This window comes from Ziziphus jujuba, chromosome 5 (assembly GCF_031755915.1).
Source record: "Ziziphus jujuba cultivar Dongzao chromosome 5, ASM3175591v1".
Classification (NCBI taxonomy): domain Eukaryota; kingdom Viridiplantae; phylum Streptophyta; class Magnoliopsida; order Rosales; family Rhamnaceae; genus Ziziphus; species Ziziphus jujuba.
The window spans coordinates 10,376,310-10,517,271 of record NC_083383.1 but is presented as its reverse complement, the minus strand read 5'-3'; the positions used below and the strand labels follow the sequence as shown (position 1 = coordinate 10,517,271).

General features: G+C 34.3%; 14 protein-coding genes across 34 annotated transcripts; 8 read left to right on the top strand and 6 right to left on the bottom strand.

Annotated features, from left to right (window-relative positions):
- Positions 1-7,566: 7,566 nt before the first annotated feature.
- Positions 7,567-14,916, top strand: LOC107411169 (glucose-6-phosphate isomerase 1, chloroplastic). The gene is made up of 14 exons (XM_048475892.2): positions 7,567-8,416; positions 9,231-9,353; positions 9,982-10,080; positions 10,446-10,529; positions 11,282-11,425; positions 11,503-11,568; positions 12,467-12,535; positions 12,639-12,746; positions 12,941-12,993; positions 13,334-13,472; positions 13,624-13,780; positions 13,957-14,035; positions 14,343-14,409; positions 14,498-14,916. The coding sequence occupies exons 1-14, from the start codon at positions 7,853-7,855 to the stop codon at positions 14,630-14,632; spliced, it is 1,887 nt and encodes a 628-aa protein (XP_048331849.1). The 5' UTR covers positions 7,567-7,852; the 3' UTR covers positions 14,633-14,916.
- A 2,261-nt stretch (positions 14,917-17,177) lies between these two features.
- On the top strand, positions 17,178-27,638 carry LOC107411178 (uncharacterized). Its single transcript, XM_016018721.4, has 23 exons — positions 17,178-17,476; positions 17,595-17,667; positions 17,856-18,467; positions 19,177-19,409; positions 19,609-19,674; positions 19,791-19,925; positions 20,669-20,787; positions 20,867-21,178; positions 22,002-22,089; positions 22,179-22,284; positions 22,372-22,485; positions 23,128-23,291; positions 23,398-23,518; positions 23,709-23,933; positions 24,013-24,203; positions 24,369-24,536; positions 24,649-24,754; positions 24,840-24,977; positions 25,704-25,865; positions 25,954-26,154; positions 26,622-26,816; positions 26,918-26,989; positions 27,097-27,638. The coding sequence occupies exons 2-23, from the start codon at positions 17,620-17,622 to the stop codon at positions 27,247-27,249; spliced, it is 3,729 nt and encodes a 1,242-aa protein (XP_015874207.3). The 5' UTR covers positions 17,178-17,476; positions 17,595-17,619; the 3' UTR covers positions 27,250-27,638.
- A 909-nt stretch (positions 27,639-28,547) lies between these two features.
- Positions 28,548-32,108, bottom strand: LOC107411179 (uncharacterized). Of its 2 annotated transcripts, none has more exons than XM_048476256.2 (6): positions 31,633-32,108; positions 30,318-30,408; positions 30,013-30,179; positions 29,253-29,280; positions 28,968-29,076; positions 28,548-28,841 (listed from the first exon to the last, which is right to left on the bottom strand). In XM_048476256.2, the coding sequence occupies exons 1-6, from the start codon at positions 31,888-31,890 to the stop codon at positions 28,760-28,762; spliced, it is 735 nt and encodes a 244-aa protein (XP_048332213.1). In that variant the 5' UTR covers positions 31,891-32,108; the 3' UTR covers positions 28,548-28,759. The 2 variants fall into 2 exon arrangements, with proteins under 2 accessions (XP_048332213.1, XP_015874208.2); XM_016018722.4 differs by having other exon boundaries at positions 30,013-30,173.
- A 1,268-nt stretch (positions 32,109-33,376) lies between these two features.
- LOC107411131 (uncharacterized) lies at positions 33,377-39,544 on the top strand. Of its 6 annotated transcripts, none has more exons than XR_009639001.1 (9): positions 33,377-33,603; positions 34,003-34,064; positions 34,424-34,695; positions 34,909-35,050; positions 35,153-35,569; positions 36,259-36,458; positions 36,548-36,792; positions 37,170-38,015; positions 38,247-39,544. XR_009639001.1 is itself a non-coding variant. In XM_048475838.2 (7 exons), the coding sequence occupies exons 2-7, from the start codon at positions 34,044-34,046 to the stop codon at positions 37,859-37,861; spliced, it is 2,091 nt and encodes a 696-aa protein (XP_048331795.1). In that variant the 5' UTR covers positions 33,377-33,603; positions 34,003-34,043; the 3' UTR covers positions 37,862-39,544. The 6 variants fall into 6 exon arrangements, 1 of the variants encoding a protein (XP_048331795.1); XR_009638999.1 differs by having other exon boundaries at positions 34,909-35,569; positions 38,247-38,669; positions 39,248-39,544; XR_009638998.1 differs by having other exon boundaries at positions 34,909-35,569; positions 38,247-38,669; positions 39,027-39,544.
- Positions 39,545-44,651: 5,107 nt separating this feature from the next.
- On the top strand, positions 44,652-50,777 carry LOC107411161 (probable E3 ubiquitin-protein ligase RZFP34). 7 transcript variants are annotated; one of them, XM_060816999.1, is made up of 13 exons: positions 44,652-44,858; positions 46,326-46,415; positions 47,175-47,791; positions 47,870-47,957; positions 48,466-48,525; positions 48,637-48,669; positions 48,851-48,928; positions 49,271-49,314; positions 49,482-49,522; positions 49,623-49,705; positions 49,800-49,891; positions 49,965-50,088; positions 50,193-50,777. In XM_060816999.1, exons 3-13 carry the CDS (start codon positions 47,598-47,600, stop codon positions 50,301-50,303), a joined length of 948 nt encoding a protein of 315 aa, XP_060672982.1. In that variant the 5' UTR covers positions 44,652-44,858; positions 46,326-46,415; positions 47,175-47,597; the 3' UTR covers positions 50,304-50,777. The 7 variants fall into 7 exon arrangements, with proteins under 7 accessions (XP_060672982.1, XP_015874183.1, XP_015874182.1 ...); XM_016018697.4 differs by lacking the exon at positions 46,326-46,415 and having other exon boundaries at positions 47,540-47,791; XM_016018696.4 differs by lacking the exon at positions 46,326-46,415.
- Positions 50,778-50,814: 37 nt separating this feature from the next.
- On the top strand, positions 50,815-54,669 carry LOC107411144 (pentatricopeptide repeat-containing protein At3g62890). Its single transcript, XM_016018676.4, has one exon. The coding sequence runs from the start codon at positions 52,064-52,066 to the stop codon at positions 54,617-54,619; it is 2,556 nt and encodes an 851-aa protein (XP_015874162.1). The 5' UTR covers positions 50,815-52,063; the 3' UTR covers positions 54,620-54,669.
- A 47-nt stretch (positions 54,670-54,716) lies between these two features.
- LOC107411176 (FCS-Like Zinc finger 11) lies at positions 54,717-57,817 on the bottom strand. Its single transcript, XM_016018719.4, has 3 exons — positions 57,414-57,817; positions 55,399-56,526; positions 54,717-55,304 (listed from the first exon to the last, which is right to left on the bottom strand). Exons 2-3 carry the CDS (start codon positions 56,484-56,486, stop codon positions 55,175-55,177), a joined length of 1,218 nt encoding a protein of 405 aa, XP_015874205.2. The 5' UTR covers positions 56,487-56,526; positions 57,414-57,817; the 3' UTR covers positions 54,717-55,174.
- A 20,644-nt stretch (positions 57,818-78,461) lies between these two features.
- LOC107411153 (uncharacterized) lies at positions 78,462-82,694 on the top strand. 2 transcript variants are annotated; one of them, XM_025070409.3, is made up of 4 exons: positions 78,463-78,792; positions 79,196-79,247; positions 79,616-79,772; positions 82,301-82,694. In XM_025070409.3, exons 1-3 carry the CDS (start codon positions 78,696-78,698, stop codon positions 79,764-79,766), a joined length of 300 nt encoding a protein of 99 aa, XP_024926177.2. In that variant the 5' UTR covers positions 78,463-78,695; the 3' UTR covers positions 79,767-79,772; positions 82,301-82,694. The 2 variants fall into 2 exon arrangements, with proteins under 2 accessions (XP_048330959.1, XP_024926177.2); XM_048475002.1 differs by lacking the exon at positions 82,301-82,694 and having other exon boundaries at positions 78,462-78,792; positions 79,616-79,861.
- LOC107411152 (potassium channel KAT3) lies at positions 79,716-86,512 on the bottom strand. The gene is made up of 13 exons (XM_016018683.4): positions 86,082-86,512; positions 85,645-85,860; positions 84,975-85,136; positions 84,819-84,876; positions 84,309-84,626; positions 83,970-84,209; positions 83,647-83,745; positions 83,526-83,558; positions 81,894-82,079; positions 81,308-81,385; positions 81,150-81,219; positions 80,459-80,611; positions 79,716-80,012 (listed from the first exon to the last, which is right to left on the bottom strand). The coding sequence occupies exons 1-13, from the start codon at positions 86,267-86,269 to the stop codon at positions 79,909-79,911; spliced, it is 1,905 nt and encodes a 634-aa protein (XP_015874169.2). The 5' UTR covers positions 86,270-86,512; the 3' UTR covers positions 79,716-79,908.
- Positions 86,513-89,770: 3,258 nt separating this feature from the next.
- Positions 89,771-114,165, bottom strand: LOC107411162 (uncharacterized). Of its 8 annotated transcripts, none has more exons than XR_001580853.4 (37): positions 112,893-114,165; positions 111,256-111,400; positions 110,284-110,559; positions 109,991-110,158; positions 109,674-109,889; positions 109,425-109,519; positions 108,730-108,904; positions 107,899-108,323; positions 106,573-106,696; positions 105,388-105,483; positions 105,207-105,278; positions 104,369-104,506; positions 103,139-103,292; positions 102,660-103,027; positions 101,597-102,057; positions 101,177-101,512; positions 100,295-100,519; positions 99,863-99,953; positions 99,579-99,656; positions 99,138-99,428; positions 98,779-98,976; positions 98,075-98,560; positions 97,328-97,489; positions 96,778-97,107; positions 96,609-96,691; positions 96,342-96,446; positions 95,891-96,119; positions 95,119-95,484; positions 94,798-94,899; positions 94,468-94,611; positions 93,760-93,848; positions 93,178-93,260; positions 92,976-93,091; positions 92,379-92,464; positions 91,671-91,770; positions 90,598-90,726; positions 89,771-90,294 (listed from the first exon to the last, which is right to left on the bottom strand). XR_001580853.4 is itself a non-coding variant. In XM_016018701.4 (36 exons), exons 1-36 carry the CDS (start codon positions 113,846-113,848, stop codon positions 90,661-90,663), a joined length of 7,635 nt encoding a protein of 2,544 aa, XP_015874187.3. In that variant the 5' UTR covers positions 113,849-114,165; the 3' UTR covers positions 90,381-90,660. The 8 variants fall into 8 exon arrangements, 3 of the variants coding, with proteins under 3 accessions (XP_015874187.3, XP_015874188.3, XP_015874189.3); XR_001580854.4 differs by having other exon boundaries at positions 89,771-90,286; XR_007241569.2 differs by having other exon boundaries at positions 89,771-90,325; positions 90,610-90,726.
- A 2,907-nt stretch (positions 114,166-117,072) lies between these two features.
- LOC107411145 (DDT domain-containing protein DDR4) lies at positions 117,073-121,769 on the top strand. Its single transcript, XM_016018677.4, has 11 exons — positions 117,073-117,515; positions 117,632-117,742; positions 118,803-118,889; positions 118,994-119,031; positions 119,126-119,207; positions 119,299-119,405; positions 119,483-119,642; positions 119,710-119,802; positions 119,889-120,012; positions 120,507-120,549; positions 120,926-121,769. Exons 1-11 carry the CDS (start codon positions 117,306-117,308, stop codon positions 121,494-121,496), a joined length of 1,626 nt encoding a protein of 541 aa, XP_015874163.1. The 5' UTR covers positions 117,073-117,305; the 3' UTR covers positions 121,497-121,769.
- Positions 121,770-121,851: 82 nt separating this feature from the next.
- On the bottom strand, positions 121,852-123,268 carry LOC107411168 (acetylglutamate kinase, chloroplastic). The gene has a single exon (XM_016018709.4). The coding sequence runs from the start codon at positions 123,094-123,096 to the stop codon at positions 122,038-122,040; it is 1,059 nt and encodes a 352-aa protein (XP_015874195.1). The 5' UTR covers positions 123,097-123,268; the 3' UTR covers positions 121,852-122,037.
- A 188-nt stretch (positions 123,269-123,456) lies between these two features.
- On the top strand, positions 123,457-128,281 carry LOC107411167 (aspartate--tRNA ligase 2, cytoplasmic). The gene is made up of 10 exons (XM_016018708.3): positions 123,457-124,103; positions 124,239-124,349; positions 124,470-124,583; positions 125,189-125,479; positions 125,573-125,683; positions 125,911-125,964; positions 126,356-126,435; positions 126,567-126,682; positions 127,273-127,387; positions 127,961-128,281. Exons 1-10 carry the CDS (start codon positions 123,549-123,551, stop codon positions 128,085-128,087), a joined length of 1,674 nt encoding a protein of 557 aa, XP_015874194.1. The 5' UTR covers positions 123,457-123,548; the 3' UTR covers positions 128,088-128,281.
- Positions 128,282-129,845: 1,564 nt separating this feature from the next.
- Positions 129,846-140,006, bottom strand: LOC107411159 (DDB1- and CUL4-associated factor homolog 1). Its single transcript, XM_016018694.4, has 14 exons — positions 139,471-140,006; positions 137,551-137,629; positions 137,311-137,427; positions 136,997-137,172; positions 136,083-136,887; positions 135,900-135,997; positions 135,397-135,820; positions 134,660-135,262; positions 134,397-134,579; positions 133,737-134,300; positions 133,336-133,446; positions 132,965-133,083; positions 131,214-132,837; positions 129,846-130,858 (listed from the first exon to the last, which is right to left on the bottom strand). Exons 1-14 carry the CDS (start codon positions 139,746-139,748, stop codon positions 130,157-130,159), a joined length of 5,883 nt encoding a protein of 1,960 aa, XP_015874180.1. The 5' UTR covers positions 139,749-140,006; the 3' UTR covers positions 129,846-130,156.
- Positions 140,007-140,962: the final 956 nt, after the last annotated feature.

Sequence of the window (140,962 nt, the reverse complement as noted above, 5' to 3'; positions counted from 1 at the left end):
AATTGGGGTTTAATATTAACTTAAAATTTTAGATGAACTATTTTATATATATTTAGCATATATAAGAAAGGCTCTAAAAATTTTAGATGAACTATTTTATATATATTTAGCATATATAAGTAAGGCTCTGATACAGAAATTTTGCATTTTATTAAAATTTAAGATTTTAATATTGATTCTTGGATTTTATTAACAGTTTAGATTATATTTAATGTTTAAAAAATTAACATGCTATTCGTAGCTCAAATACGAGTTGTTCTTTTCTTCTCTTGATTCTACCGTTTTCATTATACGTCAATCAATAAACTTTCTCTAAGCTAGAGCTAAAGAATGGGTTTATTTATTTATTTATTTTTTAAAAGCATTATTAGATAATGTGAATTATGAAAATAAATATGTCATATAAGTAATATAAATAGTATTTTTTTTAAAAAAGTATTTTTTAAAAATAATATATAAAATGATTGTCAATTTGATATAGCTTAAACATTATAAGGTAAAAAATAAAAGTATCTCCAATAATATATTACTGTATATGTAGTGTAAAAATTTATATAATTTAATTTAAATGAAACAAATAAACAATTAATTTTAAAATTGTTTTTTCAATGATAATATGAGGTTATTTACAACAATTAATTTATTACACATACTTTTTATTTAAAAAAAAAATAACCTTTTAAGAAATATTTTACTTTTAAAAAAATTTTATAATATCTAATAGAATTTTTAAAAATAAAAAAACACTTTGACAATATCTATTTTTTTAATTCTTTTCATATTAGCTTGATAGGATGTTATTTTTTTTAATTTATTATCTATTTTTTGTTGTCACTAAAAAAAGAAAAAAAATCTAACGAGATGCTACAGTATTATAAGCATCATTTAGTCTACCAAGAATATATATGTCATTTTTTGATAGATTAAAATTTAATAACATTTATCCCTTAAAGGTTTAGTTATCTACTTCTAAATCCTAGCTATAATTCCCGTACTTGAATGGCCTTAGATATTCTCCGTAATCTTGGAATCAACTTGGGATTGATTTTGAATTGATTCGTCCTTCATAGTTTTGAGTGTGTATATAGAAACAATGTTGTGGCAATGGAATTTTAAAGAAGGAAGGAGAAACGCTCCGAAAGCTCTTATAAAGTACAATAGAGGAGAAGTGAGAGAAAAGGGAACTAAAAATTCATGTGGATTGTTTTTAATTGAATTCAATCCGTGCAGTTGGTAAGATTCAACGGTTTATATTAAAATCTAAGAATTTTAATGAAATTCAGGATTCCTTTATTAGAGTATAAATATATATAAGGCAACAAAGTTTACTTATCAGAGTAGGAGGTTTAGGAGTTAGGAGATTGGGTTCCGGTAGCACAGGGCCTTTGGGTTAAAACAAGTGGCTTCCTGGGTTTTTCAATTGTACAGTCTTTAAGTGAACCATGCATGATGGGTTGCTGTCTGATTGGATTTTAGCATAGGTGAGAATTGATTGGAATTTAGCTTTGATGAGGCTTGTGTCATAATGGACAAGAAATCAAGGTATCAATTATGTTGAAATTTTGCCTCCAATTTGGATAATTTGGATGCAAATAGAGGAGCTGCCACAAACAATTAGGACATTGAGAAAGCAACAAAAACCGATGATGTTTAATATCTTCTAGAAGTTGAAATAGAACTTTTCTTGAATTCCCTTTTTCTTTTCTTTGTTTTTTTTTAAGCTGTTAAAAGGACAAACTGAGAGATCATCAATGTTTCAGAGAGCAGTGCTTTAGATAATGGTTTTGTTTCATTATTGTTTAGTGCAGAATTGATTTTGCCTACCTTATTTGTTGATTTTGGTATCCTGATATTTATAATTTTCATTTTGCCAGTTTCACATATGGTTAGTGATTAATACTATTGATGTTAAGTGTACAAGAAATAAAGTAATCCTTGCTCTTTCTCAAATACTCACAAATATGTGACAGACGAAATGTGACTCTGATCATATTATTTGCATTTCTTATATGTTTCTTTCTTTGTGTTTTTGTTTTTTCTTTTCACAATTTGCTTTGTTTTAAAACAACTATAGAGAGGTCAAATTGATTATTGTTTTTATAATAAATATGTACTTTAAATAATATTTGGCATTCATTGATTCAAAGTTGGGAAGATTGTAAACCGTATATATATATATATGTTTTTTTTGGCTAAAATTGGAAACCGTATATGTTATGCACATGAGTACTCACACATGTATGTATTGTATAATATTCAATTATCTTACTATTTTTTCATCCAAAAAAAAAAAAAATTTTATCTTACTATTTAATATGTTGGTCACTGGTCTGGCATAAAAATTTTACTTCATCTCAGGTTTGACAGAATACTAAAGAGCACCTAAGACCACCTACTTTTTAGTAGGTCCTTCCCTGCTTCATTTATTATTTTCGAAACATGAAAATAATGATAGAAAATTCCCACCTGAGTTGTGGAATTAAATTTTTTTTTTCTTTTTTGGCTTTTAGTGGAATTAAAATAGTTATGATATCGAAGATTTCTTTTACTTATAACTGCTTTTTAAAATGTGGAATTCTATTACTTATTTAAAATTATGTGATATTTTATTATTTATAGGACAGAAATAGAAGATAGGATAAAGTTTTTCACCATTTATACACATGAACTACTTTTGAATATTAGTTAAGCTTATATGAGTTTAATCATCAAAGAATAAAACTTTAATTTAGACAACTTAATGATATAATTTTGTTTCTCTATTTTTCCGAAGATATATCTGCTTGAGAAGTTATTAGGTGGCTGTAATTTGAGTTGGTCACATAATCAGGTATTTACATGTATCAAGAAATTATCAAATCAGCAGGACTAACTGCCTTTCCTCTTCCACTCCCACTTAATTAAATGCTTATCATATAAAACGTGGTTGATATTATATACATTCCATGGTGGTTTGCTTGTTTGAAACATTTCAAAAATATCCTATGTTAGTTATTTCAAATTTTTGTTAAACTTAACTGAAGAAGGATAATATAGTAATTGAATATTTTTAAGATATTTGAAAAGATAGACAATTTTGTTTTATATAAATTGCGTAATATAATATAAAAGAATAAAAAAGGAAAAAAATTATTTCAATCAAATAAATAATTATTATATTCTAAAAAGTAAAGAAAAAGAAAAGCATAAACCGGTTCTGATTTCTTATTTTGGTGGGTTTTGGATTAATCTTTTTGGGTTTTCCTCATTCTCTAGTTCTTCCTTTTTTTCTTTTTTCTTTTTTTCCCCACTCATTCTTCTTCTTCTTTGTATTGTTATTATTGTTTGCATAAAGGAAAAGAAAATATCTGCAAAAACTAATTAAATATCTAATAATATTTATATATACATATATATATATATATATATATGTTTTTATCTGTTGAAACTAAATTCTGTTTGAAGTATTGGAAAAATAGGGAGTTATTAGTAATATCCATCTAAATCTACTGTTATTATTATTATTTTTTTTTGAATAGCAAAAAATAATAATAACAAATCTAATGTTAAGTTAAGTTTGGGATTAATTAAAGTAGATTTTTACTTTAAACAATCTCATTTATATCAGTTTGAATAAATTAAAAAAAAAAAAAACTGAATTGGCATAAGGATAATTACAGTAAAAAAGTTATTTAGAAAAAAGATGGAATTAGGCTTTCCACTGAGAATAGATGGATATAATGTTAATTGGGAATATAAATTCGGTAATATATAAAAGATTTGATAAATGCATATAGATACTCGAGCAATTAATATGTTATATTCCTATTTTTCTTCTTCTTCAATTTTTTTTTTTTTCTTCTTCTTTTAAAACGATGGGTTTTTTAACCTTCGTTCGACGTGATGAATTAAAATATTTTTAAATTTGGCATATAAAAATTCAAAATAATAAAATTCAATATAGTGCAGTTCTGCATTCTAAACAGATTTTTTATTTTTATTTTTTTACTGCTTGATAAAATGACAAACTTTTTTCTGAAATACCTATACTTATGATTCTGTTTTCATTATTTAGATAATAGAGAAATGTGAAACAAAAAATTGTTTTTTTTTTCCTATGCCCCCTGGCGCCCTTCCCCCCTCAAGACTCGAACCCAGCTTCGGCCGGGCTGTGGTCTGCTAATCACTGAGCTCCCACGGGAGTCGAAACAATTTAATGGCATATGAATAATTTAATTTCGCATAACTTAAACCGAAAGCTTGAACAATTAAACTTTAACCAAATCTCAATGTTTAGTTTCATCGGTGCCAATAATTTGTAAGAAAAAAGCATATTAAATAATTAGGTGATTTGCTAATATCATCTTTCAAACTTTTTAAAAACTTGAATATGAACCTAACAAAATTCCACACAATACAATACAAATTAACACGATAATATTATCAATGTTGTTCTGCATTAACTATAATAACATTGATGCAATAACGATAATATTATCAATGTTGTTCTGCATTAACTATAATAACATTGATGCAATAAGACATGTTAGTTAATGGATTATTAACAAAGAAGCACGATGGTGACCTGTTAATATATTAAACAAATATGTTTTGATAGTATGTAAAATTGTTAAATATTTAGTACTTGTTAATATATTAAAAATATGTTTTGATAGTATATAAAGTTATTAAATATTTAGTACTTGTTGATATTATTTAACATTATTTTTTATATATATTATTTAATTCATCCATTTGATGTTTAATTTTGTAAATACACTTATTTTTTATACTACTAATATATTGATTATTTTGACACAACCTATTTTTGTATAGAATTGTTATTTTATTTTATTTAAAAATGAATTTTATAATTGAGGTTAACAAATCAATTAAATTTGTATATTTTTATACAAAAACTTAACAATTTGTATTTGGATGAAAACATTTTTATATTAACACAGCATAATACAATACAAAAAATATAATACAATATGTTGTCAAGTTTAAATGAATATGATTTTGGTATATCTTTATTCTCATTATTTCATTAAAAAAAATTTCGTTGATGAATAAATTATTGAGTTTTTTCATTGATGAGAAAAAATAAAAATAAAATCATATCAAATGCTTAATCATAAAATGGATTAAAAAAATAAAAAGACAATCAACTAGTCCGGTAGTCCCCTCTAGAATCATGCGCCACATAATATTGTAACATGGGACCTTATGAGGCAATAAGAGGTATTGTAATTTTTAAACTCACAAGTGCGATAATTTAAATCTAGCATAAATAAATGGAAATATAATAGCAACATTTTCTATGTTTTCAAGAAAATACATAAATATTTTTATTGCAATTTCATTTATCTCATATATTATTTTTTTGATAAATTTGAATGTAAATTGAGTATATAAAAATGTACAAATGTTAATTACAGTTTAATTGATTGTATTTATATGCAAAAGTTACTAAGCAAAAGATGTAACATTACAACAAAAATAATTTATAATGGGGTAATTCTGTTATTGCAAAAAAGTGTAGTTCTATAGTTTTTAAAAATATAAAAGTATTTATTCAAAATATGTAAAATAAAAAGGTTAACCGTTTTTTCATTTTATTTTCAATGACCAGAAGCTTTTCAAATAGCCACAATTTAACTGTTTCACTTTCAGGTTTGTTACATATAATTTTTTTTTTAATTTATTAACTTTATTCTTCCAGTGCAAACATAAAAGATTTGTTTGGATTGGACAGGCAAAGAGAGTGAGATTAAACAAAAATAATAATAAAACAAATTGCAAGCATGTAGAAAAAGCCAGGAAGTTTTTTCTTTTTTTGGTGTGTGTGTGGGCGCGCGCGCGTGTGAATAAAGCCTGGAAGATCTTGTGAAAGTGGTTGGGAGCGGAGCAAGTGAGGCAAGCTCATGGAACCCGTTTCCAATTCTATCCGACGGTCAAAAATCACGTGCATGATTGGATATATGCCCTGCAACTACAAATGTACAGAGCACAATTATTTATTTATTTTTTGGATGAGAAATATATAAATCTCGCTAAAAAAATTGCTAGGTATTAATTTTTTTACCAAAATTATTTATTAAAGAATATGAAAAATAAATGTAAATATGAATAAATGGTTTTCCCTAAACAAACTAATTTTTATTTATTGTGCAAATAATTTGGTAATCTCTAGTATTATTGAAAATAAAATTTTATAAAACTAAATTGTTGCATTTTGATTATTGCACCTTTCGGGTAGTTGGACAGTCACATTTTGAGTTAAAATTTTAGTTGATGTTTATAATTATATATAAAATATTTTAAACGAACTAAGTCAACGGCGTTTTTTAATGTCCCAAACCATAAAGGAAGAGACGTTTAAAAAAATTTGGATAATGCCAATATTAACTTTAAAAAATTAAAATAGAGAAGGGAGTAGATGATAGCTTATAAAAAATGACGTGGCTATATATTAAAAAAAAAAAACTTATACTTTAATTCGTTCTTCATTCAAATTTCTTAATTATGTTATAATTTGTTACCTGTTAAATAAATTTCCAATATTTTACAGTAGGAAACTTGAAAATATCATATAGCTGTTGTAATTCAGCGGTTATTGCATGTATACAACTAATTATTATGTTATTATACTTTATAAAAATGGTTTAAACATAAACATTCAACTATAAAAAATTAATGTTTATTCGGGTAATGATCCAATTATTGAATCCCCATCTCCAATGTAAAAAGTAAACAAAATTTAATTTATTTTTAATTTTTTATTGAAACCAAATAATAATGTTGGAATACATATCAAATGGGGCTAAATTCAACGAAGTATTTTCTTTCCTATAATCAAAATATAAAAGTGAAATGACAATGTCATAATGGTTGATAATTGTAATAATTTGTCTTTAACTTTAATGGATGGTAACAAATTACAACTAAATTTATTTTTAACAACAACTAATACAGACCATTGATGATAATAGCACATGACTTTTTGAGTAACAACCAAAGCTGGAATCTCCCCAAATATAAAAAAAAGAAACAGATAATCGGATTTTAAATTCAAAATTTGATGTTAAAAATTCTCTTTTACCAATTTATAAAAATATTTATATTTGTTTAGAGGAAAAATGTGTTACAATATATATATATATATATATTTCAAAAGAAAAAAAGTGTTACAATATTGAAAATAAATTCTATGTCTCTCTACAATTTTTATTTTATTTTATTTTTTATTTTTATAAATCCTTATAGTATAATTAGTAAAATAATTGAAAACTATTGCCGCATACCTTTATATATGCGGATATAGATATTTTTGATACGTCATAAACTTTTTTTCGCTTATAAAATATATAAAATTTTAAAGAATCTTTTATTATTTTTTTCTTTTTTCGGAATACTAAAGAATCTTTAATTTTTAAATAGCATTCAGAAAAACAAAAACAAAAAAAATTGTTTTTGCATTTTACAATTTTGCGAAAAACGTGAAATCCATGCATGCAGAAGAGAATATGCTGAAGCATTCCGGTAATATAAGGAAGAAAAGAAGCCCAATTTCGTCAAGATGCGAGAAAAAAAATGCCGACCAATCAATGTGTGAACCATGTCCAACGCCGCCCGAATAAAGCTCGGAGCCAGCAGAGACAAACTTCAGCTCCAACTCACACACACTCCGTTTCGCTCTTTCTCTCTCTCTCTCTCTAATCGCGCACACACAAACCAAACTCCGTAAACCAAGCAAACAAGCTTCAATGGAGTAACCCAAAAAAAAAAAAAAAAAAAAAAAAAAAAAATCCCACCAAACAAAACCCCTTCGTGATCATCGCCGATTTCTCTTCGCTTTCGTTGTTTGCAAATGGCTTCGATCTCAGGCATTTGCTCGTCTTCCCCATCTCTCAAACCCCGAAAACCCTTCCTCAGAACCACCACTTCAACTTCTTCACTTAGCTGCAAAGACTCAGTTTCGTTCCCTACTCGGCGTATCTCCGATCGGAGTTTAAGTATCGGTAGTCCGGCTCATTCGGTGGCGCGGGAGATCTCAGCCGACTTGTCGTCGAAGACCACCGATGGAGCCGTTAAGAAGGAGAAGAAGATGGGGTTGGATAAGGACCCTGATTCGCTATGGAGGAGGTACGTTGACTGGCTATACCAGCATAAAGAGCTGGGGTTGTTCTTGGATGTGAGTCGGGTTGGGTTTACGGATGAGTTCGTGGAGGAAATGGAGCCCCGGCTTCAGGCTGCGTTCAGAGCTATGGAGGAATTGGAAAAGGGTGCGATTGCGAATCCCGATGAGGGTAGGATGGTCGGGCATTATTGGCTTAGAAATCCCAAGCTCGCACCAAACTCTTTCTTGAAGGTGCAGATAGAGAACGCTTTGGATGCTGTTTGCAAGTTCGCCGATGAAGTCGTCAGCGGTAAGGTTAGTTTTGAATACCATTTGATACTTTTTTAATTTTTTTTAACCTCTGAATTCTTATTTAAACGGGTTTAAGTTTTTATGTAAGTTAAAAGGAATTTGGGTTTAGTAATTGGTACTTTTTACTTTTATTATTATTATTATTATTTTCACTACCTTTGAATTCGTATTTATGAATGTACAAGAGCTTCATTTATCAGGACGAAATGATATATATGCATTCAGTTTAAAGATTCAATAGATAATTTCATATGATCACGAAAACTCTTCTATTCCCACCTTGGACAAGTTTTGGCTTATTGGATTAAGTTTTAATTCATATGAGAACAAGAAAAAAAGCAGGATCATATGAAGAAAACTCTTCCTGGAAAGTGACTTCGAAGAGTGTGGTCACCAAATTATGATTATGGCAGTTTCAAGAAAAAAAGCAGGATCATATGAAGAAAACTCTTCCTGGAAACTGACTTCGAAGAGTGTGGTCACCGAATTATGATTATGGCAGTTTCACACTTTCACTTGGCACCGATTTTACTCTTTCTGGGAAACGATTCAGCTGAGAGATTTGTAAGCACGTTGGCATGTCTTGGGTGATTCGCTCTGTTTGGGCAGTGATACTAGGCACGCTTTGCAACTTATGGATTTGGGACTTGTAACAAACATGTCCTATTCACGTACTGAGTTTTGAAGAAGTTATATTCGTCATCATAAATATTTATAAAGTGCTTGTGTAGTACGTTAGTGCTAAGCTTATTACATACTCTTACTCTCTTCCTTGTCAACATAGATTCAGTAGTGTCATGGGTTTGATATATTGCAGATCAAGCCACCCTATTCTCCAGAGGGGCGCTTTACCCAAATACTTTCAGTTGGAATTGGAGGTTCAGCTCTTGGACCACAGTTTGTTGCTGAGGCATTGGCTCCTGATAATCCTCCTCTGAAGGTACATGCAAAATGTGTGATGTTTTATTTTTTGGCAAATTCTTGTAAGTCCTGAGAAGTAAAAGGCCTCTTTAATATAATTTTCCCTAGATTTGTAACCTTTTTGTTTATTTTCTTTATTCTCTCTGCTTGCTGAGTTGCATTGTCTGACCTTTTATTCTATTCTCCCATTCCTTTTTTTCCTTCATTGTTGTTTTCTATACAATTTTTAAAATTGTTTGATGACGAACCAAAAAAAAAAAAAAAAAAAAAAAAAAAAGAGTTACAGTGGACAACTGCAAGCAGTGAACTTTATTTTTTGGCTAAGGAGTATTTGTTGTTGGGCTTGGGGGTGCAATATACTCTAGTTAAGTTTGTATGGGATATGATACAAATATAAACCCCTAGGCAAATATAAATGTGTACTGGATCTCAACTAGGTGAATCATACGTTTGTAACATAACATTTTGTTTATTATTAGGACTTTGAGGAGTTTGTATTCTCTCCGTACTAATAGAATGCCCTAGTTTTGAATGGAGAATTCCTAGCTTTGAAGTGCTTTGCTCTTAAGTGTAAATGATCATGGTCTTTCCTATTTTTTATGTTCTAATGTGTCTATCAGTCACATTTTTTTCCCCCTTGTTGGCAGATAAGATTCATTGACAATACTGATCCAGCAGGAATTGATCATCAGATTGCACAGCTTGGCCCTGAGCTGGCATCTACACTTGTTATAGTTATCTCTAAGGTTTGATGTTTTCTATGCAAAAATATTTTTATTTCGAGATTGAATATATGTTAATGCTTTTAAAATAAGCAAATATCTTCTTCCAAACATGTTCAACTTTGAATTATAGAGCAACCCAATACCTGATACTCTGAAAAATTCGAACAAGACACTAATACTGCTTGGCCATAATTGTTACCTTGTCCGTCCTCATAAGAATCTAGGTCTGATATTTGTTTTTGACAGAAAAAAAAAAAAATGGTTATATGATGGAAGGGGGTGCATGTCTTTTGCATGCGCTACCATGTTGTATTGGTTAATAATCCGGTTCTGGATTATATTGTTATGCATCTTGCTAATACAATGTCAAATTCGTTTTTTCTCAGAGTGGAGGTACTCCTGAAACTAGGAATGGTTTATTGGAGGTACAGAAGGCCTTTCGTGAAGCTGGCCTGGACTTTGCAAAACAGGTTCTAATCTCAGGTTTTTCTTTCTGCTTGTATTTATTACCCCCCTGCTTTGCTGTACAATTCTCTTTGATGCCATATGGAGCTAGAGTTGCAGAGTAAGATATTATGCAGCTCATTGACTAGCTTGATGTCAATAGATTTGCATGTACTTGTCTGGAAATCCCACTTTTGTGTCTAATTTTAGTCAAGACTATTATTTAATTAAATTTCTTCCAAATGAGAAAATTTCATTAGTCATTTCATCTGATGTTATATTTGTTATCAGCTTAGTACCTGTTCGAGTGTATGCTATTCAGTAATTTTGCATCCGTGCCTTGCAATTTATGCCTTTTGTCTCCTTTAACTTCCATTGATGAATTTTCATGCTTTTTAGGTACATCAATTAACTAATGTTTTATTATAAATATTTCAAGAGCATTTAGCTTTACCTCTTTGTTTATATCAGATTAGTTAGGTTGTAAAATTCAGACCTAGCAGTTTGATACTGGCTGTTCCAGATTAACGGGGGAAAAAAAAATAATAAAAAAAAAAACCTGCCTGTTGGGCTTGATTCCAATTCATCTTGTTTCAGATCAGTGGGAATGATGAACATTTTTGCTTTTATTCAGCTCTAGGCATGGGTTTGTTGTTATTGTTGATGAAATCCAGAATACCTATAAGTTGTGCCTGTTGTCTGAATTCAGGATTTCCTCTATCTTTCATATGTAAATTTGTCATTTTTTTTTTTTTTTCTTTTTTCATTTTTGATGCAGGGTGTTGCCATCACACAAGAGAATTCATTGCTAGATAATACTGCAAGAATTGAGGGCTGGTTAGCTAGATTTCCCATGTTTGACTGGGTAGGTGGCAGAACATCTGAAATGTCTGCAGTTGGTCTGCTTCCAGCAGCACTTCAGGTGTGTTATCTTGAATTCATTATATGGTATGATCATTTTTCTTGTTTTCTGGTAATCAATATGAAATCCATGTTTAGGCCATTGACATTCGAGAAATGCTTGCCGGTGCATCATTGATGGATGAGGCAAACAGAACCACTGTGGTAAGCATCGGTTCTTGCCTTTTATTTCTTATATTTGAACCTTTTATACGATGAGGGTGAGTTCTATTGATCACAATATCTTTATAAATTTTACTTGGCAATTTTAAAATCAAGTCCTAGAATGTGATGTGTACCTGTTCTGGATCCAAGAGACTGTCAGCAATTTTCTGGATGCAGACAATATCATGACCAACCATACCTATTTCTTGCAGATATTCAAATAATTTTTTGGTTCCCACCTCTAAATGCGTGCCTCTTTAAAATTCTTGCAAAGACATAGAAGCTCTAGTAACATGCTAGCATGAATTAGCTGCTAGGTCCCATAGAAGCTCTAGTAACATGCCAGCGTAAATTAGCTGCTAGGTCCCATTCTCCCAAACAGCTTTAACGAACTTTACATTTTCAAATTGCATTTCAGCTGCTTTCCCATTGCTTTGTAAGCTGTATCTGAAGACAGCATATGGGAGTACTTGAAACTGTATATAAAAAAGATAAGAGACAGTATAATATGATTCTGTTCATGTTTACTATGAGAAACCATTGGATCAATGTGTTGTGGTGATAGACAACAAAAAAGAAACCTTGGATGCTTTTCCAGTTTAATCATTGCCCTTCCTTTTCCTGGTTCCCAATTTTGATGGTTCTGCTAGTAAAGCCATTTTGAGGACTCAACAAGTAGCATTCCTTTTCCTGCTACATTTTTTATCTATTGGAGTCAATGCCATTTACTTGGTTCTTTACTGGAAATACTGTAAATGCATAAAGAATTTAGAAGACATTACATTATTGGTTATGAAAAGTTATATTTATATTGTAATATATATATATTTTTTCTATATATTTTTTAGTCCAACACTAAAATAAGAAAACCTTTATGATTTAAATTTTTGTTGTTCAGGTAAGAAATAATCCAGCAGCATTGCTTGCTTTATGCTGGTACTGGGCTTCAGATGGAGTAGGATCCAAGGTACATATTGCTTGCTCCATTTCAGACTCTAAATTACATTTCTTTTCTAGCTTGGTTAAATTGGTTGTGTGTGTATAAATTTGTTGCTCTTTGGCTTTTCCAGGATATGGTCGTCCTACCTTACAAAGACAGCCTATTACTATTTAGTCGATATTTGCAGCAGTTAGTCATGGAGTCACTTGGAAAGGAGTTTGACCTTGATGGCAATCGGGTATGTGATGTTAATCTTAGACGTATCTTTCTTTTGTGCCACTCCATTTAGATTGTTGAATAGTTTACTATCTATAAAATTAGTTAAAATTTACTTTTGCTATCATGAATATTTTGTTTCAGCATTTCAGAAAGACAGTAAAATGTATATTAGATTGGTTAAATTGGTTAGAAAATAACCTTTTGAATCGGCAGGTGAATCAAGGGCTCAGTGTCTATGGTAACAAAGGGAGCACTGATCAACATGCGTGAGTTTTCTTTTGTCTAAAGTGTACATTATTTATAGTGTAACACTGTGGGTACAAATCATTTATAGTTGAATACTACAAGTATCAAATTTGAGTGTACATCATTTACATTGTAACACTACAGACACCAAGTTTATTTTCCAATTTTGATTACTAAGTGATATGGCAATGTTTTAGTTGTTGAAAAATGATGTCCACATGTATCAAATGCAGACAATTAAAATGTGATACATCACTTGGTAACCAAATTTTGGTAGACAAAAATGGTCACTATAGTATGTTATTAGCTATATCTTGGAATAGTGTACTAAATATAAATTGCAACTTCTGTTTTCTGCAGCTACATTCAGCAACTGAGAGAAGGTGTGCACAACTTTTTTGTGACTTTCATTGAAGTGCTACGTGATAGGCCCCCTGGTCATGATTGGGAGCTTGAGCCTGGTGTAACATGTGGTGACTACCTTTTCGGAATGCTACAGGTAAAATTTATTACAAGGGCCATTTATTGACAACAACCTGATGGCTCTAATTCTAGAGATGAAATGCCAGCTTTGTCATTTTAAAAGTCCATACAGGCATGCTATGTTTTTACTTCTGATTAAACTGAACAAACTAAATCTACTTCTACAGGGCACCAGGTCGGCTTTATATGCTAATGAGCGGGAGTCAATTACAGTTACCGTACAAGAAGTAACACCTAGATCTGTGGGTGCTCTTATAGCACTTTATGAGCGAGCAGTTGGGATATATGCCTCACTTGTTAACATCAATGCTTACCATCAACCTGGTAAATATCTCTTTATGGCTATAATAAAACTGTGGATTATGGATGGTTTTTTGGCTACATCATAGATAGGGCACTGACACTGTTCATTAGAATTGCAATTTCATTATTCTGTCTGATGGATGTTTGACTTCCTTAATCATCTGTAATATGCCTCTGCGTTAAATTGTTTTTCTCAGGTGTGGAAGCTGGGAAAAAAGCAGCTGGAGAAGTATTAGCTCTTCAGAAGCGAGTTTTGGCAGTACTCAACGAGGCCAGGTATGATCCAAACTGTTGGCAGTATAACTTTTTGTTGGGTTCTTGAAGACTTAAGTATCTTTATTTATGGGCCCAAAAAAATATTTTATATTAGTTTTTGGTGTTGTCGAAAAATGTAAAACATCTTGACTTAAAGCACAAGCTGCTGTTTTTACTGTGAAGATTGTCCTTTTCAGATCCATCTTTTCTGGTCAAATGCCAACTTTTTTGAGTGAATTTACTTATGGCATAAGATCATGTGGAAAGGCCATTTGTGGACAAAAATGACTAAATTCTCTGTCTTTCTGCATCTTTGAATGGTTTTCAGCTGTAAAGAGCCTGTTGAACCATTGACACTTGATGAAGTAGCTGATCGCTGCCATGCTCCTGAAGATGTAAGAGCCAATATCCTCTACATCCATTTTAATAACCATTTCAGGATTCAAAATTCTTTGCTAACCTTCTTCACCCAAATTTGTACAGATCGAAATGATTTACAAGATTATTGCTCACATGGCTGCCAATGATAGAGCACTTATTGCTGAAGGAAGCTGTGGATCACCACGTAGCATTAAAGTTTTCCTCGGGGAATGTAATGTGGATGAGTTGTATGTTTAATGTTTATTTTCATGTATTGTTATGCACGTATCTGAATTTACCCCAAAAAGAACCAAAAAAAAAAAAAAAAAAGTTGCAATAAATTTGGTCCACCTGTTATATTCAATGTTAGTTTTGGGGATTTTTTTTTTTTTATTGATAATTTGGAAATAAAATTCCATTCTGAGTCAATAGTTTGAGCATTAGTCATGAAAGTTTCCATGATGATACTGCATAAAAAAAAGTTAAAAGTGTATTGGAAGTTCTTTTAAAACAGTTATTCACATAAGAAGGAATTTTGCCTATACTTTGGTTGTTATATTTTGTTAACATATTAAATTTGGTTTCCTATTATGGTGCATCATATCAGGCTAAATGCCAAGAGAAGTGGATTTTATTTTGGACCCTACTTTCTTCTTTACGACTATCGATAGAGATGTATCCGAATGAAAACGTCAATATCTAAAGTGTCGTTTATACTCTTTTTTTTTTTTTTTTTTTTTTTTGCACTTTATCTTTTTGGGATAGTCAGTGTCGTAGTCATTGTGTGATTGTCTTGAACAAAGTATTGGAAGTCCTGGTGTGAAAGCTAAATGGCAAAATCTGGTAGACATTGGACCAAGAGAAATTCAAAAAAGGGTAGCTGAGTCAATTTCCCACATTTACGAGACTGGCGGACCTACACCTAACCAGGCATAAGTGTCCGATTTCATCAGTTTTTTTTGGGTAATAAATAAAAATGAAAGCACACTTATTTATTCAAATTTAAAATTGGAAGTCATTGATAGTCTTGATCATATTAATTGCATAGAATTTAATATATGCTGAATATTAAAGAAAATGTTAATATTATAACAAGTTAAAATAGTGTAAAGAACAACCTTCTTGTTAAGTCAAGATAATTATTAAATACTGGAATATGAATAAGTTTGTTACACCTTGATCGTTTATGTAACGGTTATATGTTGCATAAAAGTTTTTCCTTATTAAAAGTTAAAAAGTGGATATTGTGTGTATAAGAAATTTAGCTGGATATGTTGCAATACCTATGCCTGTTTTTTCTCGCATCTCTCTTTCTCTATTCCATGGTGGTTCTTTGATTGGCTTTTTTACTTGGATGTTTGTGTTCTCTAATTGCAAGTTCATATAACTGCAGTAAAACATTGCATTAAATAACGATAATACTTGTACCGATCTTTTTAGCTAGCAAGAAGGGAATTGAGTTTTTTTACCCAAGGAAAAAAAAAAAGAAAAAAGAAAAGAAACTGAAAAACCATTTCATAATTTTGACACAGCTCATGTAAGCTTTTTTTTTTTTTTTTTTCATTTCTCAATTTTTAGAACGCAAGTTGGTCCCCCATTTGAATATATATATATTTATTTTATTTTATTTTATAACGTTAAAATCCATAAAGATGTTAGGCCATAGTGCAAGTCATAAGTGGCCCCGCTAATAAATACGGTACGCAAAGAAGAAGCACCAACTTGATATTAAACAAAAAAAAAAAAAAAAAACAAAAAAAGGGAAAAAGGAAAAAGAAGAAGCAACAACAAATTTTATTTTTCATAAAAAAACCAACAAATTTTGCATAATATATAATGATGGAAGGCGACAAATATAAATAAAAACAAAAGGGTATCATTCATAACAAATATAAAAAAAAAAAAGAAAGTTCAAAGTTCAAAAATTTCAAATTAAAGTCTTCATATTGGACTCAATTATCCTCCTTTTTTATAATTTCGGCAATGAACGTGGGAACAGTTTGTAGGGGGGGGAAGGGATGTGTGATGCCCATTTTCTTATAGCCCCCAGATTTGATACAAAACTGACCTTGTTTCCTCAATTTTTTAAACAGAAGTCTCATTGTCTCAATTTCAATTCAAAATTCGCACTAGCATGGCCCACAATTCTCTCCAGGGGCATTTTAGGTATTTAACACGATACAAACCAAATAGAGAGAGAGTGTCACACACCGCTCAAGTGCAAGGGTGGTAAGTAAGGACGAAGAAAAGCATGGGAGGAGGAGGGGAGAGTGGGACCCACATTTGGCATGTGCATGTGAGTGGTGGATTCTAGTGTAGCGCGAAATTAGACCCAAAAAGTGTCCCCACTTACAACGTTCGACACCAGCATTTTTTTAATATTATTATTAAAAACATCAAAAAAAAAAAAAAAAAACCCGACATATCAATTGGAATTTAGAGCCCAAAAATATTTACAAAGAAACAACGGAAGGTTTTGCTTTGCCACGTAAGCCACCCGTTACCCTTTTTTTTTTCTTTTTTGCCAGCTAACGATCGTGTGCTTTATTTTCGGAATTACCAGTAAATATGCTTTACTACTACCCCACTTAGCTGTTGCCCAGCTGGTAATTCAGTGAAAACGATGTCGTATAATTTCTAGCTTTATTTTTACGTCGTCGTTTTTGTTTGCGAAATAGTCTACACCGACCTCTGTGGTCATGATGATTTATTATTATTATTGTTATTATTTTTGTTAGTTGGTAAAATATTAAAAAGAGTGGGAATCTGTACAAATTTAGTAAAATATAAATCAATAAGGAAATTAAAAATATTTTAGTGAGAGAGAGAGAGAGAGAGAGGGACTGTGAGAGAGTAACCCAAAATACTTCCCTCACAGATTTGCCAGAGATTTTTGGGTCTCTCAGTTTCTCATAAGCTTGAAACAGAGAAAGCTTTTGATAGAAGTAAACCTTTTTTTTTATTGTATTTTACACTCTGAAATCTTGTCCTGTTTTTAGTATTCTATAATCAAACTCACTTTTTTCTCTGTCTCTGGCTTTCGGCATTGCTGTTGTTAAGCTCATTTTCAGTAGTGAAAAACTCAAGAACTTTGATTCTTATGTGAGTTTGCTTTTGTTTTCACAGAGATTTAGTAATTTTTTTTTCAGTTTTCTTTTTTGTTGTTGGGTAGTTGATTTTGGTTTTTGGGTTTGTAAAATTTTTAATCGCTGGATTGCAGGTGAAAACTAAAGCCCAAAAAGAGTATGTTCACTGAGGGACTTGATAAAAGTGCTCTTCGTTGGGTTAGAGAGGTCAGCTTCTCAAACTTTTTTTGTTTTTCCTTTGTTTGTTTCTGTAATTGTCTATGTGAATTTTGATTTGTTTTATTGTTTTAGCGTCTGGGTATGGTTAGTTCTACATTTTTCCTAATATAAAAAGAAAAAAATTAAAGTTTTATTCATTTATTTATTTATTTTTTATAATTTTTACGTTTTCAAAGCAAAAGGAAGTTCCATTGTCTAATTCAAATCTGAGACCTCGAATCGATCCCATGTCTCATCTCCGTACCGCCGGCGGCGGGGGTTTTGGACTTCCTCCGCCGTCAAAATTCAGAAGTGGGCATTTGCCTCCCAATGCCATTCCATTGTCGAGAACTATTCCGGTTCATGATGTTGATAGTGGGTCCGGTTCTGATAACGACGTGACCACTGATTCAGAGGAAGAGGTTTATGGGGGAAGATACTCACTTGATTCATCGCCTCAAGATGATAGAATTCCAAATGGCACTGCTCATAGATATGGGAACCCATTAAAGAGAGAAACCAGTTGTGGGAGCGATTATACTTATTCAGATGTGGGTTCCTCCATGGAAACTGTGGTGGGAAGGCACAAACTTGTGGCTGCGGAGAGGCTAGTCAGGGGAAATGGGAGGTACGCAGTTGGAAGAAATGGTTATACTGAGGATGAGTCTGATGATTCTGCTGGTAGCTCCGAGTTTTCGACCACGCAGGTTGGAGGAAGCATCAATGGTAATGTGATGAGGAGTAGAATATCTGAGGGATATGCTTCGAGCGTGCCTTCGACAGTAAATGTGGAAAGTGCTGCTGAAAAGGTTTGAATTGCTTACATTATGCTTATATTGGAGCTTCTTGTATTGGATTGTAAGTGATTGTGCAATATGCTGGTGTGTTTGAGTTCGAGAGAAAGCCTTCCATGCACTCCTATTTAAACCTTGTGTTGCATTAGTTAATATTGGTTGCTTTTACCTGAAAGTTTATTTTCAATTTTAAAAAAATTTCATTTTCTCTTTTTGAATCATGAGTTCATGACCATATTTTAAACCTAGCTGGGTGCATGGATAGCCAGTCTAACCATCCCTAGTCAACCTGTTAATTTAAAAGTTCAGTTAGATATTCAGAAAAAGGGAATACTAATTATAATTGTTCATAGAATCTGGTAATATGTTCAAAGAAAGATGGATAAACAATTTTAAATATGATTTTGAGAGGGAACTTTTGACATGGTTCTCCATTTTCGATGGCTTTTGCAGCAATCACAGTAATTTTTTAGGTATTCAGATTCATAAGATCCATCTAAAAATGTCAGATGGCACTTGTAATTGTAATATATCAAAACCCTGAGAAGCTCATGCTCGCTGAAGTCCTTACTGTTTAAGTGGATTTTTATCTTGTTATTATCTATTATTGTCTTGTCAACAATTAAACTATTATCGTCTACCGACATACTATTCTAAATATATCTTTATTTTTTTTATCTCTTTAATTATTATTATTATTATTATAATTTTTTTTTTTTTGCAGGGCTTACGTTCAAGAAAGCTTCAGAGTGGAAAGTTTTCTGATGATGAGGATGTTGCTAGTGCACCGCCCTTTTCTGGTTCTGCCCAGGAAATCAAACAAGCAGCTGATAAGAGTCCTGCATCTAGGATAAAGGGTACTCCACATACAGCAGATTCACCTGAAATCAAAACCGTGCCTAGTATTAAGCTGGAGGATAAAACTGGAAATGAGAATAAGTCTGATCGTTTTGTAAGGTCTGTATAATTCTTTTATTATTCTCCTCTTTGGAAAGCATCTGTATGCTGATGCACTTAAATTGCCACGCTATCTTCACTTTTGATGGACATTTTTGATTGATGCATGCAAGTATATGTGTTCTAGTGGAACGCACATACATCAAAGTTCTTGTAATGGAAAAGATTGTATGACCTTTCTTATTCTATCAATTCACAGAGCCACTGCTGGTTCAGATGCTGCTGCATCGTTGGCTCCAGCTCGTCTCCCTACATTTCATGCTAGGTACCTCCTAACCGAAGCTATAATGGTAGACAACGTATGATGTTGTAAAATATCTTTGTTTCTAACTAACTATTTTGTTTATTAACCAATATTTGTGTAATTTCCAATCAATTCAGTGCTCTAGGCCCATGGCATGCTGTCGTTGCATATGATGCATGTGTTCGCCTTTGTCTGCATGCTTGGGCAATGGAATGCATGGAAGCACCCATGTTTTTGGAAAATGAATGTGCTTTGCTAAGGGATGCATTTAGGTAAGCTATTTGCCTTCTCCTTGTTTTCTTTTCTTTCAATCTGTCAGTTGTTGTCAAAATTTGATATAATAGTTGGGTCATATCCTATCAATTTACTTAATATGGCATCATAGCCTGGTTGTTTATTTAGTTGTTTCCTTTCAATTAATTTATGGTGCTGTACGGGAAGAACCACCCTTGTTCTTTCCCTTGTTTTGGACAGGCCTATCTGTGAGGGGCAGAGTATTAAGTTGGTTTTATATTTGTTAATCTAGTCCATAGAACCCTATTCTTCTTTCTCTTTTGATTTTTCTAAATAAATAAGAACTGGAGTGGATCCTCCTAATCTGGTCTAGTGCAGTTTAAATTAAAAAAAATAATGCACTTCTGATGTAATGGCTTGTTCTTACATCCACTTTCTTATGATTTATTCTTAGCTATCCTTTTGTGATCTTACTTTAGTTAGGTCTGCAATGAAACAAATTTTATATAATCAGGTTGGCTTTACACATGCGAGTACACAACTTGGCTAACTTCCAAAAACAGGCATATTTATCTCTAAGTTGATTAATCTGTGAAATAATTATAGAAAATTAAACTTGTGATAAGTACTGAGTTCAGATTGCAAATGAATATTACAGTTTTCCAACAAAGTTAATCATCATTTTGATTGTGACAATTCATCAGCCTGTTAGTTGTTAATAACTAATTTTTTGCATTGTTGTTTTCATAAAGTTGTTAAAGTGCTGTTAATGGTCCTGTAGTTTACGGCAAGTGCTTTTACAATCGGAGGAAGAACTGTTGGCAAAGCAAACTTCTGAGTTAGCTAGTGAGAAAGCTGCTCCAAAACCTAAGAAAATTGTTGGCAAGATGAAGGTGCAAGGTATTATTCCATGCTAGCTTTTGAATTGTTACTAAGTGTTCATTTATAGGACTTCCCTGAACTAGAATTCATCATGCAGTTCGTAAAGTGAAAATGTCCCTAGATCCACCTACTGGTTGTAGCATTTCTTCTCTCAGGCCGCCATCTATTAAACTGGAAACCATCCGCTATCACTTCTCCAATCTGCAGTCAACACTTTCTTCTGGATGGCATGCTCTTCGTAAAATCCGTGTTGTGCCTCGTCTACCTGCAGCTGCAAATGGATCGTTTTCTCGTCAAAGCTTGGCCTATGTGCATGCAAGCACTCAGTATATAAAACAGGTGTCTGGACTCCTTAAAACTGGAGTAACAACTCTACGTAACAGTTCATCATCATATGAGACAGTGCAAGGTATAAAATGTAATAAAATTCCATTCTATTCTCTTTTAATGCAATTAGTAATCCAAATTGAATAGATTCTGATTGAAGATTATTCTTGTTGTGGAATGCTAAAAGTTCATTTTTTCTTTTGTAGAAATAGTTTCAATTAGTTCAAACTTGCACTGCCTCGTTCCCTGTTCCTTATTTCCTGTCATTCACAAAATCTTCATGTAGAGTGTTTTCAGAAAATGGAGAAATGTAATCCACATGGAACAAATGCTTATCCTTATGAATGGATTAGAATTTTCAGAGTTTCTTTCTATCTTATCATTGTAAGTAATTTGGATTGGATTATTACCCAAAAAAAAGTAATTTGGATTGGAAGTTAGCTTTTGTTATGGAAGTTAGGGATACAGTAAGAGTAAATAGATTTGCAAGAATGACAAGAATAGTTACAAATAAAAGATGAGTGGATTTAGGTTCAGAATAATTAAATGATCAAGAGTGATAGGCAGTACATTCAAATTTTCATAGATTTAATTAAAAATGACAACTTTTATGGATGTTAATCTCACCTTTTAGAACAATACTAAAGTCATCAATTATTTTACCAAATTTTAGATATGAGATTGGATTTATGAGAGGATTCAAATTTCAGTAATTCTGAATGAAAAGGAAGCAATGAGAACAGTGGTAGGACATGAATTCTGGTCAATAGTATTGTTATGGTACAGTGGTAGGACATGAATTCTGGTCAATATTATTGTTATGGTAAATTTTACCTGGTTCATTGCTTTCTTGGTTACTTGTAAATAACGTACAACTGATTACCCGTACCTATCAATGTCAACAGAAACATACTCTTGTTTCTTAAGACTGAAAAGTTCGACTGAGGAAGATGCCATCAGGATGCAACCTGGATGTGGCGAAACTCTTGTCTTGTATATTCTCTAGACACCTTTTTTTTTTTTTTTTTTTTTTTTTTTCTCCTCTCTTAATCTGTTTGAGAAAGTTACTGACAACTCTACAGCTTTCCAGACAGTCTAGGAGATGATCTCATTGTCGAAGTTCAAGATTCCAAGGGAAAACACTTTGGCCGTGTACTTGTTCAAGTTGCAGCCATTGCCGATGACCCGGTAAATTTTCTTTGTCCTGAATAGCTACAAGGTTAATTTCACTGTGATTTTTACCTTGCAAAAGGCTAATATTACTATGGAACGCAGGCTGACAAGCTACGCTGGTGGTCAATTTATCGTGAACCAGGACATGAACTCGTGGGCAAGTTACAGCTTTATGTAACATATTCAACAAGCACTGACGATAATAGTCACCTCAAAGTGAGATATAATTTTATTTTTATTTTTATTTTTTGGTGAACTTTAAATTTATGAGGTCTATGTTATAAGAATGCTTTCTTTTCTCTTATAAAATGTTGCTGCCATATAATCATAACTTGTATCAGATTTTTATTATCTGAATCACTGGAATGCCTTAAGCTACTCTTTGGTTGGTTATAGCCTTAAAAAAAGGTTGCTAATTTACACTGCTGCTGTTTTATGTTATTTAGAAAAACTATTAGCATTCTTTATAAATCATGTCTTTTTGGGCTTGCTTTTTCATGGTAATGTCTTAGGAAACTTTGCCTTTGAAGATAATATATTAATGATGCCACCGATTAAATTTCCATTTTATTTGGTAGAAAGTTATATTTGTTCATATATATAGTAATAAGTTTATGTGTTTCTGTTAAGTAGCATGGCATTGGCATCTTGTAAATAGTTATCCATATGGAATACAATAGTTATATAGCCCCTTGCCCATGTCAACCAAAGGAAAAGAAACCATACAAAAGGAAGTAATGTAAATTCCTTTCTTTGTTGTTTAAAGATTGAAGTATGTAAGAATTGCTTGAATTGGGAACATGATTTCTTTGTATTATACATTACAATAACGCTACTTGCTTTCTTTCTTTGGTTCAGTGCGGCTCTGTTGCAGAAACAGTTGCATATGACCTTGTTCTAGAAGTGGCAATGAAGGTTCAACATTTTCAGCAAAGGAATTTATTACTACATGGTCCATGGAAATGGCTTTTAACCGAGTTTGCGTCATATTATGGTGTTTCAGATGTATACACCAAGTTGAGGTAACTCATCTAATTGAATTAATCTGTCAGATCATTAGCAGAGGCCATTGATTTTTCATTCATGACTTTAACATTGTCTCATGCTTCTAATGCGAAATATCAACAGATACCTTTCTTATGTTATGGATGTGGCTACACCCACAGCTGATTGCCTCACTTTGGTATATGACTTGCTAATGCCTGTTGTCATGAAAGGCCACAGCAAGAGCACATTGAGTCATCAGGAGGTACAAATCAAACTTTTATTTTGGAGAGTATATATGATTGTCTACTTTGATAATGGCATAAACTATGTTGATACTATTGTTATTGTGTCAATTGCACTGTTTATCCACTTGCTTTTATCGTATTCTCATCTTTTATTATCCTTACTTGCTGGTCATATTTCTTCTAATCCTGTGACCGAATGCCTCTCAGAACCGGATTTTAGGAGAAACCAAGGATCAAATAGAACAAATTCTCTCTCTAGCTTTTGAGAATTATAAGTCATTGGATGAATCATCACTCTCGGGTATTATGGAGGTTTTTAGACCTGCAAGTGGGCTTGCAGCACCTGCACTGGAACCTGCTGTTAAACTGTACACTCTTCTCCATGATGTCTTGTCTCCGGAGGCACAAAATACATTATGTCATTATTTCCAGGTTTGAGAAACACTTGTTTTCTTTCATGGTGATTGCATAAGTTGATGATATTTATTTACCAAGTGGTGAAACTTGCCAGGTTGCTGTAAGAAAGAGATCAAGAAGGCACTTGACTGAGACAGATGAATATGTTACCAACAACAGTGATGGAACTTTGATGGATACCCTAGCAATGTCAACTGCTTACCAGAAGATGAAATCCTTGTGTGCCAACGTTAGGAATGAAATTCTTACTGATATTGAAATCCATAATCAACATATTCTTCCCAGGTACTGTTTTCACTTGAACCTTGCTCATTATGTGAACAGTTCAAATCTAACTGCAATTTAATAATAAAAAATTAAAACATCTCTGCCTTATATTTTCGTGGTTTTTCTTTGGCTGTCTTATGCATGACAGGTACGAATCTAATATATTGAATTTTTGTTTTACAGCTTCTTAGACCTTCCAAATTTGTCATCATCAATATACAGCACTGAGCTCTGCAGTAGATTGCGTGCTTTTCTTATCGCTTGCCCCCCAAGTGGTCCTTCACCTCCTGTAGCAGAACTTGTTATTGCAACTGCAGATTTTCAGAGGGATCTTGCCAGCTGGGGCATCAGGTAACATTATCTTTTCACAATTAAACTGAAAGGAGGAATAAAGAAAAAGAGAGGAGGAAAGAGTACATTATTATCATAGTAAATGGTTCTAGCCCATTTTATGCTCTTGCAGTCCTGCCAAAGGTGGAGTTGATGCGAAAGATTTGTTCCACCTGTATATTATGGTGTGGATTCAAGATAAGCGTCTTTCTCTGCTCGAATCATGCAAATTAGACAAGGTACATATGTCAAATTTGGAAGAAAATTACTAAATTATTGCATGTTGAATTTCTTTACTGTTATTCTGAAAGTAATTGCTTACAGGTAAAATGGTCAGGAGTTAGAACACAACATTCTACAACTCCTTTTGTTGATGACATGTATGATAGACTGAAGGAAACTTTGAGCAATTATGAGGTCATCATATGCCGATGGCCGGAATACACTTTCGTTCTTGAGCATGTATGTCAAAATGGGTTCTTCTTCATTTTTGTTCTTTTCCTAGTATTTGTTTTCATCCTTGACATAACAGCTATTTCCTTGTCTCTTTCATTATTGGTTTTCCTTAAACATTTATTGTTTGATTTAAGCACCCTTAGTAGTTGACCCTCGTCTGAAAGTCTCATAGGTTTTATTTGTTTTATGGCTAAGGTGTAGATACTTCTCTATCTCGAAAATGCCATTTGCTCACTCATTTCAACCTTAATTTAATATCAATGTAATATCTAATTTTCCCATAATTTCCGAACTGCAAATTATTGATTTAGTAATTATTATCATTATTTTCTTTTCCCTGATTGAAGAGAATATGTAAAGCTTTTACTTAGGGGTAAGAAAAGTAGTTTGTTGTTATCTTACTGATTTCTTTGTATCCTATTCATGTCAATAAGTGAAAAACAATTGGTTATTGATATTATTGCGATTAGTATTTTGTTTAAAAAACTAAGTTGTTACTCAATGAATACAAATTTAAATGATTGTTGTAACTATTAAAAAAGGATTGGATCACATTTTATTTAATTATTAATTAAATTAATGATGCATTACAATTTACAACCCAATTTTTGTGACCTTCATTATTTTTCTATTTGAAAGGAAATATATAAATAGACGATTTTTTTAAAAGTAATAAATCCATAAACTTATATGGAGGGGGTCTAATATATCTCAACTATGTCTCCACAATAGGCTATTGCTGATGTTGAGAAGGCAATAGTGGAAGCTTTAGACAAGCAGTATGCAGATGTATTGTCACCATTGAAGGAAAATTTGGCACCTAAGAAATTTGGCCTCAAGTATGTTCAGAAACTTGCCAAAAGATCAGTGTCCTCCTATGTAGTTCCTGATGAGGTTTGTTGTAACTTCTCAATAACTTTGAGGTTCTCCCAAAATATGCATGTTCTTTTGAGGTTTGAAAAAATTTGATTTTCCATTTCAGCTCGGAGTTTTGTTGAATTCGATGAAGAGAATGCTTGATGTCTTACGGCCGAAGATTGAAGCGCAATTTAAATCATGGGGTTCCTGCATCCCTGATGGTGGAAATGGAGTTCCTGGAGAGCGTCTCAGTGAAGTAACAGTCATGCTGAGAGCAAAGTTTAGAAATTATCTGCAAGCAGTTGTGGAAAAACTTGCAGAGAATGTGAGTATCATTCTGATAATGAAATATCACCTGATTTGACTGTGTTGTGATTGATCAATTGATATGCATTTCACCTGGTAGAATAACAGTAGATGTGTAGAAAGAGGAACGGTGTTTTGTTGTTTTTGGTGGAAATATATAATTTCTATTAAGAAGAGTACTTTAAAATTCTCAATTGTTGTTCAATAACATTTGAAAATGCTTATTTACTCTTTCGGTAAGTGTAAATATAGGAAAAGAGCAAGTCCATCGTACAGGTAATTTGAACTTTTTTTCTTATGGTCTTTGGGCTACCTGTGAAATGTTTGAGATCCCAAAACTAAGCTACATTGGAAATATTGCTCTAGAAGATTTGAATTAGTGTGTTCTGCATGTGTTTGTAGCTTGAAGTTGTCTTGTTCTTGCACACACTATAAATTATGTGGTGATGTGATGTATTCGTGATTTTCTACTATCATTTGTCTCAGTCTAAGTTACAGAGTGCAACAAAGGTGAAAAAGATTCTTCAAGATTCAAAAGAAAATGTAGTAGAATCTGATGTACGAAACAGAATGCAGCCTTTGAAAGACCAGCTGACAAGTACAGTAACTCACCTTCATACAATCTTTGAAACTCATGTCTTTATTGCAATCTGTCGAGGTTACTGGGACCGAATGGGACAGGTAACTTGCTTGTTTTGTGTCTTGTTCTTTTGAACAATTAAGGATTCATGTTCTAAGGCTCATGATTTTCTCATATTCCATGTCGGTTTTTTATGTGACAGGATGTTCTTAGTTTCTTGGAGAACAGGAAAGAGAATAGATCATGGTACAAGGGTTCACGTATTGCTGTGTCTGTAAGTACATTACAAATTTACAAGTCATCCCTTTTCTCGTCTTTTTTTTTCATTCTTGCAGGTTGGTTTAATTTCTTGTAATATTTGAACAACCTTCTGTTTTGCAGATTCTGGACGATTCATTTGCCTCAGAGATGCAACAGTTGCTTGGGAATGTCCTGCAGGAGAAAGACCTGGAGCCACCAAGGTCTATCCTAGAAGTTCGTTCAATGCTGTGCAAAGATGCTTCCAATAACAAGGATAATACGTACTTCTATTAAGCTCATCAATGTTAAATTTCAATGGAGAGTGAAGGGCAAGTGTTTTTATGAAGTGGAAGTTCAAGCATAGAAGGTGCTGACACATGATCTTGTTGACCAGCTCAAAGATCAGGGAAATAATGTCATTTTTGGCTTCTAATATTATGTACAAAATCTACGCAATCCTGATGCTTTAATTTTGTAGAGGGAGCAAGCAACTAGCTGCTCCAACATCCCAGTCCTGCTTGCTCGAAAAGCCTTTATTTTCCTTTATTTAGATATATATATATATATATATATATGATATATATTATATTTACATATATATATATATTTCTTACTATATATTTTGTAGATGCTGTAAAACCCATCCAATTTTTTGTAATATCCATATATGATTTAAAATCTCTCATTTTTTTTTTTTTTAAACAAACTTTTCACGACTACTATTCAATTGTGCTAACCAATTTTGCAGGGCAAGTTTTATGCATCTCTTGTACTAAAGAGAAGAAGAATAAAATATAAGCTTATGGGGAGAGAAAAAAGTAGCACTTGAAGCAGAACAAAGTTGTTCCTCCCTCTAGGTTATGTTTGGTCTCCCAAAGTCACCTTGTAAACGATGGACTATGAGATGCCCAATAAGCCTCCAAACAAGTTATATGAATAAGCTTGATAAATCAAACTTCTCTACAAAATTGATAAGTCAAACTTCTCTACAAAATTGATAAATCAGACTTCTCTACAACTTTTGGTGAATTATTTTAATGTACTTGGTTGCTTATCTAACGTGACAACTAAGTCTTTTGCATCTAATAACATTAGAACGTGAAGGCAATCCATAGCTTGTCGTCAGTAACAAACCAACCATTAGCTTGAGCTTATTAGTTTTGTATTCATCCCGGTAGTCAACATTTGCAAGTCTCTTTGTAGGATACCCAAAAATCCAAATACCCACAAGTCTGAAAATTGAAGCAAGATAAAGAACCTTCCAAGCTTAATTTTGCAGACCAGAATCCAACAGAAGTGCATTAAAGAACAATTAATTTGACATTCGATTAAGTGAAACTTATTACAGCTTGTTTTAGGAGGAATTATACCGTCAAACAGTTGGCTAATATTCTAACAATTAATATTCTTTCAATTCTCAACTGCCTCATGTCTGCACCATGTAGGCATAGATCAGAGACTTTAAGCCATCTATTTAGAGCTATCGACCAACAAATTTGCCCTGGGTTGTCACGTAGACAACTTATACAACCAGAAATAATGGGTAGGAGAGTGGATAAATGACAGAGCATGTTTTAATGAGATTCTACCAATGAATTTGAATTGCACTAAAAAAAATGCTTAAAGCGGATAAAAATATTTACAAGATAAAATTACGTTGCAGGCCCAATCAACCAGCAGCATGAAAAGAACGCCATTAATGTTACACAAATTTGTGGACTAACAAGTCCTACTGGCAATACCAAGCACAATTACCAAGTGAACCTCCAGCTACAGAACCATTTTTCCAGCAGTATCAAACAAATTAAAGAAGCTTTGAGATAACATGACAAGATGTCCAGAAGGCCTTTGAGGCAGCCCTTATAAGTACTGGGTTTTGGTATATCCTGTGAGATTAAACAGCGATGTAAAGGATTAGCAAAAAGTGCAATTCAGGGACTCTCATTGACAGCAACTGAGATGCAAAATTCCAGAGTACACATTTGAATCAGACTCATTGCTGTATAACTTACCCAATGGCAGTTGCCCCCCATGATGCAACGTTGTAGATGACTTTGCTTCCATCCCATGCCTTACGAAGCTTTCCCTTTTTCTTTTTCACAGAGAATGTTTTGCTAAGGGCTGAACAAGAATTTTGAGCATCACATTAAACTAGCTAGAGAAAAACTTTGAAGCATTGAAAACACAAAATGCATGTGGAATGAACCAAAAAGTAGTTAATTAGATACTCTTTTTATCATAAACTTTTGAAAAAAAAAAAAAAAAAAAAAAGAGAGAGGAGAGGCAATTAGGCTCACCTTCCTGAAGTTGATTAGGGGTCAATTCCTGCACATCAAACAGCAAGCCATTAATAACATTAAATATCTCATATTCATAATTCAAGTTTTCACATATATCATGGCTTGTTGAATATACCACATTTTTTAGGCCAGACAGAAACTTTACAAAAGCATTAATATGTATTGAAAATAGAGCAAGCAGCATGTTATTGCATGTGATTTTCAGCAACCGGTTTGTGAATATACACAATACCATTATCTCCATTCATTTGAAGCTAGAAATTAGTACATGTGATAAAATCATAACCAATTCATTTTTGCACCCCAAATGCACAAAACAATAAATAAAAATGGCTCTGACACAGAACAAGAGAAGGCTCATTTTTTGATGTGATACATACTACACTTATGAATTCATAATAAATCCTCAAGTTCCAAGTGCAGATCAACTCCTATGCTCCTGGTGCAACTTTTTTCATCAACACTGCATTTCACATTTGCCTCAAAGGTAACCAAGGAAGTATGAAGATATTTTACATATAAACTTTAACCAGATCTGAATGCATAAAAAAGAACATACAGATTTGCCTTGTTATTGTATGGTCGTGCAATGGTAAACCAACTAGCTAAGTTCAAAAGGAAAAATTAGTACTAATATCACAACTGTCATCACTAAGCTTAATTTTCTAAGTGTAAAGAGAGACTTAAGTTGTAGAAAACATCAGTCAGTGCAGTGGAATTATCAAGTTACTATAAGTAATCAAAAAGTAATAGATACCTTAGTCTGTTTAATTGACAGCAAGTATGCAGCCATGAAGCATGCAATACCATCTACTATATCCTCTTGCCTCACAAGAACATAATCATCTTCATTTAGATCAATATCCTCACTTTCCCATAAATCATTCTCACTAACCAAGTCCCAAGAATTACCTTCTTCTGCTACTGTAAAAGAATTAAGCGAAGTGAGGCATATTACCAAGGCTTAATATTGAAATTACAGAAGACATGAATGTGCACTTCATAAAGCAACTAGTTAAAAGATATGGTACACTTGTAATTGAAACTATTTTGCACACATACCGGCTCTATTTTGCGGAATAGATGCTTGTGCACACTCTAACTTTGCAAGGAAGTCGGGGCATTCAACTCTAGATTTAAGAAGATCGCACAACTGCATAGTTTAAAATGACGATCAGAGTTGAAATATGAAAAAAAATTCTATGAAGGATATATCATCCCCTTATTGAATCATCAAAACATAAGTAAGATGGATGATGAAAGCTCTTTTATAGTACAAGACAGATTATAGATATATTACAGCACAAGGCCACTTGAGTATTTGGTGTGTGCACATTCCAGAGAAAGGAAATCATAACATTCACTATTAAAAACATTGAGAAGGATGGAACAGAGAAATCGGTGGACACCACCATAAATTTAGGATTACGTCCATGTTCGAAGTCCAATACTAAGACTCTAAATCCTCATCAGGCAACCAACGTCATTTATGATTTACCAAAGTCAGACAATCACCATGAATAAGAGTAGTCAATTCAGAAGTCCATGATTACGTAACCTACCCTCCCACAACAAAAGAAAACAATGTGAAGGGAAAAAGAAACCACAAGACCCCTAGTGACTATTTCAGTTAAAGAAAAGCAGAAAAACTAAAAAGAAGTATGACCCTCAACTTACTGCAAACACAGTGCATTGGCTAAATGGCTACCAAGTACTCAAGCTGGGACAAAGAAACAAATTATAAACTCCAGCTAATACTTACGGAAAATCCTAGATAACTAGGTCAAAACCCGTTGCCCATATGGCTTGCTGAAACTACAACACGGAACCGTTAATGGATGGTTGTAACCCAACAAAGTAAGAATGTGAAATCGGTGTTCTAGTCCCTTTACCAACAGGACCTGGAGGCCTGTGTAACAATTTACAAGTTCATATCCTAGTAAATCTCGCAGTCCAATCATATTGCAGTCATCTAACTGACAGTATATCTATCCTTTACCAAACAAATTGGTGTCAGATAAAGGTATTCTCAGCTAGAATATCCATCAGTTCAGAAAACCCACATACAGAAAATGCAACAGAAGCTACTTCCAGATAAAGAAACTAGAGTATGCCAATAAATTGTAGTTCTAAAAGTATGATCTTCAGGCTACTACTACAGATTGTGAGGTACTGAATATTATCACAAATTATCTCAAGCATGAATCTGACACGACCTAATACTATCTCAAACAGAAAAGCAAAAATCACAAAGCTCAATCCCAAAAAATTCTCTCTGACTACAAAATCCAAAAAGCAATTTTTACACACACAAATTCAAATTTCCAATCCTGGATATTTACTCAGTTCGAAAGCTTTCTCCTTTTTTTAACTTTACCTCTTCGGCCTCACCGCCGCGTCGTTCTTGGGCAACAGCACAAGCGCCGGAGCTACGGTCTTGTAGTTCGTCATCATCATCATCGTCTTCATCATCGTCATCGGCGGCAGTAGAATCCAACGTTTCGAGGGCCCTCTGGCACTGCTGGAGAACAGCTTTCAGGGTCTTCCTCTTCACTCGCAAGCGATCCTTGTCGGAATTCTCACGCCTGATCTGGTCCAGTGCCGAGGGTTTGGAAGCAAAGACCTGTTCATCCATAACCTCCAATTATACGAATTTCCAACACAATCCCAGTACAGACAACACGGAGACACCAGCGAATCCGCCAGCTCGCGATCTTCCAAGAATTCCTGAAGCCCCGAAAACGAAGAAGAAGAATTGCCTACGACTCCTCCTCAGCGTTGTCGTACGGATTTGGGGTTCTGAGAATGACAATTATTGATCTTCTTCATCTGCAACATGTGCTTTTTTAAAATTAATAATAATAATAATAATAAGTCTGCTGGCTTTTTTTGCTGTGTGCGCTTTTCCATTCCACTAACGTCTTTTATCTTGTTTGGGCCGATTGGTCGAATTTTGGGCTTTTTAATGGGCTTATCTATTTTTTTAGCTATTCAGCCCAAGTTTCATTTGACGCTTTGACGCACGTGCCCTGCTCTGCCTTTTCAAGTGTTTTTTATTATTTATATTTCTATATCTAGTTAAAATCAAATGAAGTTGACTGAATTTATAACAAAATAATACTTTTAATAAATAAGAACTAACATTACATATAGTCATATTTGGATAGCATTAAAGAGCCAAGGATGATTCTCTTCTATATAGGTTTGAAAAGTACCAAACCTAAATCAATTTTGGTCGATTTATGAGCTATTTTATTATAATCTTACTAAATAAAAAAACAAGAGAAAGAAACATGGTTGACTTATGAGCTATGTTATTACAATATCACTTAATGAAAAAACAAGAGAAAGATACACGAGGCTAATAATAGTTGAATTTTCTCAACTATAGGAAAACGAAACAATTTATACTCAATCTATCATGGTCCTTATTAATAATTTTATGAATACTTATAAAATCATAACAAATTTCCTCTTATTTAATTTTGATTGAAAATTAAATAAAATAAAAAATATTATTTATCACGTGAATAATCATAAATAGTTTTTATACGATAAATAACAATTTAAATGATTATTATAAAAAAATTTATTTTTAAAATTTTAAAAAATAACATTAATAAATTTTCAATGCTCATCTTTCAATCACTCTCATTTAATTAACTGCACCGTATTAGTAGTTATCTCACTTTTCATTGACCGTTGCCAAGTATTACCATGCTGCACTACCAAATTCTGCATATTTATTTATTTTTATGAATTCATAATCTCTTTAAATTCCAATTGTGAAATTAGGGCTTAAATGCTCATTTCTCTTTGTGAAAAAGATATGCCATTTTTGGGATAATATTTTGATATTTATCATTTTCATTTAAAAAATAACTTAGACTAAACATGAATAAATGAAATACTGAAAAATAATTAATTGAATAAATTTTACATATACTACTGGAGTATTTTTGTTTATTTATTTTTGGACTGGATTGGTAAATTAATTAATTACTTTATTTACCTTTTATTGCGAGTTTTGAGAGTTTAACTAGGTAAACGGTTGATAAAAAAAAAAAATCTGCCTGAAATATTTTTGGGAACGACGTCGTCAATGTGGAGTCTCAATGTCCGACTTACTAATTTCCATATGTTTTCAGAAAGGAAAAGCCCCAAGCTGCCGCCAACTCTCGCAGATGCGCGCGTGCCTTTGACGAACGCCTAAGTCCAAGTCAATCCTCATCTGTGCATCAGCGGGGTGGCCGATCGGTGATCGTTCTTAATTTGCTGTTTGGGAAGCAAGAAAATATCGAAGCATTTTGGCCAACTGTGGTTTAATCAACCAGTTGAATAACTAAAGGTGATTTTTTTTTTCCTTAAAAAAAATTATTTTCCCCCAATTTTAGGGAACCCGAACAGCTAAACCCAGTCTTTGATTTTCTCCAAAGCCAAAGCTAGTGGCAAGTAAGATCTAAGTGGATTCATAAAGCTTTGGTTTTTTGGTTTCTGACAAGTATTATTAGTGGTTGCAAATGCATAGTTATATATGCATGAACGCGAGCTATCTAGATTTTTGTTTCAATGGGTTTTGAGAGTCCTCTTTTTTCTGTACAACAATGAGAAATAGTTGAAGTATTACTATAGTTCATGAACTACTGTAGAAATGAGTGTCTACTGAAGAAAAGCATTAATCTTGTTTTCTCTATCATTTTGTTGAAACAATAATGATTTGTCATTTTCTCTAATCTACTACTTGCAGCAAATAGTACACTATCCTTAACAACTTGGAGAAAGAGAAGCATGAAGAGCCAAGAACACAAAGTAATTTTTTTTTTTTTCTCTTTATTGAATGAGCAGTATTTGATTATTATATATACATACATATATATATATATATATATATATATATGTATATATATATTTTCAATATGTTAGGGTCAGTAGGCTTGGTGTTGTAGCAATTGTTGTGCATCGTTGCCCTTTCCTCTTTGTTTTAGCATTTTACAGCTAATTTTTCTGTGGAGCTTTTTATTGCTCAGTAAGAGTTGCATTTTGTGCCATCTATATTTCAATTTCTTAATTAAACTAATCTGGTATTATCAGAGTTTTCCTTCGTTTCTTTGTTAGATATATTATATTTGCTTGTCGTGACATGATGTAGTTTTCCTTTTTAATTGTAGATGCCAAGAATGGAGGACATTCTTAACCTTCCAGTACAAGATCCTCCATGTGCAGAGTTTTCTGCCGCTGATATCGAGTGGGTAAAAGTAGAGGGTGGTCGTCAAGGTGGTGATGATATTGCTCTACTCCCATTTGCTAGAGTGGACGATTTTGTAAGGGGTGAATCCTCAAATGCTGAATGCCCTGCTAACTTCCGCATTGAGTCGAGAAGGAAGAGACCTGAAGGGAGCATCAGCAAACCAAGGGTTGATGGCTATCTTGAATACACATTGTATGTTCATTTTGCTGTATTTATTTATTCCTGTATTCTTTCTTTTATTTTTATTTTTATTTTTTTGTGTGTTTCTGCTTTTGGAGGTTTGTTTGCATGTAAGTATAATATTAAAGTACTATATATGCATACTCATTAAAGTACTTGCATGTGATAATTATTTTCATGTGTCACCTTAGTATGTAAACATATATGCATATTGTGACTTGTCAGATACTGGTGTTCTTATGGCCCTGAAGATTACCGTGAAAGTGAATCTGGTGTGGAGGATGGTTCAAACATAAAGCCTGCATCAGGGAAGGGAAGCAGGCCAGGGAGGCGTCACATGATGAGAGGCTGCCTTTGCCATTTCACTGTAAAACGCTTATACATCCGCCCTCTCCTTGCTATCATTATCTATAATCAAAGAAAGCATGTAGATAAATCAGGGTCACCTTGTCATGGTATACTTGATCAGGATGCTTTGGGGACAAGAGCTATGTATGCTCCACGAATTTCAGAGGAGTTACGTCAAAAAGTGATGTCTATGCTTTATGTGGGAATACCTTTGGACAAAATAATTCAGCATCACATGGAGATGGTCCAGGGGCATGGTGGGCCCCATAACCGTGATGATTTTTTAACTCGTAATGATATTCGTAACATGGAAAGGGTCATTCGTAATTCATCACATGAGTTACACACAAGTGATGAATGTAGTGTAAAAGTTTGGGTGCAACGACATCATAAGCATGTTTTCTACTTTCAAAATATCTCAGGTTCAGAACCATTTGTTTTGGGCATACAGACAGATTGGCAGCTTCAACAGATGCTCCGTTATGGACATAATGGTTCCATAGCATTGCATTCGATGTTTGGTGTAAAGAAACTGAAGGTACTATGTTCTTTTAAAACTGTCACTCACATTTGTTGCTTCATGCTTCCTCAACACCACAAGGGTTGTTCAAGATTGTGCTCTGTAGAAATACAGCATCCTTAGTTAATTAAGATATTGAAATTGCTTACCTTAAATATATAAATAATAAGGGTAAAAAAAGAACCTTTTTGTGAAGTTGGCTGCTGAGACACCAAGGAAAGATAATTACTTTTGTATGGTGCATGATACTTTTGAAGTCGTTGATGGAAATAATGCATTAGCAAAATAAATAAATGTTTGTGTATTTAAAACTTTTTAAGGTATTGATGCTCTGTTATGACTTATGATTAAGATGTTGAATACAAGTTTTCCTTCTTAGAAAGGGTTAGAAGATGCACAGTGGCACATATGTTATACTGATATTCTTTTTACTTGTTCCTTTTGGTTAGGATTTTAGAAGAAAGGGTTTATGTGTTTGCCTTTATTCTCAAAGATAATGCCAAGAAGATGACACTTACTAGTATTCTTTAATTTTTTTCTTAATTGTTACACTGATATTCTTTTTACTGGTTCTCTTTGGCTAGGATTTTAGAAGAAAGGGTTTATGTGTTTACCTTTATTCTCAAAGATAATGCTAAGAAGATAACACTTATTAGTATTTTTTAATTTTGTCTTAAATGTTTTCTTTTTCTGGTCTCTGTTGACAGTATCCCTTGTGTACATTACTTGTTTTTGACCTATCACGGAATGCAATTCCTGTTGCTTGGATAATCTCCTGCTCTTTTGTCAGTCAAACCATCCAAAAATGGATTGGATTACTTGCTGAAAGAATGCAGGCCAAAGATCCTAGATGGAGACCAGATTCTTTTCTTGTGGATGATCCTTCCTTCGACATTTCAACAATTAGGTACATTATCAGTTTAGTCTTGCAGTTTTTCTGCACACATTTTGCTTCTAAATAAAGTAAAATATCAAATGCCAATATCATGCTTACAGAGAGGCTTTCCAATGTCGGGTCCTATTATGCATTTGGCATGTTCGGCATGCTTGGGTAAGGAGCCTTTTAAGGAACTGCAGCAACTTTGATGTGCAGCGAGAGATTTTTAAGCGCTTGGGCTGGATTTTGTTTTGCACAAGAAGTGGGCCACATGCTATGGTTGCACTTGAGGAATTTATGCAAGTATTTGTTGATCAATCTGCCTTCATGGATTATTTTAAGAGGCGATGGTTGCCAACTATAGGTACTTTCTTGTAATTGTGGGACCTTTTATTTTAGTGAAGGACAACTTGCCTAGGCAGGACAACCTGTTTGCTGATTTAGTGCCAATGTCCCTTTAATTTTTCCTCATTTTCCTTGTGAAATTGGTCTCCATATAGTTGGACCAAAGTCTAAGATGATGGTTGTGGTGGATAGGTATGATAACATGAGCTTTACATGCTTTTTAACATAAATTGGACTGCAATAATCTTAGTATTCAAATAGCAGTCTCAAAAGATCTAAAATATGTGGTAGTTTTATGGATTATATTATAACCATTATAATGGCCTTGATCCATTGCAATGCTTTCAACTCTTGATTGTTTTAAGTATCGCTCTTAACATGTGCTCTTGATGGCAGAGTTGTGGGTTAGTGGCATCAAGTCTCTTCCACTGTCTAGTCCAGAACACAATGCTGCAATTGAGTCCTATCATTTGAGGTTGAAATCCAAGCTTTTCAATGAGCAACATGCCAATTCCTGGCCAAGAGTTGACTGGTTAATCAACACACTTGCAACGGAATTTCACTCCTTATATTGGTTAGATCAATATAGTATAGAGACAGGGTATTTTGACGACCTGAGGGACAAAACTTTCTCAACCAATGCTTGGCATCAGGCTTTGCATATTCCAGATGTTGATGTCATACTGAATGAGCAGAATCTCCAGATTGCGAAAGTCATCTCTCAAACAAACAGAAACCTGGCATACACAATTTGGAACCCTGGTTCAGAGTTCTCACTCTGTGATTGCCCTTGGTCAAGGTTTGGAAATTTCTGTAAGCATGTCATTAAGGTGGCAATCTTATGTAAAACTCGGCAGGTTGCTAGGCCATTACTTGCTGCTCAAGTTTATAGACAGGCGCTGCTTACCCTTCTGCAGAACCCCCCAGATGACCCTCTAGTTCTTGATCACGCTGTTTTACATGCAACTCGCTTGCAACAAGACATCAAAGGCTTGGAAGAATTGTCTAATAATGGGTTGCTCCAACCTTTACCTCCAGAGATTAGTTCTCAAGTGACAGAGAATATACTTTTCCCACGTAGTGAATAACTAGTCCCTGAAAAGGAGATATTTGTATCTCCTGGATTTATCCTTGAGTCTGTGAAGTTGTTGTGGCCTTTGATATCCTCCTCAAGGCCATAGACTGCCCAGATTTGGCATCAGAAAGCTCTGAAGCGTGCTGCCTTTCATCAATTTTCTGGAGGTACAAATATTATCATCAGTCTTCTATATTTCATAAGATGCTCTCTCTCTTTCTTTCTCTCTTTTTATGAGGAAAAAAGTGAGAAAGTTAAGAGGCAGAAGAGGATAACGTGAAAATTTTAACAGAAATGCTATATTGCTTGAGCTTATCCTCAATTTTGGCTCAATCAAGTTTGATTTTTCTTAAGTGCTAAATATGCATTCTATTTTTTCTTTCTCTGGTGAATTGAAGATTCTTGATCTTCTGATGCAATGAACAAGGAGTGCAGACATATATTTGCTTGTAATGAAGCTTAAATAAGCATGCAGCAGTTTGAAGGGGGTAACAATGAAGCCTGACATTTGTAGTTATATTTTGAGCATTTTGGACGAATTCCTTGTGAAGGAATCATGATTTGTTACATCTGCTTGCTAAGCTGTTAGTTCATCATCTGCATACGCAAAAAGAGATGTTTTCTTTCCCCCACTACCCCTGAGATGGGTAAATAGAGGGTCGAAAAAATTTACATGTGGCTGTTTCCTGAACTCAACACAATTGCTTGCTTGTCAAATGTTGGAGACCTTGCATTAACCATAACCTTGTGAAGCTTTCTTTCAGCTGCAGAAACCTTGTGAAATCTGTTGGAGACACAGTTTTAACGTTTCGTCACAGAAGGTAAGCAAATCTTTTCACTAACTATTTCCTTTTAGTCTTATAATTATGCATGACCACTTTACCGTTGAGAAGCAACCCGAGTTAGTTAAGAAATGCATGTTGACTGCTAAATGGCGAATCATAGTGTAATATGTTTCTTTTTAATCTCCATTGAAAGTTTGATTCAGGCATCAATTAGTAAACAAAACCTCATTCTGGAAGATCGGTATGCCACTATATGTTACTTGAAGATTTGTTCATCCATGAAAAATCTCCATGGAACAACTACAATGTATCTTTATTCGCTGGATATTATTCTGTCATTTTCTTCTCACGGCTACTCGTAGCTAATTTTGTTGGGTGTTTTATAATTTTCAGTTGAAGAAGCAAGCAATTGGGACAAATCAACAAAAAAGATCACAACTTGTGCAAAAACATTGAAAGAATTTGTTGAAGCTATAAGATTTTTTATTTTTTATTTTTATTTTTTTATGTTTTCCCTCGATGGAACAACTACAATGTATTTTTCTTTGCTGGATATTATTCTGTCATTTTTTTCAATTCTGCTCGTAGCTAATTTTGTTGGATGTTTTCATTAGTTTTCAGTTGAAGAAGCAAGCAATTGGGACAAATCAACAAAAAAGATCGGAACTTGTGCCCAAACTTTGATAGAATTTGTAGTGGCTTTATAACCACTGCTGCTGATGGCAGCTCCACCGTTCAAGTGACAGCATTGGGTTCCAGTAATTGGATGGTTGAAGACCTGAAGCCCAATCCAATATAGATTGAAAACTCGTAATATCGACCTTTTGTTATTATACCTGTTTTTTTTAGTATGAGCAACGGTCCCAAAATAATACTATGGTTAAAATTAAGTACTTAACACTTAAAAGGCATGGGGATCTTTTGGTCTTTTATTTCAAATTAGAAAAAAATTCATTTACACCTTTTTAATTTTGCAATTATTTGATTTAGATTCCACATTTTTGAAAAATAACCAATTACCTCTTTTTAGTTTTTTTTTTTTTTAATTATTAAAAAAATTTATCTGTTAATTCTTATCAATTTTTACTAGTTAATTTTAATAATTAATGATTAAAAATGTATGTTTATAATATTATTTAATCACAAAATATAGATTTTTTAACTTCTTTTTATTTGTTTTTAATTGGTAAAAATTATTAAAATTAATAAATGAATCTATTTTGATAATCATGAACAACTAGAAGAAAGTTAATGATAATTTTTGAGAAATATAATATCTGAATAAAATATTGATAAAATTAAAAAGGTAAAAGTGAAATTTGCTCTTTTTTTTTATTCTCAGCTGTTCAAACTCAGCGCTTTGGTGATGTAAGGAATGGAATTTTCCCCTTGGGTCATGTGCAAGGTAAGCGACGAAACTGGGAGAACAACAGGCTCATCTCCACGATGGAATATGCAAATCCAGAATTGATCCCATTATATTCCAACTTTGATCAGGAGTGAGTAACAACTTTCCCAAATGCAGTAAAATTGCAGAGTTTCAAATATTTATAAAATTGGAATTAATAGCGTATTTGGGTAAAAATAAAACCAGTGAAAATTTAATTATTCTAGAAACGAGATAATTTTTTTTATTTAAATATTTATTATATGGTGGAAAAATATGAGTTTAAAAAATTAGATTTCTATTAATATAGAAAACTATGTAAAAGTTTTATTTCTATCCATGCAGATGTTATTTTAAAAATTTAAAAAATAATTTTAAAATTTTTTAAAAATAAATATTTATTTTTAATTTATTATATAATTTTAAATTTAATTATTTATAAATTATAATTTTTCTATTAATCACCAAACAAATTAAAAAAAAATTAATTCTCATAAATTAAATTCTAAAACATTAAATCCTGCCAAAAAAAATTAATTCTCATAAATTAAATTCTAAATCATTAAATCCTGGAAAAAAATTTTCTTCTCAACTTTACATTTTTCAAACGGGCTAAATGTCACTTTAAAAATTGAAGATGACAAGAAATTATCATTCGCTTGCGTTAGATGTAGCGATTGAATGCAAGCATGGACAAAGAAGATGATTGAAAACGGTGGGTCCCAGGCCATCATGGTCAGTCATCAATCAAGATTTGATGGAAGGGATAAGGATCAGGATGGGACCCGCTCCTTTGGTCGTTCTTTTTTCCTACCGGTGGGTTGTGTCTTATGATTGTTGAGTGTAAAACTGTAAGTAGCGTAACATCAGAAAAAAGAAAAAAGATATTAATGGACGTTTAAAAGCAGATTAAAAACTGGCCACGTGAAAGGTGGGACCCAAAGCCTTTATCCGTTGTGGAAAGTCTTGGCTGGATCTAATGGTCGGTGTTGTGGTGTCTACCTTATCATCTTCGTTGTCACCATCTTTGTTGGCCGCCTCATCTGATCACTCCTCAATGCCCTTCATTTTTATTTATTTATTTATTTATTTTATTTTTCTTTTTTTGCGGCAACCATTCTTAACCTCTCTCACCCTTTTATTTTATTATTATTATTATTTTTTTGTGTGCTTGTGTGGCTATGCCTCCAGGCACCCCGCTCAAACTCTCTCACTTAAGTTTGTACAATTGCATCCTCTCATATAGAATCTATTTTTCTCTTTCACTTTTCATGGGTTTTCTTTCTTGCTTTTTTTTTTTTTTTTCAACATCTTTTTTACTGTTTTACATATGCACCCTTTTGTACAAGAGAAATTCTAAGAGTGGTCAAATCTTTTATATTAAGTAAATTAGCATTGCTTCGTTGATCCCATTGTTATATGACATTATCAATTTGACAATAATAATAGAGTGCTACATCATTAGTTCCTAAAATTTTAATTACTAAATTTAGTATTTGCAGTATTGACTTTATACAATGTAATAGTTATTTTTAATATAATATTATTTGAGCTAAAATAATTGTTTTTATTTTAATTTATGTTTTAAAATTGTTTATTACAATAATATATTAGAATAATAATTGAACATTTAAAATGATATTTTCCCCATTTGGATGAATGTAAATGGTATATTATCTGAATTAACATTACTTGATTGGATTATAATAAAAATTGAAGAATAAAAATTGAAAATATAATTATAAATGCAACATTTTAGTAAAACTTTTAGTTGTAGAAGCAATTGTATTAAATGTATTTAAAATGAATATTCCGTTCTCTTAATCTACTATTTTCTAATTTATTATGAAAATTAGCCGGAGAACTTTCAAAATATAAAATTTAAAATTATAAATATAGTTTTCATTTTTTCTATCAATTTTTATTTTTATTTTATACTTTCTTCTAAAATGTCCTTGTTTTCTGCTGCACAAGATTAAGAATCATCCCATTCGCGATAAATTTATTTTAGTCTCCTTGTTATGTCTAAAGCATAGTATAGGGAAAAAAAAAAATACTTTTTATAAGTTTTTTCAAAAATATTACTTTCTATAAGTTTTTCTCATTTTCTTATTCTTTTTAATTTTAAAACCATATGGCACCAACTGATTGGGCAATTACATCATGTCGGCTAGTGCGATTGGTCTGCATAAGTTTTTATCTAAGTTAAAAATCAATAATCTCTTAACTCTCACATGCCTCACTTTCAGCCCCAAAAAAATTTAAAAAAAAAAAAAAAAAAAAAAACTCTCACATGCCTTACAATACTGATAAACGCATTTAATAGTTTTTTTCCTAACATTAAATAATAGTTTGTCCTATGATTTACTTTGACTTTTATTCTATTAGCTTATTTTTTGTTAGAAGTTTACTACCCCTACCAATCAATATCTATTAATTATATTCAATTGACAAAATAATGTGTAGGTAGATGGATAAATATTATGATAGTATCACTAATCAATATTGTTTATATTTATTTAGCAAATTAGCGTATATGTGATGGCTAAACACTTAGGGTGGAAAAATTGTTGGTTTGGGATAAGAACAATGCTAAGCCATATATTGAGTAATAAATAATTATCATAGATTTTATTTATTTATTTATTTTAACCAATAACTCTACCATATTACAGATATAAGTAATCTATATCCCATCCACCTCATGGTATGCAAGAGGGTAAAGCAAATGGAAGGAAATTATTATTCCATCATTTTCAGGGTTTGAGCTAGTGGATTTGAACATGATATGCCTTGTGGTGCATGCCACAGACTCCCATAGGGTTGTAAAAAAAACTAAAGATATACTGATTTAGATAGTTTATCATGTTTATGAATTGATGAATCTCATTGGAACATTGTTTTTTTTCAAGAAAAAAAAAAAGTACAACTCTCTCAGTCTCTAGCTTTCATAAAGTTTACCAAATAAAAAATAAAAAATCTACTATTATATGAACTAAATGGTGATATTTCAATATTTTATTATTTTTATTTTTTAAAAAGTTCACTCATTGATTATTTAATCACACAAGCCAAATTGCCAAGTGTAAGATTAACCCGTCAAAACTCATCATTAATATTGGAAATTCATGGTCACATATTTTTCCATGTTTTAGACGGAATTCAAACGATAGCAACAATATCTATGACTTCCATTTACCAAAAAATAAGAAAAACAATATCTATAGTTCTTTTTCTTTTTTTTTTTTTCAAATTGGTTACTAAAAAAATTCCATGGACAATTCAAACTATTTATGATTTTTTTTCTTAATCATGTCATGACTAGTAATAATTTACAATTTGTTAATCGTTTATTTTGTCATGTGACATTGACTAGGTCATTTGTTTGCCACGTGGTGCATGAGTATATACACATATAATTGGAGAGAATATTTTTTAAACCTACCAAAAAAATTATTACTTAAGCTCCCAAGCCCAAGCAGAAAAATAATAACATTATCACCACAAATCATTTAATAGAATATTATTTTAATAATTCACTTAACTCAATAATTGAATATGGTAGCATTATATTTTTCCAAGTCTTGACCTAATTGTCGGGGGGGGAAAAATAGTTTAATTTATTGGCAACATTTTCATTTTATTTTAAAAGCATTATACTAAAAGGTGCAAATATTTCTCAAAGGCCAAAGCTCAAGTTTTATACATATATATATATATATATAAATTTTTTTTTTCATTTTAAAGCTATTGGTTTTAAACGATGATTTACTTACGATCAAAATAACACAATAATTTAGAAAAAAACCATAATAATCGTATTTGAAAATACATACTATTAATTCATTATCTCTCCGCCCTAAAAATTGAAATTTTATATATCTTGGAATTTTTTTTTTTGGTTTAATTTTGTTTATATTTTGGAAATTTTTCGATTTGTTATTTTCAATTACTATTTTTGCCAAGAGAAGGAAAACCCACGGCTTAACTCCAAAATTAGTGTCTTTTCAAAATAAAATAAAATAAAATCTCCAAATTAACATTTCCAGGTCATGCCTACTGATATTTTAATATCGTTCTAATCTTCCCACGTCATATTGCCGAAACTTCAGTCTAATTATCCATCGCACTATGCAGTAGTCCCGACACGTGGTGAATACAGACAACCGTGGCCCTTCCAATTACACGCGTCGCCATTTAACTCGATTCAAGCTATAAATGAGAGAAGTAATCACATGGTTTACTGATGTAAGACGACATTAGATGATTAACCATTGATTTTAATCACATTTATTGATCAGATTAGACCAACACGTCGATCAAGGGTCCAGATAACCGACATTCCCCTTTGGTACGTAATTACGTACTTTGAAGACAGCGATCGGTGACGGTTCCACCTTAAACGCATGGGACGCGCTTGCTTTTTGAACTTTCTCGCTTCCGGATTAGGAAAAGTCGGAGATATTTTTGAGGAGTGGAGGGCAATTAAGACAATTCGCACACAACACGGTCAAAAATGAAAAGACCCGTGGCGTTGGCTATTGACAGCTTTCGTTTTCGTGCCCATTTCGAAGCCTCTGGAAGAGCAAAGCATTTAAGCATTCCCTTTGAATGCTATAAATATGCGCTTCCAAATTCGAACTTTGCCCTCTACTCCATCCTGGTTAGTTTTTCTTCTTCTTCTTCTCTGTTTTTTCTCCAGATTTTTCTGTCACTCTCTGCGTCAGTAGCATCTCAGGCAAGTCGCATTACGAGCTCTTCGAATTCAGATTCGGATCACGCATTCGAACGCGGGTGGATCCGCTAAAGCTGACCGTCTTTGGTGCTCCTGATTGAAAGTTCGTTATTCTGTGAAAATTCATACGAATTTTTGGTAGTTTGTTTTGGATGTGAATAACGTTATTTTGTTTATAGAATTGGCTTAAATTGTAAGTTAATTTTTTTCTTTTTCTAATAAATTACTTCTATGATTCTCATGGTTTCTGTGAAAATTTAGCGTCCAAGGAAGAAATGTTGATATAATATTTCGTATTTATTAATTTTTAAGTTTTCGTTTTCTGTAGCTGTAGCAGTAGCTGTGAAATCATGATTTATTTTATTTTATCTTGTTTTATTTTATTTTTTGTTTTTGGTTTTATGCTAATCCTGAATTTTCAAAATGATCAATTAGAGTGTTAGGGTTCTTAAGGGAGAATTTCGTTTAGATAGATAGGCAATAGTTCAGTCGCAGCCTGAGTATATATAGGACGGTAATTAGTAGTGACTTTTGAGTCGTTGGAAAATGATCTTGGAAGATGACCATGGTCATCAGTAGCATATTTTATGTGATTTTGGCCTGAAATCTTGATTTGAAGATTAGTGATTTGGATTGAAATTATCTTTAGTATTGTGCTTGACTTCAGGTTGCATGGAAATTGTTTGTTTCTTGTTGTTCTGAGTTTTGATGGATTGGTTAGTTTGTTGTTTTGTTGGTTGTTTTTTCTTAAATTTTGGCGCAATTTGATGCCGGTGTTGATATCTTGTGTCATTTGTTAACGGTTTTGTTGTCGATTTGTTACATTTGACCTATATAATACAATTAATTTGGACTTGTAGTTCAATGGAAATAATTAAGTTGGACATCTAGTTATTTTCAATGAAACTAATTAAGTAGATTGCATCATGGATTTTGGACTCTATAATGTTAAGAAAATCCACCAACTTTGCCATTGTTGAATGACTGTTGATTCTGTTTGATGACATAGTTTGTCGCATTATGGTGCCCTTTATGGAATCATGTGCATAAGGAAATGGAAGCATGTCCATTGCATTGAACCATTGTTTCAAAGTAGTCTGTTGGATTTATTAAGGATATGAATATCTTCCTTACTTGTACATGCAAATATTTTGAGCATCAGATTCAAAAATTATTAAATCTACCTTCAGAAGAAGTCCCAGAATATTCTCTTATCATATCTCGCGGTGGCTTTATCAATCTCTGCCAAATTGATATTCTTATTTACAGCTATAATTTGTTGTAAAAGATTCATCTGTAGCAGGATTATCACTGCTGATTAAGAGACATTTTCTTTCTATTTTCAATGTAGGACTGCCATAACTACCTGTGTCCAATGTTATCACCATAGAAAAAGAAGGGAAAAAAAAAGAAAAAGAAAAAAAAAAGGGGAGAGAATGATCTTGATTTAAAGTTTTCTGCCTGCATATTTTTGTTACCTGACGTAGGTGACTAGTTGCATAAAAACTAGCTGAAAGTGTGACAAAAGTTGAAGTGATGTGATGGACCCTTTGTCCTTGTGTAATTTCAGGCAATGTGCATCATTCTTGCTTAAATGGCGCATGCCTGTGCTGAATTTTATATCTTGAGAGTGGGGCTATAACAGCTGCAGATCATCAAGGTCATTTTTGTTCCTGTTAGGTGGTGTTTCTCTAGGGGTGTTGTGCAGTGTTGTCAAATTTGGATGTCAGCGGTTGCTAACACCTGGGAGTGTGTTCATAGTTCCTAGCAAGGTGTATGCTTTAGGTTTTGGATCTTATTTGCATCATAACCCTTATCTCTCTGGATTCTTGAGTTTTCATTGCAGGTCTATATTTGACTATGTTCTGTGAACAAACAGCATTTTGTTTGCTCATTTCATCTGCATCATTATGAAATATTGTCAGTAGGAATGATTGATTTCTTTGCTTTTCTTTACTCCAAATTCATTACTGGCCCTTTTCCCCTTCTATCTCTTGATTTGGTTTTTGCATCCTCGAGTTACAAACAAGATTAATAGAGATGACGTTTCTAGTCTTCAATAGTCGGAATTTGATTCATGGAGGAGATTGTACTTTTATTCTGGTGATCAGGCCATAACTTATACTTCTGGTTGTACTCCACTCATCTATTTAGATAATAAAGATACTCTTTTTAGGTTTCAAATGGCTAATTGCTAACTAAAGTGAAGCCACTAGAGTCTTAATGGTAAATTTAAGGGTGCTTGTTGGGTAAGTTCAGTTCTTGAAGAAGACTTGATTCGGAATCTCCATTGGAGGTAGGCTTGTCCTTTATGGACAATCATGATAAACAAATTTCTGCAATCTCTCACACTATTTCCCCTTTCCTTTTGTTGCTTTTTGAATGCATTTGATTGTGTGATATATTCCTTTTACCATAGGTTGGGACGTCTATTGATCGTGCCCAGTATAGTTGGATTTGGTTCTGGGACTTCTTCAAGGAATCAAGTGATCATGCAATCCTATTGCTTACTTTTAACAGCTGGAGGCTCTGGAGTACTTCAGTGCTGGATTTTATTTATTATATGGGATTCTTATAGGTCTACTAGTTTTGATGAATCCATCTCTTGAAGAAATGCTGATGGAGCTGTTCAACCTTGCTTGGATTTTGTTGTTGCTGATTTCAATTATCTGCAGCAATGTAGAAGAAAGCAAGAGTTTCATGGAGTGTTTGCGTGGCTTGATCGGTTAAGTAATATGCCTTTTCAAGTTTTACTATCATTGCTAAATATGTTTTTGTATGCAGGTGCTTAAGGCTTATTGCCAGCTTCTAGCTAGCTATTTATCTCATCTGGAGATATTCAATGGGGAAAGTAGCATTTACTGAAACTACATCCGAGCAACTTGGATCAAAATGCATGCAAGATATAACCTTAAAAGATTATGAAGCAGAGTGCACACACCCTTATCCATCTGACGAAGAGTGCAAGCTTGTGGAAGAATCAAAGGATCATACAAATGCTGTTGAATTGCTGGACAAAGGATACATGCAGTATGGGTAAATATCTAACTAATCTGCCAATTTATTTTGATTAGTTTTCTTAGAAAAATAATAACTTCATTTGTCCTTTCACAGATGTCCACATTACCGAAGGAGGTGTCGTATCAGAGCTCCATGTTGCAATGAGATTTTTGATTGTCACCATTGTCATAATGATGCAAAGGTGAATCTCTTTTCATCTTTACACTTGCATTTTGTTGTGCATGCATTCACAATAATGAAGAATTTAAATCTTAACTTGTTGCATTAATTCGATGCATTAGTAATTGATCTCTATATATTGATTGATGAATATAAATTAATGTAAATATATTTTCATGATGTCTTTGTCGAGGCATCCAGTGAAGTCCTACATGAGTTGGCTTGTGATTCTTTATTCAAGGTTTCAATAATTTTTACTTGTAATATAAGGGATCATTATGGTTAATTGTTTACTCTTGGATCTCATGCCATGTGCTTCCATTGAATTTAGATACACAATATGGCATAATTTTTGGTGAATGCATGTGAATCTTGTCTTAATAAGTTGGGGTTTGGTTTATGTACTCTCTGCTTGGGATTTATTTTCAAATGATTTTAACTTTTGATCATCTAGAATTGGGTCTAGTTTATTGCATTTGTAGTTTTGTTTGAACGTGTGGTATTGACTTCTTAATTATGTTGGTTTACAGAACAATATCAATGTGGACCAGAAGCTTAGACATGACATACCACGCCATCAAGTGGAACAGGTAGATTGTTTTAACAATTGTCTTCTGTTGCATTTTTGCCGACATAAGATCTGTTTACTGGTGTTGTGCGATATTGCTGACAAAGTGGGGTTTTTTTTTTTTTTAAAACAGGTGATGTGTTCACTTTGTGGCACTGAACAAGAGGTGTGTTTAATTATCTTATTCTTTATGATTTGGTTTTATAGCACCTTTTAAAACCTAGCTCTATGAAACTTCTTATAGATTGTACTTATTTGCTGCTAGATTATCTTTTATACGGAGTATGGTTAGGGTATACAATCAGACCAATGTTTTATTCTTACACTTCCTTTGCTGCCATTAACAGGTTCAGCAAATTTGTATTAACTGTGGTGTATGCATGGGAAATTACTTCTGTGAGACTTGCAAGCTATTTGATGATGATGTAAGTGCCTAATTTTATTTTTAAAACATTTTAATTAAGTTTGTTTGTTTTCTATTTTTTAATTTTTTATGAATCTCAAGCGTTTTGAGTTAGTGTAAAAGCTAGTTGGATTCTTTTTGCCTGGTTCAAGAACATGTTCAAGTGTTTGGCAATCTCCTACTTTGGTATAGAAACATGTGAATTGGTGATTGAATCATTACCTACACTGAATTGAATTTATGTGATTTTTTCCTTATCATGCCTTCAATATTTACCTGTTGTGAAATTGTTCTGTTATTGTTTAATTTGAGTAGCTAGCATCTTGCTGGCGGGTCTAATAATTTTGATTTTTCTCTGTTGCAGATATCTAAGAAACAATATCATTGTAGTGGCTGTGGCATTTGCAGGTATTCTCTTCATCTCCTTGTTCTGCATGCCTTGGGGTTCAATATGTAAAATGATAGGGAAATCTAGTTTTCTTCGAGTCATAAAAACCTTGCTAATACTTAGCTTTTTAATGATTATTGTAGCAAGGATTTTTTTATTCACTTGTTTCACCTGTGTTTTGTCACAGGATTGGAGGGCGTGAGAATTTCTTCCACTGCTACAAGTGTGGTAAGCTATACTTGTGTATTATTTTTGTGGAACTCATTTTGCATTATTGTGGTCATGGATTATGAATATGATTAATTACTCATTCATGCTTCCAATGAAGGTTGCTGCTACTCGATGGTATTAAAAAATAGTCACCCTTGTGTGGAGGGTGCAATGCATCATGACTGCCCTGTTTGCTTTGAGGTAAGATTTGCAATGCTTGAAGATAGATTTGTCATTAATGCCGGTGGATAAATATCGATGAGGATTACAAGCTAAGCAAAATGGTTGTTTGCAGTATCTATTTGAATCCAGAAATGATGTGACTGTCCTTCCATGTGGACATACTATCCACGAGAATTGCTTGAAGGATATGAGGGAACATTATCAGTGAGTGTCCATCCTCATTTTGATTTGATTTTATTTATCCTCCTATACGAAGAATTTTATCATTTACGATCAGATTATGTGACAGATATGCATGCCCTCTTTGCTCCAAGTCTGTTTGTGACATGTCCAAGGTATGGGAGAAATTTGACATGGAGATTGCAGCTACACCAATGCCTCAACTATATCAAAATAAAAAGGTTTAAATCTCTCTCTCTCTTCATTCTCTTCAGCCAATCTCCCCTAAATCTTAAATATTTACGTCTCCATGTCAGTAAAAATACTAACTACAGCGTAAAAACAGGTTTGGATACTATGCAACGACTGCGGAAAAACCTCTCACGTGGACTACCATGTTGTGGCTCAGAAATGTCCGAACTGCAGATCCTACAATACTCGTCAAACAAGAGGCTGAGCAGTGAGCATGTGGCAATTTGATTGCGAGAAAAAAAGAGTTTTGACAATTGCTGTCACTGTGGTCACCAAGCTTGGGTTTTCCTTGCTTTTTTGAGCACCTGGTCAAGCAAAATGAAGGAAAGAAAAGGAACTGTGGTCCTGCAGCTTGTTTATCTCATGGAGGGCGTCAGCCCAGCGTCCGCTTTCCTTCGTTGTCTCGTTTCGTTTCCCGTCTCTCGTTTATCTTTTTACCGGTTAATCATTTTCCTTGCGTGGGAATAATTTAAGCTATGTGTTGTGCTTTTTCATGCATTTAAGAGTTTCAGTAGCTTGTTTTTTCCCTTGGTTTTGTTCGTTTATACTTTAATGCTTTTTTTTACCTGCTGGGAAAGAATCAAATACAAGAAAGCATTAGAGAGAATATACCATTGGGCGATGATTGTACTTGGGAGGGAGTGAATGTAATAGAAACTTACATCCATTATTTTTCCCACTTGTGGAGTGCCTGTATGTTCCTCAATACCCCCCCCCCCCCCCCCCCCCCCCCCCCCCTACTTGGCCATACGATAAGGGATTGCTGTTCTGTGGTTAAATCCTTCTTGTTTTGGTGTTTGCCTAATCAAATTTGCGATAATGACCTAAAAGTGTTTTCAAATGGAAGATCTGGCTCCTGTGGAGAAGGATTACAAGGTGACAGGTAGTCCATTAAGCAAGTTTTGTTACGATTATAATATCACGCCAAACAAACAAACAAACAAAAACCAAAAAAGTCGCTACCATACTGCCAATGGAAGAAACAAGCACACCGACTTTGGATGTGAATGATCAAAAACAAGGCGTTAGTTGATACATTTGAATCCTGTAATGCAGCTTTGTTTTGACGGCAATTTTCGTGTATGTTAGTCAATTTGGTGTGCTTCGATTTGTCTAAGTATTAGGACAAGGCACCCATCATCATCAACATAGGACTACAGCTACTTCTAACGGTGCTTCTTTTTTTAAAAAATAAATAATGAAATGTGCCAAATAAAATTGGAATTAAAGTCAAAAGAATTCCTTATTAACATTTTTTTTAACCAAAAACTAATTATAAAAATATAAATAATGAAAGGGGCGTATATTTAACGTACAGATTGCCAGTAGAAGAAGAAAGCTTCTTTTCTTTTTTATTTTATTTTTTTGTTTTGGTAATAACATATGAGAATAAAGCTTTGTGGTGTAAGTGGGTCCTGTGGTTATATTGGTTGCAATATCATTTAGATGATGGACTTCAATTCTGTGAGTGCTTGTTTCAGCTTTATTTTTTTGGCAACTAGGGAAAAAGAGTTGGCACTTTTTAGTTAGATGGTCTTTCTAACCACCGTCGAATGCTTTTCATCTTTGCTTTGGAAGTGATATGAGAGTGTGCAATTCTTTTGTCAATTTTCAAAACTGAATAGGCCAACTTTTTTTTTTTTTTTTATTATTAATATTATTATCGATTTCTTGTAAGTTCGATCTTTATTATCTGGTACGGAAATCAAGATTCAACTGGTGTGTGCGTAAATGTTCAATTAAATTAGTGATAGAATTATTATTATTATTATTATTATTTTTTTGAAACAATTAGTGCTGGAGCTCAAACGATAGGAAAGTTTACAAATTTACAATCTTTCCTTGGGTATTCTTGTAATTAAATTTTGAAAACATTGTTCTGTTGATAAAGAATACAAAATAAAAAGGAACAGTGAAATATAACCAAATAAAATATTGGAGGGAATTAACAGCTAGTGTTCAAGAATGGCCATATCTTTTCCCACTTCCCTTTCGACTCTCTCTCCCACAGCTCAAATACCAACCATTAATCACCCTTCCAATCCAATCCCTAAAAGAGACTATATCGTTTCGTTGTTAAAATCTTGCTCAACCATCAAAGAATTTTTACCAATACATGGGCATTTGATCACCACAAATCTCATCCGTGACCCTTTCATGGTTAGCCATGTCCTTTGGTTCTTCATCTCTACAGAAAATTTCCATTACGCTCATGGCGTTTTAAGTCAAACCCAAGAGCCAGAGACCGTAATTTGGAATACCCTTATCGAGAACCGTCTTAAAGATGATTCTTTTGGACAAGTTTTTTCGACTTATTATCATATGGTTAGTCAAGGGGTTCCATTAGATATATCCACTTTCCACTTCTTAATTCATGCTTGTTCTAGAAATTTGGCCCTCCAACCAGGTACTGAAGTCCACGGCCGAGTATTGAAATATGGGTTTGGTAGGAATAAGTCTTTGAACAACAATCTGATGGCTTTATATTCAAAATGTGGAAAATTGGACGAAGTGCATCATTTGTTTGAGAAATTACCCAAGAGAGATGTGATTAGCTGGAATACTATGATATCGTGCTATGTTCAAATGGGAATGCTAGGTGAGGCTCTGAATTTGTTTCGTGAAATGAAACTTGATGGGGTTAAGCCGGATGAGATAACCATGATTAGCTTAGTTTCAGCTTGTTCTAAGCTGCGAGATTTAGAAATGGGTGAGAATTTACACCTTTATATTGAGAAGAATGAGTTGGAGATTGGTGGAAATTTGTTGAACTGCCTGGTTCATATGTATATTCAGTGCGGGAAAATGGAGAAAGCACATCAGCTTGCGGTTAGAAGCATGTCCGATGGTGTTGTTGTTTTGTGGACTACATTGATTAGTGGGTATGTGAAATCTAAGAAGATACATGCTGCTAGATGCATATTTGACCACATGACAGAGAGGAGCTTGATTTCATGGATGACCATGATTTCGGGATATGTCCAAGGAGGCTACTATAATGAAAGTCTAGAGCTATTTAGGCAAATGAGGCTCGAAAATATAAGGCCAGATGAAGTTCTTTTTGCGACAGTACTTTCTGCTTGTGCTCATGTGGAAGACCGCAAATTAGGCAGATCCATCCACAGCTTGGTTGTGAAATATGGGATGATTTATGAAGGGCTTCTTGGTAATGCTTTGATAGACTTGTATGCAAAATGCGGGGCACTGGATGAAGCTCAGATGATTTTCAAGCAGTTGCCTAGCAGGAGTGTTGCCTCATGGAATTCAATGTTAGATGGTTTCTGCAGAAGTGGGGAGATTGAGAAGGCAAAATCTTTATTCAGTGAAATTCCTGAAAAAGATGTCATTTCTTGGAACATCATGATCAACTTTTATGCAAGATCTCATAGATTTGGAGAATTGTTTGAGCTATTCGGGAAGATGCAGTGTTCTACTGTAAAACCCGACAGGCTTACTTTGATCAGCATGCTATCTTCTTGTGCTATTGTTGGAGCTCTGAATCACGGAATTTGGGTCCATGTTTACATAAAAAAGAATCATATTGAGTTGGATAACATGTTGGGAACTGCTCTAATTGACATGTACGGTAAGTGCGGGAGCATAGAGAAAGCGTATGAGTTATTTTCCGAGATGGATGAAAAAAATGTATTTGTGTGGACGGCTATGATTGCAGCACATGCCATGGAAGGGCAAGCCGAGAAAGCAATTGACCTTTACTTGGAAATGGAAGTAACAGGAATAAAGCCAGATCATGTCACATTCATAGCTCTTTTATCTGCTTGTAGCCATGGAGGCTTAGTGAACGAAGGGTATACATATTTCAACAAGATGAGCAGCGTCTACAATATTATTCCCAATATCCAGCACTATGGGTGTATGGTTGATCTCCTAGGTCGAGTTGGGCACTTAGATGAGGCAATAAAATTCATTGAGCTCATGCCAATCAAACCTGATATCTTAATCTGGTATGCCTTGTTGAGAGCATGTGAAAGCCATCTAAATGTTGAATTGGCAGAGCATGCATTTCAACAGCTCATAATGTTGGACCCTCTGGAGCCTGCTGCTTATGTTCTTCTGTCCAACATATATGCAAAAGCTGGTAAATGGGATGATGTGAGTCGAACAAGAACAAAGTTATATGAATTAGGAATACAGAAGCAACCAGGAAGTAGTCTGATAGAACAAAATGGCACTCTGTCCAAATTTAAAGCTGCAGATTTTTCACACCCTCAGTCCACAAATATTTATTCCATGTTGGATGAGATGAATGATAGATTACAACAGAAGGATCTACGAGAAACATCATCCCATCACAGCGAACGGTTGGCCGTGGCGTTTGGTCTGATTAGCAGCCATGGAAAAACACCTATTCGAATTGTGAATAATCTGAGGATTTGTGGAGATTGTCACTCAATCATGAAACTGATATCTCAAACCTACGACAGAGAAATAGTTATCAGGGATAATTACAGATTCCATCGGTTTGTAGATGGAAATTGTTCATGTAAAGATTATTGGTGAATCCAGATAATGGTATTGTCCTGTGAATTGAAAATTGAACAGATTTCTTATATTCATCCAAAGAGTAAATAAAACATTCATAAGGAACAAAGCGGAATGTGTACAATAATAATTCAAATTCAGTCAAAAACTGGTTCAGTCATACAGGATTACTTTTTCATGATAGATGATTTAAAAATAAAATAAAATAAAATTACCATAATAGAGATTACGGGCGTAGTAGTGAAAAAGGGAAGCCAAAAAAAAGGGCTTTCACCATTCTACATGGCATAATATAAGAGAGAATTAAGTACTTGAAAGACACATATTAATGTCTCTTTATGGAAAACGAGAGTAGCTAAATTGAACCCCATCATTCCACCTAGACCATGGTAGCTGAAACACAGGTAGCAAACGCAACAATGTACAAAACGATCATCCATGGCTGCCAAGAGATACACAAAAACAGCTCTTTTATACGGATGATCAGCGGCGTTAGTCAGTCTCATCGATCATGGACATGATGGAAGCAGAAACACAAGTCTCTATGTTATGAAGCATCAAATGATGCCAGTTTCAAAAAGTTTCCTTGCAATCATCAGACATAGGAGAGTTTTCAGAATCACATTCATTGGATTTTTCCAATTCTTCATCAATCAAAATCTCCTGTGAACGGCAGCTCAAACTGCAAAATGCTTTCTCACCCCTGCAAGAAATCAAATTTAAGTGTCAAACTGAATCAATCATCAAAGGCGCTTTGAAAAATAAATAAAAGAATTGTAGATGAATCTGTGGTAAACCTGTAAATGTAGATGTCCTTCCCCTCTTCCAATTTCTTGTTGCAAGAGTAACAGAAACTCAAGAAATCATTTGAAGAGAAAGGATTTGAAATCTGTGTCTGTGTGATGGGCTGGGGCATTCCAACCTCTCTATCCCCATTTCTAGCAAAATGGCTCAAATCATTAGAGAGAGTTTCCAAAACGCAGTCACCAAAAATATGAGTTGTTTTGGGATTGGGACCATGAGAGATGACACATGTATAATCCTCAGAAAGCTCAATGTCACTTGCTGAGAGAGACCCAACAATTCCATTTGCAGAACCTATGGATCCAGGGATTGTAGTCAGTTTTATTCCTGAGATTTGGTTTGAATTTGGGCTTTCTCCAATAGGTTGAGGAGGTGAAATAGCTTGGTTGGTTACAGTCTCCAAACAAAATTTCCCAGAACTGGAATTGCGGTTAAGGTCACTCAAACGAGGTAGGGTCAAAAATTTCCTACAGGAATCCAATGAACAAGGCCTGATTTTACCAAATGACTCAGGCTCTGAAGGGGTTTCCCCAATTTCAAAAAGAACCTCAGAGCTGCCATTTTGCAGGGGAGATTTCGTTTTGTAAGGAGGGAAAATTGCACAGTTCTTAGGCAGAGATTTGGTCGACTCAAAAGAATTTGTATTGGTTTGACCATTTGAGGATTTAATCCTCAATCTGGGTCCAAAAATAATGTTTTTGCTCTCTGATGGTCGGAGAACTTTCCCAGGTAGTTTTCTATCATCATCAAGAGAATCTATAATTCTTAGACCTACTTTACTATTATCCCAGCTCCTTTGTGTCACATCCTTGGTTGATCTTGGGGACCTAAAGGAGTTGCTTACGTTTGAAAACACTCTAAATTCTAGAGGGGATGTTGGACTCCAAACTGAATCAGATTCTGTTAAACCCTTTGGATTGAAGCCAACAAGCAGACCAGGAACAGGAAACAAAGAATTGGTTTTGAGACTGTGACCCAAAACATCAGAGTGGAAAAAGGACTCAGACCCAGAATCAGAAATTGGTACTTGACTCATGTGGTGTTGATCCTTCTGAATTGACCTGGTCCTCTTCCTCAGCATTATCACAATACACCCCTCTAGGGAACCAGAAGCCCCCTATCTGCGTTGTAAAAAATAACAAGGTATTTAAAATGAGTAAACCTTTCCAAAAATATCAGAAACAAAAAAAAGAATCAACATCAAAATATGCAAGCAGAATATCATAAGCAGAAAAGAAAAAAGAAATAACACTATCAATCCATGAGCTGCATTGGGAAAAAAATCTCATATGAGACATGATTAAATCTCTCACTATACATATAAGAACACAATGTTCTCAAAGATTGAGATCAAAGAAAACTTCCCAGTTATTTTCATTCCAACTTAGCAGATACATAATTTTTTTTTATGAGAAAAAAGAAATATCGGAATTTATTTCCATTATTAAAGCAAAAGGATAAGTCTGAAAAGACACAGAAATCTATAATCAAACGCAAAGTATAGAAACCGTAGTTAGAAAAGTCAAATGCAGAGGAAGGAAGGGAAAAGGGGGTTGAATCATGGAAGATCATTTAAAGCCTGCTAGGATTTTATGAGATAATTTTTCCATTTGCTAAATAAATAGCAAGATCACTTGATCATATAGCAGATGAAATTAGAAAGGTAGGAAAACAGCCAAAAAAAAAAAAAAAAAAAAAACAACAACATTCAAGGCATTCTTAGAGAAACCCATTTGGAAAAAATCCCGTGATTGCATAGTAAAATCTCTCAAAAGCAGATTCAAAAAAAAAGCCTGTGAAGATGATCAATAAATGCCCATTAAAAAAAGGTGTGAACTTGAATATTTCAGCTCAACCTCAAACAAACCCAGAAATCCAAGAATGCATCCATTGGATACCAAAAAACAAAGAAAATGATGAATCACAATCTCACAGAGATAACAACAAGGGGTAAGAAGAAAATGAACAAGAAGACGAAGAACAAGTAGAACAAGAAGGAGAAACCCACCTGGGTTCTCTTCCTCTGCTCTGGAAACTTTCAGAGAAGATGTTGTATTTAGATTGAAGAAGCACAAATGCAGTAAAAATAAAAAAATGGATATTTTTGACACGGGATGGGGGTTTTTATGTGGGTGTTAAACTTGTGCAGCACTCCTCTCACTCTCTCTCTCTCTCTCTCTCTTCCTCTCTATTTCATGCCTCAAAATCAGCGAAGCAGTGAGCTTCTGAAATACTCCTCTCACTCACTCACGCACTCTCTCTCTCTCTCTCTATCTCTCTCTCAGTCTGACTCACTTTCTCTCTCTAGCATTTATAATAAATATATTTTCTGTGTCCAGAATAGAAAATGTCTGTATGCAATAATGTAAAATAGTCCACACAAATGTTTTTGTGTACGTATTCTACCGACTTTTCCACCCAAATACTTCCATTTTTTTTTTTTTTCCCCCTCTTAACTTCTCTTTTTCTTCTTCCTCCATTCTCTTTTTCCTTTCTTTCCCATTTTCCATTTTCTGCCACCCCATCACTACCCTCCTTTATATTGGACCACCCTCCTTCTATTTCAAATTTTCTCACAACTTTTTTTTATATCCCCAAAAAATGTCATTTTTCAAAAAAAAAAATATATATATATATATATATGATTTTTAAATGGTAGAGTAGAAAGCTTCTATAGTTAAATATTTTTATTTATATTATAAAAATATAATTTTAAATAATAAAAATGTAAAAATTTGAATAGTTTGTAATGTTCAAATATATATATATATATATATAATTTTTAAATAATAGAACAGATAATTTTCGTAATTCAATTCAATATTTTTATTTATATTATAAAAATATGGGTTCGAATAATGAAAATATAAAAATTTAAATAAATAATGTTTAAAAAATATATGTATATATATATATATTTTTTTTTAAATATTTTAATGAAATTTAGTGAAATGGGCGGGTTAGACTTGGGATTGAAATTTCAATGATGCTGAGGTGGCAAAATTGCAGAGAGAGACGTTAATTGAGCATAATTGTAGGGGTGGAGTGAAGGAGTTGAAGAGGAGGAGAGGAGGTATGAAAGAAATAAAATAATAAATAATAATAACAATAAAATAAAGCAAAAGTGCAATAAATAAATAAATAAGGGGAATAGTTCAGTTTCATCTTTACACTTTTTCACGCTGAGTCATCACTAAACGACAACTATTAACTCGGGACTCTGGGTTTTTATTGTAACTGACAAACGGGCACTCCGTCTATTATATTACGCGCCGAGTTTTTCCAATCCTTCTAACTCTGATGACGATTATCAATGTCAGCTTACTCCTATACCCCTTATTCTGTTAAAAAAAAAAAAAAAAAGTAAGGATTTACCTAGGTCAGTAATTAAGATGCATAGTAATAAAGGTCATGGTGGGTTTTGTGTGGCCAAAAACTGCATTTCTGTATCTTATTTTTTATGCAAATATAGAAAAAATTTAGATACAGATATTCTCATTTTATAAAATAAAATTAAAATATCAGATAATATATTCTTTGAAAAATACTTCAAACAACATATTATTTTATATGTATTTTAATTTTATTAAAGTTAAATATTCCAATAAAAAAAAGAACTATATAGATATAATTCCTATCAAATTTGGCATGTGATATGTGTGCTTTTTAACTTTTTTTTTTTTTTGGTAGACTTCTAATTTTCTTTGGTCGAAAACGTTAAAAGTTTGCATTCTATTCATGCACCACACAAACTCAAAATCCATAACCTATTAAAATTTCTTTACATACATGAAAGAGTACAAATAATTAATGTTTTCCTAAGAGAAAGATATATATATATATATATATTTTTTTTTTGGTTTTTATTTTTATTTTTTGAGGGTAGAGGGTTAATATGGATTACAAACTCATAATTTTTGTAGTTCAATAACTAAATATATAAATATATATTAATGTTGGATAGATGGTCCAATTAATTGAAAGATAAATTTCACTTCCAACCCTCTTTTTCTTAATGAAAAAATGTTAATATAACTTTGGACTGGATACAATGAGTGTTTTTAAAAAGATGTGTGTCCACCGAAAGCATAAAAGTATTTTGGAGAGAAAAGTCTTTGTTTTGGTTTTTTTAATTCGATTTTACCATGTTTGTTGCATGTTCAAATGTACCAGTCTCAACTAAATTAATCAAGTCTAAATGTTTTATTTCTTGGTTGGGTAACACATGGTTTGGAATATATAATAATGTTTTGAATATTATTATCTATGTGCATCCATTATATCTCTTAATTCACGGCAACAAACATATTGATTTGAATATTAACACCTTATTCATTCCTTTTCAATGACTACATAGTATTTATATAATGGTTTAACTGCTCAATGCGAGTAAAATATGATTAAAATTTATATTCACAGTAACTATATATTCACTACAACAAAAAGTGTGAGTATAAAAATTGTAATAATTTGGCTCATTTTGTGACATTATGAATAAAGAGAGAGAGAGGCTATATAGCTAGCTCTTGACTCTTGACAGGCCGTTTCGGCTTGTTGTTTTTGGGTTGTACAACTCATATTTCAGCCCAAAAATAAAAAAAGTGACTGTAAGATTAAGTTTCAATGACCAATTTTAAATTTAACTATTTAAGTATTAAAACCTTAAAATTTAAATTATTCTCAATGTAGACTTTATAGTTTTCAAATATTACAATTTAGACCTTGAGTCTATATATATATATATATATGTCGATATAGTTAATTTTAAGTTTACTATAATCAAAATAAATTGAAAGAAAATGACCTAATGTTACCATGTGACTTATTTTCTTACCAGTCTATTATATAATTTTACTTGTTTCATCTGTTTCTTTTCTTTTTTTTTTTTTATTAACAAAGATAGTAATTTGCCAGAAAAATAATGATAGTAATGAAATTAATTAACAAACTACTTAAGATAGAATTTTATCTCTATGAATTTATTTACAACTCATGCAAGTGGTTTAGAGCTGAATCATTTTTTCCCCTTTCATTTTCATTAACATGTATAATACAAAACAAAGTATTGTTAATTTACAATGAATGTGAATGTGATATTAGAAAAACATTGTTGTTGAATGAAAATTGCTATGTGATATTAGAAAAACATTAATGTTGAAAGAATATTGCTTTTTATGCATGACCATGTATGATCTTATCTTCTTCTTCTTTATTTTTTATTTTTATTTTTTCTTCAAGTGTTCTAGTTACCCTACAATTATATATATGCTAATTTTGTAATTGATATTGTATTTTTCACCCAAGTTCTAATCAAAAAGCAAAAAAATAATTAAAAGAAAAAACAATTGCATATATATAGGCCTATTTGGCTACCTGTTTTACGAACTGTTTTTTGTTTTTGAAAACAAAAAATTGTTCTCAAGACAAAAATGTGTTGTTTGTCCATTTCAAAAACTATTTTCAGATAATAAATGAAAAAGAAAACAAAAAATAAAAAATAATAAAAATATGTTTTCATAGTTTTCAAAAAAAATAAAAGTATATTGCTTCATTACATTTGACATTTGAGCATTGATAGAGCAGAATAAGAATGACAATTTACCTCCTATAATTTGAAACCGTATGCACCGCTCCTAAAAATATGTTTTTGATTTTTGAAAATTATTTTCAAACAAAATTGGTCAAACACTCATTATTTTCACAAACAAATAGAAAACTATTTTTGTTTTATATTTTAAAAACAAAAAAATAAAAAATATGGCCAAACAAAACCTACTAATTAAGATACTTATTTATGTAGTCCTTTTTTTTTTTTTATGATGAGGACCATATCCACACCACATCAAAAACTACCTCTCATAAATCTAAATGCAAAATTAAAAATTAAAATAATAGTACCCAAAAAAAAAAAAAAAAAAAAAAACCTAAACCACCTTTTAGGATTTGATGAGCTATGACCCTTGCGCCTCTCTCTATGCCCTATCCCTATATAACAAATTTTTTTTTTTTATTTCACTTTCATTAATAAATATAGCCATTCCATAATATGTAATACAATATTTTCTTTTAAAATATTCATAGATTTTTTTAAAATATTTTTTTCTTCCAAAAAAACTATATATTAAAAAAAATTACATGTATACACTCAACATCTAATATATAACCCATCCCAACCACTTATTGCTCATTGTCTTATTGAACGCTTTTTTTCAAAATTAATATAACCCTGAATGTCCCAACGCTTAAATTCCATTGGAGGGCATTATGGTCAATTCATATATCCTAATACTTAAATTCCATTGGAGGAGGACATTATGGTCAATTGACTGAAGATTTAGAAACCTTTTGAGTGGCCGAGTATTAGTTGGAGACTTGAAAGTTGCTTCTGTACTTTTTGACCCCGAGACATTGGCGGTCAAACTCGCAACTTTGTCCTCTTATTACACAAAGCGCCAGATCACGGCATCTAACTCCGTCAGCTAACCGCTAACCACGTATCGTTCGCCGGTCACCATCAAATGCCACGTTATCAAGGTTAGTTAACCTAACCATGGGTTGAAGTTAACCCCAAGTTATCATTCAATCGGTGCGGCCGGATGGACCCCACTGTTTTTAGTTTTTTGCTTCAAGATAAAAATACAAATTGAGGACCAACAACAGAAAAAAGAAAATAGTAATAATTACACGTCAAAGTTGTACTTTTTTATGTCATAAATATTTTTTAAGCCGAAAAAATGTATTATTGAAAAAAACGACTTTTTATTTTATTTTATATTTTTTTTGCGTCAAAAAATAATTGATATTGAAACATAATCAATAAAATTGTGATATTTCCGAATTATTAATTTTTTAAGAAATACAACAAATAATAGAGAAACTTTTATTTAAACTTTCTTAATTCAGCTCTAATTATATTAACCCCACAGTTTTAAAAATTATTATTAATTTTCATCTAATAACAGAATCGTTTTTTTTTTCAGTATATTCAATTTTAAAATATTAATAAGATTTAAATATAATTTTGATAAAATCAAAAGTCTAAATCAAATTTATCTCAAAATATATTTGGAATTACACGGCTTTAGCGTAAATTTGCAATATGCTTCTTTTACCTTTTAAGACAGTGTCAATGTTGTCGTTTTCGGATAACTGAGCTTTTTAAAAAAAATATATATATATATTTTGGGTCCAATACGTTGACGATCGACACGTTTTGGTTATGCCCTCGGGATTTTGGTTGAAATCCAACGGCTGTGACGTAAAGATTCTTTTGTAACGGACGCGTCATCGACGGTGTAGCTGCTTTCCCCGTACTCTGTACTTAACGCTCCTTTTACAGTGGGGCCCACCGCACGTGTTCAAAACTTATGTGGTTATATTTTAGTGGGCTAAGCAAACAAGATATTTTAATTACAAATTAATCACTTTGATTACACATTAAAGAATAAATAAAAAATACAATCGCACTCGATTAAAGTGTTATTCCTTGTGCTTTGAAAAATGGTTTATATTATTATATTAATGCTATAATATTTTATTTCCAATAAAAAACTATTGAAGAAATTAATGAAATGAAGCTTATTAATGAAACAAAAATCATAAATTTGTTTCAAATTTATATATATTATGATAAATTTGTTTTGAATAATAAAATGTAAAAATAAGGATGACAAAAGTTTTTGAAGGAACTATATTTTATTACCTTTAACTAAATGCTCTACGAAAAGTTTTAAAAAATTTTCAAATGCAGCTTTATATGTTTCTATTTTTGGAGAATAAAATAAAACAAAAACGTAACCAAAAAGAGAGAGAGAGAGAGTATACTTCGGTCTTAAGAATGGGAACAATGTACACATAACTAATGAAATTTCTTGTTAGAAAAAAAAAATCATAGAAAATAGAATTGGATAACATGAAGCAAATTATCCATATGTAAAATTGATTTAACCAACCCAACATTGAATTATTTGGATCCATGGGGGTAAAAAAAAAAAATAAATCCCGACTATTGTTTACCAATTCTAAGTTAGGCTTAAGCCTAACTAGGGTACATATTGGATCATCTTTAGGCTTCCCAACAACAACATTAACTAAAATAAATAAATAAAAGAAAAAAGGAAAACCATTAACATTAACTTGGATTTGTTCCTTCTTAAAAAATTACTAAAAATATTACATTTTTCCTAATATTTATTTAGAAAACCAATCACAACATCAACTTAATTTTAATTGGCATCCAAGGATATGTTATTTAGAGTTAATTATGAAAACTGGTAACATTTTACGGTATTAAATATCTCTAACACAGAATTACTATCATAAATGGTTAAAAAAATGATAAACATTTAAACAGGCAACTTGCAAATAAAAAATAAAATGAAAGAGAAGGTATTGCTCCTCATCAACCAGACACACAGTAAATGACATAAGCTCATAAAAAAAATTGAAGGGTCACTTTCCCAAATAAAAATGTTTCGTTGCTGTTTTCTTTTTTATTTATTTTTTTTAATAAATATTTTAATTCAAGCTTTCCTACTTCCACAACTTCCCAAAAATTCCAGGTGTGGGGAATTAACATATACATCATTTTATAAACAAGGCTTTTTTAACTCCTTTCCTTGGCTACGGCCCTTTGTGCTGAACGCTTCGAGAAGATTCGCCACTACGCATTGCCAGATTCGGTGTTTGGTTAAAATTATGATTATTTTGAATTTTACAATGCTTAAGTAAGAATTAAGTTTTCAATAGATTAAGAGCATGATCAGGGAGGAAATCACCGCGTTGTTGCTTTTGAACCTTACACGAGCAGAAAGTCTAGGTACCACCACCATCTTTGACTGTTTAAAAGCATAATTTAATAATTTAATTTAGATCTTAAGTTTGTTTATGGTTGTTTTATATGTGCTTTTGCTTCTAATGTACTACTTGTATTGCATTTATATTATGTATATATATCTTGAAAATGATTTTGTTGAATAAATTAATATTTGTGTATTTGACATAATCAATTACTCACTTATAGGGTCTATTTATGCCATTAATGGGATTGACTTATTTTATTATTTTATAGTAGGGTCCTTAGTCACACACTCTCTATAAGACTCCAATTGGCCCATTGGACTGGAGGACCAACTCTCTTTATAAGCCCATTGATTTATCCATATTTTTCTAGTATAATTATATTATCAAATTATTATTATTTTATGTGTGTCAAAATTAATGGATAAGTCTGACTTGTAGAGACTATTTAAAGTGTTTAGGACAAGCAAACATTAAAAATACCATACAGTATTTGGAGATTAAGGTTTTCAGAAATCTGAGAGTGGTTTGAAAATAGTGTGTCCATAGGCACTATTTTACGTTGTTTCTATTTGCAGGATTAAAAATCTAATTTATCAATGACTGCGTTTGAAGGTTAGTAATTTATAATTTATGGAATTTATTATGTATATTTAGATCCATAAAATTTCTAACAATTGGTATCAGAGCTGATGGTTAATATGCATAATAAAATTCTTTGTCATTAGTGTTCGTTGTATTCATGATGATTGAATTGACCTGTATGTGGCCATTGAATGATCTGTGCGATTGAATATATGTTCTTTATTTTGTTTTCTTTCGTGCATGTACTTGTGGGATTCAACATTACATATTCAGTTAATATATATACATGCCGATTGCTATTTCAAAAAAAAAAATATATATATATATATATATATTTTGTATGCATTTTGATTTGGTTATTGTCGATTCTTGTTCTCTATGTGGAATGGAATATGTTTTGAATGTTGTTTTGGTCTGACCATTTTTGAAATTGAGTAAAAAAAAAAAAAAAAAAAAGAAACCCATTGGCCGAAAATTTTCATGTGTTTGGGTGTTTGATTTTATGGCGTTTTGGACCGAATTGAGTTGAGGAAATTGTTTCCCACACCGAAAGGAGAATAATGGCGCCGGTATAGGTAAAAAAAAGTGGCCGGAATAGCGTTATTTTGGCCAGATTGTGAAACGGGTCACGCGACCAGCCAACCTGAAAACCGGGTCATCCACGACCGGTTGGACGAAGAAGAAAACTGACGTCAGCAGCCCTCTTGCTGACGTCAGCAGCTGATTATTTAAAAATAAATAAATAAATAAAATTGTTATTTATTTATTTATTTGTTGGTTGTCTATTTATTTATCTATTATGTATGTATATATATATATATATTTATTTATTTGTTTGTTTGATTATTCTATTCCATAATTTCTTGAATTAAATTAAATGTATATGTTCATAATTGGATTGTGTTAGCTTTTCCTAAAAAAGGCTTTGTGTCTAGTTGGTATAGTAGTATGGAATTTTAAGCACTCACCTGTTGTCAGGACCCGTCCAGAATTCCTCCCCGGAACCCTAGACAAGCCCTGATCCCAGGGAAACCCTACCGGACCCTCCTATGGAAAATCCGGCAGAACCTCCCCTAAGAGATGGACTTACCACAATTTACCTGCACTGAAAACACACTTCTATAATCACCCCCTTATTCTTCCCGCAAACTACAAGTTGTTCCACAAATTACAACACTTCTCAACAATAACAATAGTCCAGTGCATAAATAAAACATAAATGTCTCAATAGTATACAGAGCTTTATGAAGTGCTAAACAACAGAAATACAACAAAGATGAAAGAAATAATACACTGAAATGAATGAGTACAAAGGTACTTCTCGAAACACGATAGCAGCGGAAAATTGGTTCGCTCCGGAAGAACGTCTACCACCACTTGCACCTAAGGGAACAGAACTTAAAAACGTGAGATGCTAATCATCTCAATGAGTGACCCTAACTACTGAACACTTTTAATAATAATAATAACAATTAAGGGAATTGAATAAATACCAACAATTAATAAATAAATAATAATAACTGTTGGAAATAATAATTTCCCTCAAAACTCTCACCGATCACTCCGTTTGAAATGTTTCCTTTTTAAAACAATTTCACAAAACCCGATGTACGTACTTCCCGAAAACCAAGGGATTAAACTGTTTGATAAACAATAAATAAATAAATACATACCCTGATATATAATTAAACTGTAATAATTTATAATAATAATTTTTGAACACCTTTGGGGTTGAAACATTATTTGAAAACTACACTTGACGCACCACACCATATACCAGTGATGCCCTCCGATACCCAGCGTCCTGAGCACCGACTGGCGGGGGATTAAAGAGAGAAACTTGCAAACGGCACTTCGGCATCCCGACAGTACCGCTGCTGAAACCATCATCCCGGCCAAGGAGGGGGGCGGCTGAGGCCAATAACAAACTTGCCTGCCCACGGTCCAATGGCAACTCACGGGTGAAATAATAATACTTGCGCGCTGAACCACATATACATATACCAGAACACCAATACTGTATGAATGCGTCTAAAATAATTATTAAACCAACTGTACCGTTTTTCAAAATTTACCGTGGGAAATATACCAAAATTTCACAAAAATACCATCCCACATATTTTATTTAACAAACGGTACGGAAACATCGATAACCAATAAACCATAATTTTTCTCGTAACACGAGGTTCGACAATTAAAATACCGCGGGCATAATTTATACAATTTAAACAAATATTTTCATAAAATAATTAACCCAATTATTCCCGAAAATAATACTTAAAACCTCGTACGAATATTATCGAAATACACTTTGCTCATGCATAATAAATAAATTAAATCATAATTAAATTGTACCACATGAGCATAATTTAAATACCAATTAAACATAATTAATTGCCCAAAATATTTTTTGAAGGTGGGTCACTCACCTTAAGCGCGTAAATCAGCTAAGATCCTTCGCAGGATCAACTCCACTACTCGTACGCGCACTTAAAACATCCACAGTATACCAACCAAATATATTAATATTTTATTCGGGTAATCCCCAAATGGGTACCTGGGGAGCGAACACCAACGATATCTAAAAGTTGCGAGTTATATACAGAATCGAAGCTCGAGTGATGAGGATCACGTATTCTATCTTACTTTCCGGTGATCGGACCCGAGGTGGTCGAAATTTCGCCGGAAAGCTTTTCGGGTTTCGACTCCGTAATTCTCCCAAACCGTCACGAATTGGCAGAAACGGATGCCGGATTCGGGTTCAGGAGGTCGAATACAGTGGACAGGGGCCGGCGGTGAGACTGGGTACTCGCCGAAACAGTAACTTCCGGCGAGCCGCCGCGGTCACCAGCAACCGTCGCCGGCGGCAGCGCGTGCGGTGGCCGTTGGCTGAGATTTTTTTCAGATTTGTAGATCGAGGGGAGAGGAATCCAACGGGACCGGCGGTGAGGCAAACGGAGGCCGGACAGAGGAGAAATCGGGGTTTGAAGAATTTCGGCCCCTCGCCGAAAAAAGCTCCGATCCCGGCGCGTCGGTGGTCTGGTGGCCATGAAATTTGGTGGGTAGGCTGGACTTGAGGAGGTGGTGAGGGCTGGCTGGCGCGTGTGGCCGGAAAATGGCCAGAAAGGGGTCAATCGGAGGTGGCCGGCGGTGGAGGGAAAAATCGCCGCCGATCTTTGCTGCCTCGATCCGGGCACGTCCGGCTGCCAATGGCCGTGAAACTTTGGGGTTTTGCCGGAAATGGGGAGGGGCTTCTTGCTGGCCGGCGTGTGTAAGATGGATCGGCCGGAAAATTTGAAAAATTTCGGCGGCCGGTCGGACTTTCTCTCTCCTCTCTCTCTTTCTCTCTCTTCCCTGAGATTTTTGTCAAATAAAAGCCACCATGTGACACTGTTCATTCCACGTGGACCAATCAGGTGATGACACATGGCATCACTGTGCACTTAAGCCAGATATAATAAAATATTACGGTATCCGACGAATTTCAAACGTCCATAACTTTTTAACCAAGCGTCCGATTCAAGCGTGCTGCTAGTCTATGAAGTCGTGTCGACGAGTACTTTACAATCATACAAGAGTTAAAACAAAATTACACCACAAGAAAAAGTCAATTCACGGCACCTTTTGGACTGTTTGTACCTCAACTTGTTTTGCCCATAACTTTCAAACCGTAGCTCCGTTTTTGACGTGCTACTAGTCTATGAACTCGGGGCATCATGCACTTCGCCACGGTACCCTGGTCAACTAGAAATTTCAACTGGGACAAAAAGTCAACTTTTGACCCACTCGGTCAACGGTCAACCTCGGTCAACGTGCACGGATTCCGGTGCGATTTGGGACGGGGTGTTACACCTGTCGTGAGACTTATTTTATCTGCATTATGTGTACCAATGTAATGTACGTTGGCATAGTGGATGAGATGTTTTATATTTGCCTATTTCATGAAATTGCCAATATTTTGATTTTCTCCCACTTATTAATCAGGATCTATACGGGTGACTAAGCTACCCTGTCTGCAACGCCCCGTCCCGAACTATGTCAGAATTTTTGCACATTGACCGAGGTTGACTGTTGACTGTTAACCGAAGGGGTCAAAAGTTGATTTTTTGACCCGATTGGAATTTTAGGTTGATTGAGGTACCGTTACGAAGTACACATTGGCACGAGTTCGTAGACTAGTAGCACGTTGAAAACGGAGCTACGGTTTGGAAGTTATGAGCAAAACAAGTTGAGGTCCAAACTGTCCAAGGGGTGCCGGAGTTGACTTTTTATTCATGCAAAGTTGAGCGTTGACTCATGCATGGTTGTGAAGTGCTCGTTGATACGAGTCCGTAGACTAGCGGCACGTCCGATTTGGACATGTGGTTTGGAAGTTATGGACCTGTAAAGTTTTTCAAACACCGTATTATTTTAATATTATTTTTGAACGTGTAACGATGTGCCACGTGTGACTTAATGAATGTGACCATGTGTCACCATGGTGAGATGCCACATGTCAACCATGTATAATATCATGTTATTTTATTATTATTTTATATGATATTGTTTTTATTATTATTTAATTATTTAATTATTATTATTTTATTTTATTTTCCTTTTTTTTTTTTTCCCCACATGGGAAAACACCTTTCTCTTTTCTTTTCCTTTCCTTCCCTTCTTCTTCCCCGAGCCCGACAGAGACAAAAAAAAACACACAGACTTCTCTCTCTCTCTCTCCTTTGACTCTCTCCCCCGCTCTCTTTAACCGGCCTTTTGGCCGGATTTCAGTCGCCGGAAAGCCACATGCGCCAGCCACTAGTGAAGCCGAGCTCGCCGCGACTTCAGCCTCCAATTTTCCCGGCCAGTCGCCGCCGGACGCGCCCAGATCGGGCCGGTGAAGTCGGCGGCGGCCTTTTACGTTTTTCCGGCGATTCTCGCCGTTTCCTACCAACCCAGCCCAACCCATACCTCTATTCCACCATTTTCGACCCCTCTGAGTCCATTTCCGGGGTTAGATTGCCCAAAATCCCCACCGTTTGAGAGATCCCTCAAGTTTAAATCCGGTCGAAGCTTTCCGGCCAAATTCCGGCCACCTCCGGCGGAATTGGGGTCGATGGAGACCGGATTTGTAATCCTCGTTGCTCAAGCTTCGATTCGGTATATTATTCGACTATTTTGGATAATATTTGTGTTTGACCACCCGGGTACCGGGTATTATTTACCGAATTAAAATATTAATTTATTTGACTATGTGTGAATTGTGTTCTAGGAGCACCGGTGAGTCGTGGAATTGATCCCATGGTGGATCATGGTTTAATTGCGTGCTCCAGGTGAGTGACCCACCTTTAAAAAATATTTTGGGCAATTAATTATGTTTATTGGTGTTTAATTGGTATTTAAATTATGCTCATGTGGTACAATTTAGTTATGGATTTATTGTGATTTAATTTATTTATTATGCATGAGCAAAGTATATTTCGGTAATAATCGTACGAGGTTTTAAGTATTATTTTTCGGGCATAATTGGGTTAAATATTTTATGAAAATATTTGTTTAAATTGTATAAATTATGCCCGCGGTATTTTAATTGTTGAACCTCGTATTACGAGAAAATTATGGTTTATTTGTTATCGATGTTTTCGTACCGATTTGTTAAATAAAAATATATGGGATAGTAAGTGAGAAATTTTGGTATATTTCCCACGGTAATTTTGGAAAACGGTACGGTTGGGTTAATAATTATTTTAGACGCATTCACACAGTATTGGTGTTCTGGTATATGTATATGTGGTTCAGCGCGTAAGTATTATTATTTCTCCCATGAGTTGCCATTGGACCGTGGGCAGGCAAGTCTTATATAGTGCACACAGCTGCCCCCCTCCTTGGCCGGGATGATGGTTTCAGCAGAGGTACTGTCGAGACGCCGAAGTGCCGTTTGCAAGTTTGTCTCTTTAATCTCCCCGCCAGTCGGTGCTCAGGACGCTGGGTATCGGAGGGCATCACTGGTATATGGTGTGGTGCGTCAAGTATAAATTTTTCGGATAGAAATTTCAAACCCCAAAGAGTACAAATTATTTATTATAATTTATTGCAGTTTATTTATATTTGGGATATTTATTTATTTATTTGTTATTTATTAAATTATTTGGTCCCTTGGTTTTCGGGAAGTACGAATATCGGGTTTTGTGAAAATGTTTTAAAAGGGGAACATTTCCAACGGAGTGAATAATGAGGGTTTTGAGAGAAATTGTTACCTCAATTGTTTATTTATTTAATTGTTCGGTATTGATTAATTAAATCCCTTTATTTGGTATATTATTAATATTAAAGGTGTACAGTAGATAAGGTTACTCACTGAGATGATTAGCATCTCACATTTTTAAATTCCGTTCCCCTAGGTCCAGGTTGGGAGACGTTGATTGTCCGGGGCGAGCCCAACGTCTCAGTTCGTTGCCGAAAGTCCAAGAAGTATTTCTTCCCTTTTTCCTCCCCATCCTATATTACTTCTTATCTGTCATTGTATAAATTCCACATTATCTGTATAATGCTCTGTATACTGTATTGGACGTGTAGTTATTATTTATGCACTTGGTTGCTGCTGTTATTATTTGAAGTGCTGAAATTTATGGAATCAATTTGTAGTATTGTGGGAGGAATAAGGAGATGTTTATAGAAGTGTGTTTTCAGTGCAGGTAATTTTTGGTTAGTCCTACCCTTAGGGGAGGTGCTGCCGGATTTTCCGTTGGAAGATTCGGTGGTATTTCCCTGAGATCAGGGCTTGTCTAGGATTCCGGGGAGGAATTCTGGACGGGTCCTGACACTGTCGGTGGTTTTAGTTGCTTTGTATGATGCTTGGAATGGCAGTGGAAGTTGATTAAATACCATGAATCGTATGTTCTGAGTTACCCTGTAGGTAATTCAGCTCAATGCATTTGATTATGGTTATTTGGTTAACTGTCCTTGGCCCACGAAAGGGTATCTTTAGTGCTACAAAGACCCTAGCGATATTGATATTTTATGTTTTGTATTAAGGGGCTGGAAAATAGTTATTGTTTTATATATATTAAATGTTTTATTGTGCTTGCTATTTTCGGAGTTAGTAGCACCCCGAATGTTCTGCCTATGACTGCCATGATGAAATTGGATGGGACAAACTATCAGAAGTGGAAGAAGATTTTAGTTATAAATTTGACTTTTATGAAATTGGATTTGGCTTTAGAGATAGATCCACCAGAGATACCAACTGATGAGAGTAGTGCAGCAGATAGAAAATTTTATGAGAATTGGAGGCATTCTAATAAGTGCTGCATGATGATGATGGAGAATTATATGGATGAATCAATTTATGCGAGTATTCAAAAGGTGGAAACTGCAAAGGAACTTCTTGAGGAGATAGGAAAGAAATTTATCAAGTTTGATATGAATGAGAAGCATCATTATCTGACCTTTTGAATAATACTAAGTATGATGGAATTAAAAGAGTAAGGGACCATATTATGCTACTTTCTTCTTATTACAATAAGTTGAAGGACCTTAAGATGGATATTGGAGAGGAGTTCTTGACCTATTCTATAATGAAGAGTTTTCCATCTCAGTTTGATAATATAAGATCTAGTTTGAATACTAAGAAGGAAGGTTGTAGTTTGGAAGAATTGACTGCTATTCTTGTCAAGGAGGAGGATGATATTAAGTTAAGCAAGTCGAGATCCATTGCTTTAGTTTCACATCAGGTAGATAAGTCCAATAGAGTTTTTCAAAAGAAGGGACAAAGATTCAAGCCTGGACAAGGATTTAAGCCCACTAGGAAGAAGTTTTCTGGTATGAAGCCAAAAGGACCAAGGGATGGAGCTCATAACATAGAAGAAAGGAAAGCCTACTTCAATGGACGGTGTGACTACTGCAATAAAGTTGGACATAAGAAAATAGATTGTTGGCATTTAAAAGGAAAGTAAGAAAAGAAAGGGGATGATAAAGCAAAGGGGGCCAACCAATCTTGAGCAGCATGTTTATATGGGTGATAGCTCGAGAGTGAAGGTGGATGCTATGGGAACAATCAAGTTGAAGCTTGCCACTGGATATGTTTTAGAGTTACAAGAAGTTTCATATGTACCTTCAATTAGGAGGAATTTGTTATCTATTTCACTTTTGGATAATCAAGGTTTTAGTTTTTTGTTTGGGAATAATAAAGTTGAGATGTTTTGGAGTTAATTCATACTGATATATGTGGACCTTTCACTCCAATTGCTTTGGGTGGTTACTATACCTGGCAATTCGGGTTGGTGGGTCGTGTTCGTGTCAACCCGTTTAATAATCGTGTCAAAAATGCCTAACCCGAACACGACCCATTTATTAATCGTGTCAGGTACCTAAAACACTAACCCGACCTGTTTATAAATAGGTCAACACGACACGACCCGTTTAACACGATTATTTTAATGGGTTGTGTTGACCTATTAACCCGTTAACCTGAAATTGACCTATTAACCCGAAAATTAACCTATTAACCCGTTAACCCGAAAATTAACCTATTAACCCGAAATTTTTTTTTTATTTTTATGTTTTTGTTTTATTAAAGATGTATTTTTTGTTTTTAAAAAATTAGTAATAGAAAATTATTTTTATAAAATTTTTAATTTATAATATTTTTTAGTTATTAAATATTATATTAGTGATAAAATATTAATTTAAAATTAAATTTAAATGGGTTGTAATAGGTATATAATCGTGTCGGGTTGAAACTGACACGTTTAATAAATGGATCGTAACGGGTCAATTTCGAGTTAAACAGGTCAACCTGAAAATGACACGATTAATAATCGTGTTAAACGGGTTGACCCGATTATGACCCGAACCCATTTATAATAAACCCAAACCCATTTATTCCGTGTCGTTTTCGAGTCGTGTCGCCGTGTCATGATCCAAATTGCCAGGTCTAGTGGTTACAGATATTTTATTACCTTTATTGATGATTTTTTTCTTGTTATGGACATGTTAAGCTTATTCATGAGAAGTCAGATTCTTTAGTTGTTTTTAAGGAGTTTAAGGTAAAGATGGAGCTTCAAAAGAATAAGAAGATAAAGGCTGTGAGGTCTGATAGAGGTGATGAATTTTATGGTAGATATGATGAGACTGGACGGAATCCAGGACCTTTTGCAATATTTTTTTTACGTGAATGTGGCATTGATGCGCAATATACAATGCCTGGTACACCTCAGCAGAATGGCATAGCTGAGAGGAGAAATCGCACTTTGTTGGACATGGTGCGATCTATGTTGGCAAATTCTAGCTTGCCAGATTACTTGTGGGGAGAGGCTTTAAGGACGGCTGCTTATATTTTGAATCAAGTTCCAAGTAAATCTGTTCCTAAGACTCCTTTTGAGTTGTGGTCAGGGAGAAAGCCTAATTTGCATCATTTTTGAGTATGGGGTTGCAAAGATGAAGTAAGGATTTATAATCCCCAAGTTAAAAAGTTGGATCCTAAAACTATAAGTGGATATTTTGTTGGCTATTGTATAGGATCTAGGGGTTCCAGATTCTTTTGTCCATCTCATACCACCAGAAATGTGGAATCAGATAGAGTTGTTTATTTTGAAGATGATTTTAGGTTTGATGATAGTAATGGTCTAAGGGAGTCTCAATTTAGAGAAGAAAATATATATATTCCCAGTGTTGTTGTTCCTGATAGTGATGTTATTAATCCAGTAGTTGATGAACCAGTAATTGATCAGGATGAACCTGTAGTTGAAGAGCAGGATGTTCCAGCTATTGTAGATGCTGATATGCCTTTGAGGAGGTCACAAAGAACTAGGAGGTCAGCTATTCCTCATGATTATGAGGTTTACTTGCAGAAGCATGAATTTGATATAAGTGATGATTCAGATCCAATCACTTATGAGGAAGCCATAAGCAATTCGCACTCAAATTTTTGGTTGGATGCAATGGAAGATGAAATGAAATCCATGGCATCAAATGGTGTTTGGGATTTGGTTGAGTTACCATTGGATAGCAAGCCTATAGGGTGCATATGGGTCTTTAAGACTAAAAGAGACTCTAATGGTCAAGTAGAGAGGTATAAGGCTAGACTTGTAGCCAAATGGTTTAGCCAGAAGGAAGGAATTGATTACACAGAGACATTCTCTCCTGTATCCACAAAGGATTCTTTTAGAATCATTATGGCGATTGTGGCGCATTATGACCTGGAGTTGCATCAGATGGATGTCAAGACTGCTTTTCTGAATGGTGATTTATATAAGGATGTATATATGGTTCAACCAGTTGGTTTCCAGCAAACAGGGAATGGTAATTTGGTTTGTAAGCTTAAGAAATCTATTTATGGTCTTAAGCAAGCTTCAGGACAATGGTATCTTAAGTTTGATGAGGTTGTCACAAAAAATGGTTGATGACATACTTTTGGCTACTAATGACATTGACCTATTGTCTGAGACAAAGCAGATATTGTGCAATCATTTTGATATAAAAGATCTTGGAGAGGCTTCTTTTGTTTTGGGCATCAAGATTATTCGAGATAGGACTAATTATGTGTTGCAATTGTCTCAAAGAGCCTATATTGATAGAATCATTAAAAGATTTGATATGCACAATAGTTCTCCTGGAAGTGTGCCAGCCACAAAGGGTAAAATTATTTCTAAGGATCAATGTCCCAATAATGATAAAGAGAGGATGGTGATGAGAAATGTTCGTTATTCTTCAGCAGTGGGTAGTATAATGTACGCTCCAGTTTGTACACAGCCTGATATAGCTTTTGCTGTGGATGTCCTTGGTAGATTTGTGAGCAATTCTGGTCCTATTCATTACCAAGAGTTAAGAAGGTCTTTAGGTATCTTCAGAGTACCAAAAATCATATGTTGACTTATCGACGTACCAACTCACTTGATGTAGTTGGTTATAGTGATACAGATTATAAAGGCTGTGTGGATGATAAGAAATCTACCACTGGGTATATATTTATCATGGCAAGAGGTGCTGTGTCTTGACGGAGTGCCAAGCAGTCTGTGATAGCATCCTCGATTATGGAGGCAGAGTATATGGCGTGTTATGAGACTACTCGTCATGCAGTTTGGCTTCGGAATTTTATTCGTGATTTGGGAGTGGTTGACTCCATTGAGAGGCCTATTATGATGTATTGTGACAATACTGCAGCCGTATCTTTCTCCAATAATTTAAAAAATACCCCTGGTGTGAGGTACATTGATGTTAAGTATTTGTTGGTTTAGGAGAAAGTTGAAGAAGGCCTCATTACTGCAGTTCACACGCCTACTTACAGCATGGTGACAGATCCACTGACCAAGGCCTTACCTGAAGGCATATTTGAGTAGCATGTGTCCTGTATGGGATTGTTAGGCAGCTGAGACTGTTGTGGGTCAGTGAGAGTTTGTTATAATTTCTGCAGTAATATCCATGTTAAGTATTATTTATTATTTTGATACACTGATATATGTGGATCATTATTTATTTATGAGATAATTTATTACACATATTATTGCTCCTATATTTACAGGCCTGTTGAGACTATTAGTCTATGTATATGTGTATGTTGATCCACATGTGCCATGGTGAATCCTTACTACCTAGTTTGGGTATATTGTTGTATCCTATCAATACGCAATGTGCTTGAATGAAATGGTTTTGTGTGTTAAGGGATTGCACATGGTTAGGTAAATCTCTACTACCTAGACTGAGTTTATGGCATGTAAAGTGCTCAGTTGAAATGGTATCATGTTTTGGGAGATTTACTGAGAGAATCTCTATTGCCCAGTCTAGTATATTGTTATGCCCTGTCGGTATGCTATATATTTAGATGAAATGGCATTATGGTTCAGGAGATTCTGTAGTAAGTGAGTTTGGCTTATATATATAATTATAATTATGAAGTCCAAGTGGGAGAATGTTGAATAAATTAATATTTATGGACTTGGCATAATCAATTACTCACTTACATGGCCTATTTATGCTATTAATGGGACTGGCTTATTTTATTATTTTGTAGTAGGGTACTTGGTCACACACTCTCTATAAGACTCCAGTTGGCCCATTGGACTGGAGAACTAACTCTCTTTATAAGCCCATTGACTTATCCATATTTTTCTAGTATAATTATATTATCAAATTATTATTATTTTATGTGTGTTAAAATTAATGGATAAGTCTGACTTGCAGAGACTATTTAAAGAGTCTAAGGCAAGCAGACATTAAGAATACCATACAGTATTAGGGTTTTCAGAAATCTGAAAGTGGTTTGAAAGTAGTGTGTCCATAGGCACTACTTTACGTTGTTTCTATTTTGCAGGATTAAAAATCTAATTTATCAATAACTGCGTTTGAAGGTTAGTAATTTATGATTTATGAAATTTATTATATATATTTAGATCCATAAAATTTCTAACAGATCTAATATTAGAGTTTTCAAATTTTTAATGACAATATTAAATATCATCTCGTGGGAAAAAAAAATAAAAGAAAAGAAAATACTCAAGACATATATCATATTCCCCATTTACAAAAGGATAAATCATATAAGTCTCACAATCGGATAAATCACATGAGTTCCCCTGCTATTTTATATGTGCTTTGTTTTATTTTTCTGTTTTGAGTGACATAGCATAATCTAATAGTAATATTCACTTTTTTTTTTTTTTTTTAGTGTACGTGAAGTTTTGGATTTTCTAACATAAAAAAACGTTTATATTCTTGTCATTATATTTTTCATCTGGTAATTTATCACATATCCCATAATCAACCATTGATGAACATATATTTTTACGTATGATTTGTTATAGTTTTCACCAAACAAAAAAAAAAAAAAGAAAAAAGAAAAAAGAAAAAAAAGTTATATATCGAGAATGAACTTTTTTGCCCTTTTTTTTTTTTTTTTTTTCTCCGATTATATTGAGAATGGACTTAAATTAGGTGCGTTCGCAAATACATGAAAAAGGTATATTGAGCTGTGGCTCGTAATCTCTAATTTAACCTGTAAATGTTTCAGTATTAAAATGAAATATGATAAAAAAAAATTTATGATCATATTATTATGATTAAATAAATTTTATAATTATGAAGAGGTTATAATTTTGTGAATATGCAGTTAAAAATTCTATCATCTAACATATCTTATATCTTATATAATTTTCAATCAATCAAATTATACATTTTTTTTATATGAAAAGAATTTGTGAATTATTTAATTTCGTATTTAAATATGATATTGAAAAGCTAAAAATATTTTAATTTTAACAAAAAAAGTGCTCATGCTAATAATTTGTTATATATGTGTAAATTTATAAATATTGTAACAACTCCAAAAATAAATTTATATTTCAAATAACTTTACATAAATATTTTATATCAAATAGCATATATTTTTTACAATAAACAAATAATTATTATTATATGAAAATAAAATTTCTCGAGTTAAAACTTTAAAAACTCTAAATTTATTATGATATTATGATATTGAGTTTGTTTTTATTTATAACTTATCCAAGTTAAAACTATAATTTTTTATAACTGAACATAGGTTTCTTTATATAATATTATTTTAAGAGCTTTTACTTTAATATAACCATACTAATTAATTTTAATATTAAAAAATAATTTAGTTAAAAAAAGGATAAATTTTAATAAAATCCAAATTTTATTTTATTAGATATTTAAAAAACTGAAAAAATATTTTAATGTTTGATAAAATTTAATTAAAAAAAAAAAAAGGAAGTACAAAAGAAAGAAGCTTCCGGTGCACACAGGATAGCTCATTCCCGTCCGGCGAGCAGCACAATAGAAAACAGCGTCGTTTAAAAAGTATCTTCATGACGTTTCGTCTACTATTCTCTCTTCCCTCGCAAATTCCCGCCAGTAGTTCATCTCCAATCTCGAATCTCAACTCTCTCTTGCTTTCTCTCTCTCTCTGCAAATGGCGGTTTCACCATCGCAATCCGACACTGGCCTACTTCCTCCTCCTCCTCCTCCACCATCGGAAGCTGAATCTCCTCTCTCGTCTCTCGTTTACGGTCAGTTCTTTCTCCACTTACATCCGAACCATCAACATTTCAAGTTTTCGTTGAATTTCTTTGTCTTTTTTTTTTTGCTGTTCAACAGCATTTTCTTGCGAAATTCCGTACTGTACCTGTTTGAATTGGTTTTCCTAGTTAGCATATCTAACATTCTTGAAAATTTTAGATTCAATTACAACGATAATTGACAGATTTCCTTGATGGTTATATTATATATATACATATATATATATATATATATATATATATATAGAATTTTTTTTTTTTTCATAACTTGGTTTCAACCGTCGATTCATGAAAGTTAAGCTGAATTCAAGATTATCTCAATGATTTTTCCTTTTTTCTTTTTTTTTTTTTTTGACGAAAACTGATGAGAAAATATATTATGATTGAGATGCAGAGATGTCGCACAAAATGCAAGAGGTGATGGAGAACATGCTTAAGATGATCAAGTAAGTTTGATAATCTTTTTTGAAATTTTCGAGTATTATATTTTTGTCTTTTTCGGTCAATAATAAAAGTCCATTGTTTAAGTACTTGGCTGAAAGCCTGAAACACAAGCTTTTTTCTGGTTCTTCATAATTAATTTTCCATACACTTTTCTCTCATTTTTCTCTTTTGCGTGTTAGTTCATCATAATCTCTGTAATTATTACGTCTGAGAATCCATATCTTCTGATTATTTTGTTTTATGACATTTGATTTTATTAGGGTTGTTAGCATATATTAATTTCCATTTCATAATTGTCCTTCTCGGGGTTTTAGATATTTGTGTAATCATATTTTACTTGAAACGTTTGGCTAAACTATTAATTATACAGTGAAATTGATGAAAACTCCAATGCAATAATGGAAGAAATAGAGAAGAGTAAAGAATCAGCTCTTGAGAGGAAGAAATTCTTGGAGGAAGAGAAGGAACGGTTTCAAAAAGCTGCTTACGCTGCATTAAACATGCTCAACAATGGAGAGTAGATACTTGTAAACTCCATACTCTCGTCATTTAATTGCATTAACACCAAAGAGAATACAAGATGGTTGAAGTTGATAAAATATTAGAATTCTTGAAATGGATTGTGCCTCTTGATATTTTTGTGAAATATCATGTTAATTTTTTTCAAAAGATAAAGAGATGGTCTTTCTCTCTCAATGCATTCAATTCTTCCACCTGCGAGCAATCGGACATGAGAATTTTGCTTCCTCTTTTGCCAAACTTTTTCTCTGCATAAACAAAATTCAACAAGGTTTTATATGTTAGTTTGATCTGCCAATTTTTTTTCCCGCTGTTCTAATTCATTTAAATGTAAAAGTTATGCATTGAATGCTATATGACTGCAAACATGATAAGTCATTAGGTGCCAAAAAATCTATGCAGTGAGGTTGGTTTTATTGGTAATGAAGATAAATAAATGACTTAAGTTGCATTACTGCTGCAATTTTCATGTGTAATAATTAAATATTAATTGGTTATACGTGGATGCAATGAGCTCTCAGGCCTTACTATCACCAAATTCAAATTCTCAAATATTTGTGTTTACTCGTAAACATTTTTGAATTTATCACTCAGTTATTGGATGATCTCTTCTCATTTCATGGCATTAACATTTGTGATGGAAATTCCATATCAGTTATATTTGTCTGCTGAGACCATCTCAAATATGGTTTACCTGCTAATATGAAAAGGTCTTCTATTGAATTGGGCAAATGTACAAGTTTCCCTGTCTGATCAACTTCTGTTGTATTCTTATTTGGATCATGTCCATGGATTATCACTCTGACAGGAAGTGTGGTTGGCAATGGATCGGAATTGTTGTCTATTCCTGCAAAATGATAGCACAAATTTGTACAATGAAGTGTGCTTGACAAAGTATGGTGTTTGTTATTATTGTTGATAATTAGTATCAAATTAAACTAAGTTTGTTTTTAAATTTTAAGAATATCATGTTGCCATTTAGAAAAAAACCTTATAAACTTATTCCAGGAACATAGGTTTGCACATCTAATTGAAGAAGACCATTATGTCAAAGTACTCGTAGTATTTTAAACATTGACCAAAATAAGAGAATCACTGTATTTAGAAAACAAAATCGGTATTTGTTTGACAACTAGAATCCATACCACTTAGTAATATTAATCAATTGAAATTTCATTCATTCAAGATTGGGATTTATAAGCAGTATCTTATGGTCATGGACATTGGTTATTTGTTAGAATAGGTGGCAACATGCGATATGGTATGGGTGTATGACTACATTTTTATAAACGTGAAATTCTTCGTTTAGGAAATTTATCTCTAAAACCTGTGTATTGAGTGTATTTTATGTGTTAATGTTGCGACTCAAATGAGGCTTACTTTACCTTCTATATTTGCATCTCGATGATAACTTGTTGTTTCATGATGATGTTGGTCTTCATTGGATTCTTCATGCTGCAAAGAACAAGTAATGGTAGTCATTACCATGAACTTGGCTCTCCTAAATATCTTATAACAATTTTAACTAAAGATGTATATGTACCTGTATATTCTGGTCACCAAGCAATTCTGATAAAAAGGGTATCTCTTCTAGCATCTCTTTTTTCAAGCCTCTTACATACTGAGAGGAAAGAGTCAGCTCAGACAAATTAGATACAGTAATATATCTGCCTTGATTGGGCAAGTAATGAGCAGAATTTTGAAGATTGAATAAACCATAGATGAGCCAGCAACATTTAAATTGAGTGCAAATAGTATGTTTTGAAACTTAATTTATATCAGAGTATTCTTTCATAAATTGTAGGTTGCTACTTATTTTTCTTCCCAAAACTGTTACGTTTATTTTAGAGTATTCTTTCATAAACTGTAGCTTGCAACTTATTTTTCTTCCCAAAACTGTTATGTTTATTTTAGAGTATTCTTTCATAAATTGTAGCTTGCTACTTATTTTTCTTCCCAAAACTGTTATCGTTCTGCTGCTCATTCAAACATGAAAGGAGTCAAAGGACGTACATATATCTACTATGATTTATATACTTCCAACTCAAGATGTTTGATCTCATTTGATTTTCTCTTAAATTTTATGGCCATTAGCCATGGGGAATATAAAGAGAAATGAGATTACTAACCTCAATGAAGTTGGAGATCAAAATCTTCCCATCTTCACTATATGGTTGCATTATTTGTTTGAACTGCTGATGACTCATCCGAATAACCTGAGAAAGCCTCTTAGTTCTCACTGTAAAAGGTTGTGGGATATTGAAAAGTACCGCAATTTCTCCTGCCAATTCTGAAGCTCCTTGTTTTGACAAAAGCTGACAAAGACACCATCTTAGTCTGGATAAATACTTAAAATATGGTGTGCAATGTAGATATGAATGTTTTTTATATATTAGCTTTTCAACACGCAGATTATATATTAGATTCCTAAGTATTGTGTTTCTATTGAAATGAATAAGTTTATAACTACATTCTCCTTTCCTGGATGCGACTTAAAGTGGTTTGCTAATTCCTATCTGTTGATTTACCTTTGCAGATTGGTGCTGGAAGCAAATAGAGACATAACTCATTTGTTTTGTAGACAATTATAGATGGAATTTCACAGTAAATTTTTACTGCATTCCGTGGCATTATCTCATGGATATAGCGGAAATTATTGAGTCTTAGATATCAACTTCTGTTAACCTGGTTCTATACATGCCAATCTTTGTAATAATTGGAGATATGCTTCAGCTAATCCTACATAATCAGTATGACAGTCTTCCTTAATAGGTTCTTGGTTTGAAGTGAAAAACATAACTGTTTACAGTAGTTCCTTTTTTCCCTCTTCTACCGTTAGGTTTTTTATATTGCTGCTTTTAGTGTTCAGGTCCATTGAAAATACTCGTATATCATAATTGCAAAAACTTGATCCATCATTCTGTGTCTTGTATGCTTCATTTATATGTATGATTGAATTATGAACTGTCCACAAACTATTTGCTTTTCTGGAGGCTTGGAAGTTACTACCATGAAGTATGCTTTTCATTTATTTTTGGGAACACTTCTCGTGAATTGAACTATAAGATCTTCTTCTTCTTCTTCTTTTTCCTTCTATATTCTAATTTTCACGGTGGACTAATCAACTTGTGTCTGGTAAATAATACTTAATTTTTCTTTTCTTGGGTTAAATATATTTGTCTGGCTTACTTAGCTAACTTTTGACTTTTCGAACCTAACTTTTGACTTTTCGAAGTGTATTGGTCTGACTGATCATTGAGGGTGGCCACACGGGATGCTGTATTCAAACTGGCCTTAGAGGGACGCTTTAAACCCAAATTAAAGTAGCCACCCAATCCAACCCAAGCCAGCCCATTGATTAATATTATTATTATTTTTCACGAAAAGGTTAATTCATTATTATTATTATTTTTTGTATGCTCAATTAATGATTTTTTCATTATGCTTTATCCATTTTGGTTTTAGCCTCCAAAAAAAAAAAAAAAGGATATTTTATGTTTCATAAATTAACATTTTCCTTAATGGTATTGACATCTTCAAACATTATTTTACCTACTTTTTTCTATTTTTTTGGGGAATATTTTACGGACTTTCTTGTGCAGCCAAATCTTTTTACGAACATGGTAAACAAAACGATATGCAAAGTTTTCTGACTATGGTCCCCCCCCCCCCCAAAAAAAAAAAAAAAAAAAAAAGGAACGAAAATTTTAAAAAAGGAACGAAAATTTGACGGAAGTAAATTAAGGAGTGGTGAAAGATACCTGCTCTGTACCATTCTTGTATACCAGAACGTCCTGCAAAAAAGTTGAAATAAGCCGTTTGGTTATATTTTACTGCATTTGCATCTAAAGTAAAAACATGGGGGAAAGATAGATTCTATACCACTGCTCCAGACACCAAAATGTAGAAATCTGTTGGAACCTCGTTTTGTAAGATTATATCAACCTTGGGTGGAAAATATTCTGCTTTCATTTCTGATACCTGTTACCGAAAAAAAAAAAAAAAAGAAAAAAAAACAGTGAGATGATGATGAAAAACAAACTCTATTTAGATGTCTGAAACATCAAATTATCTTGCTAATGCTGGCATGTAATATTCAAGTTTTGTGTCATCACATTAACATTACATGGTTAGATTTGGCTGAGGAAAGTAATTTTTTTTTATTTTATTTTTTTAAAAAAAGGGGGAAAAAAAGAAAAATTTACCACTTGAGCAACAAGGTCTTCAGAGACTCCTTTAAACAGGTAAGATTTCTCAACAGTTCCATGGAAAAGATGATGAGCAATGCTGGATCTTATTGCTTTAGGCAGGTCCTCTAGCACTTCTTCTTGCTTTAACTCTGCTGTCTTGAACTTGAGTTGCAAGTGTGCTAGCATTTGCTCCTTCAGGCCTTCTGGAAGTCTGTTCTTGCTTGCGTATCGCAGTATCTCATTGATGGCGTCTCTCTAAAACCATCATCCACAGGCGCATATTTAGTGTCAAAACTACTTTGTAGTTAAAAATCATCAAAAGAAGCATAACAGGGGTGTTCATGTAATTAGTACCATGGCAAAGGTTCGAACAGCGCTGTGGACGATTAAGTTTGTCATGTTTCCGATCAAATAAGCAGTGAGTCCAATGTTGAAAAGCATGTAAATCATGTTGAAGACTTTCTCTCCTGTATTTACAGCATGCAAATCACCATAACCAACAGTGGTGAGGGTGACAATTGACCAGTATATGGAATAGGTGTATCCCAACCAGATGCTTTCGTGTTTGAAATCATGGATTTGGGATCCAATCCATGTATCTTCTTGTGCTTTATGATGGATGGCCAGCCAGTAGTAGAAGCAACCTGCTGTGTGCACTGCAAATAGCGTGACCTGTTTTTTTGGGATTGGAGAAGTAAATTTATCAAGTTACCAAGTTAAACTCTCTTAATGAAAATAAGTATGAGCAGCATGAATTACTGATTTTTACGCTTATGGTTCCGCCCTAAAAGGTTAACTTGTACCAGAATTTGTTCAGACACTTCACCAAATGCAGGCTTTGTTAAAGAAATAAGTAATGCTTACACAGATTAGCTTGATGTATCTTGTCCAGAAGTAGCTAAAGCGTGTGTCTTTCTCAAGCCTGCAAAACAAGTAATCCTTCAAGTAAGTTGAGACTTGAGAAATAAATAGTATTTGTATTATTGATCCCGGATGACAAGCTGCTCTTGTTATATGTACCTCGTAAACAATTGACTAACACGCCTGAGTCGCCAGAGACGGAGCATATTGAGGAAGCCAAATACCTCCCCTTCATGATTGTTGCCCGTGAAAATTCTGTATATCAACTGAAACGGAAGGGTAGAGGCTACATCCATTGGGAACCATATTCTTGTGAGGTACCTAAAAAAAAGGAAAATTTTGAGAGCTTGAAGATTTGTTTTTCAGAGTCATTGAAAATCGAAAACAAGAAAAAGGATTTTACACCAACAGCAGCTTTTTCTTATATGGTGTTTGTTGCTGTTATACATTGATAGCCTCATCTATTTCTTCTTTTTTCAATTTCACTTTTTCCACCCTAGGGGAAAATTACTGAAAAACTAGATTTACATACAACTATCTACCTAGATTTCAATGTGCCATCATTTCTTAAAGATGCTATGCAATACAAAAGAAATCAGAAATAGAAGAATTTGGATTTTGGTCACCCTATTTATGCCTGTTTATAGGGTTACTGTCCTCAATTTGATAAGAAGAGTAAAGAAGTTGCTGTGCTTATAAGTTCACCTACAAACATAAATTTTGTTCCAAAGGGGCTTTGACTCAGAACCACATTCAGTGTGATATATGGTTGGAAGTGAATTGGTGTAGCACTTCAATGAATCAAAGAATGAGACGATAGAGACCATACCTGATTGCAATTTTCTTGTGATCATCTATTAAAAGATAGGTGGACTTGTCCAAGTAAGCAACAAAGAAAGTCAAGATTATATCAATGGCAAAGAAAGCATCCACCGTCAGATCAACAGGCAAGAGAGACCCAGTTGCTACTTTCTTAAAAGCAAGCTCGAAAGGCGAAGCCCACGCCGAGTACACCACCAGTACCACCAGGAATGTCTGCCATAACCTATACCATATTAGTCACCAGACCATTCTTTTAGTCCTTGTAATAAAAACCAGTTTTACCAAATGCTTCATGGAAACAGCAAAGAAGAGGTGCAACAAAAAACAAAAAACAGTACTAATTATTGAGACAAATGACAAAAGGACTATGAAAATATGCAATTTCTGTTTGGCTTGGGAGAAAATTCAGCTGAGAAAGAGTAGGGAAAAAATTTGGTATTTCACCTATATCTTCTGTCATAGGGAGCAATAACATATTTCTTGAGTTGCAAATGTCCATCAATCACAGTACCAAAAGCAGGTAAGAGACTGCTAGAAACTGAGGCTAAGTTCTTGACTTCCCCACTTGAACGCCTTCGAAACAGCAAAGGCAGTGGTGACCTTGTCTCTGACCAAGACATTGTTGTTGACATTGTTAACCAGAGGATTGAAGAGTATAAACTCAGAGGAATGGTAAGGAAGAGAGCACGAAACGAGATCAACAGGAAAAGGAAGTAAAAATCAAAGGATATATATAATACAAAAAGCAAATCAGGGAAAACAATCAAAGACAAGAAAAAAAAAAAAAAATCAACAAAGAGTTTTTATCAATCAAGGAAACAATCATAATGGTAGGAAAGACAATTATGGAAAGGGAACCAAAAAAAAAAAAAGATGAAAAAAAGTATTCCATTTTTCTTTAAACCCTCATTATTAATTAATGTTTCCTATATAAAACGATGTAGGGGCTTTTTTTTCTTTCTTTCTTTTTAAATTTTTTTTGTCAAATATATAAAGCCGTGGTAGTTAATGGTTGAATTAATTAAGTTACCATATGAAGAGAATTAAGTTTTCAAGGAAGTCTATGTGCTTATTAAATAATATAGAGAAGGTGGTAGAGAGCCTTCACAGAATCTTTAAATAATTTCCTAATAGCTAGACGTTGATTCACGTAAAAGATAACTTTGTTTTTATGGGGCATGCATTTGATTTTGTCCAATCCTCTTCCTTTTTCCAAAATGATTTTTGTCAACCTTGAGAGAAATACTACTGAAAACATAAAACCCCTCTCAGAAAGTCAAATCTGGCAGATATTATGCCTCTATGACATGTGTATTAGCATCAGAAAACAGGCTTGATAGATATTGTTATTACTAAAATTATTTTGGTCGATCCAAATAAAATAAAATAAAATAATAATGGCAAAAAATAATAAAAGCCACTGTCATTCTTCTTTGAGAGAGAGAGAGACACATTATTATCCGCCACTTGTTGTGGGTAAATACTGTGATTATGCAGTCTTAGCGTTGAATCCTAGATCCTTAACACCCTCAAAAGCAGTATTTGAAGGATTTATATAACACAAGTTGGGGTATTATATATATTTTTTATCTTTGACTCTAAATCTAATGACTTAACCAGTATATATATATGAATAGAGTACTATATACCTGTTGTCGTGCGAACCATGTTCATGCTGATCCAGTTTTACACATGTAAATATTTCCCGAAGAAAAGACGATTGGAGATTTGTAGCTATAAATGGAATTGTCGGCGAAAATTCATCTCCATTAGAGCAGTGGGAGGGTGAACTAGCAAGAATAATAACGAATTCATAACAAAATTAAAAAGGTTAAAAAAAAAAACTCTTCATTAATCGGGCAATTAGTAGTCTATTTTATTTTGATTTCTTTTCTTTAAGTAGCTTTTTTTTTTTTTTTTTTAGCGGATATATTTTCTTTATGTAGTTGGGTCTAACTAGGATACATGAGAAAAGTAGTTTAATTGTGAAGTTTTACTAGTAGCAGCGGCTAGGGGTGGACTCGGTGCGGTTTGGTTCGGTTTTATAGAATTTTTTAAATCGAATCGATCAATTCGGTTTGGATTGGATACGAAACCAAACCAAACCGACCACCATGTTCAACCCGAACCGAACCAAATCGATGATCCTTGGTCGGTTTGGGTTGGGTTAACGGTTTAGATCGGTTTGGATCTCGGCCCAAATTTTTTTATTTATGCTATTTTGAGATAAAAATTGTACACATTGGGTTCAAAATTGTATAAAATTTTTTTAGGCCTTTTTAATTATCAATCTTCAATCATATTCATGCATTATATTTTGAATTAAGCATCTTTTTCAAATTATTATCTAAATTAAATAATATCTAAATTAAATAATTTTAATATACATTCAACTAGCAAAAATACCAAATAAACTAACTATTAACTACAATGCAACATGAAACCATACAACTACAATACAAGTAAGATAATACAAAATAAAATCATATAACTATAATATAAGTCTACAACTACAACCTAATTATACAAATACATCATACACCAACAAATAAATTCTATAACAAATCTACAACCATTATTAATTATAAAATAGAATACAATCCATATTTGAAATCTTAAATTTTAAAATGAACTTATAATTAAATAAACTAACAATCCATAAAAATAAAAATTATTTTAAAAAGTCTTCTTCCACACTCTTCAATCCCATTCTCACAATAAATAAAATAATAGTTTTATTTTATAATTATATACTATATTTATATATAAAAGTAAGATAAAATGTTAGTTTAATTGATGATCGGTTTGGTGCGGGTTGGGTTGGATAAATTTCATCCAACCTACAACCCGAACCGACCGTTTCGATTTTTTTTAATATATTTAACCGAACCAAACCGATTAATAAATTAAAACCAACCCAAACTAAACCAAATATATCGGTTTGGTCGGTTTGATCGGTCCGGTTCGGTTTTTGCCCACCCTTAGCAGCGGCTATTTAATTGGTTCTCAGATACTGATAATAATTTTTTTTTTTTTTGGGGGGGGGGGTAAACTATACATAACAAAGTTATTGTATATTTTCTCTATTGAGTTGGATAAAATTAACTTAGGAATGTATATTTAATCTAGAATTTGAAGGATTTTATAAATGTATAAAAGTTTAGAGGTATTCGATTTAGATTTTAAAGAAGTTTATATAATTCCAATGATATTCAATTCAGATTTTATAAAAATCCAATAAAATCCAAATGTGTTCAATTAGGACTTTATAAAATTCTTTTGAAATCTAATGGTATCAAAAAAACCATGTATTTTAAAAGATTTCCAAAAGTGATGAATTTTTATGGATTTGAAAGGATTTTAATATTGAAATTGTGAAAAAAAATTATCAATATAAAATTCAATCTTAATCCCAAAAATTTAATTGGATTCTTATAAATTCTTTATGACATCTATGAAATTTCATTACAATCCATCAAATCCTTTAAAATCTATAACTCATTTCAAATCCATTAAACTTTTGATAGAATACACCCTTTAATATAATTGAATAGGAATACTTTGGATGCAACCTTCAAAAATATTTGAAGAAAAAGGTAATCCTTTTTATTAAACACCCTTTTGCATTTTGCTTATCTGTTATATAAGTCATCAAAATGAATCATATCCATATAGGATCCAACCACTTCTTTCCAAAAAATGAGTTTCTGCATGGAGATAAAATAATAATAATAATACTAGCATATATTAGTCAATCTCTTAAACCAAGCACTACTGTCATGTTTTATTTATTTATTTTTTTTTTTGTTGAATTACGATCACGTTGACTTGATAAAAAAAATTGGATATATATATATAATAATCAAAATAATGCTTATTTTTACAAACCATGTATTTTTCATATCTAATTAAAATAAAATAAAAATTCTAAAACCTATTTTATTTCATGACTCTCAAGTCTTTTCTAACTTTTAATATATATATTCTTATAAAATAACAAATGCTTGTTTTCCCTTCACTAGGAAAAATTTTCAACTTTTATTGAACCGAAAGTTACCAAAAAAATAACAAATGCTTGTTTTCCCTTTCTTAGGAAAAATTTTCAACTTTTATTGAACTGACAGTTACCAAAATATATATATATATATATATATATACATCCAAACTAGTTTTGCATATCACATGCTTTAGCATGCACCACAATGTTTTGATTCTTTTTGGTGAAAAAGCAATGCGTTAAGCCCAAAAGAAACCGCTAGAAACGCGGATTACAAAGAAAAACCACCTCCAAATTTATCCATAAGAGCCACATTTGACATATTCAAAAGGAAGTGTTACCACCATCAAAAGAAAAGGTACAAGCAGATAATAAAGATTTCCTTGCTGAAGCTGATGCAAGGGCATATGAAGACCTTGAATTCCACAAAAACTTCCAGCTGAAACGAGTAAGTCAAGATCAGATACTAAGAATGACGAATGGCGAATCTGAGAGTTCCAGCCTCCACAGGCTCTTAAGCTGAGGTAATCTCCTTGATCACCGTCAAAGCATCCAACCACCATAAACTGGGGAAGAGAATTTTATTGCCAAACCTTCGAAGGATCTAAGTTTTAACACCAATCATCATTGCCAATTGAACTATTCCATACCACTGCTCCTCTACGATGAAAAGGACCAAGGATACGTTTAACCATCAAGTAACGAACCATAAGTATTATACTTTCAAAAACAGACAAAAATAAAAATAAAAATAAAAATAAACCATATATATATTTATATATTGTATAATAAATAAAAAATTATGAAGATGGGAAAAATAAAAAATAAATATACGCGTCTACAAACATAAGATTGCAGCCTACAAGGAAAATTACTAGAAAAATTTACAATGGCAAAACATTATTTTACATTAACTGTGATTCAATCAAACAAAAATCGTCTCTGATGCAGCAGCAAAATTACCAGAAAATTTACATTGGTTAAGATGAGCTTGCAGCAGAGCTTCAGTTTCACCAAAGGAAAAAATTACATGTACTGAGCCAGCCATTGTTTACACATATCAAGCACAGGGAGTGCATTTGCATGTAATGCCTGCAATAGAGTTGGCACAAGGAGTACATCAGAATCAGAATAAGAATGAAAAAAAGAAAAAACTTTTGCTTAAGTATAGATTTAAACCCAAAGACAGCATATCAAAGGACAATGCTGATCCTGTGGCAGCCTCATTCCCCTCATGTTGGACTGCCATCTAATAGGCCAGTAAGTCGAGGCACCACTTCGCAGACACTCAAGGTGTACCACTCAATAGTGGTCAATACGGAAGATGGTGCTAAATGATCCTAGACACTTTCTTGGGTCAGGAGCTTGGCCCAGTAAACTTCATTTTGACATGTACTCTAAACAGTGTAGAAACACAAATACTCCACAATATTTGAGGTAGCAAAACCCTTGCTGTTGCTGATCAGCAAGGAAAACTGTCACTCATTTACTCCAAATCAAAGTTCACTAAGGGTCTCCATTTGGCTATGCTAGAGTAGGAATTCACCACACCTACATCGAACCTGCCCTTTACCTCTGCCACTAGAGAAGATAACCAACCTTCTGCTTAATGTAGTGGCAAACATCATGAATGTCATTTTGTGTCATTTTGACAAAGCTCTATAAGCCATAAGGTAATGTCAAAAAGGCCTTGATGGCCAGGGTTCCTACGTAGGGCTGCTGCAGCTCAGCTGACAGCAACTCTATTCCACTCTTTTATACAAGGCCCTTTTTCTGATTAAAAAAAAAAAAACTCAATAGTAGTTAAAATACAAGGCTGCATGATGTAAATTTTAAGGATCCCTGTTTCACAGTCACATGAACCTCATCTTCCAAAGTTGCATAACAAAACAGTTCAAACAAAAAAACCCCGCTCCAAGCCTCCAACTAGAAACCCAAAATCAGGAGCTACAAATAAACTCGACCATATTTGTGGCAACTCCCACTTGTTGAAATTTATAATTATGGGAAATAGCACCAAAGAAAGGATGGTTAACCTGATGAGCCACATATTGAACATCAGCTACGCTTCCACTGCGAGAAGCAATTTGGAATGCACTTTTTAGACGACCACAGACTACACATGCTAAAACTTTCCTGAAAATACGAAAAGATAAAACATAAGAACACGAAGAAAAAAAATAAAAAATAAAAAATAAAGTAAAAACATTTTAGATTCATCATGAGGTAATCTTGAAACAATGAAGTGAATTAATAAAAAAACTGAATTAACTCAGATATACTTAAACAGCCTTCTGTTAATTGGAAGTATCTTATACAATAAAACTAAAACAGATTACTGAAAAATGTAACTAAGAAAATAGTAGATCATTTGAATAAATGCTTTATATGTTGCTCATTCACAAATCATGAAATTGTACCATTCAGTAATTACTGAGTTTCAAATATACTTCATGTAAAGACAAACATGCATAGAAGCCAACAAAATTTGTATTAAGAAATGGGAACAATTATAGGCTCATTAAACCAGTGAGATTTTTCTAATTGTGAGTGTCTAAGTCTATCAACTTTGGACTTGGTCAATAATCTATATTAAGACTTGGTAACAATAATAACTTATGCATGTGATGTATGAAATCAGCATGTCAACGTATGATAAAGAACAAGTTTTCACCTATGATCTGCTACATGGTCCATAAACTTCTAGATAGTTACATATAACCAAAAGCAAATAAACTATATACCTGTGGCTGCTGGTCAACATGTCTATTAGACGATCAGGGCGTTCTTTATGTTTGTTAGCATATACATTTATTGCAGCTCCCAAGACCTACACGATCCAAAATGCATGTATTATTCAGCTGAATGGCACACCCATTTAAAACGAAGAAAAGAAAGAGGAAATGCAAGTAATTTCCATGCAGAATCTAGACAGGGAAATCATTGGGATCCAAAAATAATGGCCAAGGAAAACAATTTTCCAACTTGCTATCATAACAAAAAAAGAAGCAATTTGTTAAAACTATTATCTCCTATTGTCAACTTTGTTCAGATTGTTGGGCTCACTTCCTAACTGCTTAAAATTCAAGAACAGTTGTAACTTAACATGGTATTTTTATTTAAGTATATGGTATTGTGTTTGAATCTTACTAAGTACCAATTACGTTAATAAACTATTCTGCATGTGTTAAGGCCCAATTTCCATCCTCTGTTAATGGGTGGATCTACACATAAGTGTTTAAACTACAACTGCTCTTAACTTGATATACATTTTGGGCTCACTTGTTTTTCTTGTCCTATTATAGTGTATACACAAGTCAAAGAGAATGTAATCATGTTACCTGATCCCAATCATCATCATCAATTGTTCCTTTTATGTTTCTAAAGAACTCCGTCAATTGGCTGCCCTTTTTTCTCTCAGCAAGTGATGCAGCTACACCAGCATAGATGTCCACAGCTGCAAGTTATGGGAAGATAAATATAATTATACATATCACTTTACAAAATACAGAGTTTCAGTCAAGAAATCAATTATTTGGCTACCTGGAAGGTTAAATTGATAAATCACTTGGAAAGCCAAGTCAAAATTCCTTTCCACAAGAGTCTCGGCAATTTTACACCTCCTCCTGCAAAGAAATGAAGACAGAGAATGAGCCTCTGAAATAATATCAAATACCTAATGAGAACTATATGACAAAGTAAGAAGGGGGGGTGGGTGGGTAGGGGGGTGTAGAGTTTAAAGCACCCTAAACCCAATCAAGCAAAATAAAATAAATATCTATTCTGAGCTTTCTTGAAAGATCACAAAATGATAAAGTTTTACCATTCTGAACAAGAGTAGCATTATAAGAAATTTGTGGAATTACCGAACATTTGAATGGCCAATGTCTGGCAAGGGTAACAATAGCCCTTGTTTAATTACTTAACAAGAACTCTTTCAACAACTAAGTTAAATATAGGCCCTGTGAAGGAATTCTCTTAGATCATGGTCTAAATACGTTACACAATGCACATAAAATTGATGTGAAGCATATATAATATGAAAACATTCAAAATAAGCTAGATCTATCTACAACAATTTAGCATAAAGTTTCTCATATATGACTACCAATTAATGGCACAAACCTGAATGTTTCTGGATCATTTGGATTTCCAAAAAGAGAGTGTTTCCACTGTGGCCCATCTGAATCATTAAAGCATTTAACAACTTCCACCTATACCATAAGCACACAAACCATGAAAGGTTAAAACTAATGAAGCTAATACAATACGCAAAGGGGTGGATTAAAACAGTCAATTACGAATGCATGAAATTTCAGTCTTTCGATTTTAGTTTCAGGAAGAAAAGTAAATTACATATCAGAGACACTAATGCAGAAAATGTACAATACTTCAGTTTTATTGAATTATCATGTACCCCCTGTTCAAAAGATAAACCATAGACATGTACATATCATAGTTATTGGCCATAATTTTGACAACTTTATATACTATTATAGTAATAAATATAATTACCAAAAAGAAACTGAAAAAATTAAATGACAACAATCAAGTTAGAATCATTTGTTGTTGTGCAAGTGAGCAAAGACTACACGCATATAGGCTTTAGTATATACCATGAACAAGCACATTCTTATGTAGTGCAAACACAATTCTTTTTTATATGCCATACACTTGGCAGAACACACACAAAGACATGCCCAAAACGCATACTGCTCAGAGGCATGCACGAAATTTCATTTTACTAGAGGTATCTCCCCCGGCCCCCACTACAAGAAAATGAAAGAACAAGACCCAAAAAAAAAAAAAAAAAACCATCATTAATGCAGTTACCTGGATTGACACCCGAGCAGAAAACTTGACGAGTCCTTCTTCAGTGAGCTTCTCAGAGGCACTTTTTCCTCTAACACCCTTAGTGACAAGCTTAGTAGAGTCACCACCTTTGTGACGTGCTGACAACCCTTCATCAAAATGCATCTACAACCAAATGGAAGATGGTTATTAGGAAAAGGAGGTACAGAAACAGAGCAGCTGATGCAGCAACTGAAACACTTGTATCTACATGCACAGAGTTCATGCACAACCACAGAGAGTATGAACTATTTTCATTTGATGGCTATTCATACATACATACATGTCCAAGAACAATAACTAAGTGCATACCTTGGCATGTTCCAAGTGTTTGATAGCTTCCTCTTGCAAAGCAGAATTCATAAACAGTTGAATGCAACAAAGTCCAGCAGCAACATGGTCCTTTTTAATAACCTGAACCATTGTATAAATTTTAGTGACTACACACGACTGATCCTTAAACAAAACCTGGAAAGACAATGTCTATGACGATGAGATTTCAAGCACCAATCAAAAAAAGAAATCTAATATTTCCATATATGGTATTTGTAAGATTATTAAAATAGCCCATGTTGAATGGATATTCGGAGAGAGAGAAAGATAGAATGTCATCAACGCATAAAAGAAATTTACCTGAAACTCGTACAAATAATTGAAATGCTTATGCGTTTCACAATAGATGCAAATACGGGAAAGAGCTGCAGCTGTATATTGGTTCACCGCTACATCTTGTGGATTTGCAGATGACATTCTTGTTGATACCACTTCCTCCAAAAATGACATTGCTCCATAACCAACACATAGTTCACACAAATCATCAATAGTCCCATAATCAGTTGCCGAAGGATCCGGTCTTTGAGGGGAAGAAGATGAGGTTGCCACTCCCACCATTGATGGTTGAGGAGGTGGGGGAGCAGCATTTGGAGGAAAGAACAACATGCAAGCTTCATTGTAGTGACCATGCTTGAACATGAAACTGAGCAAATGCTGGCGTGCATACTGCAAATGAATTTAAAGTTTAAATACCAAGAACCTGACACATGAATAAGAGACTAATAACTAGAGCACACAAGGAAGGGTGAGAATAGACTTCTTTCAGGTATCAATAACTATAGAACATTAACAAATAAATGTAACAGAATAAGCCATCAAATTTTTGTTCCTAGTTGAAAACAAAGAATAGAATTGAAATAGGAAAATGGAGAAGGTTCTACATCTCTGTATTAGAATATATATCAATTGTTCCTTAGCTTGTGTATGTATATGTTCATATCTAGGTAAAGTAAAGAAATATAATTTGCAAAATCCATACATGGAAAAACTAGTCAGTCCAGAGTCAGACATGCATAGTTAACATGTCTACCAATTGTTGGCCTGAGTAGGTAAGGATGAAGTTAAATCTTACTTCTTGCAAATAGTTAATGCACTCAACATATCGAATACTATCCAGGTTGCTGCGAGGTCCATCTTCAAACTCTGAACTATATGCAGAATTATTATTTGAAGATTCTAGAGACCGCCTAGATCTCTCCGAACGTGGAAATGTAGATGGCATGTACAGCACGTTGAGATATGAATCAGCTGAAAGAGAATCATCCAAGATCGTTGGGGCGCTTTTAGCCAAATGTTCATACCTGCAGTATACCTTACATATTTCAGATTCTATATATTGACAAGCAAATGAAAAGAACCGTCCATTACTAGCATAAGTACATTAAAACAAAAAACCTTTTAAACCTGTCATAGGTTTGAAGTCAATATTTTAATTCAACTTCTAGATCATTAACAACTGAAAATGAATTATGATGCCAAAATATATGTAGATATTCTGAGTTGAAAGCAGCAAACCATCTTACATAGAACGAACAGCTGAAACATCAACAGGCGGACCTCCTTCAATTGTATTTATTATCTCTAGAATGACAGGTGCAGGATCACCCTTATACAACTGAAGAGCTTGCCTGAAAACCATTGAATAACCAATAATAAATAACATCAATCAGCACCCACACCTCAGAAGAGAGGTTGAAAGAGAGAAGAACAGAGATTCCATAAAACTTCTCTGCTATTCTTTATCAAACAATAAGAACAGAAAATCTAAGCACATAACAAGTTTAACTTACTTGAATTTCACACGAGCTTGTGCATAGTGTTCCATCCGAATTAAAGCATGTCCCCATGCATTCCACACAGGGAAAACATCAATCTGAGAGAAGTCCATATTCATATGCTAAGCATTATTCAAACAAAAAGGTAGTATTAATCACGGGAAAGTTTGGCTAAAAAATTCACCTTGCACTTTTTGCAAGTATAAACAGCCATGCTATACCGTTCATCCACAATCAGCCTGTCACGAAGACGGGCAGATGACTCTTTATCAGCAATATCATCTAGAGAAGCAGCAATTCCTGATCCTAGAAGGCTTTGGAGAAGCTCAGCACGTCCTAACCAAATGTCTGCCTGTGACAGAGCTTCTGATAGCTCAGCTGTTGACTGACTTCCCACGCTAGAACTACCAGCATCTGAGGATGCATCATCAGCATCCCTACCTCTTTCAGAATTACTTGAGAAATCATTTCCTTCAACAACCTTTCTCAGCAAGGATTTAGCATAAAACAGTCCCTGCAAGAAGATGTCATAGGAACAATTATGCAATATGTAAGCATTACATAAACAGATATGAGACTGGACAATGACAATTTGCAGGTGATGCCAGAAAATAATTAAGATTTTATCTCCTTTTATTTTTTTGGCCACAGCATTGGAACCACTACATTATCACAATATCTAAAAAGTGATGGGTAACCATTATATGAATTTACAGGGCTTGGTAAAGGCATACCAGCACAAATGTCTCAGTGGCATGATATGCTCGACCAATTGTTTCCATTGATGCTTTCTCGGGCAACTGTTGGGAGCTCAAAACATTCTTCATTTGATTAACACACAAATCCATAGCATTCTTGGCAGATACCGAGTCCTCAGAACATAAAGCAAGCAGGGCCTACAAACAGGAACCAAAAACATCAGCAGAACCACAACAGTGTGAAAAAAAAAATAATAATAATAACAAAATCATCATATACAGAAGAAGGTGGAACACAAACACCCTCTTCTGTACTGATACATAAACCTGAAATTTGGTATGAAAATTTTCCAAACCAGAGGTTAAGTTCATCCAGAAACTAGTACAGGGATACACATGTATTGGTAAAGTTGCTTTCATGAAGATTTACAGCCTATTAGACATTTACTTATGGATTCTCCTGTAGAGTCTTAAAATTTAAAAAGAAAACTAAAATATAAAAATTCTACACCTAAAGTGTTAATCCTACATCACACCACACCTTAGTAACATAACAACTAACCAGTAAAATTAGTACAGAGAAAACCCAACATGAAAAGAGTGGGGAACTCTAATTAGTAACAAGTGTTGCATCAAAATGTATTGAATGCTTAAACAACAGAAACAAATACATATGCACCACCCAAAACTTAAACATATGTGAACACTGAAAATACTATGTTACACATTTTGCAACTTCCAAGTGATGGTACCAAAACTCAGTAAACCAGTTTACTACTGTACCTTAAAGAGAGTAATGTCAGGGGCACTTTCATATCGGTGAGATATGCGGACAGTGTCATCCTTAGCTGGATCCCCTGTTAGCATCCATTCTTCAGCAATCGAAATAGAAGGAAGACGTTCCTGTCCATCAACAGAATAAGTTGAAACATGATCCTCTTGAATCCCAGCCATTGCCTCCCAAGCAACTCTATCAGATGGTGTCAATCCAGAACTCTTTCTTTTCCGGTAGGCATCTTTTGGGGCCGTCTTGTCTCCAGTATTTCGCGGAGCCCAAGAGAATGCTCTACGAGCCTCTTTTTGCAAGTTACTTAGGCTGCTAGTAAAAGAAGACCTAACAGGTCCACCTCTCATTTTCTGCTTTGGTCTCGATCCTGAAACGGATACCCGATGCTCTCTTGGAGGAGAGCTAATACTAACAGTGATAGCTTTAGCAGCATATGCTATAATTACATTATTGTCTCTCAACAAAGGAAATTCTTTAAGAATCTGTAATGTAAGAATGTGAACAAGTATCAGTAAAAAGAACCACATAAGCAAACATATGCAAAACCTTATAAATAGCAGGATGAGGAAGAGGACAAACCATGAAGCAAAGGATTATGCCTTTCATGTCATAACACAAAGGGCATCAAAGCCCACATCAAGAAAGAAAACTAAATAAAAAAATCACCAGTTACAGTTAAAAGTTTAAGAAAGTATCAAACCATGGCAGCAGATTGCAGTTGTTTCCTCATCAGCAAAACCTCTAATATCAAATGCGGGTGTTCATGTAAGGAAGAGCATCTTTGCTGCCAAGGCAATGCCAAGGCAGCCAGAACACGAAGACCTAATGCCCACGAGTTAAGTCGGGAAACCTCCGCATCTGAAAGATTCCCTTCTCTCCGCTTCAAGAAGAAGTGAACCTTCATAGTAGTAAGAAAAAAAAAATAGTCAAAATTAAATGAGCAAGAAATATTATAAGCCGCCAATATACATAACCTCAAAATCAGATATCTAAATCCCCATCAAAAACATAAATATATTGGATATCTAAAATCAGAGGCCAAATAAGACAGTTAATTACAAGAAGTTGCTTTGATCGTAAATTAGGTAACAGCTGCATCGCACCCATGGCAACTGGCAAGGCATCATCTGAGTCACGTAGTGAAGAAAGAAACCGTGAAGCTTCTGCTGGTCCTCCACCATTGAGGGGATCTGCAGTAAGAAGTTTCACAAGTTGACGGCCCTGCAATTCCCTCCGCAAATCTATTGATAATCCTGCACTTTCAGCCACCTCTAGAGCAGCTGAAACTGCTCCCTTTCCAGCTAATCTAAGAGCCAAACCCTCAGGATCTTCCTTACACTCTGCTTCAACCTGATCTCCAAAAGAAATAATAAGATAAATGAATTTTATCATATAACAAAAAACTATGAAAAGACAAATTCTAGCAATTCGAGTATGACATAAATATGTTTGGTCATTTTCACTTTTCATTTCAGTGAACAAAGCAGACAGAATTTTAACCTCTTGCCAGCTGCCATAACGATCATCTGCACTTAGTATGTGGCTGTACCTCTGTAGAGCTTGTCTCATGTGCATAACCTAATCATTCAAAAAGATTATATCATTATCTCAAAAGCATATGCAAAAGCAAGTAAAATATTCAAAAATATAGATAGGCAGAATGGTTAAGTGAACTATAAATGTTAAATTACCATCAATCCCATAGACTAAGCTGATAGCAAGTGGTTCAACTATGTATGTCAAGCTAATATGACATACACATCTAATAAGATTAAAACACTAACCTCATTCCTTAATGGATCAGTCTGAGGCAGGTGGCAGCTGCACATGGTAAGAACATCCAAGGCAGCATCAAGCTCCCATCGGTGCATATACCTGGGAAAAAATTTTCCAAGATTCGAGATTAACATCTATATATACAATACAAGCATTATTTTAATAAAACTTAAGAGATTTCATATTACATCTATAGGAAAATCCATAAATTAAAATAAAAGGTAAATAAGTTTTCAAGAACAGATTGTAAGATGATTTATAGCACCAAAAGATATTAGTTAACCAAGATTATCTGTAAAGAAGTTTAAAGGCTCAAATGGTAAATTGTATCTAGGCAAAGAGAGATTTTCTCCACAAATTTAAGAAACTGCATCAGTAAAAAAAGTTGTTATACAAAAATGTTTAATATTATTAACAATTAGCATTCACCACTAACATACTTGAGAGCAAGTCTAGCAGCCAGCTGTTTATCCTTCAAACGTAGGCAGTACTGCCAACTACTACTCCAGATGGTATGGCCTCCATAAGTTTGAGTTTGAACAGAGATCAATTGGTTCTCTTCCCCACGCTCAATGAGCAGCTGCAGTAACTGATCTGAGGCTCCATTACGTAGAAAGCGATCAGAAAGTGCAAGAGCATCCATTAGTTTTCCTTCATCAATCAATCTGATACAGAAGACCAATCAATTGATAGTGTGTTGATTTCAATTGTCAGTATAAGAACAAATATTAAATCCTGAAAGTATGAAACCTTTCAACACATGGATGCATATACTACTGGTCTTTAAGAAGGATAAAACAAAGAAAAAATGCTAAGTGTTACAGTAAGCACTGAAACCTTTCAACACATGGATGCAAACACTACTGGTCTTTAAGAAGGATAAAACAAAGTAAAAATGCTAAGTATTATGTTAAGCACTTAGTCCAAAACACCCAAGAAAATACAGGATGTAATTCTGAAATGGGCATTAATATATTATTCACCACTACAATTGAAGAAACTGAAAAACTCAAACTTAGATTACTAGAACCTAAAGATGTCATTCCTTCAAATATACATTGACGTTTCCTTGTTAATTTTTTATTTAATCTCTGATATTTCCTAAGGCCAAATCTTTTACCCTTATACTGGAACATCTCCAAGAATATACTTACGAAAGTATGCCTCCTGAGAACAAATTAACCTAGTGATACTCATTGTGCCTCAGATTTCAAGGTGATAATGAAGCACACATGAAATTCATAAACAACCACATAAGAAGTGACCAAAGAAGGCAACTGAGAAAGAAATGTCAAGAGAAGAGAAAGAATTATCGGCAATACCGCTCTACTGCCTTTTCACAGGGTTCTTCATTCTCCCAATCAAAAGAAAGGAAAACTGAATTATCAAGTTCAGATTTTGAAGAATCACGCCATGTTCCATAAGCTGCACCTCCTTGGCTGTTGAGCTCTGGTAATGCTCCTGAAATATTACCGCTACCAACAATGTCATCAACTTCAGACTCCGTATCACTATCATGCTCGAGAAGTCTCTTAATAGCAGTTCTTGCTTCAGCTTTAACATCGCCACTATCAGAAGTTTGCTTAGTAGTTATCGCAAACTCTGACACTCGATGAAGGTTAGTTTGCATTTGTATCCATCGGTTTAAAGTTGGAAACCTAAATATCAAAATAGAAATTGGAAGTTGGAAATTATACGATAATCAGATAAAAGACAAATAATTTCCAGGGATTTCAAGCAACCTCTCTGATTGATCAAGAGCAAACTCATAAAACAATCGATCATCATCAGGTGCCTGCACCAATCCACTATTCAACGAGGTCGACAGTGAAGAGTCGCTACCACTAGATAAAATGCTACTCCCAAAAACACATGCTAAGACAGCCCTTACTGGAGACATTTTCACCAAATGTTTTACTATATCCAATTGTAGAGGGTACAGAGGGATTCCAGGCATTACTGAGGAACGGCTGTAAGAATTCGACTTGGCTTCTTTAAAAGATGGGGATACTAAATTTTCTGCACTATTCCTAGTGGAGGTAGGAATGACAGGAATGCATGCCCATCCATGACCAGATCGTGGAGGATAGACTGAAGGTACACAAGCTGAAATCACTTCATGGACAAAATCAGCAGACATAATCTCAGCCACCTTGCTAGCAGCACCAGTGCTGCCTCGGTCAAACACAAGACGAGTTAGAAGCTGCACAGCATAACAAAAATGAAATAATACATCTGTGATAAGTGGAAAGAAACCCAAAAGCAACAACTGCTATTATTAAGTTTGAGTCAAACATATCAGTAAAGGTTAAACAAGCCATGAATCACCAAAGATGGTCACATATTAGAGCTTCTATTTGAATACAAACATACACTATGAGTAGAATGTGTATCCTCCTACCAATCATCTGATTAAATCACTGGACAAGATTGTAAAACTATATATGAGTTCTAAAAAGAAATGTACAAAGTTCGGAGTAAATCCTACACAACATCTATATGCAAAAACACATTTAGACATTTCCTGAGCTTCAGAGTAACGTGCTTGCTGTCAGAGCAGGTTCAAACTCTGGCCTATTAACTTAGCACTACCACAGTACTTTGTGCTGTTTATTATCCCTTTATAATTTCTAGAATTCTTAAATTTAGTTCTACATATTCCCTTCATGAAATTAAAGAAGCATCTAAAAATATTTCCATTCTTTAGACAACCAGAAAACAAGAAAGAAGCTTGAACTAGAACAACTGCAAGAAAACTAAATGTCATAACATGTACATGTCAATGAAGAAAATAAAGAGTCTTACATCCTTAGGCCACTCATACACAAGAGAGAAGAAGTTAAAATCGTGAGTTGTATCAGTTCCATCAACTATGTCTCCAATTGCAGCAATATGGAGAATGAACTGTGAAAGATAGGTTGTAGGCTTGGTACTTATTGGGCCAAATAATCTCTTCCCAGTTTCCTTCATATCATAACCAATAGGCTGCACACTTGTTTCTCCAGCAGTTGGACTTGAAGACCTCTGTTTGACAGCTCTCAGCCCAATTCCAAGAACACCATCTTTGTCAAAATCAGGAAGGACCTTTTGTTCAGCAGATGTGCCTTCCCCTTTAAGAATATTTGGTTCTGTTTCTTCATCAGCCACAGCTCTTGCAAGATTATGGAGCTTACCTACATAAGATTAATACATCTTGCGTAGACAATCCTTTGCCATAGTCCCATCCACTCCCTTCTTACTCCCAAAAGAAAAGTCAAACAAAGAAGGAAAGAAGAAAAATATACCACTTAGAAACTGTCGTTTTCCCTTGTGAGCATCTTCAATCATCTGATGTAGCATAGCAAGAGCACGTTCTCTCTGTCCATGTCGATGGGATTCCTTTGGTGAACTGATAATAAGTTCCCCAGACAGGATTGCCTGAAGTGCTGAAGGGTTATCCTAGAGGAGTAGAAAGTGGGATCAATAAAGAAGTAAATTACATATTGCAGAGTCTTGCACACCTTCCAAACTTCGTAAATGATTCTACTAAACATCAAAATATAATATTGAATTTAGTTATTTTAGTGTTCATAAACATCAGTAAGTCTTGCACACCCAGAAGCAAGACGAGGAATATAATTCTATTTAAGGCTCACAAAATTAAATGTTAAAAAGCAGTCTAACTCTGCACTTAAGGTTTTATTCATTGCATTGATCAATGAAGAAGCTTCATCCACCATCCCAAGTCTTGATTATTAATCTTTTTAATTTAAACCACACACTATAATGATACTTGCTTCCATAGACCTCAAGCTTCGTCACAAAACTATGCTGAAAAAAATGTTTCTTGCTCTCTTTCTACTTCACTTCTTTCCTTAAAAAAATTTATTCACAAAGAGCCCAAAAAGTGGCAAAACAAAGAGGGAAAACACCAGAGATTAAGTTCAGCAAAAGCATCTCTTTTGTGAACATAAGTCTCCCATAAAACCTTCATCACTTTTTCAGCACTTTCCTTGGTGTAAGTCTCAACCCTCCCCCTTTTCTAACCATTTTTCGTTGTTCAGTGGTTTTAATATTAAAAGGAAAGCATGGGAAGTGGAAATATCTTATACTTGCATTGTATATGTAGAACAAAACAATTCTCTTAACTTAAACCATACCCCTATACCTATTGTTCAGGTCTGGTGGGTATCCTCAATGTTGGCATTGGGAATATCCTTGTCCACCTTCCAAATTTTTCATATTGATGGGATAATATAAGGTCGCAAAGGAAGATGGTTTGGAATTTTGCTCTGGCCCTTGTACCTTTTTTATCCTTTTCTTTTTAACTTTTAGCCACCATTTGACTCTTCCAAAGAGAAAAATGCAAGAGTCTGGCAATAGAACTTTTATGGCAACAATGTAGTTCAGGATGAACACCCACCAATCAGTAAATTTAAGAAAGATTTAATGTCCTCATAATTAAAGTCAGGCCAGCTTTTCATGACTTATATATTATATATAACTCAGTCCCACTAAGACAATTAATATCTTACCTGATCCAGGAACTCATTCAGACGCTTAAGGACTCTTTTTGAAACAGAAATAACTCCTACATCAAGGATCTGATCCCAGTAATTAGAGCCCATTTTTGGGGAAGCACCTGGATAAATCTCAGATAACATAAGTTGAGCCTGCATACAACATAAATTGATGCAAACTTGAGAAACAAAGCACTTCTAACCATATAACTAGCAAGAAAAATGAAATAGTCAGTAAATTTTAAAAAAAATGGAGAAGAGAACTGAAAAATTTATAAGTACATGGGAAAACAACAGTTCTGGATGTACTTAAAACAGATGGAGTATAACAAACAAATTTATCCCCATAAAAATAAATCCATCACTGGCAAACAAAACTAGTTTACTTTCTTTTGAAAATAGAAGTTTGCATTAGTCACAACTCAAATCTTACTAACCATAAGGTTGCATATTACAAAGGCCCACAGATGGCCATTGCAGTACATCAATAACAATAATGGCAAAGACGAAGCTGGTTTAGCTTGAAGCCCTCACTCAGTACTTAAAAGGAAAGAACAAACTTGAATATGTCGACTTAATTTCTTAAAAAAGAAATTTAGAACTCAAGATAACTTGCGTTATTTAAATGTCATTAAAAAAAGTTCCTGAGATTTATAGGATTTACAAAGAAGCACTAGAAAAAAGTTAAAAATAAAAGAAAACAAAAAGAGAATTATTCATAAGGAAAAAAAAAACACTTCCTATTGACAAGCATGACCATAAACTTCACATATAATTATAATTTATAAGTCTTTGCATTAACAATTAGCATTAAGCATATTCTTGTAATTTCCAAGATATTTAAAAGCATTGCCTGATCCAGAAGTTGCTGGGACATCTTTGCAGACCGTGCAGAAGTAGCAGCAATATCAATACAAAGAAGAATCTGACAGGTAATAAGTACAATATCAGCACATAATTAATAAAAATTACCATGAAACTGCTTGACACTTTAACTCACAATATGAGAACAGAGAACTGATGTAAGCACTTACAGCAGCTAAAGGATCTAACTGGGAGCGTAAAGAGGAAAAATCTAGATCCTGTACTATAGAAGTCCCATCAGCAGCCCGAGACACCACATCTTCTACCTAGAATAGCCAATAAAAAAAAATGTAGACATTCCATTGAAAACATTGATACACGAAACAGAGAAAACACAAGTCCAACCCTAAAAATACTTAAGGAAAAAGTGGGGTCTGGTACAGGAATTGATAAAAGTATAAATGAATATGCAGCTCAGTAACACCTTAAAATCATGTATAGTATATGTACACAATAAGCTGCATATAAATGGTACTTAATAACTTTACATTCTCCTTAGGGGAAGGTGAAAAAAGAGAGACTATGGGCTTTCTAATCCCTTACTCAAGACTTGGAACAGAACACAGTATGAAAAGCAGCCATCAAGATATATTATACTTTATGTAAAATTCCACTTAAACTCCAGACAAAATGAGCTGCTACAATCCTCAACTCTTTAAACCAGTTTAACTCAACCATAAGCCTATCTTAAATTCCATTTGCCTGTATTAAAATATGTCTTGTGTCAGCTTGAAATATATAGTTAGGTCCACTTTATCATATTAAATTTTTGGTATTGATAGTAATTTAATATGGTATCGTAGGCTAGTTTCCATCTATTCTTAGGTCCAAATCTTGCTAAACTCCATTTCTGATAATTAACTGTTCTACACATGTGAAACCCACTTCCTATCAAGTTACTGGATACTCCTGCGCTTGGCTTGATGGTAATTTTAACAGTCTGTAATCACCAAATACAGGTACCTAGTAATTTAATCTTTTTTACGGTGTTAGTTAACAGTCCTGCATGGATTTATAGTCTTCACAAAACCAGTCAACCTTCAAACGACCACCTTGTAAAATTATAGTCCAATGTTCAGTGGTGCACAGGGATTGAGCCCCTAAATGTGGAGAACTAACTCGGAAACAAATTGAGCAAATAATATCCCAAAACTCAAGGAAAAATATTATTCTCATGTGAAAGGCAAAGAGGAAACTCTTCTGTAAGCTCAGTGCACTGTTACTTAACAACCAAAGATTTGCAATTACAGTAAACCTCATAAGACTGAATAGGTTAGAAAATTAAAAACAAAATAAAACAAACAGAAGAAGAACAGGTAAAACAAAGGTATATGATATAAGATTCAAAAACATACAGATGCTCTTCTGACAGCACTATCTACCCACTCAGCTAATTCCAGGGTAGCTTTATCTTCTGCAGATAATGAAAAGCGATGAACTGCCTCTTCTCCAATGTCATACTTTGCTCTTTGCATACAACTGCAAAGTAAAGAATATCATTAAATTATTGATAATTAATTACTATATTCTCCTGGACAAGCCAATTTTTCTACATACTAAATACAACAAATATCATTCCATCAATTTTATTCCTTATTGAGCTAACATTCTGATGCAAGATGGAAACAACCTCTGAAAACTTATCAGAGAAGAGGAAAAACAGATTCTAAGGCCCAAACATTAATTTGGCATGATCTAGGACAAGATGGGCTTATTTGGGATCTTCAAGGATTTTAGTAGATTAATTTAGTTTCCTATTTTTAATTAGAGTATTTTATTATTTAATTAGGTTTCCTATTGTTTTCAGTTTCTTAATGTTATTAGTTTCCTTATGTAACTAGGTTTCCTATTATTTTAGTTTCCTAATGTTATTAGATGATTTTAATATAAATAGTGTTCTTTGTAATTCTTGGAGCAGTTAATCAATATTACAAGAATTTTATGAGATTATTTTCTCTGGTTTTGTGTGATGCAAAACAAACTTAGGTGTGATGCCTAGGGTTTTGGGAGTGATTCCTAAAATCAATCTAGTGTGATACTAGAATCCTATCTATTTCTTTTCTATTTTCTTTCTTTCCCTATCTGTCCTACATCACATTCAAGTAAACTAAGGAAGGTTAGACCACAGCTATTTTATGAAGTTTCAACCACTAATAGAGTGGTCAATTGATGCAAGAATTTTGAGTTAGCTACATGTAGATCTCCTCTCAAAGACATCATACAAACAGCAATGGCTCTTCATCATTTTTAGGGGCAAATCATCCCGCTAACAGTTAGACATAAGAGATTTAGCAAAGGAAAATTAAATAATTCAAGTTTTTGGTTCACAAGAACTTCAAATGAATTATTTATTTTGTACTTTAAAAAATAAATATTTATTTTGTAACTAGCCTGCAAGTGGAGTTTAGACCTCTCTATCTCTTGGAATTTAAAATTTGTAAACAAAAATTGACATACAGCAATAATTAACCCCACTTTGTTAACATCCAAAATATGGAATTTAGGAACATAGACATGTCTTCAAGGTTATAAGCAAACCTCTACATTTAAAAGAATGTAAATTCCAATTGGAAGCAAAATGCAACTAGCAAATAAGAACTTTAAGAATGAATAAATTCATAACACAAATTTGTGTAAAGAACCAATTGAAAATATCAATTTCTTGACAAGTAAAAACTCACAGATTAAGGAGCTTAGATGGGGCTGCACGTAATATCGTCAACGCCTCCTTCCATCTCCATTGGCGTTCAGACAATGGAAGAAGACGCTGCAAAATGGACAGTCGCCATTCCCACTCTTCAATGAACCGATTAGCAGTGGATACTCTCCACTCTAATGCCTGTCTTCCACCCACAGATAAGCCATCATTGGAAGCATTCTCTAGTTCAGTAACAGATGAAGGAAGAGTATGACGCAATATCTCAAGTAGCAACCCTGTGAAAGACATGACCAATTTATTTCCCCCTGCATCTGTAGAGAGATCAGTATGTTCCCAAGCACATGTATGGGATGATTCCGAGGAGCTCCCTGGTGAAGCATTTTGCCCCAAATAACGAGAGAAATCATCCATATGTAAAAGTGAAATTATAACATTCACCATCATTATCTGCATCATTAAACAAATTATGACTTACATCAGATATATCTATATATATATATATATATTTACACAAGAACACCAACATAAACAGCAGAAATTTTTACCGATGGCTACTTTACTAAAAAGTTTATAGCATTTGATATAATATATTTGCAGAAGCTGAAGATGATACCACACATATTACAGAATTCCAAGCACCAGAGTTTGATGCGTTATGTAAGACAATTATTGTCACTTCCTATTAAAATAAAAGAAACTATTGTGACTTTTCTATAGTTTGTATCCCATGCAAAACATGTTAAACTTCTGTCAAAGCATACATGTGAGGGTATTGAGAAAACCACAGATTTAACCACCCAAAAGGTACTTTATATTGCAAAAGATAGTAGACACCGAATTGCAATCAGACAACCTTCCGTGGAATGTTATTGACAGCCTCCAAGTGGCTCTGCAAGTCCTTCAAATAATGAAAGGCCAGTTGATGATGACTTTCTATTTCATGTGCCGTACTCCTTTCCATTGCTCCGAGTGCAAGAATTGCTGATTCCAGAGAATAACGCATGTGCATAAGTTCAATGTCCTGCAATCTACCAAAAGCAAGAAAGAAACGGAGAAATTAGAACAGTTTGACCAGATAGTTGCGTGCTTATATTTAGTAGAAATCTTATCCTGATTTCATGCATAAACCCAATATTATTGTCAAGACAAGAAAACAGCTGAATGTTTGAAGAATCCAAAGCATACATCTTTTTCAAGATTGGACACACCTGTCTGCAACTGTCATTTACCAGTTTCAAAACCAATACTCTAGAATTTATGAAACCAACTCCTTAGAGGAGAATATGTATAATTTCTTATAAAACCAGGTATTCCTTCCTTGAAAACAATAATTGACAACGGAATAAGAATGCATTTTCATTTGACATACAAGACAGAGCAAACAGAAACAGAACCACCAGCAAGCAGTAAATACTTCCCACAGATAGAAGTGGAAATGCATACTCAAACTGAACCAAACATATGGCCATAACATGTAAATTTAACGGAATCAAGTGCAATTTCCCTTCACAATAAATGACTGTCTAAATTAGGTATATGCCCACACACCTCTTCCAGGATGCTGCAGTAGAAGAACATGGCTGCATGCTGATCAATTTGATAGCATCCTGAAATTTTATGCCTGGAACAACATCAAACAATACCTACAGAAAATATATCCTGTCAAAATTCAACATCCCAATGGAACAAGGAAATTGTGTCAAATAAGTAATAATACCACCAGGCAAGTGAATATATAGTTCAGGTAGATAGATCAGGATATGTAGCATTTCAGTGAATAAGGTACCTACGGCTTACCCTAAGAGGACTTTGAAATGAAAGTCTTTCTAACACAAAATTTTCGACAAAAGAGTCTGATTGAGCATCTTCACTTCCAAAAGCTATTTGCCCTTTCCCAGATAACATTAACGAGAATTTTGAATTCCATGATCGACCAGAGTTGACACAGGCAACAAAAGAGGCAAGATCAAGCTGATAACACAAAGTATCGCAAAGGTGTTCCACAGATGATATCTGTTGAAGAGAAACTAGTCAAATCATACATTTCTTTTGACTACAAATACTTAATACCAGAAACTGTATCACTGTAACACTTTCAACAAAATAGGAAGTACCTCATTTGATTGATTACTATAAAGAGAAGATTCTTCCAGCCGAAATACTTGTGACTTACTTGTCCATAGAAGTTGCAATAATTTCCTTCGTGCTGTTGTCTTCCCAGACAATAAATCCCAACCCATGGCAGCTACCAGGGGCTGAAGGCGGGGAAACAATGAAAGAACCTGTCACATTGATGAAGCAACATCTTTCTATTAAAATTACATAAAACCGGACAGATATTTAATGTAATGAGAACTATCAATGTCATACTCACATATCTAATTCAAACATAAAACTGGACACATACATTGCTCGCTTCTTCAAACTGCTCCCTCTTCACAGCAGACAGGGCAGTATCCATGACACATTCAAAAATATGTAATCCAGAAACACGAGCATAATGATACATGTCTCCCATGCAAAAACCGACTGCAGCATCAAAAGACTTTTTATCGCATAAATCTATATCAGGTTTCAAGTCTACAACATAACTTTGAAAACGATGGAGAGGGGGTGGAATCTGGTTGTTATCATGACATCTATACAACTCTATCTCTTGCAAGAGCAACTCATCTTGAAGAACCTGCACATAACCACCTTGTGAGCTAAATAAACCGTTTAAAACATACACATAAAGATGAAGCGTTTAACTTTATAAATTGCAGAACCCCATAAGAATAATAGAAAATCAGTCATATGCTTGGAAATCTTGAAAATTAATGGCCAGTTTTTAAAACATTCAAGCAGATTGTTGACCGTTGGCTTCAGACATAAGGAACAACAGATAATTAAGATTCTAACAAGACATATACCTGTTAGGAACCTGTATGCACCTCCTTTTGGTACTTCCAAGATTAGCATCTAAAAATGCAGGCATGAAATCCAATGTAATGGCTAGCACTGATATACCTACTCTATGACAACCTTAACCAGTTCAAAAAACATAGGTATGCTTGGGCATTATTTCATTCAAAAGCAAAGGCCTCCCAAATTCTTACAAACATGAAAAGTACAAACTAACCAAATTACTATGACCCCACCAAGTTTTATTGCATGTGAAACAACACTACCTAGGAATGCTTGGACAAAGTATTTGCATGACAAAAGCACCCCACTCCAGGACAAAGATAGTCCTCTTCTTCATTTTGCTCAGATTAATTTCTACCATATCATCTATAAGAAAAATTAGAATGCTGCAAAATATTGGCATGATACCGTGATGTAAACCATTCCAGGCCAAGAATTCATCATAACCTCATTCTTAGATATATAACATTACCTGTATAATTTGAATAAGATGTCTGCAATTTGATGAAAGAGATGCAACATATATCAACAGCAACTTTTCTCGCATGGCACTCCAAGAATCTCCATATCCCTCCCTTCCGAGAGAAACCATCTTGAGGAGATCATGTAACACTAAGCTGTAGAATAATAAAAAAAGAAAGCAATTAAACATCCAAATGGAAATAAAAGAACGCAAAATATATTTTTAAGTTTATCAACAGCCAGAAAGATAAGCATCACCACATTAAAAAATAATATGAACCTCATGCAGATTATACTCACTAAAAGAAAAAAGTTATCTCTACTCGTTATTTAGAGCCTTCTTGCTGCCTTTTCAACAAATTTATGATTTCGGATTTCCAATATAACAAATCTGACAGAATATATGATACCACTAATTGAGGAGATTCTTTAGAAGTTCTATAAGATATAAATCCTAAAATTAACAGAGGAAGAAGTTCTCAGTTAACGATATTGAGGGGGAAACGTTAGAGGAATTCTTAAAACTTTATGATTCTCAAGAAGCATCTCGCACCATTGGTACGATCTCACCATGCAAACGCCTGGAGGAATTATTACTTTATGATTCTCTAGAAGTGTCTTGCACCATTTGTTTGATCTCTAAAGTTGGTCTAAATCATGAATCAAACTCAACCAAATCTATGAAACCCACATATGGGATACAGATGATAAACTGCAATAGACACTTCACTGAAGAAAAATATAACTAAGAGAGGAAAAAAAAAAAGACCATAATGATACAACAAATTGTAAGAATTATCTACATTAAATGTAAACTGCATCCTAGATTTATGACAACAAGAAAAAAATTCTGGAGATGATGAATTACATCCTCAGAGTTTCTGCACATCCAACTTCCCTTTACAACTCTCAAGCATCAATCAGATCTCAGCCCCCATGAAAAGCTCATTGTTCAGTACGTATCTCCTATGGTGAACTCTAATTATTCAATACTTATGTTTTAATGTGAGAGTTTAAGAGGAAAGAAGATTAATTAGCAGGTGTGGACCAACGTTGGCGGACATTCTTCCACACCTGAAGGGGACTGGAGGAAAGAGTTATTGTATCAAACTCATTGAGGGAAAATGCAGGAAAAGAACAACCCTTACAGTGTCAGGCTTGCAAGTGAAAGCGCAAAATTAATAATATTCAAGGAAGAGATAGCCTGTCAAAAATTAGCCGAGGATATGACGTCGCCTACTTCTTATCTCACATCAGAACACCAGGAATGACTCCTGAGGATCTGGAAACATATTATTAGCATACATAAATTTAAGTTCAAAACCGGTATTCCTGACCTGAACCAATCCCCCTACATTCATATTTCAATCAAACCAGAAACCTAGCAAGGTAGCTAAAACCCTATCCTAAAAGCTGCATACCGCAAACGAACTTTTAAAACACGTAAGACCAAACAAAGATAAAAACTTGTAAACGAAGAAACACAAAAACAAAAACCCTATTGCATTGAAGCGGAAATGCAAACAATAAATTATGTCATACTATGGTACTGGTGTGAAAAATAGATTTCTTTACCCTCAATAAGAATTTCTTTTACTTCCATAACATTTCACCCATATTAAGAAAAATAAACTTCAATGGACATACCGATACTCAGACTCCTCCACTCCATGATCAAGATGAAGAAAACGAATGTGGGAAATGGCTCCATCCACATTGCCCTCTTTCACAGAGTCCTTCATTGCATCTAAATGAGCAATTTGAACAATCCTCTGTATCAGGCCAAGAGCTTTAACATCCTCCTCCTCGGAAGAATCCACTCTCACATTCTCATCCCTCTGAACTGTTAACGCTAAACCTGAAGAATCATAACCCTCCCACCCCTTCACTTGCCTCTCTATATTCAAACACAAGGCATCAAAAACGTCTGCGTGCTCCCAAATCACCCTCTTCAAGCACATCAATTTGGTTTCCTCGATCAAAACGACGTCGGAAGAAGAAGCCGGTCGTCTTTCAGTTCCATCGTCGTTGTCAGTATCACCTACTACTACTGCATCTGGTTTCAGCCTCTTCACTCCCAACTCTAATATTCCATCCAAAACCCCTACACAGCTTCCCAATTCACCATTTGCATCCCTCAAATCCTCACTTCTATCCTCGCTCTTATCCAGCAACTCTGCTCGCTCTTCAACACTCTCGCTTTCACCCAAAGCATCTCTTTCTCTTTCTTTCTCTATGCTCTCCAAATCAAAATTCTTTCGTAGACTTTCCGATGCCCGGTCGATCAAGCTCTGCACTAGTAGCAAGAACTCCGCGCGCAATCGCAGCGTTTCGGGATCGAAGCTCCATGAAGACGAGGCGTTATCGAATTGTAAGAGTTCGAGAGTTGACAAGTACGTTAAGGCCGATGGGGAAGGGCAAGAGGGCGACCATAGAATGTTCTCGAACCGACCTGATTGAGCAACAATGGTTTGAAGTACGGCGAGAGCGACGTCGGGGTTTCGGGTTCGGAGAGCGAGGATTATCGCTCGGAGAGGCTCGAATTGGGCCAAATACAGGTGATTCGCGGCTAGGCGAGAGAGAATTTCCGTTTCCTTGTCCATCTGCAAGGAAAAAACTTAGGGTTTTGGGTTTCAGGACATTGGAGTCGCCGTAAAATTGAAGTGTTCACTGGTTCTAACTTTTTTTTTCCCCCTATATTTGTTTGGTTCTTCGGAAAATGGGGCTATAAATGGCAGTTTCTGGAACTGTGAGTTTAAAGAATGTCTGATTAAGCGTCGCCAGGGACCTATGAATTAGTTTCGTATGGTGAAAGCTGTGAATGATAATGACCGTTAGGTTATCGGGAAAGTGGATCAGAAACGAGAAAGAATGATGGAAAAGCGACGTCAGACACCAAACTGTTTTGCTGGAACTATGAAAATATGAACTTCACAATGACACCACGACAATCTCTCTCGCGTCGTTTTTTGGGCAGTGTGGTTGTTTATTATTACCGTTACACTGTAAACCCTTTTCTATTTATCTTTGGCAGTGACAAACTTGCCAAAAAAATTGTTACTTGTTGTATGTTAATATTAATTTTTTTATAAAATATTAATATCAAATTGAGGCTAACAATCCAGTGATAAAAAATAATAATAACAATAATAATTACTTTTTTAGAAGCATCAAAGTTTGTAAATCACCACAAACATAAAAATAAAAAAATAAACAAATTACACATATCAATCAATTAGAAAGAGTTGAATGCCAAAACATTTCGATGTTACTTTTTTCTTTTTTTTTAGAAATAGATTTTAATGTTATTATATATTATACAACAAGGCATAATAACCTAGATACAAAGTTTCAACCAAAAAAAAAAAAGTTTCAACGCAAAAAATTAGATACAAAATTATATACATTTATTAACAGAATTAAATACCTCCACCATACATGCAATTGGATTTGCTATTTCATTTCGTTTTGATATATGTCAAAACTATTTGATAGATGTGGTATGAAGATTCAACTATGGTTACAACTGTTTTTCATATTTATAAGTGTCATATTTGCTTACGGTTCTAATTTGAGTATTGTAATATATTAAAATTTTTAAAATTTATTTTTTTTCATAACCATTTTAATAAATATATTGTTTAAATTTATTGGTTATTTCATCCTAAATTATTGTTTTTCACAACTCCTTTTATAAATTATTATCTATTTGTCTATTATTCCAACCTGTATTGGATAAACATAGGTATTTAATAACAATAATTCTTTCCATTATAACACTTGTTATGGAGATTATATTAACCATATTATGCCATATATTAACAAATACATTCAACGAATGCATGCCTTTTTAAAAAAAATAAAAAAAAAATTTCCTAAAACACTTATTTAGACATTTGTACCTTTGTTATGAGCATTAGGAAGAACTAACCAACACGTCCTTAATAGTCTCAAATAATTAAAGCTTAAACAATAATTTATAATTATCCAAAATATAAATGTTATTGATTACTAAAAACACAAGAAGTATTACCATAGTAGTTATGTTTTAATGATTTTAAAATTATTCGATGAAACGAATATTTTCCATGGTCTATTATTCCAACTAAAATATAATCAGACACATTAAATATGTGTGAAATTTAAAAAGTAATATTAATAAATAAATAAATTATATGCTGAAATTATTCCATTGCTTCTTTAATTAAAAGATTCATATTGAATTTAATGCAAACTTCGCCTTGATCAATTGAACAAAATCCTTGGACCTATTCTAAAAAAATCATTGGACTTAAGATTTTCATATTAAATAAAATATAGACTTCTCCTGTATAAATTATGTCGAAAATATAGGTTTTACCAAAAAAGAAAGTCAAAACTATAGGACATGAAAATGGATAAACCACGGGATCATACAGCCTTCTTCTATAACGATGTTCTATTGAACAATTTAATGGCAAAAGCACAATTAATGAATTAGAATATTCCACTCCAATGTGCATATCATCAGTTATTTTATTATGGGCAAAAATACTCATCACTTGATAAGCATCTTAATATGTTAGAAATTAATATCTTATTTCATTCCAATGTGCTCCTATATATATATATTGCCAATTATTTTATTATGGGCAAAAATACTCACCACTTGATAAGCGTTTAATATGTTACACGCTCATCAAGTGATGAAAATATTTTCTTATTATAACATTTATATATATATTATATATTAAATATTCTTGTAAGTTTTTCAAGTTAAATCTTAAAACATGTTTCTTCGTATAATAAGATTTTTTTTTAGTTTTAAACATAATCGAAACAAATATCTATTATTATTATCGGTAATCAGTTTCATATTTGCTATTCCAAAGGAATAGCTTTCAATTAATTTTAGGTGTAAAGTGTATTGGATTATGATAATAATAAATATGGTTGACACAGTTTTATTCTTTGTTGCTGATCTTATGCTAGAATATAGTTTTTTTTTTTTTTTTTTTGAATCCTATGCTAGAATATAGTTAAAACAATTAAATTACACAGTAAACTGATTAAGCAAAACATATCAATGTTATTAAAATGATATACAGTATTATAAGAGTGTGAAATTATATTAAATTTGTGGAAAAAAAATATACTATATGTTAAGTGAAATTTGTTTAATTGGCAAGCCATTTACATCAATACAAAAGATGAGGATGAAAATTATTATAAATGATAATATATATATATATATAATAAAATATCTACAATTAGGCTCCAAATAAAAACATCCTCAAGTTGAGAAAATGTAAACTCAATTATTTAAATTCTTTGAATTTAATGTGATATATTATCCTCTATCAAATCCAATATTCTAAATGATTCGCCCATCCTTTTACTTTTTAATATCCTCAATCATATATTTATATTCATACAATAGCAATAAAAACTGTCCTATAAAATACAAATAAAAACTGTAAATCATTTAGCTATTAAAAGATATCATATTATTTTATATTAATTTTAACTTAATTAGTTATCCATATTCAATTTTAAAAAAGAATACCTTGCACTTAAAATCAAATTATAATACCATTTATAACATTTCTTTAATTATATTAGTTTGTAGACCCAAAGAAAATATAGGAATGTAATATTAAAAATAATAATAAAATAAGAAGGGCAATAATGATAATTACCGAAAATATAATAGTTTTTTTATGAATTAAAACTATCAAACTAATGGGTCCAAAACTTGAATCGGGTTATCATCCGTTTATTTATTGATAATTTTTGAAAGAAAGTTGAAGTGTAAGATGTAATATAATGCAAAAGAAGAAAAATTACATCATTTATTTCCATTCACCAACGTTGCGGTGCGTTTTGGTGGAAATGGAGATTTGACCGTGGAGTCGAAAAGGCGGTCCTGAAATTTAACCCTAGAAACCAAACCTTAACCACGATCTCTGGTAAAAAAACATTTTTGGGCGGGAAAACCCAAACTTCATCGCCTTCTTATTTCCCTCTGTCGCTTAAAGTTCCAATTTATTTACCTACACTTTTGCCTTCGCTCTTTGAGCTATGCGTCCTGGAGGGATGACCGTTGGTCGTCGTCGGCGAACTGAACCGGAGGCAAACAAACCCGCCGGCACCGGAGAACAGAAGCGGTCTGCGAAGGAAGACGAAACCGTGATGGTTTTAAGCGACGAACACAAAGAATGTACCATGGAAACGGAGGTTGCTGTGTTACGTAAGCGTTGGGAACTGGCATCTGTACTGAATTTCTTGAATGTACGATGAACACCATCCTGTTTGTTCCTATTTCAGGGCCTTAGAGAAAATGTACGATTTCTTACTTAGATTTTCACTGAGATGTGTTTGTTTGCTTTTCCCTCCGATCTTTTCAGGTTTTTGAGCCAGTAATCGGGAGCGATTTGAAGTTATCTGCGGAAGAGATCGAGACGGGTTTAATAAACCCTGACAGTTCGCTTGCTAAGCTTCATATCACGCTTCTGAAGGTTTTAGATTCTTTTATGTTTTCATTGGTTCATTCTTTTCATTATTCCTATTTCCAAGTTTTTTTTTTTTTTTTTTTTTTGGCTTGTTGAATTTGTTGCTATGCATTTTCTCTGTTTACATGAAACTTCTAAGCCACGTTTTTATGCTTCTTTTTTAGTTGTCTTGTTGGAATTGGTCGAGGAATTTTCATAAACTCAGAATTATGAAACAGAGTTACCAAACTGGTTGATCAACGATGTTATAGCATATTTTGCTTTATATTTGTTCCCTATTCTTTAATGGAATGACGTGTAAGATACGGGGAGATGTTCATAGCTGGAATATGAATGCAAGCAATCTTGGTAAAATAGTCGATGTTATTTGTTGTGGTGCTTTTGGGTTTGTCTTGCTTTGTCCTTTTTTATCATCATTATTTTGTTCATCCTTGAGTGACCCAGAGAACTGTATAAATTGAATGTAGAGCATTGGTTTGAGGTGTTGGTCCACGCTGACATAGTGGTACATTTTTCGTCTTGGCTGAATAAGGATGAGTTCCTTGCTCTATTTGATGCAAATCTATGTTAATATGATTAATTCATAACTCAGTGTATTCTGATATATATCAAATGGTAAAGTTGCTTTGTGTAGAATGAAGAAGAAATAAGTTGATATTAAAGCTGCGCTATTACTTCTTTTAGAGCAAACGTTTGAGCTATTTTATTTGCCATTCCTAGGAAAAATAACATCTGGTATTTCCAGACATTTCTTTCTTGTTTGTGCACTGGATAAGATTTTCAATACAACAACTGGTGGAAGAAACTTATTTTGGTGAAGATTGAGATGAAGCATAGCTTTTAGTAATGTTTATGGAAACTTATGGATAAAAGAACTAAAAGAATGGTCTTGAAAGACAATGATAGAAGTTAATTGACTGCAGATGTCATTTAGACTAAACAGTTTGAATTGCATTCAGGTGGGTCTCAAATCCATTTGGCAAAGTTAGAATTATTCCTCTTATGTTACTGTTGTTTTCCTTTGGTTTATTCCTTTGTCTTGCTTCTATGTCTAAATTCTTACCAGGGGATACCGCCTGTAAACAGAAGTTTGAATGGTTCTGATGCCTGGGTAACTGTGCTTTGTAATAAACTTATATCGTGGTGGCCATGGGTAAGTCAGTCTAGACTCCGATAGCTATCAAGTAGATTATTATCCTTGCATTTCTGAATAGGACGGGACATAAATTGCATTCCACTTATTTGCCTGTGTTGCAGCTTGCTGAAGGAGAGATTCCACTGAAGGCAGCCAAAGGGTATTGATTATGTGTTTATCATAGTTTCAGGTTGACATGCTTTATCTTATGTAGTACCAAGAACTGCAGCTGTGATGCCCTGTTGTTTTTGCAGAGAGGAGATATCTAGATATAGAGGACTTGGTCCAACACAACGTTTATTGATATTGAAAGCACTTTGTGAACTACGAGTTGATGTATTATATTGTACCTTTCTACTCATTTTCTATCATATTTTTCCTTCTAGTTTATATTTTATTGCTGACAAACCCCTTCTTTTGTATGCAGCAAGATGATACGGTATCATATATTAGTGATGCTATCAAGAAAGGAATGCACATCTCTTCTTTTCGTAAAGATAAGATAGGAGGAGTTACAAATGGAACTTCTTACTGGTGATCTATAGATATAATATAAATTATACGTTATTGGTAGCTTGATCATTTTTAACAATTCTCATTATTCATGGTAGGTATGATGGAAATGCAACTATTGGTTATAGATTGTACAAGGAAGTAACCATGCTGGACTCAAAAGCAAAATCTAAAGTAAAAGGATGTTCAAACCTACCTACTCTCAGTTTCAAATGGGAAACACTAGCAACCAATCTTCAGGAATTCCATAAAGTTACAGTAAGTACAGGATTTACGTTTATTAGGACACTGGGATTTTAGTTTCATTTTTTGCTGGTAATGGCAGGATAAACTCAAATCAAGCAAAGATGTAACAGAAGCTGCTGTTGGATGGACTGTTGAAACTGATGTCATTCCTGTTCTTGAGAATCTTGAGAAGGTAAACTTTAATTCTGGGAGTCTGAACCATGTAATCTGTATCTTGCTTGTCTAATAATTTGATGTTGAGAGCAACTTATGTCACAGAAAAAAGAAAGAGCAAGGAAGAGGAAACAAAGGCAAGATATGTTGCTGAATGATATCAGAAGGTCTTCTGTTGCTGGAGTTACTCGCTCCTGTCGCAACCGTGTCCCTGTCAACTACACTTTTGGTATGTTACAGGCTTTGATTTATGCAGTATCTATTATTGCATAATGTTGTATCATGGGTGGAATGACATAAGTTACCTTCAAATTCCTAAAATTAAAATATTATGGAGTCTGGTACATCTATGGTATCTTGCATGTAAGAAGGTTAAGGTCTTGTATGATCCTCTTCATTTGTTGAATATGGATCTGGTATTTATAGTGAATTGTTGATTATTTATTGCTTTGTCTAGGTTTAGTTTGTGCATTGAATGTTGTAAAATTAAGTTCATTTAGAAGAATGAGAGAGGAGATAAGAAATTGCTACCAAATGCTGAAGGAATTCTAGTTTTTAATACTCTTCATTTCTCACTTTTAGAAGGAACTAGGTGGAGTATGTAATTTTGCTTATAACACAAATAAACTTATCAACATCCATGCTTTCTTTTTGTAATTTTTGTTTTATTTCCTTGTATTCTTCTTTGATTGTAATATAGTTTCTATTTTTGAAAATGTGCAGATGAGTATGATCGAGCCATTAATGAGGCTATACAAATTACAAAGTAAGATTCATGTTGTCCAATGTTTAGTTAATGCAATATTTAGAGGGCAATGGTTATTCTGTGTACGTGAGTAATGTGCTTTACCTTTTTCGGGTGGTACTGAGTCGGTTGGTTGGGGATTCCAATTGTTAGTTTGATCTGATTTTCCTCCATAGCTGGTTTCCATCATGGATTCTCGCCAATAAATTTTGAAACTTGATCTCCAATGAATATGAAGGATGCAATGATCAGTGTCATTCATCTTTAAGGATATAAATCTTCATTTCTTATATAAGTTCTCTTCTGCATCATAACTACCCAGAATCATTTCAATAAAATTCCCTTTTCCTTATTCAAGCTAATCTGCTTGATAAAAAAGTCTAATATTATGTTTTAGGTTCAGAAGGCTGCAAACTGCTGAAGACAAAAGGCAAGAAAGGAAACAAAGTGATCATGGAAGGAGTTATATTGCCACTGATAGTGCTGCAGACAGAAACACGAATCCAGAAGACAATTTTGGTGGGGAAACTATCAAGGTTTTGGACAATGATGCTGATCATTCAGGTAAAGAAGATGATCTTAGCGATGCTGACACCAAATATGAGATGCTTAAGGAAGTTCATAGCGATGCTGATGACAGTGATTATGGTGGCAAAAAAGATAATGATTACAACATAGGGACGGATTCCAGTGATTTTGAGGCGGATGAGAATAACGAGCAGAACCAAGAGAATAACAAGAAGGGAGGAGTTGTGCGGAAGCCTGTAGCTCTAGGGGTACGATGGAGCACGAGACTAGCTGGAGCTATTGACCACCCTGTTGTGGAAGAAAGAAACTTGCGCACAAAGAATAGGTTAAGACAGAGACCCACTCGTAACTCTGCCCTTGATCTTCTTGTTGTACCAGATACAGAGGATGAAATCTCCTCAAAGAGTTCAGACAGTGGGGAATCAGGGCGTGAAAACTAATCTACGATCCGGCGCAAGTTTTGTGGCAACCAGATGACTTCGTCTAAAGTGAAACTTGAATTCACATGAGTAAGCATGCATAAAATGTTATTATTCCTTTCTGGTAGTATATAATATTATGTATTGTAAGGGTAAGTCTGTCAATTGTAATTCATGGCATTGTAGTTTTGCATCTGGAGCCAGAACTTGAAATTTGATTTCTTGGGTGTAAGAATTGGTTAAGAAATTACATAGCTCTAACAACATAGAGATCAACTTAATTGGCAGGAATAACAATCACGAATTGGTTATAGACCCATTTGGCTTTTTCTTTTTCTCCAATGTAACTTTCCCAACAAAGAACAAATCAAGAAAATCAAAATCAAAAGAAGTACCAGCTTCGAAATTCCATTCAAACAGTAATGCCAAAGTCATAGGTACATCCGCTAGAAAATCAACCCCCACAAAAAGAGTGAGTTGCATGGTTTACTTCTACATAACCAAACTCTTTTTTATTTTTATTATTTGTTTTTTTTGTCATTACCATAGCTCTAAAAAAGGATTACCCAGTAATCATCGTCCCAGTTCCTTGATCGGTCAAAATCTCCAGCAGCAACGAATGCGGTACACGGCCATCGATGATACTTGCTGTTCTCACCCCCTGTGCAAGCGATCGTACGCAGCAATTCACTTTGGGAATCATCCCACCGCCGATCTTACCCTCGTCCATCATCTTCTTCACACCCTTAATATCAACCTCCTTCACCAAACTCTTCGGATCGTCGCGGTTTTCAAGAATCCCAGCCACGTCCGTCAGCAGAATCAGCTTCTCAGCACCCAATGCCGCAGCCAATTCGCCGGCCACCGTATCCGCATTGATGTTGTATTGTTGGCCGGACTCATCCGCCGCCACCGATGCTATCACCGGAATGTGCCCGTCGTTTACTATAGACCATAGAATTGTCGGGTCGACCCGGGCCACCTCGCCTACGAACCCCAATTTGGCTGCATTGGGTGCTGGTCTAGCCGTCACGAGCCGACCATCAGCGCCGCAAAGCCCAACGGCTTTGACCCCGGCTCGGTCGATCAAAGAGACCAAGTTCTTGTTCACTTTTCCAACTAAAACCATGGACACTATCTCCATTGTCGCGGCGTCAGTGACTCGGAGACCGTCGTGGAAGCTGACCTCGATTTTGAGACGTTCAAGCATCTGGTTGATCTCCGGTCCACCGCCGTGGACCAATACGGGACGAAGACCGACGCAAGAGAGAAGAACGAGGTCATTGACTACGGAAGCCTGAAGGGACTCGGATTTCATAGCTGCGCCGCCATACTTGACCACGATAGTCTTGCCGCGGAATTTCTGGATGAAAGGCAACGATTCGGAGAGAATATCGACTCGGAACTGACCAGGAGTGGACGACGAGTCAACACTGTGTTGTTGTTGTTGTTGTTGGACCACCGAGTTCGTGGCTGAGAGAGAACACGAGAATTTTCCACGGGAAGAGCCGGGAAATGAAAATGAGAGGCTAGGTCTAGCTAAGTGTGGGATTTTTGGGGATTTGGTAGATGGGAAAGAGATTGGCGAAGGACGGTTTATTAGCGATTTTGCCGCCAACATTTCTTGTTTTCTGTTTGGCAAGAGAGAAAATTATTAGAAAAGGAAATGGGAATTTTACGACCCTCTGATCTTCTCCCCTGGACAAGATGTTTCGTAGAAAGTGGCGGAGTAGAAGAAAGTTTCGGCTGAGGAAGGAGTATGATTTTTACAGTGGGCGTGAAAGGTCAGAGTGAAGGTCATAGAACAAAGTTTAAGGACAGGACAGGATTATTCCTAATCTGATCAACGGCTTTCCATTTGCCACGTTTCAATGACTTGCCACGCAAGAAGGGGTTCTGCTAATGATGGGTCCCACCGGTTCTACGCCAGTGGTTTCCGGCCGTAAGGAATAGAATTAGAATTACTCTTTTTTACCCCTTCTTCCTCCACTATAAGTAGGCGTTTTTCATTTTCCTGGTAAAAACCCTAAAATCGTCAACGACGCGTTCTCTGCAACTCAGATTCTCAGAGCAATGTCATCGGAATCTCAAGCTCCGTCATCGGCGTCCGAGCCTTGCCGAGCGCCTCCACCATTACCCGAGCAGGTTAAGGACGAAGATTCCAAATCCGTGAGCAAGAAGGCCGCGAAGAAAGAAGCCGCCAAGCAGGAAAAGCTGCGCAAAAAGCAGCAGGAAGCTGCCTTGGCTGCGGCGGCGGCGTCGATGTCCGTGGAGGAGGAGGATCCTCTCTCCGGCAGCTATGGCGATGCGCCGCTTTCGGAGCTCGAATCGATGAGTGAGGAAGAAATTACGAAGTGGACGGAGGTTGGATCACTTACATCGGCGCTGAGTGGCAATTCTGTACGGATAAGCGGACGGGCGCAGACAATCCGAGCCGTGGGGAAGAACATGGCCTTCGTGGTGGTAAGAGAGAAAGGTTCCACCGTGCAGTGTGTGGTGACGGTGCAGCCTGAAGTGGTGAGCCGTCAGATGGTGAGGTATGTTGCCGGGTTGAGCCGCGAGTCCATTGTTGATATTGAAGGTTTGGTTACAGTCCCCAATGTTCCCATCAAGGGCACTACACAACAGGTTCGTGTTGTATCTTACGTTGTTTCTGTTATTTTGATTGTTTTCATTATCTTGGAAGCACAATTCTGTTGTTGCTTAATGGGCTCAGACTCAATTTTTTTTACCAGATTTAGTTATTGTTTCTTGTTATTGCAGGTGGAGATTCAAGTGAAGAAGTTATACTGTGTTAGTAAGGCCATGCCGACACTACCTATTAATATTGAGGATGCTGCCCGAAGCGAGATTGAGATTGAAAAAGCTTTGCAGGTATTGGTTTCTCTCCCTCTTTTCTCTGTGCTCATCATGTTCAATGCAAGACTGTTTCACTGATAATTTTCAGAACCCTTTAGAATCTTTTATATTTATTGGATCATTTGGTGATTTTAGGCCGGAGAACAGCTTGTTCGGGTTAATCAGGATACACGTTTGAACAATAGAGTACTTGATTTACGAACACCTGCTAATCAAGGGATATTCCGTATTCAGCACCAAGTTGGAAAAGTAAGATTCTTATGCTTGATGCTCTATTTCTTTTCTAGTTTCCTGCCTCTTTTCTTCCTACTTGACTTTTATATTTTTCATATTTTAGGAAAGTTAGCGACACAAAATTTGTTTATTGGAATTTAGCGTCCCAAAGTGTTAGGTTGTTAAGTTTATTTCTTAGTTTTATATGTTTCATTTTTAGGTTCTATAGTTGCCAATCAAAATAAGAATTACAAATGCCACGTTTCTTTGTTTGGTCGAGATGGTTTCCTCATTTATGAAGCGCTAACCTCTTTTTCTAGCTCATGTTTTTTAGAAAAATAGGCTCCTAGTTCACCATGCATGATCACTGTTTTGCCCGTATTGACAGTAGCTCTTTCGTTTTACATTTCATTCATGACAAGAAGTTGCTTATTAAATAAGATTTTACAAGTTTCAATGCTATACAAAAAAATTGAAGTTGCACTGTTCTCTATATCTTTATGCTTCTTGAAAATGCTGACGCCCTGCACCTTGCATTTAAGTCTTTCTCTCATACGCTGGCGAAATTGATTATGGTTATTTTTGTTGTATAGAATGTATTTTAGTTGAATATTCTTCTGTATAACATTTTGCTTCTGCAGATATTTAGGCAGTTCTTAGAATCTGAAGGCTTTGTTGAAATTCACACACCAAAAACATTAGGTGGAACCAGTGAGGGTGGTGCTGCTGTTTTCCGATTCGACTATAAAGGACAGCCTGGATGTCTTGCTCAATCACCTCAGCTTCACAAACAAATGGCAATTTGTGGTGATTTTGGGCGTGTTTTTGAGATTGGTCCTGTATTTAGAGCAGAGGACTCCTATACTCATAGACATTTGTGCGAGTTTACTGGTCTTGATGTTGAAATGGTGATCAAGCAACACTACTCCGAGGTAGAATTGGATTTTTGTGGTTTGTTGAAGTTTAGCACCTGAATATGGTGATGGCCTGTTATTTAATGAGGAATTTTGCTTTTGTTTTCACAGGTGATGGATATTGTTGATCGTTTATTTGTCACAATTTTTGACAGTTTAAACAGCAATTGTGAAAAGGATCTTGAAGCTGTTGGCAGGCAATATCCATTTGAACCACTGAAGGTCTGATTGATTTTAAATTTCAGCTTTATTTTAGATGCTTTATTCTTATGTAATGTTTCTTATATGATGTATTAAGTCCAACCATCCTGATGACCCAAAGAAAATAATCCATATGCTAATGAATAAGATATTCAATGTTTTGGCTAATATTCAATGTTTTGGCTAATGTTATATCCTTAGTCCCTATAGTGTTTGGGTCTGATTGTAGGCATTTTTTATATTTACAGTACCTGCGAAATACTTTACGGCTCACATTTGAAGAAGGTGTTCAAATGCTCAAGGTGAGATTTTATTTTCCTGCTGCTTTAAAATTTGTTTGTGTTTTCCCGGTGAATATATTGTGATGTCTTATAGCACACATTACCTGCCTATGTGCATAACAAATTTAGTTGAAATATCCTTACCTGCAATATTAGTTAATTTGCAGCTCTAATGTGTGTGAAAGATATAGTAAGTGAACAATCTTTCCATTGTTTGAAAATCAATAATTATAATTGGTAATCGACATGTTAATGACCTACATTGTCTAATGATATTTGGTAACCGACATGTTAATGACCAGTTACATTGGCTTGCTAATTAATGTGTAACTTCCTTACTTGTTTCCTTTTTAGTGCAATTTCCTTGTTTCCTTTTCAGTTTTTTATATTAAGTTTTGACTTGCTTATGTAGGAAGCTGGTGTTGAAATCGATCCACTAGGGGACTTGAACACTGAGTCAGAACGAAAACTGGGCCAGCTAGTCCTAGAGAAGTAATTTCTGAATCTTGTTCTTTGGTTTGCGTATCCCTTATTGCATAGCACTTCACATTTCATTAGTTTGACTTATCAAATCCCATAATCATCATAAATACATTTGTTTTTGGTTTTCTATTTCATTTTAGGTATGGCACTGAGTTCTACATTCTTCACCGCTACCCTTTGGCTGTTCGGCCATTCTATACCATGCCTTGCCGTGATAATCCTGTTTACAGTGATTCATTCGATGTCTTCATTCGAGGTAAATTATTTTTCTTATTTTGAATTTGGGTTCTTGAGAGAGTCCATTTCATATGGGGATATCTGGATGTTTTAATTGAAAAGGCCCTTTTGCATGTTCCCTTTTGTTGGTTATGTTCCTAATCTATTTCTTTTGGCTCAGCGACTGGGTCTTGGGATAGAATAATAAATAATTAGTGTCAAACATTAAAATCTTGACAGTTAAGACTATAATGGGCTGCATATAAAAACAACTTAATTAATCCTTGCTTGACTATGATATTAGGCCACACTACTCTACATACAACTGTTATGCTGTTATATGTGACAATTTGCTCTTTATACGTTAAAGTCGAATGGTGATAAATGAAGGTACATGATTAAAATGTAATAGTTTTTAGCCACATTTCATCTAGACTGTTGCGTAGTTTATTATAGCTCTCATTTTCGGTGTTGCTTTCTTGAACCTTCTTTCTAGGTATACTTGTGTTTATGCTTCATATGTACCGTTGGATGCTTTGTTTGGATATAAATTTCACATCTAACATAGCTGAGCAAACTTTGTGATGAGTAGAAGTACCTAAATCTATTAATCAATTACATTTCCCTCAGGTGAGGAGATAATTTCTGGAGCCCAGCGTGTCCATGTACCAGAGTTATTGGAAGAACGTGCAAGGGCTTGTGGAATTGATGTTGCGACAATATCAACATATGTTGATTCTTTCAGGTATTTTACTTTTACTCCCTATTTCATTACTCTTCTAGTAGAAATTAGGTAGCCATTTCCCCTTTATGTTGACTATGGCTAATATATATTAGCATAAGGTTTTAATTTTTAAGAAGCAAAATTCTCAAGACTGATTTCACCTCCTCTCAGAAAGTCTTCTCACTTCGACACTTCTCTTGATGGGAAAATTCAATTCCTTGTTTAGATTTTGATATTGCTTTTGTTTCCTTTAGATTTTTGAGTTTGTAACTCAGAATAGTATGTGATGGGTAATAAAGACAGAAAACTATGGGCCTCTTTGGCTGTGTGTTTTGAAAACTGTTTTCTGTTTTAAATTGTTCTCTAAAACACTATAGCTCAGGTTCACTTATCATCTCCGGTAGCTCATCTATTGCTCATGGTCATTTCAACATCTGTTGCTCCGATCATGTATTGTTGGTTTCTTGTATTACTGTATTATATATGTTGGTTCTCAAGCTTTGTTTGAGATATTCCGCTGAACAAATTTTTAGGAGCAAATCAACGAAGTTAGCGTGAGAATTGTTAGTAAATCTTGTTGCCTGGTTATTGCAGGTATGGTGCACCTCGACATGGAGGATTTGGAGTGGGTTTGGAGCGTGTGGTGATGCTTTTCTGTGGTCTGAATAATATCAGGAAAACATCTTTATTCCCACGTGACCCGCTAAGACTTGCTCCTTGATAATGCATTTTGTGACAGACTACTACAATTTAATTAGAATCTTTTTCTTTGATGAATTTTATGTCCTAGAAATGTGAAAAAGATGTATGTTCGTTTTTCTGGTCAAAGATACTTGTCTCTATTCACCTTGGGAAGTTTGTGAGAAACTTGATTACAGCAGCAATGGTGAATACAAATAGACTCAGAATTTTAAATATTGTTCTGCTTTTGATCCTTTTTGTGCAGTTTTCTAATAATTTATTAGTTGGAGTTTTCTGTCAAATTTATTGACGGGAAGGTTTCTGTTTATAAGAAATCTTTAGCAACGATGGCTCTGCTCTGCAAGATTACAAAATATTTTACAAATGAACAAAACAAAATAATTTATAATCATAAAATAGTAAATTTGTTAGCAGCAATAAATGCAAATTTTTTTTTAAAACAAAAATTCACAACAATATGTATATAAGCAGCTAAAAATTTCTGGAAATTGATTATTTAGAAAGTAAAAATAATAATAATAATAATAATAATAAAATCAATAGTAATAATAATAATAAAATCAACAAGTGGTTCGAAAACATGAAAAATATATTTTTCAAAAAAGAAAAGAAAATTATTCTGAGAAACTGAATAAAAATATTAATAAGGAATTATCCGATCAAGTATTTTGGATTTGGGTTATTGTGTTCTTTCACTCTTCTCCCCTCCCTCAGTAGCTCTTCCAAAATGCATTATTCGCTCAGTCACCTCTGCAACAAAATGATCCAAACGACAACGTTCTCTCTATATCCATTACTCGTTGCAGATGGAGATTCAAGCCAATGACTAGGATTGTAAGCTCGAGGCAGACTTTACTGAAATTAAGAAAAGCTGTCAAGATAATATATTTACATGAGAGAAGTTTCAGTATTATTGTATGTACACACTCGTTCTCATATAGGATAAAAATTTTCTTGTGAGATCTGCATACCAATATAAAAGAGATCCACATACCGATATAAAAGAGCAGATGTATACTTCTAATGTATTGAAGTTGTTTTAATATCTATATAGAGTTATTTTATGCAGCTTTTTTTCACTTTAATTTATGGCTGAATCCATGCTATGGATAACCTCCTTTTTTTTTTTTTTTTTTTTGAACGTCATGCTATGATAACTTACATTGCATATCCATCACACTGATAGGATAATATATTCCTAAATTTATGTGCTGCCATGATTAATTTTTTTCCTCCAATCATTTTAACACTTAATTCTTTATCCTACTGCAGTCCGATATATCTTAGGTTCCATTGGTTAGGATAAAATTATTGCTACCACGATATATCTACATTTTAGAATTATTATATTTATATATATATATATATTTTCATCCTCAAAGGTATGTTTCTTTAATGCTGGAAATCACATGCATTTTTTAGCAAATTATACATATATTGTTATAGTTTAATCAAGATGGAAATTGAATTAATCAAGAAACGCGACTAAATGATACAGATGTTGACTTGCAAAGACGTGCTAGCCAAGGAGTTGTCTTATATATATATATATATATATATTTAAATATGGCTTCATTTTGGACAAATGTTGAGGCAAAAGATGGTGGACAAATTTGGCAATAATTAGGTATTTATTTATTTTGGTGAAATGCGGCAGTTAGGTACCTGTGCAACAAGGTACCTGCAAAGTTGAAGGTCACCAGAGCTTTGCGCATTGGTCTTGTGTTTGACCAACGTCAGGTCCAGATACTTCTTCATGTCTAGGAGAAAAATAAAATAAAACACAATAAAATAGTTTAAATATCAAAAGGGAAATAAGATACAGTTGAGTATTTGGCAAAAATTATATAGGGCTCAAATGGAATGGCAAACAAAACTCCCACATTCCAAAACCAAGGTGTAATCAATGACCAAGAATGTCAAAAAAAGATAGCCATTAGGGACAACAGTGTCTTGATATGAACATGGAATGCCTCTTTTCTCAATTGTAATTAAAAATTGATAATGGAAAAACCCGGAAACATTAATTACATTATCGGGCCAAGTAATCATAATATTCTTTTGATCATTTAGGTAACTATATCACATTCAATAACCAAAACCGTTACCCACAAAATCCTCTTCATCATCACTACTAAATGACTCAACGACTTGACTGTCATCATCATCGTCACCCTCCGTTACAATCTCCAATATTCCAGCTCCTCCATCAAAATCTACGTCATCCATAATAAAATCCCCATCATCTTCATCATCGTCGAGATCAGTTACACTGTCATCATCATCATTGCTCATATCATCTGCATCACTATCACCATCCCCATCAAGATCCGGACCAAGTATAGGGTCAATATCAGCATCGTCATCGTCATCATCCTCGTCTTCTTCCTCACTCTCAGCATCATCAGGATCAGAATCATCATCGGTTGGCCTTCGGCGACCAATCTCATAAACTCTAGCTGATGCAAACATCTCTTCTTGGTCATCCATTGTAATCAAACCAACAAAGGAATCGGTTGGTTCTGTTGCAAAGTCGAGGACACAACGATCAACTGGAATAGTAGCAATGTCAGAGTAGTTAACTGCATCCACCGTGCGGAATGCACCAAAGAGGGGATGCTTCACACGACGGGTATGGACTGATGACATTACATCCTCAAGGTTTCTTCTCAAGATTGCATAGATTACATCACCACGTGCATTAAAAGTTATTGTTGTTTGGTCTAGTGAAGGCACACTTCGGAGGAGCTTGAACTTTCGCAGATCCCAGACCTCAGAATTTATAATTACCTGTTGATAGGACAATTATTAATTAAAATAACATCAAGACTTAATAATATGAGATTTAAAAAATGCAGACACAACTAAATATTTGATCTTGAAAAGAAAACATAATATATTAATATTCGAGCCACTAAATAAAGTAAAAATTGCTGGCTGCCCAAAATTATTTAAACCATCTTGAGTGACAGCACTTCTCCAGGATATCATTATACTTCCAGGTTTGGAGATACTAATAGAGTGGTTAACTAATTCACAAGTTTATGAAGCATACTCTATTAATGAATGTTAAACAGATCTTCAGCAACAAATTAAATCTTTCTACAAGAAATATTCATGTAATCTGATACTAGGTTTAACATACCTCATTCCCAGCAGGATGGAAGCCACCACCACCATAATCGGTAAATTGATCAAAACGATGAACAGGGCCAGAAACACGCCTGTCCCATAAGACCCCATTCCAAAGCAGCATTGTGTCTGAAGGATTAAAGTGTATTTGAGAATAAGAATGCCCTCGACCTGTAGAACTAGTAGATGTGTCAGACAGTTTCAATTCCACTTGGGAAGTTTGTATGTCATACAGGAGAATCTCTCTTTGTGCAGGTTCACTTGACAGAGCTGCAAAAACGTCCCCAGAATTGCTAAATCTTGCAGCCTTGCAGCCTTCAAATGAATGAATGGGCCCGCCCGAAACTGCAGATGCATCCCACAACCTGACATCCTGGGAACTTGATGAAAGCACCATATGGTTCTCACCAGATAAATATGACTGAACAAGAGTCAAAGGAGACTGGTGGCTTGTACAACTCTCCAACAAATTACTGCTATCAGAGTCAAAAATTTTGAGCTCACCAGAGTGGTTACCTACCGCAATGTGGGAAGAGTCACCAAGGAAAGTAATGCATGTAAAGAGGGCACCAACATCATCCCGACATGTCCGCCATGGCCGAAATCTGCTGTATACAAACTGACGATCTCTGCGATTTCCATGAACCCCACCATACATACTTTTAAACTCACGTGTACCAAGACGGGCCGTTACATTTGATGGGGCATCTAGGCTTCGTCTAGGTTCAGGACAAACATGCGGGTGCAAAAGAGAGAGTGGGGGTAGTGTGGTTATAGGAGCAGGGCACTGGCGATGCTGGTGCTTTAGATACTGAATAACAAGAGAGTCTAGAGTCAGCCGCTCTGTGTTGCTGTTTTGTGGCTCACTTTGGAGACCAAATTGGGAGGGTGGTGCCCCCATGCCCACATTAGAATTACCAAATTGATTGTCATCCAAATAATCTGATGGACATCCATTTGCTGCTAATCGCCCATGTTGGTCTCTCATGTTAGAACTTGGCGTGCATAAGCCAACAGTATCAGTTGGTAGACTAATTTTTCGAACAGTATTGGGTGTTGGACAAACTGGAGACCTGAGTCCTTGGTCAACAGTGTGGAGACGTTTCCCAGAGGCTGACAGATATCCAGTATCCTTCAACTCAGACAGCTTCCGTTTCATTGGCAATACAAGTGGAGTCTTACACTGAGATTCCGTATCAGTGCTTGGTCTTGGCAAGGACTCTGATGGAGTTTCTGATGCACTTGCAGAAGACTGTTTTGCTGCACTGAAGACCTTTTTGCCTGATGGTTGGTGAGAATCCTGGAACTGAAACTGGTTTCTCGACTGCAAACTAAATGAAGGTGAAAAACCCAACTGTTTCTTTTTTGAAGAAGAAACAGTCGAATCACACTTTAAACCCATTTCATCCTCTGCTGCCATAAGCTTTGTTTTGTTCATGAGGAATCCACAAGGAGTTCGACCAGAGGGCCACTGAAATTGAATGGAGGGACCTTCTTGTGTGGAAGCTTGGTATGAGAGAGAGGAAGGAGCAGCCAAGGAAGGCAAAGGAGTCAACTGGGCCTCTTTTAGCAGTGTAGAAGCTGTTGCACCCAACCCAGATGCCTGTAGGTGTTCATGAATTAAGAGTAGAAGTTCCCTGGATTTTCAAATCAGATGAACAGACACAATGAGAAAATAAAGTCCAAAGGAAGCTGAAGACTAATTGTACAGTTGGGCAGACAACTGACGCATGGTATTGAACTATAGAAAAGAGCAATAAGTACCTGGAATGATATGTGATTGGAGTGGCAGCAGCTATAGCTGCTCTTTCAATGCGCCTCAAAGTTGGCGTCGCAGCATCAGTAGCTGCCAATGTACTAGCACGCCCCGAATTCGTCACAATCTACAACATGGACCTATTTTATTTCAAGATCTTCCAGACTAAAAAAATAAGGAATCGGAGATTACTTGATTAAAAGTCTATTTTATTTGCCTACAACATGGACCCATTAAAAGTTTGATAAATGCCACCAAATACTTGGAAAAAGAAAAATGATTTTGATAGGGAGCATTGTCTTTTTAAGCTATACCAGATTTTTTAGATCGATAGGTTAAACTGCCCTAGAAATAGAGACAAAAACATATAAATGCTTACAGCAATTAGCTCAATTGCTGCCTGGGAAAGTTCAGCTTGCCACCTCCCTTGCTCATTTCCATGCGTCTGGCTGCCTGAGTCCCTAATCAGTTCTGAGAGTTTTTTCCCAACCTAGTACAATAAGTTGAGCACAATGGAGGGATATGTGAGTTTGATAACAATCTACCAATGTCAAATAATTTTTATTTATACATACCAACGCACAAATATAAGCTGACAGAGAAAATAACTAAGCAAAAATGTAATAAAATTTGAATAATGAACTTAAGGGTATAGCTTCTCTGCAAAATATTTAAGTGTCAACTCATTGCAAGATATTATTAACTTCTTCATTCAGGTCCACATGAAAAGAAGACACAGTATAACTTACTGCATATAAAGTATGTAAAACAGCCATTTACCTGAAGCTTTGTCAATATGTGTGCTATAGTATCATCTCTGGCTAAACCAAGTAGGACTCGGCAGGCAAGTGCACGTAGACAATCAAGAGCAGCAGGTGGAGAATATATGCGTGGTTGGAGGAGATGCAGAAGAACCTTTATGCCATTGTTTGCACGGACAGCCTCTCTTGCCTGACGATACCCCTGTTCTAATTGTGTGGCAAGACCAGCACAACCTGCCCCAGCACCTAAAGATATTCTACGATCGCCAACCAGCCCTGAAGTTGGTGTGGGTGGAGGAGCTTGTATATTACTGCTGTTGGACTGTGTACCAAGTGCTACCGCATTGCCCCGATCTCCAACAGCAGATTCCCCACCTCGATCCCTTGGATCATTCTGGCTGGACACATTCATAGCTCGATCTGAGATACTACGTTCCATGTTTCTTTCTCTGGTCTCCATACCAGGACAATTTGAACTTTGAGCAGAAACAGATTGTGGACCTTGTGGAAGTGGTGGTTTATTGCTAATTGAAGGTGGAGGGCAAACAAGATTGACCAGCACATTCAGTGCCGGCTGAATTATCTGCAAAGATACAAATAAACTAAAACAACTTGCCAATGATAACACAAACTACCAAATTCAAGTGCAAGCAATCAATGTTGTACAAAATGTTTTTACCTCAGGGTCCACATAACTACCAGCAACACTAGCTGCGTCCAAAATAACCGCTATTCCCAAACGGTTATTGCTCAATGTCGCATTCACAATCATCTTACGGCTGCTAGGTACCAATGTAACAATATGCAGTACACCTAATGCATACTGAAGTAGATCATGCAAATAACGCTCAACAGGAGGGGCCTGAATAAAACAAATTCCATTCCATGAGAAAAGGCAGAAAATCAAGTGAAGAGAATCACATGTGTAAGGCTTATTCATACCTGACATAATTCCAACATTGTGATATGTCCATTAGTGCTTAAGAACTTCTCAACTGCAGGCCAACGGGTTCTTACAAATGCAGGACCTAGCTTCCTATCCTTCTGTAACTGCAGAAATACTGCATCTATGGCCTCGTTACTGAGGTCAAGTGGCTTGTAGGCAGCTCTAACACTTGGAATATTCCGAGCTGCACTCCGATTGTTTTTATTTGGACGGATAAAATCCACTAGCAAAAGAAGATGAGCCCTGAAATATTGCCGTAGAGCAACGCAGCTGTGATACGCAATTTGCTTCTCTGATGATGTCAATACTTCTGCAGGTGACCGATCATTTCGAAGTGAAGCAGAATTAGACAGTCCTAAGGCCCCAGAATTTACGCCGGATCTGACTGCAGCAGCATCATTTAAAAGACCCAGTAATTTCTGTAAACCATCCTGAGCATCAAAAGCATCAAGAACTGCTCTAAAAACAAATGCAGCAGAGAAAAATAAAGCAGCATTTTTCCTAGCTTGATCCTGTGGACACTCGAGAAGCTGTATAGCCAACTCTACAACCTGGTGTACAACATCTGGGGGAAGAGCACATACACGTTCCATTATCCCCTAAAATTAAAACAAAAAAATTAAAAAAAAATTAAAAATAGGTGAGAATCCAGAAACAGCCAAGTCGAAAGTTACAGTGACGACAAAGGCTCATGCATGTACTTCTAAGAGTTAAAGCTTTTACATGTTCTAACCTGGAGAGAACCAATAGTAAATAAGCAAGAAGAAAGACCAAAAAAGGTTTGAGCAACTCTTGGAACAGAAAGCAGCTTCAACATGCCACCCCGATCTACAAATAATGCTGCAAATTTTCGATGAGCAGCCAAAGCACAGATCAGCTTCATTACATCAGGCAAGAGCATTGCAACTTTTGATGCCTCTGTATATTTGGAATCCCTTTGCAGTATAGCAAGACATACATCTACCCCTTTTTCATGCAACACAGGACCAAGAACTTCAACATATTCTCCAAGATTCTCAAGACACTGGATACAATATTTTTCTCTCAACTTTGCAAGGGATTCTGCATCTGGAATGAAGTATTCTTCGGCATCTATATTAGTTTCTGTTTCTATGCGACTTGTGGTTGTTGAATCAGCATCGACACTGCTAGAGGTCCTGTCACCATACCATGGAAAGTATTAGTGATTTCTCCTTCATGTATCTGTACAAGGTACTTAAACATGAAATTACCTACCTTGAATCTTCAATTGCTTTGGCAGCATCAATAACAGTACATGCAGCTTTGGAAGCAGCCAAGACTGCAGCCTCTTCATTATTTGTAGTTTTATATTCCTGCATGCATCAAGTAACAAACAAGTGAGAAATAAAGAAAGAACAAAATAGAATTAGGTTGATCAGAGGATAAAAATATGCTAACCTCTTGAGCTGCACTTTTAACAACTTCAGCAGCAGCATCACCAGCTGCCTTTATGGCTTCTGCAGGTGCATTAGCTGCTCTAGCTTCAGCTTCAGCAGATCTAACTGCCTTTCTCACTAGATCGGAGATATCTTGAGTCCCAACCCTGCAATCCTGGAAGCAGTCATCATTTTCGTCTCTTTCTAGATAAGAAACATCAGGGTTACGGCCCAAATACTTTTTAGCATCTTGCACTTTTTTCACATCTGAATTTTTTAATGAATTCCTGTCTCTAAAACCCCGCCCCTGCCCCAATCGAATACCAGATCCAGGTGAAGTCAAAGCCTGCTCATTCTCTACAGCCCCCTCATTAGCTCTTCCCTTCCCTCTAGATTTTGCCCATCCACGGGTGGACCTGCGCCTTGAGGAATCATCTCTCCCATTTTCATCCAAATCTCCTAGCTTTGTCCTTCCATCGCGTAAATCACGAACATGCCATCTGTCCTCACCATTGGCATCTACATCATAAATATCAGCTCCTTCAGCCAACCCATCAGGTGGTTCCCTTTCTAGACTTTGGTCATCTAAAGATCGCTCATCTGTACTCCTTGAATCATCAAAATGGGAAGTTTCCAAAACCTGTCTGACTCTACCCCGATTTTCATCTCTACCTCTCATACTCGCATTAGAAGCATTCTTAGTCTCTGTTAAATGACTAGCGTCCTTCTGACTAGTACTTGTCTCCCCTAAAACTCGCACACGAAGATAACGCATAAGCTTGGCAGATAACCCAGATGTCAGCACATCTTCCACTACTGGCGCACCACTGAGATTAAAAAAATAAAAATAAAAAAGAATTTTAGATTTATACTAAACTAGCGAAAGAATATACAAAGGGAAACAAGCTACCCCTAAAATCCATAAAAAGTCCATACCCAGTTAAACAAACTGCTAGAAGTCCAGTAGAATAGGTCTTCAACATGTCAGAATCTGAAGCCTCTTTTCCCCCCACCTCATGCTTCCAGTTATGGTTTTCACCTGAAAAGCTTGCAGACTCATCCATTACCCTGTCTTTTATGTTCTCCAGTACAGCTTCTTCAAAACCATGATACTGTATCACATTTGGTAGCCACAAGAATTAGAAGATCAAAATCCCGCACGAGAGAGAGAGAGAGAGAGAGACAGAGACAGAGACAGAGACAGAGACAGAGAGTCGATTCAATTAAGTAAAGCAAGAAAACAAGCTTACAATCCATGTCTGTGAACAGATGAAAAGGAGCCTAGCAGAAGCTGCCTGGATGGAGGTAGGGTATCTTGATTCTGATAGATACCTCGAAGATATTAATTCAAAGAAATCATCATTCTCCTGAGGAAAAAATAAAAAAAAATTATGGTACAAACTCACACCAGAAACATATTTTAAAATTCTGAATGAACCATCCCAAACATTTGGGAAAGAAAAAAGGAAGCACTGGAAAAATTTTGTTACCCGGACTAAGTTCCCTAGCCGCCCGATGTTATGAGTTGCACGACCATTGCTGGCGGAGTAACCATTCTCTTCCATGAATCTGCATTTAGTTAACAAATTTTTTTCAGAAAAGATATAAAAAATAAATAAATAATAATAATAAAAAGAAACTTACTTAAAACCAAGTAACAAGAAAGAGAGCAAGGGTAAAAGACAAATACACCACAAGTACGCTAAGCATGAATAAATAGCTAAAACATCCTCAGTACAGACACAGTTAACACCAAGTTATGATAAGAAATGAGGCCTATCATAACCAAAAGGATAAAATTACATGGCTTATCAACAACAACACTAACAAACTAAAGACTCCGATATGACACTTAGCAGCATTATGAACCCTATCAAAATACTGTCACCTTGTTGAAACAACAGTTGACGACAGCTTTGGTTGATGACTGTGTTTCCATGAAATAGAAAGTAATATATCATCCAAAGTCCATAAATACCCTCAAGGTATTTGAGTACAACCAAGAAAAAAGGTATCAGTACATATTGAAATGTTGAGAGTTCAAATTTCTAGAACTATCAACGTTGATGGAAACTTGAGGAAAATCAAGGAAATGACTATCATTTACATGAAAACAAGAGATTTTTCAATGGAACCTTTTGGAATTGCAAAAATAATCAAATATTGTATCAGTTATATAACAATCTCTACAAAATAGCAAGTAATTGTCTGTGTGAGACCCCGAGCTCATCATGTTGTTTCAAGCCCTGTACCCCACTTGCATTTGAAATAGTTCGTCCTGTTACATGGGGGAAACAAAAAAAAAAAAAAAAAAAAAGACCCCCTCACCCATATATAAAAATATTTCTGAAATTAGGCTTTAACAAAAGGTAGCAGCTAGAAAGAACATTTTAAGAAAGTCTGTAGGATTTAGTTGAATTCCTGCTCATTTCTTTTAAGTTAGCAGCCCAAAGCCCATATACAACATTTGCTTTAAACTAAAATTGACACACTGTGGTAAAGCCCTATACTGGCAGGGGCAAATCTTCTTTAGCTTTCTGCCTCTTCTACAACCTACTTCCTATAACCTAAATTCATGAACAATTTCATTCTCATCAAATCCATGGCTGAGAGAGTTATCAAATTCTTTAAGTTCTTTTCTCCTCTCTCCTCTGTTTCCTCCCTCCCTTTTATCAGGCTCTCCCACTCTACTCCCCTCTCCTCAAACACATTATCACCAATTTCCAGACAGTAGTTAGTTCCCAGAAATTTCCAGGAAACATACCAATTTTGGTGAATTTCCAGACATACTACTGTTGGAAACCTCAGGTTTCTAGAATTCGAAAAATAATATCACCCATATTAGCAAATTTTCTTCCATGAGTAGTTCTACAATTAATATTTTAAGAAGCAAGTTCTGCCAAAAATCATGATAGAAACTAATATACTTTACAAAACTACCTATACCAATCTTCACAAATAAAAAGCCAGCATTAATCAAAAAGCATCTAGAAAAGCTCTGAAGTTCTGAACATATCCCAGCCATAATTACATTCTTCCTAAAACGTCCGAACAAATGCTGGATATTTAAACATCTCAACGGAGTATGTTGACACTTGACCAAAAAGTCGAGAAGAGGACGTGGGTTTGATTGAAGCAGAATAAGAACATACATTAAAAGCTACATCACATCACAACTAACTTCTAAAAAAATAAAAGAACAAGAAAATTGATGGAAGCCCTACTCAACAATGTCACAAAAATAATAAAATAAATACAATCAAATAATAATAATAATAATAATAATAATCCAAACTCAATGCCCACTCATACTGAGTAATAACTCAAGACCCATTTCATAAAAAATGCAAGACCTTAAAACAACACACAGAATAAATAAGTAAATAAATAAATACTAAAAAATGACGTACCGGGCCTCTTGGGTTTCAAGAAGAGAGGCAAGGGCGTGAAGAACAGTAGGATTGGGGTTATCAGACGAGGCGGTGATCTTCTCCATCAGTTTCTGAGCCTTTGCCATCAATTCGTCGTCTTCATTTTTGGGTTCCTCCTCTTCCTCATCGTCTTCTCCACCCTGTGATTGAGATTCTGGTACTATAGCAGGAGGAGGTGGAGGTGGAGGCGGAGGCGGAGGCTCGGCTTGGCCTTGCCCTTGGACTTGGTTTGTTTGCTCATCCATGGCCGCCTCCATATGCTACCCAGATGATGAATACACAGAAAAAAGACAGCCAGAGATTCAAAGAAGAAAGAAACTACAAATTCGCAAACCAAACAATTTTGGAGGTTTTTTTTCTGTGTGTAGATATATAGAATTATTAATAATATATTGTATAATATAACATATATATATATATGATATAAATATGAAATTAACGGGTATGGTGGAGTTGCAGTGGCGTGAGAGAAAGAGAGAGAGAGAGAGAGAATTAAATTGGTAAAAACGAAAGAAAGAATTCGTTCGCTGGCTTTGAGCGTTCGGCTTTATAGTGGAGGACGACTGTGATAAACAATTGGATCGGAATCTTCCTGAAATTGCCCGACCCGTTTCTTTTGTAGCCCTACCCTACCGTTTTTTATTACCGAATGGAATCCAGATTAATCCGCCCGACCCTTATTAAAAAACTGAAAAAGATACTAACAGTGATTGATTTATTTTTTTATTATTATTATTATTGTAAACGACAGTGAATTCTATTTTGGCCTTTTTGGTAAAAAGCAATATAACTCCTTTTTAAAAATTTTACTTTTTTTCAGATATATATATATATATATGAAATATTTAATTGTTAGTATCTCGTGGATGCATTTGGAATCATCGAAATTTTAATGATAATTAATTTTTAATAATTAATTTTTTAAAATTAATTTTTTTGAATTATTTTTTAAACGGTTAGTATCGGGATATTTGACATTTATGAATAATTAATTAATTTTTGTTTTAAAATTTAAATATAAAATTGTATTTTAATAAAATATATAAAATTAATTTTTTACAATTTTGAAGATGATATTTCTTTTTTATTTTCTCACATTTTGGTATTTACTTTCCTTCTAAAAAAAACCATTCTATATTGTTGATTTTGATCTTTAGATAATAAATTCTTAAGCTTGAAAGTAACTTTGGTTTATTTCATCTTCAAAACAACGCCATAGTTTTTTTTATTTTTAATAACTTTTTTTTTTAAATTTTAAAGACTTTTTTTTTCTGGTAATCACTACTTTAAATATGTTGGCTCTTAACATTCACTTAAAAATGAAGCTAACAAAAGCATCCAATTAAAAATATTTTATCAATAAAAAAATCATTTAAAAACTAATAATTTTATCCATTTCGAAATATTGCAGTTAAAATTGAGATTCAAATAAATCCATATTTATATATATAAAAAAGGGCAAATAAAAGTT

Coding starts and splice junctions, on each gene's coding strand:
- LOC107411178 (XM_016018721.4), top strand. CDS start 17,620: ATGTTCACTGAGGGACTTGATAAAAGTGCTCTTCGTTGGGTTAGAGAG. Junction 19,675..19,790: donor CTCCCTACATTTCATGCTAG/GTACCTCCTAAC, acceptor CAATCAATTCAG/TGCTCTAGGCCCATGGCATG. Junction 25,866..25,953: donor CCTATGTAGTTCCTGATGAG/GTTTGTTGTAAC, acceptor TTTCCATTTCAG/CTCGGAGTTTTGTTGAATTC.
- LOC107411167 (XM_016018708.3), top strand. CDS start 123,549: ATGTCATCGGAATCTCAAGCTCCGTCATCGGCGTCCGAGCCTTGCCGA. Junction 124,584..125,188: donor TTCAGCACCAAGTTGGAAAA/GTAAGATTCTTA, acceptor TTGCTTCTGCAG/ATATTTAGGCAGTTCTTAGA. Junction 125,480..125,572: donor TCAAGCAACACTACTCCGAG/GTAGAATTGGAT, acceptor TTGTTTTCACAG/GTGATGGATATTGTTGATCG.
- LOC107411176 (XM_016018719.4), bottom strand. CDS start 56,486: ATGCTGAGGAAGAGGACCAGGTCAATTCAGAAGGATCAACACCACATG. Junction 55,305..55,398: donor AAGGACATCTACATTTACAG/GTTTACCACAGA, acceptor GATTTCTTGCAG/GGGTGAGAAAGCATTTTGCA.
- LOC107411161 (XM_016018697.4), top strand. CDS start 47,598: ATGGGGAAAGTAGCATTTACTGAAACTACATCCGAGCAACTTGGATCA. Junction 48,526..48,636: donor CACGCCATCAAGTGGAACAG/GTAGATTGTTTT, acceptor TTTTTAAAACAG/GTGATGTGTTCACTTTGTGG. Junction 49,892..49,964: donor GATATGAGGGAACATTATCA/GTGAGTGTCCAT, acceptor ATTTACGATCAG/ATTATGTGACAGATATGCAT.
- LOC107411162 (XM_016018701.4), bottom strand. CDS start 113,848: ATGGACAAGGAAACGGAAATTCTCTCTCGCCTAGCCGCGAATCACCTG. Junction 109,890..109,990: donor ATAGTAATCAATCAAATGAG/GTACTTCCTATT, acceptor TCTCTTCAACAG/ATATCATCTGTGGAACACCT. Junction 104,507..105,206: donor CCCAGCAACTTCTGGATCAG/GCAATGCTTTTA, acceptor TGTTGTATGCAG/GCTCAACTTATGTTATCTGA.
- LOC107411159 (XM_016018694.4), bottom strand. CDS start 139,748: ATGGAGGCGGCCATGGATGAGCAAACAAACCAAGTCCAAGGGCAAGGC. Junction 135,821..135,899: donor AAAGCAATTGAAGATTCAAG/GTAGGTAATTTC, acceptor GTATGGTGACAG/GACCTCTAGCAGTGTCGATG. Junction 134,580..134,659: donor CAATGTTGGAATTATGTCAG/GTATGAATAAGC, acceptor TGTTTTATTCAG/GCCCCTCCTGTTGAGCGTTA.
- LOC107411131 (XM_048475838.2), top strand. CDS start 34,044: ATGAAGAGCCAAGAACACAAA. Junction 34,065..34,423: donor TGAAGAGCCAAGAACACAAA/GTAATTTTTTTT, acceptor TTTTAATTGTAG/ATGCCAAGAATGGAGGACAT. Junction 35,570..36,258: donor TTGGTGTAAAGAAACTGAAG/GTACTATGTTCT, acceptor CTCTGTTGACAG/TATCCCTTGTGTACATTACT.
- LOC107411168 (XM_016018709.4), bottom strand. CDS start 123,096: ATGTTGGCGGCAAAATCGCTAATAAACCGTCCTTCGCCAATCTCTTTC.
- LOC107411145 (XM_016018677.4), top strand. CDS start 117,306: ATGCGTCCTGGAGGGATGACCGTTGGTCGTCGTCGGCGAACTGAACCG. Junction 120,013..120,506: donor CCCTGTCAACTACACTTTTG/GTATGTTACAGG, acceptor GAAAATGTGCAG/ATGAGTATGATCGAGCCATT. Junction 120,550..120,925: donor GAGGCTATACAAATTACAAA/GTAAGATTCATG, acceptor ATTATGTTTTAG/GTTCAGAAGGCTGCAAACTG.
- LOC107411153 (XM_025070409.3), top strand. CDS start 78,696: ATGGCGGTTTCACCATCGCAATCCGACACTGGCCTACTTCCTCCTCCT. Junction 78,793..79,195: donor TCTCTCGTCTCTCGTTTACG/GTCAGTTCTTTC, acceptor ATTGAGATGCAG/AGATGTCGCACAAAATGCAA. Junction 79,248..79,615: donor AACATGCTTAAGATGATCAA/GTAAGTTTGATA, acceptor TTAATTATACAG/TGAAATTGATGAAAACTCCA.
- LOC107411144 (XM_016018676.4), top strand. CDS start 52,064: ATGGCCATATCTTTTCCCACTTCCCTTTCGACTCTCTCTCCCACAGCT.
- LOC107411169 (XM_048475892.2), top strand. CDS start 7,853: ATGGCTTCGATCTCAGGCATTTGCTCGTCTTCCCCATCTCTCAAACCC. Junction 11,569..12,466: donor AGGCAAACAGAACCACTGTG/GTAAGCATCGGT, acceptor TTTGTTGTTCAG/GTAAGAAATAATCCAGCAGC. Junction 13,473..13,623: donor ACCTTTTCGGAATGCTACAG/GTAAAATTTATT, acceptor CTACTTCTACAG/GGCACCAGGTCGGCTTTATA.
- LOC107411179 (XM_048476256.2), bottom strand. CDS start 31,890: ATGGATGAACAGGTCTTTGCTTCCAAACCCTCGGCACTGGACCAGATC. Junction 30,409..31,632: donor GCGGCGGTGAGGCCGAAGAG/GTAAAGTTAAAA, acceptor TAAACTATGCAG/TTGTGCGATCTTCTTAAATC. Junction 29,077..29,252: donor CCCTAATCAACTTCAGGAAG/GTGAGCCTAATT, acceptor ATTCTTGTTCAG/CCCTTAGCAAAACATTCTCT.
- LOC107411152 (XM_016018683.4), bottom strand. CDS start 86,269: ATGTCAACAACAATGTCTTGGTCAGAGACAAGGTCACCACTGCCTTTG. Junction 85,137..85,644: donor CACAAGAAAATTGCAATCAG/GTATGGTCTCTA, acceptor CCTTTTTTTTAG/GTACCTCACAAGAATATGGT. Junction 84,210..84,308: donor CTGTTCGAACCTTTGCCATG/GTACTAATTACA, acceptor TGATGGTTTTAG/AGAGACGCCATCAATGAGAT.